The sequence below is a fragment of the Thermobia domestica genome, chromosome 10 (assembly GCF_964235325.1).
Source record: "Thermobia domestica chromosome 10, izTheDome1.hap1.1, whole genome shotgun sequence".
Classification (NCBI taxonomy): Eukaryota; Metazoa; Arthropoda; class Insecta; order Zygentoma; family Lepismatidae; genus Thermobia; species Thermobia domestica.
Genome location: NC_137463.1, coordinates 253272306 through 253416484, shown reverse-complemented (window position 1 = coordinate 253416484; position 144179 = coordinate 253272306). Strand labels below are relative to the sequence as shown.

At 35.8% G+C, this 144179-nt stretch overlaps 1 protein-coding gene across 1 annotated transcript; it reads left to right on the top strand.

The window, feature by feature from the left end:
- Positions 1–65645: 65645 nt before the first annotated feature.
- Positions 65646–66017, top strand: LOC145661907 (protein GVQW3-like). Its single transcript, XM_081727251.1, has one exon. The coding sequence runs from the start codon at positions 65646–65648 to the stop codon at positions 66015–66017; it is 372 nt and encodes a 123-aa protein (XP_081583377.1).
- Positions 66018–144179: the final 78162 nt, after the last annotated feature.

The following is a 144179-nucleotide window of genomic DNA, read 5'->3' as shown; positions in this document are numbered from 1 at the left end:
ATGAATACACTTGAGTGCACAATGCGTTTTTAATACCTTATTGCTCTACCTGAAAACACAATGGTTATTCTGTAGAATCTATTCGTCTTTATTTTGATTCACTTTTTGCGTATATACAGCAGCTGATAGGAGATACTTGTAGGATTAACCAAGAAATGCTTAAAAAATACACATCTAATAGCTTCTCGCTCTAGTTACAATAAGTTCTAATTAAGTCCACCTAATTTCGTGATTTTAATATTGATATTTGAAAGAAGCATAGAATAATCTAAACAATAGCAACATTTCTTTTCTTTCCATTTTTAAAGTTTGTGTAAGTATATTAGTGTGTAATGTATTCAGAATCTAGTCATTTATTATTATTATTATTATTATTATTATTATTATTATTATTATTATTATTATTATTATTATTATTATTATTATTATTATGTTATTGTTCCCTTGCTTTGGTTATTATTTTTACTTCACGGTATTGTAGTTTTGTTTTTACGAATTTAATTTTTCACTTGTTATCTACTGGAGCATGTTGGGAGTTTGCTGGCTCGCCATGTACAAATTCTCGGATGCTTCAGTTGACGTAATTGTCTGGTGAGTTAACTTCATTTTTTTATAGCTCATCGATTATTTATAGTTTTGTGACAGTATAATCGAGTCTTGCCAGTAATATACCTATTGCAGATAAGTTTAAAATATATACATATATTTGTGTGAATATTCCAAGTATTAGTTCATATATTTTTCATACATAATAATTATAATTATTTGTCATTTTTTTATCTTTTGGCTGACGCCATTTTTGTAACAAAAAGAAGAAGGACTATTGTGTCCTCGTGGTTAAGGTAATTTTGAATAAAACTAAAAATATTACATATCCACAACTAAGAGTTGACAAAACTAAATTGCGTTTAGTTTCTTGTTGAATATTTTTGATAATTAAAGATTATATATACAATTGTTAATTATTGACTTTTTTTTTTAATGTCTAAAAACCAGCAGTATAACCTCAATAGTATATAGAATTCATGTATGTATTTTGGCCAGAAACCAAATTAGATTCTCGGGAAGTTAAATAACTCATCCAGATGTGTAGCGGTTTTGTCTCTCTAGCCTTACGACTTGCTTTCCAATACAGGTTTGGATTTATTCAATTTTGTCTTGGGTGGGTTGTGGGGGTGGAGAGGGAAAATGGTTACATATAATAGATTACGTCAACTCACTCTCGTATGTTTTTGTTTCTGGCCTGTAATCGAAGAAGCTCGGGGGCATGTAGTCTTTGCTATTACTTGTATTTGTTTGATAGTGAAAGAAACCTGTCTGTTTCTCGTGTTATCAATTGGATTATAAACAACAGGTGTAGATTGCTGGTGTGTAGCCTTGAACTTACGAATACAGGTACGTGCTATTATTTAACAGGAAAAAAAACAAGCGATAGCTATATTCTGTTAAGGTCTTACAAACTTCATTTATTTGTCTGCAAACAAATATTTGTAATAATTTATAATGTCAGAATCTGAAGAAGATAAGGACTTGCACCTTACTCGTTCCGGAAAGGTATGGGGTTCAAAACCCGAGGCGAAGTCACAAGTTACTCAAACGGATTTTGTGTCAGGAGGTGATAGTGGGACTAGTAAACATATGAATCGCGGACAAACGCTACCTCATATGAATGAGAGTTCGGGTTCAATCCCTCATAGCAAATTAGAACAAAATGTACAATTGAAGCTTATTGATATGTATGTGAATCAACTTCCGATGTGCGATGGTACAGTGCCCGACCAATTGTATACCTTTTTAGTCCAATTGAGTGAATTGGACGAGTTGGACATTTTTCCTTTCGAATGTTTAATGTTGGCAGTGAGATCCAGGATGAGAAATCCTCTGAGTGATATTTTTACTGAAGCGTGTTCTTTGGCTAGCGCTTGGGACCCTGTATGTAGGCACGTTGTTCGGCAGTTAATTTCTGACTGTGCTCAACATCACCTTATGGTTACTAACTTTTATCGTCCCCAAGGTCCATGTGAACGTATTAAGGATTATGTAAAGAGGGTGTGTACTAGTGTAAAAATTTTAGATCTTACAGTGGGTGAAGAAAGTATATTGCGTGCAATTGCTTCGGGTGTTACTCCCAGTGTTAGGGAGAAATTATTCTATGCTGGAATGCCTAAATCCATGAGAGACTTTGAACAATTATTAGAACAGTATATGAAGCATGAACTTTATTCTCTGCAATTCAATAATTCGTTTCAACCCACATCGTCCTCTACGAGAACTGCTACTGATAGTGCTTCCCCCTCGTTTCATAAATCTAGATCGGGGCATTATTTTTCTCCAAAAGGTGGTAGAACTTTTCACAATAAAGATAGTGCTGCGCGTTTGCCTTCGTCTTCCTTTAATTCTATGAACACAAAAGGACATTCGTATAATACTGAAGGCCAGGGACGCTTCAGTACTATTTCACAAGAGACTAATAGAGGTGTTTATGTGTTAATTAAGCTGTTTAGTAAACAATATCATGCTTGTATAGACTCAGCATCTTCAATCAATTTAATAAATAATGAGGTGTTTCAGTTTTTGAAAACAAAAATGAACTTAAAAATTATTCCTAAAACATTTAAAGGAAAGGCAGTTAATAATACCGAACTTGTGTTAGACAAGTGTGTACGATTCAGTTTTAAAATACAAAACAAACTTATTAGTGTGCGCTCATTTGTCTATCCAGAACTTGAATTTCCTGTTTTATTGGGTTTGGAATTTTTGAATGATGCTCAGTGCTGATTGGACTTTAAGAGTAAATCTATAAAACTTCAACGCTATCAACTGTCTATTCCCCTACTTACGGGAATAACATCTCAACTCCCCCCATCCTCCCCTGGATCTTTTTCCAACATGGATACTGGTGCCTTTGATTCTACTTGCAGGAAGTCTGTCGATGAAGGGCACCCAATACACGCTCTTTTTGGGGATGCTGTCACCTCAGATACTTCCTGCGCTGTTCGAATGTTTAACAATGCAGAGGATCGTCGATCTAAGGCTACATCTGTTTATTCTGTTGCTGGGGCACAGTGGAAGGATTTACATTCTCGGCTATCTGAGGGGAACCTGATTCCTGGCGTTTCTGGTGAGGTAGATGTCCCGGTAAGATACGCCACTGAGACTCAAAATCAGCAGGTGAGGTCTTTATCTATTAATAAGTATGACAATCGAGAGTCCACACGTTCAGCGAGTGCTTATCATTTGCCAGCGAAAAATGAAAGTTTATCAACAAAAAGACAAAATAAAAATAACAGCTGTTTTCCTATACACCTGTTTGTGCCAGACATTGAACCAGTGGAATATGAAATGTACTGTTGTAGTTTAGATAACGCAGCCACTTTGGCTAGTAGTGTTAATATGAATAGTATTATAAATGGTGTTGATAAAAAGTTGCTTGTTTCAAATCCTACATTAAGCTCGTTTGTTCAATATATGTGTGATGAATTTAAGGAAGTTCTTACAGACAAAATAGGTAAGGTTACCAATTTTGAATATCACTTAAAATTAAAGGATAACACAGTTGTTTGTGAAAAACAATATCCATTGTCGAAAGCTCACAGAAATGAGATGAGAAAATTTATAGAAGAATATAAGCGTAATGGGGTCATTCAAGAAGCGAATTCTGATTACCGATCTCCTTGTTTCATTGTTAAAAATTCTAAAGGTGAAGGTAGAGTAGTTTTAAATTACGCAAAATTAAATGAGCATTTAATGGGTGACAATATGATCTGTCCTAATGTAGAAGAGTGTATGGCTTCACTAGCTAACGCTAAGATAATATCACATATTGATGCCAAACGGAGTTTTCATCAAATTGTCCTTGCAGAAAGTAGTAGGGCCTACACGGCCTTTGCTTTTGAGGGGAAAACCTATGTGTGGAATAGAATCCCTATGGGAATAAAGATAGGAAGTCAAGCAATTACTCGTGTTTTGTATGATGTGCTGGGTGATCTAAAAGGAAAGGGTGTTGATTTCTATATTGACGACATTGTCCTAACTTCTTCAGATGTAGAATCTCACAAGAATTTGTTGCTTGAGGTATTTTCTAGATTGCGTTCTAGAGGGATAACGGTCTCGCCTCAAAAGTGTAAGCTGTTTCAAACTTCTATTCAGTATTTGGGTTTCTTGTTTTCTGATGGTAATGTTTCATTACTCCCTGAGCGTATTGAGGCGATCCGTCGATTGCCACCCCCCCGTTGTAGAAGAGGGGTTCAGAAATTATTGGGAGCTCTGGGGTATTATGCGAAACATTGTCCTAATTATGCGGAAATAATGTCGCCTATTACTGAGTTAAAATCTCCGAAGCGAAAATTTGAGTGGGGGCCTAGGCAGGTCGATGCCTTTAAAAGAATAAAGGAAGCCTTTGAAGAAAATATAATACTAAAGGTTCCTGACTTTAATAAGAGATTTTATCTTCAGGCAGATGCATCTCTAAAATGCCTGGCTGCGACAATCTCACAAAAGACAACTGATGGTTCAATGCTCCCTATTGCTTTCTACTCTAAACGTTTAAAGGAGGCTGACGCTAATCGTACAATCTTTGAACTGGAACTGCTTAGTATCTTTAATGCGGTGATTAGATTTCAGCAGTTCTTGGTAAATGAATTTACTATCCTTACTGACAATATGAGTTTGGTACATATGTTACGCAATCCTAAGAAAGTATCTCGTTATGGTAACATAATTCAAAGACTTTTTGAGTTCAATTTTAAAATTGAACATATTACCTCGGGACAGAATTTAATACCGGATTTTCTTACCCGTATATATGACACCAATTTGTATGATGTGTTAGATGAACCACTGGATGAAGATGTTTATGCTAAGAATTTTATTTGTAGTTTGCGAGATTTGCCTCTAGCCTATGGTGATATTAGGAATTATCAAAAAACAGAATCTGACACGAAAGACTTATATCAACAAGTGGCTAATAATGGAAATAAGTTGGGTGATTATAGGATAGAAAATGGTATTCTTTACCAGCGAACTAAAGCTCGTAATGTTCAGTATAAAATATTGTTACCTTTGTGTTTGAGAAATATGATCATGAGTTACTATCACGAATTTCAGCTAACGGGCAATCATATTGGTTATTTTAAAACTTTATGTAAAATTCGTAGGCTTTTCACTTGGCCTAATATGATGACTGATATCAAGTCTTTTGTAACCACTTGCCATACTTGCCAAATTTCGAAACCTAGACTAGCCAAACCTCAAGGGGAATTAATATCTAAATATAATAAGATTCCTAATGGGCATCTATTTGCCGATTTGGCTGGTCCTCTTCCAACTAGTTCTGGCTATTCTTATGTGTTATTGGTACTTGATAACTGTACACGTTTTTTGCATTTAATTCCATTGCGGAAGGCCAATAGCACTACTATTACACGCGAATTATATAATATTTTTTGTAAATTTGGGTTCGCGTTTTCTCTCACTACGGACAGGGCTTCTTATTTCACAAGTTATACCTTCAGGTCTTTCCTGCATGGCTTAGGTATTAAGCATATACGCAGTTCACCCTATTTTCCTGGGGGAAACGCCGCGGAACGATACGTGCAGGTTTTGAAAACGGCTATTAGAAGTTATTTTCATGACAAACAAGACAAGTGGTCGAGTTATTTGAAAGAATTACAATTTGGCATTAATGCGGCAGTTCATTCAGAACTTAAATATAGCCCGTTTCGTTTGTATATGGGAAGAGAACCCATTGATCCCTTAATGGCTAGGTGGGATATTTCTGATAACGATATTGTGGCTCAAGATGCCAAGGATATTTGGTCTAAGGTATTTCACAATATGGAAAAAGTATGGAATGAACGAAGACGTATTTATAATAAACGAGTAACTCCAGTAACATTTTCAGAAGGGGATAAAGTGCTGTATCGCTCTCATATTCTGTCGTCTAAGAAAGATGCGATTAATAAATCCTTGTCGCCCTTATGGGTTGGGCCCGTGGTTATTGACTCGTTTTTGAGTAAAAATACAGCTTTGTTATTCAATGAATCTCAAAATAGGAAGTTTCCTTATCATGTATCGTTATTAAAACGCTACTTACCTCGGATGCATGTTAATGATCCTTAAGGTTTAAGAAGGTCTGGCATGACTACTAGATATATAATATTTACATATAAATATGTTTCTCTGGTTTTGTTGTGTTAATTGCACTTCATAAATTTGTTTTTGTGGCCACAAAAACGTCAAAATTATCTATATGTAATACTTATTTCCTTTGTATATATTTGATAGTTGTTTCATTTACTATATATTATATATATGTATTTATGGTTTATATATTTTAATGATCTATTTTCTGAATAAGGTTGGTATCATTCTGGGCCTGAAAAAGTTCAGCCTGATCACCTGAACTTTTTCAGACGGAGGAGGGTGATATGTAATGTATTTAGAATCTAGTCATTTATTATTATTATTATTATTATTATTATTATTATTATTATTATTATTATTATTATTATTATTATTATGTTATTGTTCCCTTGCTTTGGTTATTATTTTTACTTCACGGTATTGTAGTTTTGTTTTTACGAATTTAATTTTTCACTTGTTATCTACTGGAGCATGTTGGGAGTTTGCTGGCTCGCCATGTACAAATTCTCGGATGCTTCAGTTGACGTAATTGTCTGGTGAGTTAACTTCATTTTTTTATAGCTCATCGATTATTTATAGTTTTGTGACAGTATAATCGAGTCTTGCCAGTAATATACCTATTGCAGATAAGTTTAAAATATATACATATATTTGTGTGAATATTCCAAGTATTAGTTCATATATTTTTCATACATAATAATTATAATTATTTGTCATTTTTTTATCTTTTGGCTGACGCCATTTTTGTAACAAAAAGAAGAAGGACTATTGTGTCCTCGTGGTTAAGGTAATTTTGAATAAAACTAAAAATATTACATATCCACAACTAAGAGTTGACAAAACTAAATTGCGTTTAGTTTCTTGTTGAATATTTTTGATAATTAAAGATTATATATACAATTGTTAATTATTGACTTTTTTTTTAATGTCTAAAAACCAGCAGTATAACCTCAATAGTATATAGAATTCATGTATGTATTTTGGCCAGAAACCAAATTAGATTCTCGGGAAGTTAAATAACTCATCCAGATGTGTAGCGGTTTTGTCTCTCTAGCCTTACGACTTGCTTTCCAATACAGGTTTGGATTTATTCAATTTTGTCTTGGGTGGGTTGTGGGGGTGGAGAGGGAAAATGGTTACAAGTGCTAATACTTTAATGAACTGCATGTGTTTGTAACCAAAGCTGAAAACTATTACGAAACAAAATAGTTATCATTCGTCTTTCCCCAACCCTATTTACAGCTAGTTACTTATTGCAATTTAACTATAAAGTCGACGGTCTTATAAGAAATACACTTATACAAAATCTTGTTCCTATCGAAGGCAGTGTTACATAAGTTCCAGCTACCACTTGTCTACCTCATTCCTGAGTGTATTTTGATAGGAAAATTACATTGCAATAATTCACTTCTCGCTTGTCTCATAGGGAGGTAAAGCACAGCGAAACTTGTTACATAGAACATTCATTCTATCGTTGGGAGGATATGGCATATATTTTGTACTGCTATATTTAATACTTTTAAATTGACACACTCAATTAACTGCCTACGGGATTTGGCGATGGAAACTGCTCATGTAACTCGCAGCATACCCTGTTCTGTCAGGACAGCACGTCTATCGGTCACGAAAACATGAGATCAAGTCATGTAATCGAGAGTTAAGCTACTTTTAAAAAGGTGAGTAAGAGTATGTGATACGACCAAAATTCTTTTGACAACTACAATTTTTGTACGTTAATATTAAGCTTTTTTAGGAAGTGCGAAGACATATATTTGGATCGATCAAACAAAGCTTAAGTGTAAGTATTCAATGCTAATTTCATTGAACCATGTAAGAATCTAAAGTTATTCGCATCTGTATAGTTTCAGCCTAAAATCATAATGTGTACCTCCGTTCCTTAAAAACATTAATAGGTAATACTTTACGTAACTCAGATTTTTTGTCTACTTGTAAAAATAGTAATTTTTTTCTACGTAACTACTCAAAGTTTTATTGAGTCCCTAGAAAAACGCAGTGTATATTGAATAATTATTACTTAGCATATCTCCGAAACAACTATTTGCTCTGGTGTTGCTTACAACATCAGTTAACTATCAAACTTTATAACGAGTTCTAGACAATAATTGAAAAAAAAAATGTTGTCCTCTTTCTTGGTACGTCTTTCAAATTAGTAGATTTCAAGTGTGCTCGTTAAAAAATGGAACTATTATTAGAACTGAAAGAGGAGGGAGTGATACGTTTAAATTGGTCACCAAAGGGGTTAAATCTGGCTTCTGAGAGTTTATTAAATCATTGTAATTCAGAAAAAAAATTAAATTGCAGATAAGACTTATTGTATGTTATCAACAATAGTAAAGTGTAGTGAGAAAAGGGACAATGCGCTATTCTGTGTAAAGAGAAACTCATTGGAGTTCAAATTTATTAACTTAAATGTATGTTGGAAAAGACCTGATATTGGTAAGGGAACATTCATATGTCTATTGCATTTAGATTATATATTCATTCCGTTCATTTTCAAAGAGTTGTTTATATTCATACTTTGTTTACCAGACTTATAATTTGGAATTATCTTGAGAAAATATTATATACAATTTGAATAGAAGGTTTTTTGTTATATTACCATTATCCTAAATTAGATGTTCCAAGGAACAATCAAAGTGTGATTTAATTTCATAGATTGTATTATAACTGAATTCTATTACAGCTCAATTGAATTTCAGGATAAGCCCTGGAAATTTTATATATATATATATATATATATATATATATATATATATATATATATATGTGTGTGTGTGTGTGTGTGTGTGTGTGTGTGTATGATTCAATATTTTGTGCAGTAATTACGTAATTATTATTTGGTAAAAGTACTTGGACGGTATTTAATGGTATGAAATGTAGTGGTGTGCTTTGTAGTTATGTCCTTTGGATGTCTATGGTTTAGATATTATAAAATACGTTAACACGCATTACAACTTCCAACATAAAACTATTTATTTACTAACGTTATTGTAAAGAAATACCGAAGATACCTAACGATCGAGGTCGGGACTTAAGTCGCGGTTGCTACCTAGATTTCTAAGTATAGATGGGTGAACGGCGCACATAGCAAGGAGGTCACACCTTCACTGTAAGTTCTCAGTTTGAGGAAAAACACTACTGTGACGGTTGTGAAATTATTGCGTAAATATCACTCCAAAACGTTTATAAATAGGGATTGACCCGAGACGAGAATGTGAAATGTGGAAGTTTCGCCTCTTGCGTCGCAAAAATATTTGAGTCTCATCAATAAATCAAAAACTTTTTAATTTTCAGTGAGGAAATGCACTCTTTTAACACTCAGGAGAGAAATCATTTCTCAATAAAACGAAAAAAAAAAATATATATAAAACCGTGCTCAGGTTTCCTGGTGGAGGGGGTATTAACTTCAGCAAATGAAGTTTCCTCACTACAATTCCACTATTTGACATTTCTTCGCTATGGATACGTACCTGTGTTTACAGTTCTTTCTATACCTTATATCAGTAACGAATTTAGAGGAAACCCTTTTTTGTTCATATTGGAATGAGGGGGAGGGCGTGGAGTTTATAAGCATAGATATGATTAACAGTACCTTGTTTTCTCCTTTATAAATTCCACAAGGTGTTTGTGTTTGGCATTGCATACTGCTGTAATATTCCTCACAACGTCTATTAATATATCTTTAATATCCAAATTTAATAGTGCAACGAAACCTCTCGAGCATAGACAGAATCTTTTGCAGACGTAATTCTAAAGAAATGAAGACTTTATTCCATGCAGCGCATCAGGGGAACCAAGGAGAACACCAGCCACAGCGATGCTTCCGCTAAACGTTGATACAAAAGCAAACGCGGTTGTTTATCATCACGACCGCTAATTCACCGTCGAGGTCGACCTCTAGGACGCGATATAGCGTACATCATCGCCATAAGCTTAACTATTTGAATCCATATGTTTGTGCCAGTATCGAGGGTGCAATCGCGACTTATACCTCGACCTCGATCGCGAGGTATCTTCGGTATGTTTTTACCCTCACTCATACTGTCTGGACGAGGCCAGTGGCTAGGTACTGTAACACAATTCTCTTGGAGATGAGACAGTGTTCGGGTAAATCCTACACTGAGATGGCTATCTTAATTAATGTCCTGTTAACCCGTCTACTCCAATAGGTTCAAACCAGGGTCGTAATTTTTATTTCAAATCATTATTAGGGATCATTCTTCATTACATCGCCATTATATACACTGATGGATCCATAGAACATCGTGCTTCTCTCGAAATCACCTTTTTTGGCTACATCTGTTGTTTAGCATATTGAAGTTTCAAGATTACATTATAATTATCATACCATAAAATAAATATAAACAACCAACAAAAACACCTGGTCCGACAAAGACGCTCTGTATTTCAAAAAGCAGTTACTTAGAAACAAATATTTTTTTAAAAACCTTTTATTTGTATAAAGAAAATACTATGGTATTTTATATTTAGCAGTTATGTTCTATAAATGGCGTCCTCTAGTGTTGACCTTAATGGAGCCTGTGAGGACACTTTCACAAGCGCCACCTCTTCTGGAGTTGTTATGGTTCGAGGTCAGCCAGGCGATTTTTTCTCAGTGCACAACCTGTTGCTGTAAAATCGGATTCCTAAACTTGAATATTGTATTTTTATCCGGAATAGAATCATGTCTGAATCCGAAGTCCGAACCGAATGTGAAATCCCCGCTGAGTAATACCCACAGAATCGCCATTATGAATATATACTCATCCACAACAAACGCCCAACGCTCAACACCAATGCCATTCACGACTACTGAAAATTGCACGTAAACTGCTATTTACCAATACTCTCTGTTCCGCCGTATCTCTACTACAACCAACACAGTGCTCTCTCAAATTACAGGAGGTTTTTTGAAGGACAATGTACCACTAATTATCATATATTGCACAAGTTTATTATATATGAATGTGAAACTTTCCGATCCGAGCCCACGTTCACCATCTGGAATGCAATCCGCTAGTGTTTACATACGGAGGCAAATGTAAAATATTAAACTCAAAGTAATACTGCGTACGCAAGGATAACCAGAAATTTTATAGTTAATCTATAAATTTAGGATTACCATCCAGTATGAGCTCAAATTAAAATTTCGTTGTATATTTTTCATTCAGTAATATGTTTGTATGATTGGCGCTAGTTTCTGTGGAAAACTTACCGTACAAATAAAGTTTGTTTCTTACAGAACTATTTGCGTCTTTTATGTAAGTGTTCAGTAAAACACACAAAAAGTTTTCTAGCAACTATAACACACACTGCTGCTTACATTCAGAATTGCTGACCACTAACATTATTCAAATTTTGTGAATTCTTTCATTCTGTAAAATGACAAAATTTGAATTATAACAAAAGAAGAAACAGGAATTTAGTCTAGTCTATGTAGTTAGACGAAGTAGCTTGTTGATAATTACCAAAACATTGCCTGATTTGCTTAGGTGTTAACCACAATAACATGTTGTTTCTTACGACATTTACAGCACCATACTATACAACCCACGATGATAATCAAACCAAGAATTGTAGATCCTGCACTCGCCGCACTGGAAGAGAGTAGTCATCAACAATTACACAAGGGTCATTAAGAATAAAATCGTTTGTTTATTCATTTTTAAATTACTAACACTAGTTAAAACCACAGATAGCAAATCAGTCTTGCAGCAAAATAGGGCTAGGGTGCTGTCGGCTAAAGTTTTATTTGGTCACCATAATTTTTCTCATATTATAGATTAAATGTTGCAAACGGGATTCAATGATGGTGATAACAGTATGTGGAATAGCGCAGGACACACTTTGATTCAGTAATGGCTAAAGTGAAGAACGCCACAAAACAAGTAACAAAATCTTTGTATTTTGATTAAAGTTATAATGTTCTTTATTACTTAGTTGATATGGAGTTCCCATCACCAGATTTGAATTGTTTTATTCCTACCGTTTACTAGCGACAATATAGTTGCGCAACTATCTCGTCGCTGTCGCCTGCAGTCAGCAACTTCACGGAGACAAAACAGTATTGTTGCCATACCCTCGCTTACTGGCGACGGCAACAGAAAAGTTACCGAGCATTTGATATCACAATTTAAACAATCGGCAACCGGAACATAAATCGCTGGTTTCGGACAAAAAAAAAAAAAAGACCGCCCATTCCAATGGTTAAATAAATAAATTTAAATAAACTTTCGAATGTAGCATCAACAGGGGCGTTTTTTCCGACTTCACTGGAGGGGAGCAAAAGCACCACCGATATAAGACTTTCACGTTTTGTAGTCTTCACTAGTATATTAGTAGAAAATTGATTAAAGTATATGTATTCCTCATACTGTTGGGGAGGAATTGCACCTAATGCCCCCCCTAAATGACGTCCCTGAACGTCAATGAGTGACAAAAATAACAGCATTGCGTAAGCTAATACGAACGGGAACAATTATTCGAATCAAAAGATAACAAGAATAACGAAAATATAATACGACTGGAAATAACTAGCAGAACGAAACTAACAAAAGCAGCAATCCGGCAACACTCTACAGTAACTGTATTGTCAATGTTCTCTGTATAGCCATAACATAAAAACTGGCTTTCTTCGTTCTTCCCGCGTATTCTTCACGTTTTAAAATCTGCCATTTTTATACAGTACCGTTTTTTCTTTTTGATATATGAAATGGAAAGAAACTTGAAAATGATAATTTTATCTGTATTTTTCTAGTTATGGGAAATTAATGAAGGCGATTTGTCAGCGATATGTCATTATCGAAAAATGTACCTATCTGTATTGTTTTTTCTTGGCTGGAAAGCTCATTCTAGTTTCTCATAACAACGAAACACACTTCTTTCCATAATTTCTTCTTTATATATATTTCTTCTTTAACGATGAGTGTTTCTCTGTATCCTCAATTAATTTTTCATAGTCTTTATCTTTAAAGACATGCTAGTCACTAATCAGAGAATGTATTAGTTTCCATTCCGAACAATTCTTTTCACGCGCTACACACGGAAGGAACTGTTACGTGAAAAAAAAATTGAAAACATTTATTTTTTACCTTTCTATTTGGAGGTACTTCGGCAAAGTTGCAGATGTGTTGCCGTCGCTTCAGTGAGCGGACTCTCTTAAGACTCAATGCAATTTTAGATGTTGCGCAACTGTTCCGTCTCCGAGCTGTTGCCCTGTTATCGCCCTGCTTGGCGACACCTCTGCTACTGTTCTGTCGCTGTCGCTTCAGTAAGCGGACTCCCATAAGATTCAATGCATTTAGCCAGAGCAATAAGATAGTTGCCCGACAAAATGTTGCCAGTGAGCGGTAGGTCTTAGAAGTTATGTCTGAGCTGTCAAGCGTTCTTTCAACGTTCCAACGAGCAAGATCATTGAAATACGTGCTACGTTTCGATCCGGAAATCAGTTAAATTACAAAGCATACGGAACAATGTATTTAATATGTTTTTTATAATATCAAGCTTTACAATCACGCGTATATATTTGGGTAATGAAGACACATTTTTTATTTCTTTCCTTTTGGCTGAAGATGTACTATTAGGAACATAAGTAAAAAAAAATAATAATTAGACGAAAGCTCTTTGATTAACATCAGACAATTTTAGGAAAAAAATAAAGGGTGGTGATACTTGAGTTTAATATTTCAAATTATTAAGTATTTACTTAAACACTTTTATAATTTTTTCTATTTTGTCTTATAAGCAAATGGGTAAGTAGTATATCTAAATATTATATAGCACGGAAACTTCTATAACTAATACTTTGCAAGATAATACGATAATATTAAACAGTTCTGGCTACTATTATTATTAATAGTAATATTAATATTATTAATATTAATAAGGTTCTAGATCAAAAGAGCGCAAACAATAACAGAGATGGGCTAAAACCACTTGTGTAAATACACCGTGGACAAAAAACAGCACATGGACAAAAACCTTGCAAGAACAAAAACAGCTCCTGCAAATACCACGTGGACAATAACAGCGCATGAACAAAGACCGTGGAAGGACAAAAACAGCACACGCAAATACCGCGTGGACAAAAACAGTGCATGTACAAAAACCGCGCAGGGTATAAAACCGCGCATGTAAATACTGCGTGGACAAAAACAGCGCATGAACAAAAACCGCGCATATACAAAAACCGTGCAAGGACAAAAACAGCGTATGCGAATACCGTATGTGAGAAATTCAGCGCAAGAACAAAAACAGCACCATGCAAATACCTCGTGAGCTGAAGCAGCAGATGGACAGAAACCATAGATGAATATTTTGCACTAGGCTCTTCTTTCAACGGGGCTCGCGATCACTCGGACTTGCGATCACATTCCTCAATTGGGCTGGCGCTTCCAACGTTTCCCTCAACTGTTCTCACAATCGCTCGAGGTCACTTGAACTTGCACTCACCCCTCTCGATTGGGCTCGAAGTCACTGGACCTTGCACGAACAAGAACCTTGCAAGATATGAATTAGGTTGAGAACCATTACCACAGACTGTTATAAATTTTTATAGATATCTTTAGGAAAGATGATCCAGGAACAATTACAGAAGAAATCCCTTAAGGTTGACAATTAAAATGTTTTTTCTGTGTTTCAGTTTGCATAATCGACAGGCACACTTCCTAGTTAAATAGATATAAGGACAAAAACAGGGCATGAACAAAAACCGCGCAACGACAAAAAAACCGCATGGAGAAAAACAACGCAACGATAAAAACAGCGCATACAAATACAGCGCGGCAAACAGCGCATGAACACAATCCACGCAAGGACAGAAAGAGCGCACGCAAATGCTGCGTGAGCGAAAAGACCGCATTAACATTTTGCAATTTATTATAGAAGAATATTTTGCACCTAGCTCGGTTGCACTCGATCTCACTCCTCTCAACTGGGCTCGCGCTCAATTTGGCTCGCGATCACTTACCTCAAAGGGGGTCGCCCTCACTTTTCTCCAGTGGGCTCGTTCTTTACTCAAGCATGATTTCACACGAACTTGAACTCATTATTCTTAACTGGGCTCGCGCTCAATTGGGCTCATGTTCACTTCTCTCAACTGAGCTCGCACTCTCGCGGTCGCGCTCATTTCCATCAACATGGCTCGAGCTCGCGATCACTTCTCTTAGTTTGGCTCGCGAACACTTCATCAAACTGGGATCGAGCTCACACGAGCTTGCACTCAATTCTCTCGAGTGTGTTCACGTTCACTCGGACTCGCGCTCACTTCTCTCAACTGTGCTCGCCCTCACTCAAGCTCACGCCAAATACCCTCAACTGGGCTCGCAATCGGGATCACTTCTCTCATCTTAGCTCGAGATCACTTGGGGTTCCGATCACATCCAGAAACTGGACTCACACTCAATTCTCTCGAATGGGCTCCATCTCACTAATCCTAAGTGGGGTTGCGTTCACTCGGACTTGGGCTCGCTTCTGTCAACTGAGCTTGCGCTCACTAACGTTCGCGATCACTTCTCACAACTGGGCTCGCACTCATTTGGTCTAGCATTCATTTCTCTTGACTGGGCTCAAGATAAGTCGGATCCGCGCTTACTTACGTCATTGATGCTCGGGCTCACTCAGGCTGGTGCACAATTATTCAGCCGGAGCACGTCTGATCTCCAGTGCCGTGCTCACGAGTGTCTAACTCGCTAGTTTGGACATCTATGACAAAAGGAGCGTATGCATGGCCCGTAATGCACACCCTTTCTCAAAGCAAACATTAAGGCAATGGTTGTTAGAATAATCTAGTAAAAGTGCACTAGCTCTCGCGCTGAAACAGACTCTTGGGTGGAATGTGCTGACTTCCAGTATTTCAGCCATTACTATAGACTTTATTTACTGCTGATTCCTGCCAGTCAGGAGTATATTAACAAGTAACATTTCCCAGTTGTAACATTAGGATTTTGATAATATTTGTCAGATAAATGCTACAAATAAAACAAAGGAATAAGTACATTTTTAATTTACTGCGGAAAAACGACTTTATCGGGCAAAAGCCCCAACAAAATAATTTGGAAGCTGATGTTCCAAACGCAAAAAGAAGTGGACCGAAGTGGTGGAAATTGTGCACAGATACTGTAGACGTAGTATGAAGGAATAGATGTTTCGCATTTTCCTGAAAAATGGTTAGATGTTTAGAAAAAATGAAGAAAGTAATAATAACCCGATGTCACGTGTGCAAAGGACATGAAGAATTGCAACAAAACTTTGTGTAAGAACAATAAGCAAAAATAAACTAAGACGTTTATTTTATTTTCTGATGAAACACGGTTTTATGGGGAAAAAGCCACCATACAAAATTTTAAATTTGACGACCGAAAGGCAATATGAAGCGCACTAAAGTAAACGAAATTGTGCATGATATTGTGGACGTTAGATGAGGGAATGTATGTTTCGTATTTTTCTGGAAGAAACGGTTGGGTGGGGCACGGACCTTCTAAACCGTTGATTACGTAATATCAAAAGTTTCCAAAAGATATTTAGAATCGCAACGAAACTCTCTGTGTAGGGACAATTTGCAAAAGAAACAAAACGTGTTTTAATTTGTGCGGAAAAACTGTGTTAGGGCCAAGGCAACTCCAAAAAGTAATTATTACCGTAATAATACAGAAAGAAGTGGACCGAAGCAAATGAAATTGTGTGTAGATATTATATATGTAAAATAAGGATGGAGACACTTGTGAAACACGAAAGGCCTTATTTGACATATACAATTTTCACGCACAATTTCGTTGGGTTCGGTGCAATCCTTCCGCCACCCAACTTCTCGGTCCACCGAACAGTTTTTTCTTGTCAGAAAATACGAAACACATATTCCATCACCTTAGTAATAAAATATCTTTGAATAATTTCATTTACTTCAGTCCACTTCTTCTTGCCTTTTGGGCGTCAAATTTCAAAATTTTGGGTGCGGCTTTTGCCCCTAAAACTACTTTTTAAGCAGAAAATAGAAACCTTGTATTTGTTTGGTTTTTGCGTTTTGTCCCTATACAAGGTTTTGTCACAATTCTTCATGTCCTTCAGGTATTTCTGACATACTGTTTTTAACATTTTTGATATTTCGTGATCAAATGTTTGGAGCGGTCCATGCCCCACTCAACCGTTTCTTCCAGAAATATTTGTAACACATATTCCCTCAATTTATGTCTACAATATCTGTGCACAATCTCGTTCACTTTTTCGCTTTTCTGGCGTCAACTTCTAAACTATTTGGTGGGACTTTTCCCCCCTAAGACAGTTTTTTTCGCAGAAAATTAAAAAAAAACATATTCGTATATTTCATGTTAAGTATCTACCTGCCAAATTTTATCAAAATCGGAGTGTTACACTTGGAAAGTGTTATTTGATAGTCACGCGTTACTCAAAATGGGACAAATAGAGCATCCAAGATGTCAATGTGAAGAAATAGGCACATAAGAATATCACCAACAACATCCAGTTATGGTGTCCATTACTGTTACAACTTCTAGAGGGAAGAGATCAAATAAAAATTAAAGAAATAAACGAAATGATAGCCAATGAGGATTACTATATAGGAAATTAACTAAAATAACAAATGACTAATCAGAAGTAAGAAGAGAATAATATACTAGGAGAAATGATTAAAATTGTAAACAAAACGGAGAAATATTAATGATGTTTATAATAGTGTAGCTGAATGAATGGAAGAGTGGATGTGAATCTTTCTGGGCCGGAGGACTTCTCCAGGATCGTCGGCATTCCACATGTCCCAGAAAGAAACTGTATGCTTGCACTCGGTATATTCCCGGCTAAAACCAGATACGAACTCCGGATATATCGAGAGTGTGAGTGGGTGTTTGGGTGTGTGTCGGGAACGGTGTCGGAAAGTGTTTTACGAAAATAGTATATTTATAAATACCGTACATTTAATAAAAAATGTGTCGGAATGGAAGCACAATCCAGTGTCCGCATTGCCGTATTAAAATAACATGCGAATCTCACAAGGAACAACATTGAACGTGTTGTCGGGACATCCGAATCAAACCTACTCCATTCGATAAATATAACAAAAATATGCTCATTCACTAAAAGTTAGGTGCCATAGACGATGGAATAAGTCCCTGGAGCCCATTAATCCTGTTAGAATAAGAAAATTGTAGACTCACAATGAAATAGATATTGCATCAACACTGTTCATTGGAAAGTCATGATTTGTAGTTCATTCCCTTCAGCATGAAACACGGTCTTTAGAGATGTTATGTATTGTATGTATTGGAACCCATAACGTACCTGAAGACAGGAAATTGGGAAAAATTCCCTCCAAAAATACGTCCCATCAAATGTGGCTCCTTGGGGAGTGGGCCCATATAAAAGCATACAATCTAAATGTATCTTGAAAAATACTACAGGGGTTAAAAATGAATGTACCAAGTTTCGTTTTGATAGATGGAATAAATATGAAGTTAAAGGATGTATACTAATACTCTAAGTATGTTAAAAAAACTGAAACGATGACTTGTCCTATAAAGAGAACACAATATGAAAAGTATGAACGCAGTACTATTTATTGAGATATCAAGAATGGAACAACGTGTGCTTTGGGAAAGAATGTGCATTGCGGGCGATGCATGCGCTGTTTTTGTCAAAGGTATCCAAACTCACGAGTTCGGGCTCAGGTGCACACTCGTGAGTTCAATTATATGCGTGAGCGCGAGTCCGAGTGAGAGTGAAGCCAGTCAAGAGAGGTAAGTGTGGGCGCGAGCCCAGTTTGATTAAATGATTGCGAGCCCGAGTGAGCGCGAGTCCAGTTGAGAGAAGTAATCACTAGCGTAAATTTCATCCAAATTATGAAAAACTGTATAAGTAATTGATGTATTAACAATAAAAAGAAAAAGTGAGTAGTAAATATCTGAAAATAAAACCATGGATAACAAAAGGATTAGTCTACTCTATAGGGAAAATAAATAGATTAGGGCACGTATTCGTACAAAACCAAAACGATTTAGAATTTAAGGAATATTACAGAAGGTATAGAAATAAACTTACGCAATTAATAAAAGAAGATAAAAATGACTACTATAGAAAACAAATTATACTATATAAAAACAATGATAGTAAATTATGAAAGGTAATGACATATAGTATAGACAAAAATGACAAAAATATGTGGAAATTAATGAACTAAACACTATAATTCGTCTAGTAAGGTATGAACGTCATCCAATGTTAATAGTTGAAAGTTTTAATGAGCTTTTTCTAGTGTTAGCTAAAAACAAATAGTTAACACAGAGGTTGATAAAAAAAAATTAATTTGAATTCCCAAACTAAAGTAATAAACTCCATATTTTCTCTCCAATCACCAAACAGGAAATTGAGAGCTTCGTAAATGAATTATCATCAAAAACAACATCTCATATAGATGGAATATTAGCAAGTGTATTGAAACATGCGAAATCAAATATATAACCTTTGCAGTATATCTTTAACCTAAGTTTAGAAACAGGTGTATTTCCTGATGATTTTAAGACTGCTGCAATAAAACCTATATACAAAAATGGCTCAAAGGCTGATCCTAATAACTATATACTTATATCAATCCGCAGGACCGGTGCTAAAATGGTAGAAAAATGTATAAAGAAAAGATTAGTTAATTTTCTTGAACAAAATAAATTCTTTACTTCAAATCAATATGGATTTCAAAAAGTTAAAAATACATCAGATGCGATGTACAATTTAACAGATTGTTTGTAAAAATGTTGATAAAGCTGAAAAAGTAATTGCAGTTTTTCTAGACCGAGATAAAGCATTCGACACAATACCACACAAAGTTATCTTAAATAAACTAGAAATATGTGAAGTAAGGGTTATATCGCTATCTTGGTTTAGCAGTTACTTGAAAGACAGAAAGCAGGCCGTTCAAATAGGCAAATTTCAAAGCAATTACTCATATGTAAACAAGGAGTCCCACAAGCAACTTTATTAGGTCCAATATTATTTTTAATTTATATAAATGATTGTGTAATTTAAAAATGGACAGGCATATACAATCACTTGCTGATGACACCTCTCTTATATTTACTGGTAAAACATGAATGGATGTTTTCAAGAGGACTGAAGCAAAAGTAAAGAAAGTAAAACAATGGCTTGATAATCATCAGTTAGTATTACCTAGGTAAATGCTGAAATAACAGATATATAACTAGTTTTCTCCAACTTTAACAGGACGGCCGGAAAACATGTCACTAAAATTGCATTATTGTCAAAATGAAACTGTACTCCTCTTATTAGTGAAACTAAAGTAAAACACTTAGGTCTATTTATTGATAAACATCTAAAATTGTCTTCTCACATTACAAATATTGCCACAATATTAAGAAAATTATTATATAAATTTGTTCATTTATGAAACATTGTAGGCATAAAATATTACGTAATGTATATTATGTTCTTATAAATAGTATACTTGAATATTGTATATTAATTTGGGGTGCTGCTTACCGTACTCATTTAAAACCCTTGATTGTTCAGCAAAATAATAATGTAAGAGTATGTTTATGAAAGGAACTTGAAAGTAGACAAGATAGACTCTACGACCAATTTTCAGTGTCAACACTTTCAAAATTATAATTACAGAAGGTATTAGTATGTTAGAAACGATAGAAGCCAATGGCACGTAATAAAACATATGTATATAACCAGAAATATGACAAACAAATATTTAGAAATTAAAGCAACGTGTAAATCTATAACTCAATATCAAATCTACAGAGCTCCAAAGGTCTATAACAAATTCCAACTCCGAATCAAGGAGGAAAGTAATTTCAAAGTATATAAAAGGTTAATTTTACAGTGATTAAAGAATCAAAAAGTATTTTTTAAAAAAACATTGTTAGGTAAAAAAGAATTATAAACTTCATATGTTACGGTAAGGAAATAAATAAATAAAGCATGAGAATCGGGCTGACACACAAGCGTTTGCTTATGTAAGCCATTTTCTATCTTTTCTTTATTCTTTGCATAAGAAATACAAAAATTTCACAATATAGAAATATGTGCATTGAATTAATTTGCCCGACACCGGACGTTAGACATGACTTCTGAAAGTCCAAAGTCCTGTCATCTATAGATAATGGGTACGTTAAACTCTGTGAAGAAAGGGAATCTTGTAAGTCCGATTTCCTTTAGAGAAGTAATAGCACTTACAAGTAGGAAATGTGACTCGCTAATTTCAGTAGCAGTTATTTTTTTCTTAAACTTTTTATTTTATCCCATTAATACTTTGTATATTGTTATTTTTTATAATTTAGTATGTTTATCTATTGTATGTATATTCTTTAATATATTGAATACATCCAATACATACATTTTCTTTTTTCTATAAAAATAAAATAAAAGTGGTTCTCAACATAATTCCTATATTGACCAGTTCGTGTGAGTGCAAGCCCGAATGATTACGAGCACAGTTGAGAGAGGTTGCGAGTGATTGCTAGAACAGTCGAGGGGAATGGTCGGAAGCGCGAGTCGAATTGAGGTAAGTCATCGCGAGCCCGAGTGAGTATGAGCCCAGTTGAAAGGAATGAGCTCGAGCGCGAGCGAGCTTAGTGTATAATGTTTATCTATGGTTTTTGTCAATGAACTGTTTTCGCTCACTCGGTATTTGCATGGGCTGTTTTTGTCCTTGCGCGGTTTTTGTTCATGCGCTATTTTTGTGCTTGCGGGGTTTTTCTCCATGCGCTATTTTTGTCCTTATACCTATTTAACTGAGATGAGCGCTTGCCAATTATGCAACCCGAACCACAGTAAAGACATTTGGGTTGTGAAACTTAAGATACTTCTATATGAAAATTATTATATAAATTTCTTCAATTACGATACATTGTAAGCATAAAAATATTACGTACTGTATATTATGCTCTTGTAAATAGTATACTTATATATGGCATACTAATTTGTGGTGCTTCTAACCCTACTCATTTTAAACCTTTGATGGTTCAAGAAAATAATATTGTAAGAATATGTTTTAAAAAAGGACTTGACAGTAGACTAGATTAGGGTTGCCAAACGCCCCGTTTTTCCGGGACGGTCCCTGTTTTCAATGATAGAATCAACTGTCCCAAAAAGGCTTCTGGGACGCCTGCTTCTCCCGGGTTTGGTTCTTCAGATTGAAAAAATAACGTCCAAGAAATAGTTTGTCTCAGCTAAAATAAATAGGTTTTCGGGCGATTTATGTAGCCAATTAATTTTGCTAAACAAACAGCCAGGAGTTTGAAATGCACATACATTCTTTCGTCCTATAAGTTTTCTAGCTTCCAGGCGGGAAAATGGATTTTTAAAAATATTCAAGAGGGATCATATGTTGTGACAATATTTTCTTGAATATTGCGTTTAATTGAAAGAAAGTATGTATTTTTTTTTCTGGTGACGGGCTTTAACTACTAGTTATTTTATACTTCAATTGACAGCGAAAAACCGCTTCATTGCTGGAACTTTAGTAAACAATGGAAATACCTACTGATCTCAGTCGCTGCATGTTAACCGCATTTAAAATATTTCGTTATGTCTGCTCTCTTCTGAATCACAATTTTACAACAGTGACGACGGCAACTTTAATTTCTTAGGGTGCAAAGGGGAGACAGAGACATTTTTGTGGGACGGCTATTCTTGCATACCAAAAATGATAGTTTTATATTTGACTTAAATTACAGTGCAATGTGTATTATGTTGTTAGTTACATATTACATAATTATAAATTAAATTTATTTCAAATAAAATTTGCAATTTACAAATAAGGTAACATTTACATATAAAATATTTGATTCTCTGTGTGAAAATATTGACATGTGTACCAGGGTCGGATTAAGGAGAGCTTACAGCACTATAGCCCCGGGCCTACAGGTGTACAGGGCCTTCCACTCTGATCATAATTTCAACTGGCTATTCTGAAAGTATCATAAAGATATAATCATCATCAGAAAATAAAATATAACTAAAAATATGAAACATATTCCCTAAATTTCCTACTGTACACTCATGTCCAAGAATATGTCGCACGCCTATAAATATGTTGTAGGAATATAATTTGATAACGAATTCGCCTGGTATCTCTTACAAAGTTAGTATGTGTATAATCGGCAAAGAGATGTATGTGACATATTTCATGTCAAAAGATCACTAAATAACAATAAAACGAAAATAAAAATTTCTTGCACACTTAGAAACATTTTGTTTTACTCATTCTAATTCTCGTATTTATAATGACTTTCCTATGAAATTTACCACAAATATACATTTTCCGATTATACAATAGTATCAGTATTAAAAGTACCGTACAAAATCATTATCAAATTATATTCTTACAAGAAGACAGTTATAGATATGCGACAATCATTTTGGACATCAGCAGGGTGCGCCCATCTATTTGTTTAGGTGAAGCCGGGAGGGCCCATCTATTTTTTCTAGCTCCGGGCTTCCAGATAGGTAGGGATGCACACGAGACAAGATTTGTGACTGTCTCGTCTCGAAAATGTGCTGTAAAAGTGGTCTCATCTCGAAAAATGTATATTTCTTTATTGGAAGAGCCGTGTCTCGAATCGAATTTTGCCAGCAAAATCCTGCCTCGACTCGTCTCTTGCGCATCAATACAGATAGGTTAATCCAGCCCTGATTTTAACCTATTACAGTGGTTTGAATTCCAAGTTAAATAGTCCGTATGAATTTTATGTAGCCTTGGTGCTGAGAAATACACTAAACTCCTATCTAACAAACTTGAAACCGTTGACTAAAATAACTAATCATTATGTCACTTGCACAAGAAATACTCAGGTGGAGAAACTATTGAAGCCGTAACAGCGAATATTTAACAATAATATAAATAAATAAAATAGGAAAAAATAATAAATGTAAATAAAGAATAAATAATGGAGAGCGAATATATCTCCCGAATGATAGACTACATTTCATATGACTATGGAAAAGGATTATGACTTGGAATCTATCCTGTTTTTACGTTTCATTATCGACGGTTGTTGCTATGGCTCTCAAATGTAAGTTCCTTCGACGAAGGTAGAAGAAATATTCTTCACTGGACCACTACTCTTTTCCAATGTGGGCTCAAGATGTATTTACTAGTTATCGAGATGAATTATCATTGCCATAAAATGGTGATAACGAAATGATTCAAAATTTCGGAGTAATTTAGAATTTCGAATTTGTAGTTGTATATTCGAGATCTACTCATGGCTAAGAAAATACGCATGGGCGCCAACCATGTATCAGCTTTCCGTTTACTCTGATTCTCTACGCGTAAGTCACATATGCATATTTGTCACACAATGAAGAAGCGTAGTAGTCCATAAGAAAGAAAATGAGTAGCTAACGAACACGGCAACAACACTGAATCACTTAATAACTCAACATGATACTATAAATAAGTGTCACGCAACGGAATTCTCACTTCATTTTCATAGGAACACCATATGAAATAAGTTCTTCCAGGTTCTTGCCAAGGACAACATTCCCCCATCCCTTGGAGACTTCGATGCATTTATACTAATTTAATCTATACCCATTCATTGTAGCACCGTAAGACCTAAATATAAAGTTTACTGTATTTTAATATTATGATCTAACTTCGTATAACTTATAGTAAACATCAACAATAATAATACTACGTTCAAAGTAGGATTATTTTAACGGTCGTAGATTGTCATGATATCATTTAACATATGCTTACATAGGACGTCATATGTCCACGAAAAAAAATCTTAACATAGTTTTCCAATGTATTCTCAAAACTTCCTTGGATTCTTTTTTTTATCTGGTACAACTTAGTATATACATTTTCGGAAATGTTCGAATTAAATATTTAGCACATTTTCACAATCTGCAGTTAGTTAATTGGTACTTTGAATTGTTGGTACTTTGATCTATATTTAAGTTACAAGATTACATACACTGTACAGCGAGCGACAGTAGAAAATGGAGGTTGGATACATAAGATATGATAGCTTTTTCCAGTATCAGAATAGTTTCACTCGATGTCTGATAGTTGGACAACCAACATGACAGCAAGTACGTGCCCGAAAACATAACATGCCAGGATATTCCTCCACTCGGAGGAAAAAGTATTACTATCTGAGAGCATCATTTAGAGAAACAACCACGAGATAAATCTGCAGAAATTCCATTCACATTAAGTTCAAAGAGATAGGAATTAATGCAAAGAAAACGAAAACAATAATACGCTTAATGCAGAAACCGAAAAAGTACGGATAGCTAAACAAAATGAGAAAAGAAGGAAAGAGGGAAAGGAAAGAGCAAAAGATATGGGAATAAATTGAATTTTAACACTTAAGGATAAACAGTTTCCGTCTTTCCCGCTGCCCCCATCTTGGGTTTTCTTCCTTCATAGGATAAATCTCTTTCAGTATCAAACGCGAACATCATTTAGTGTTGAATTCCTTGAAAAAAAATTAACTCAGTTTAGGCCGAGACTCGAACCCCAGACCCTTAGAATAACAGTCTCACGCGGTACCCATTTACCTACACAGGCTCTATCTACTACGTTTATAAATCTGCTATTACCCGCGCTGTTATCAAACGTGTTAAATGAGCCATTGTCGGTGAGCCACCCAAGTTCCATTTGAAGTTTAAATTTTTATTTACCTCACTTAGCCATCTATGTGTAGCAGTCCCCTTGCTTTCATAAAAAAGCATTTGTTCTGTAGATTAAAATCAAGAATGAATTAATCTGTACTCTTGTGAGCTTACTGGTGCACCAACATATCTATCTATCTATCTATCTATATATCTATCTATCTATCTATCTATCTATCTATCTATCTATCTATCTATCTATCTATCTATCTATCTATCTATCTATCTATCTATCTATCTATCTATCTATATCTATCTATCTATCTATCTATCTATCTATCTATCTATCTATCTATCTATATCTATCTATCTATCTAGCTATATATATATATATATATATATATATATATATATATATATATATATATATACAGGGTGGGCCATTTTAATCAATCCACGGAAATATCTGAAAAATGATAAAACATAGGAGAAATGTTTGAAGTACACGTTATATATTGCTAAGGGGGAAAACCAATTCCGTCAAAAGTACCCCTCTCCGCCGCCCGTAAATGGGGGTAACGGAGGGTAACTCTGAAATGTCAAATGGGAACATGAGTCGGGTAATACCTCGTTCGAAAGGTCTTGGAAAACTAAGTAACGCTGTACTAAAAGATGTTTCATATGGAGCACCAGTTTCAAAATGGCCGCCATGATATAGTTCGGAAACTCCAGTGCCCGCAGTATGAAAACCATGGAAGGTAAATGAAAAATTGAAATGAAATCTTTGAGTTTTACGTCCCACGGTTATGCCGGTTAGGCTAAAGGAGACGCTGATTATGAGAAATGAATGAAATGGTGGAATGAAGAAAGTGGGAGGAAACGGGAGAACCCCGAGAAAATCCACGCACACGGTGTTTGTCCACTACTAAGTTCACTTCACACTAAGCTGAGATCGAACTAAGGACGCCATGCATTAGAGGTGAACGCTCTACCACTGAGCCACCGCGGCCCGACCAAGGATAGATGCAGTTACGAAGAAGAGACCTTATCAAATTATAAAACAGCTTTCCCAGGGGAGAGAAAAGTTTTAAAGTTTCCTTCTTGCGCTTCAACCTATGATTGAAGTAAGGAAGATTATTATTATTATTATTATTATTATTGTTATTATTATTATTATTATTATTATTATTATTATTATTATTATTATTATTTTATCGAGAATGTACTTCTGGGTTTCCTCCTAAAAAATACACACACTATTTCCAACTATAGTTATCCTACTTTTTACAAATTGGTCTAATTCAATATTGGTTTAAATAGTAGTAGTTTTCAAGCTACATATATGAGTTCTTTGACTAACTGAATAGTGCACGCCCCTTCTGGCTCACTCGCCACTATTTAACATTAAATTTCAGATGCCTCGATATATTTGCGTAAGTTTATTATTTTTAAAATAAACATTACGTAAAAGGTCTATTCCAATTGATATCAAGTTTTTCTGACATTTGTATATTACGCATACCTTTCTTCATTTGCATTACTCACCTTACCCCAGAGAACGAACAAAGTTTAGAGTTCTCGTTTGCACTTCTCTTACAATAATAAGCAAATATACGAGGAACAAATTTACCATTATTGACGATGCGGAGGGGAGGAGATTTTCTGGACTAGGAAGGAATGTGTGCTGGTACAGAGCAGAGATCTGCACGGGTCGGAATTTTCAGCCTGAGCCCGGCCCGTGAATTTACAATGTGAGGCCCGACCCGAGTCCGAAATATGTCTTAGCATTTAGGCCCGAGCCCGGACTGAGCTCCGTGATAATGAAATGAGCCCGAAATAAGCCCGAATCACAGAAACTTAATTATTAATGCAAGATTGTATTTTTATTTACAGCAATTCGAGGTTTGATTTTGCAGTTGTGTTTTAAAAGTCCTTCAGAAAGAACGGTGCAATTTGTGTTTTACACTATATTTACAAAGTTAGGCCCGAAAAAGTTCAAGAAATATGGTTGTATATGGGCAGGGAGGGGCATTTGCCCCCCTGAGTTTGAGATTTATATAGATTTTATCAATAGAATAGTAGTAAGTCGGTGAAAAACGCGAAATTTTACATATATCAAGGGGTCTTGCCCCCCAAGCCAAATCTGAAATGACGCTACTGCCCGAACCCCTCCCGGGCCCGAAGTGATACATGCTTTGTAGGCCCGAGCACGTGCAGTCCTCTAGTGAAGAGGCGTTTTAAGTGGTGGGCGATGCCCACGGCCTTGCATCTTTAGGGACCTTGCAAAGACCAACGAGCCTAAATCGATTTGGCTCTCACTTTTGTCGATGCAACAATAGAAACAAGTATGAATTCGGACTTACTTACAGAAAAACAATACATAAGGCTTCAAACTAACTTTTCATCTATTCGTATATATTAGATCGCTAGCCTACGCGACAGGCGGCGAGTTTATTTTAAGATTGCAATAATGAATGTGTATAAGTCTTTATCGTTGGGATGAATTGTTTTCGATAAATTTTATTATAATTAGCAATTTTTAAAAAAGGGGCAGAAAAAGGGGGCAGGAAGGACTCGTAAGCCTTACTCGCCTTGCTGTGCAGATGGTATGGTCAAAATCAATACTGGATAGTGAAAGTGTAAGTGTAAAGGCTAATATGGAACAGAGGAACAAAAGGGAACTTCTTCAGAAGGGAATTGGGAGGGGAGGGGAGGAGGGTACAATGCTTTGACACTTGAAATGCGTCTTGATCTGTATACTTCAAGAAACTTTTCTTATTAGATTACGCAATTTCTAGTTTCATACTCCGATTACTCAAAGTATTCAAATGTTCTCGGAGGGAGTGACCGCCCCTCCCTTTAATCCGTCCGTGGTGTCATTCAGTTTTGCTTTTTGCTACTAATTCAAAATGCTTTCCGAAACAAGTTGTCTTCTTGTGACTGCAGGGGGTGGAAGAAACAAACAAACCGTGAAAGGAAGAAAGAAGTGGTTTTGGTCTCTTCCAGTCCAGACCATTCTAACCAATGAGAAGTGAGAATCACATTAAAAGCAGCTAGAACAGATGGTCAGCCCTCTCCCCTCTGCAGCATACTTTTTATTCTCTGTTGCCAAACTTACTGAAGAATATATTGCAATTAATCTAACGCATGTAACGTAAATTGGAAACCGTGGTTGGACTTATATGGGTCTAGTGTATTTGTATTAAACATTTCATGTCATTGCCTGCAATACTTTGTTAGAAATTACCATATTAAAATTTACATGTTTTCAAATGGGAACTTAGAAACATAAGCGAAGAGGTAGAAGATCCCCTTAATAGGTGAATAGAAGCGACCCGAATCCATGACGTCAAGACCCCATTCCTTGAGCTTCGTGGCCTGGGCCAGACTTTTGACATTACTACTGCACTCAGGGGCAGTGGTTAGGGATGGGCACGAGCGAGTTCGAGCGAGTTTTTTTTTTGAAACTTGATTCGACTCGAAACAGACATCTTTTAGCTCGACTCGAGAACTCGACTCGACTCAGGGGACCCGGACCTTTCCAACGCTACCACTCGCGTCCAGCAACTCCATGTCTAACATGGTCGTCCTGACGTAGGAGAATCGACTCCATGCTTTTTTCATAATTATTCTCCAAATGGAGTTGTATACAAGGTAGTTTGGCATGTTTAGCAGCAGGTCTAAAATAAGCCTCTTGAGAGTGACTGTTATTTGTTAAAGAATACATAACGATCGCTTTTGGCTGTCTAAGCGGCTTGGTAAAAAAAAAAACAAAAAAAAACAGCGTAGCATAACAACAAAAAGGTGTTTCTCTTATATGTTAAAAATAAAAGCACATAAAGTAAAGTCAAATCTTGGTAAGGTGAGTGTCGGGGGACGCTGAATTCTACTTTGCCCCGGGCAACGAAATTTCTAGCTACGGCTCTGACCTCCAACACATCGGCCTTTCAGAGCCTCATCCCTTACCTACAACAACGTGGTTTGATTAACCTGTTATACAAAACGTTTGGAAAGAACCTGTGAGTCTGACTTATTGATAGCTATGCAATATATTGACAGAGTGCTAGTCTTCAGTTTAGCGACGAAGTTGCCCTTGGGCGAATATCATGTTGCTCTCTACCTTTGTCTGTGCCTTGTAAATCGTAACATTGTGTTTAAAAGCAAACAGAAACAAGGTCAGCTGTTTAGTTGTTTGTAGACGTTTGTGTCTTTTACACAAATACTTTTTGCCAGATTGCTGTTTAAAACCTTTTTGCATTATACACTATAAAACAACATATCCAGATTCAGAGAAATACACAGAAAGTTTAAAGAAGGGTGAAAAATATCTTTATTATTCAGATGCTTTATTATTATTATTATTATTATTATTATTATTATTATTATTATTATTTTCTTGAGTACAGAGATACAAAGAACAAGAGCTCCGTCACCAATAACATGGAAGCGAAAATGACTTCGAATTGGATAGAATAGATCAATGTATTTAATTTCGGGGAGAGACTATAGGGCAGACACGGATCCAGGGAGCGATCGGGACAATGGCTCCCCTCCCACGGAAGAGGAAGCTTTCTTATTTTATATGTAAATAAAACCCATCCCAAAATTTGGAGCTCTTAAAACTGGCTAAGTAGTAGTATTACAATCCACCCCCACCTCCAGAAGTCCGTTCTGGATCCGCCCCTGCTACAGAGGTACTTTAGGGTTCACTGCTTTTCCTTGCAATCCACGCTCATTGCTGGATAAGTATTATATTTTATTATATTATTTGTCAAATTGAGCGAAATAGTTTTACCACAGCGGCAAATTCAACAATTAGGTTTAGGAAAAACAACTCATTGGTTCAAACACACACAGAAAGACAGAGTCCATTTGTTCGGGATGTTTTTTGAGGTTCGCGGCGTCTCCCAAGAAGAAATCTTGCTAAAACATATGTTGTTTTTAACAAGGAAAGTAAATGGGTATCAGGTATATCAGTACTTCAAATGAAAAGCAAAAAGAAAAGAGAGACAAAGATGAGTGTAATTTCCTATACTGTCTTTTTGGCATTGAAGAATACCGTTACTGTTTTACTGATCTACTGTACGCACTTCTGCGTTTTACTAACCAAGCCACAATCATGCTATATATACCATATATCGGCTAGGTCCAATCTGATGCCAATTTGCCTTTTCTTCAAGGAACATTTTTTTTATTACACGCTCAGAAACAAGGATAATCACCCAAAACCTGAGAAGATCTGAAGAATGGCCCAGTAACAATAAACTGACAAAGAGAAGGAAAGACAAAAGTGGAAAACTATTGTAATCCCAAGTCGAGGCATTTTTTCTTGCAATAACCGACCCTTCAAGTCGGGGGAAGTTTCTTGAAATAATAGTAATATATTTTTAACTTGCTCCTTATTTTAGCTTACGTAGTAATTTAAGACACAAAGATGTATCGCAATTTGCAATACATTTTTCAATTTGCAGTGCAAACATGTAAATGCAATGTTGCATTTCCATGTTTGCACTGCATTGCATTCCCATTTGCACTGCAAACTGCGATGCGATACTCCATTTAAAAAATACAAGGAGATTCCTGACCAGTTGTTCTTTCAGAAAAAAATGTTCAGGGTGGGAGAAGGGGCACTGCTGGTACTATTCTATTTATTATTGTATTATAGACGTAATATTTTGGTCTCCTCCGGGGGGCACTCTCAGACCTCCGGGAGGGGGGCAGTGACCCAAAAACATATCTGGAAGGAAATACTGTTCCTGACACCAAGATAAGACAAAAGGTAATAACAAACCTGGGCGCACAAATGCTTAATTTTGGAGTTATAGGCTGCCAAAAATATGAAGAAATGAACTTTAAAGGTCCATAGCTCCAAAACTAGGCGACCTACCGTAGTAGGGTCAAGACCTTATTTAGGAACTAGTACGTGAGCTATCCAAATATCCATGTTTCAGAATTCTGCCATACTTCTGCAACAATTTTTATACAGGTATTTGGTGAGTACTTCAAATTATATGCACATAGCCAAAGTTCCTCTCTAAAAATTGTCGCATGTGTACTTTAGATTCTGAAACATTGTATATTTGGATAGCGCACATATTAGTTTCTAAGTGAAGTCTTAACCCGACTACGATAGGTAGGGATGCGCACGAGAGATTTGAGGCTTTCTCGTCTCGAAAATGTGCTGTCTCGACTCGAAAAATGTATTCTTTTTTATTGCAAGAGCTCTGTCTCGACTCGAAATTTGTCAGGAAAATTCTGTCTCGACTCGTCTCGTGCGCATCCCTAACGATAGATCCCATAGTTTTACAGCTATGAACCCTTAAAGCCCCGGATCTAGGATATGATCAAGGGAGCGACTAAATCACAGTTTGCCGCTTTATTCAGTGTAAAGCAGGATTGAAGCTTATTTTATCCAGTGTATACCTGAGTGTCAAGAGGGCTGTAGCTCCCCTTGGATCCGCACCTGTATAATAATAATAGTAATAATAATAATAATATATATATATATATATATATATATATATATATATATATAACTGTTTCTGAGTAATTAGTTTCTTCAAAACTATTTTTAAAAATATGTGAAGAGTTTTGAGACATTCGAGTCGAATCAAGATTTTTACGAGCAGTCTCGATTCGACTCGAATTTTACAAATTGTGCCTCGACTCGTGCGCATCCCTACTTCTCGGTTCGGTTCGATATTGAATAAGCTGTGAGCCAAGCCGCACAAGTCGTTGACAACCGTAGACCCAGGCAGAACAGTTTTAAACATATTTGCCTGGCAGGCTATAACTTTTAACAAATTTTGGCCCAAGCACGAACACTTGCTCCTCTGGAACTCAAACCCAGAACCTCGTGAACGATGTCCTTGTTTCCTAGATTTCACGACTACCGAAATCGGCAGTCAACTAGTTTTTAGTATTCAGACGCAAACTGCCTATCTTTCAAGCTTAATTACAGAATTTAATAATAATAATAATAATAATAATAATAATAATAATAATAATAATAATAATAATAATAATAAGTTGTAGTGGAAGTAGCAACATTGATAATAATTATATTGTTTATGTAGAATAAGTGAAAAACGAACTTGAAACTACACACAAGATTTGGCTCGACTTGGCTCAACTCGACTCGAAACTCGATCCAAATTCGAGTCGAGTTGGAAGAAATTTTTCGAGTTGAGTTTTCGAGTCGAGCTAAAAGATGTCTGTTTCGAGTCGAATCAAGTTTAAAAAAAACTCTCTCGAACTCGCTCGTGCCCATCCCTAACCAAGTGTGATTATAAACCAGCCGTTACCCGCGCTATCAAACGTCTTAAATCAGCCATTGTCGGGAGTTAACCCCACTTACACTTGAAGTTTGAATTTTATTTACGGCCTTTAGCTATCTACGGCAACAGGCCCCATGTTTTCATTAAAAGCATTTGTTCTGTAGATTAAAATCAAGAATAACTTAATCTATACTCTTACTCAATATATATATATATACAGAGAGAGAGAGAGAGAGAGAGAGAATTGTAGGTATATAAAAATCGGATTAATGGGGGTTAAAAGAGTGATTTCGTAACTGCGAAATGGGTGATCGCATCACTACTGACATCTGGTAGCGGTGTTACGTAATACACCCATTAGAAATAACGCTTCGAAACTACAAATTGCATGTTGTGCCGTGGACAAGTCGGTAAGGGGTCTGCTTATTGAGTAGGCAACTCGAGTTCGAGTCTTGAGTACACCAATACTTTTTCCATCAAAATACATTTCTATATTTTTTATATATGTTATTAGTAATTGCTTTCCTGCATTTTTTATAAAATTATCTTAAATTAGTGAAGGTTCAGTAAAATCAAAAAGGTTAAAATACATATATATGATTGTTTTATCCGTATGTACAGTCCAGAGATGAAGCGGGTCGGGGGGCCGCGGGCCAACAGAACGTGACCCACTGCAACCCCCCACTGTGACTTAACAATGTATTACGACCCACAGACTCATTCTGCTCAGTGCATTGTAGACAGCTTCTGAACACTGGTGAATTTGTCTTCTTTTAAGGCATCCTTTTTCTTTTTATTTGTTTCTATTGACAAAAGAACTTCAGGCAATTTTAGATATTGATATTTGCAACTGTAATAATAGCAATAGGACTTATTTGAGACGCAGCCTGTGATTTCTTAGAGGAGCTAACTACTGGGAAAAATGTTTCAATCATGTGTAATATATGAATTATTATATAAAAAATTGAATGTAACTATGTGTGCATGATCATCATATCCAAATTGCAAAGTCAAATGAAATGATTTTTGGTATATACTTAGGCCTCAATCTCAACTAGGAAGTTATCATAAATTCGGTATCGATTTCATTATATTACATATTCTAAGAGGGTCCGAATTTTTGCGAAAAATTTAGTATCTCACAAGCCGTTCAAGTTGGAGAGCTGATATTCAGTATATTAATTCTTTATCTAATATAAATAAAATAAAGAGTTTGTTTGTGTGTTTGTCTGTCTGTCTGTCCGTGTGCGGCCTGGGAACCAGACGAGTGGACCGAGAGTTAGCAAATTTTGGTCAGGGGTACCTAGCCCAGGCCCCAGATCAAGACGAAGTCGCTTTTTTAAATTTCGAACCAGGGGGTCTCAGGGGGCTTTTACCGGAACCGGCTTGGGAACCAGACAAATAGACCGAGAGTTACCAAATTTTAGTCACAAATACCTTGGTTCACGCTCCAGATCAGAGTTAAACGTTTTTCTCAAAATTCGAACCAGGGGGTCTCAGGGGGGCGTTTATCGGGACTGGTGTCTGGTGATTCACGTGTAGAGAATTCATTTATGTCTTTTAATACTAATTTAGATAAAGTAAGTGTAGACATTGCTTCAGACAGCTTTAGTAATTTATATAAACAGATCCCTATTTGTGATGGACAAGATGATTATGTATTATTTCAATTTCTATTGTCAGTTTATAAAATAGCTAGTTTAAAAACCTTCCCTGAAGAAAGCATTCTCACGGCACCTATAGGAAAAGTCATAGCCCATTCAGCCCTGACCCACACAATTGTGCACGTAGAATGAATGACCAATCTTTCCATCTTTCGTAATTATTAAAACATAAAACAATACTGCTTTTGTGGAAAACTGAATTTGTGATTTGTAACGTAGCCTGAGTGGAAGATAAAATATTTCCCCAAAAACTAACGCTATGGGACAAGTACTGGTAAAGTACATAAACAATTGGTTTTAAATAACTAAAGAAATATATATCTTGTTAGTTAAATCTTGAGATATTGGAAGAAATTGCTATGTAACTCTATATATATATATATATATATATATATATATATATATATATATATATATATATGTGTGTGTGTGTGTGTGTGTGTGTAATAAATAAGCTGAAACAGAAGCATTAACACTATCAACTGAGTAAATCGCTCAATAGGCTATTTGAATTATGCAATGAAATAATACATAAAGTTCGTCGGATATAATATGTAAATTTCATTAAGGAAACAGGACATAAAATTTGACTTAAATAATTTTATAAACAATTTGATCACTACAAAATAGATCCTACAACAAATATAAAAAAATAATAAATGCGTATTCATTGATTGTCAGCACAAATATATTCAATATTCTATTAAAGTTATTTTATTTGATAAACTTCAATAATCTTCAATCAACTTAATAGGATAACTTTGAGATAAAAGAGTATTCAATTATGAAAGTTAACATTTACCAATATTTTTCGCATATCAATACAACATCTTTCATAGCGAATATTACACTTTATACAATAAATATATGGTTTTGTTCCAAAACAAGCTAATAAGGAACCTTCGAAACAACTTTAAACACAATTCATTTACACTCAATATTCACAAGAATTTGACTAATACATACACTATAGCCGTATTCACAAAATTCATGAAAAGCAGAATAGCATTTGCCACTAATAAACTTCAACATATTTTTGGATCAATCACAGAATATAGAATAAATCTTGAGATATTGGAAGAAATTGCTATATAACTCTACTATCCATATAGCAATAACTTGAGCGTTGTTATCACAAAATTTCACACAAAACTTAACTTCCCGTAATAACATACAGATGCTTGCCTTTCACGTTTCTCTTCCAGTTTCGGAATGAAATTGTTACAGAAAACATTTCGTCGATATTTTATAAATAATACTCATGAATTTGTATACATTTCCATGTTTTCGCTTCTGACTATGTATAACTTGTAGAAAACTAAAATGAAGACCCAGGGTCAGATACTGAACCTTGAGAATTTGACTGTCCACTTCTCTATCGTAGTCGTAATTGTGAACATACGGACGGCTACGGACAAATCACAGCCTAGCGCACGAGTTCCAATTCTATCCACTATCACATGAGTAGTGCTATTTATACTTTAAATTGACTGCCGATTTCCTCACCTTTTTAACTTCAATGAAATCGTTACACACATCCAGCAGTATATTTACAAACAAATGTAACGTATATTTTTTCCTAATTATGAATGTAAAAGTACAATAGTCATCTGTCAAAACAAAAATTAATAATTTAATTATCTATACCCAAGTAATAATAATATTCTAACTACAAAATAAAAATCCCCAAAACTAAAAATTCCCAAAATAAACTACCTAAATACAAACAAGAAGTCCCAAGTCTAAACGTCAAAACGTAATCTATAGTCTTAAAAGTCCAAGTACTAAATACATTCATAAACAAACATATAAATAACTAGAATCCTGAAATAACTATAGAAATCAAATTTTCCATAGATGTGTATAAATAAATGTACAAAAATTCACAAAAGTAAATCCCCACGTTAAGCGGGTTTTCATATCCAGGCTCCTAACTATGAAAACATTTACGATCACTCCAACCCCAATCATTTCACAGATTCAACCTGTTGTATATAAGTTATTAGGACGTAAAATTGAATGTAGTTTATACGAAAAAGATTTTTATGCATTGCAACACCTGTAACGCCCAAATATTCACCACAAACTTATAGTCGTATCGAAATAAACAAAAAAAATGTGGAGCAGGAAACTACTTTACACAAAAGTCTAAAGAAACTCAGTGAAAACGTACGAACTGGTGGAGCGGTTTGGGTGAATAGTCTATCAATCATAAGTGTATGTGTTCAAACCCTGTAGGTATTATTCAATTTGTTTTTTTTTTCTTAAAAGTGTGTTCATATTTTCATCAGAGGACTGAGAACATTTCTTTGAATAAATCTTTGGCAACTACTTTTCTCTCAAATTCGATTAGAAAGGAACATTATATGAATTGCAGATCTAAAATCCAAAGCTGAAAACAAAATATTAAGTATGTTCAATATTTCATTATTATCCTTTGATTTGTAATAAAAAAATAATTATAAGCATTGATAATTTCAGAAGATTCTCCCCGGGTAATGGTCAAGATATGAATGAGAGAAAACTGATAAAACATTATTAGTCCACTTTGAGCATGATCGAAAATATGGCCACGAAGGGGGAAAGGAGGTGGGCTGATAAGGGCCATTTTTCGCCCATCAGGCCCGAGATGTGAAATGCATGGTTTTCAATAGTATAATTCATAAAAATAAGAAAACAAATATATTTTAACGGAAAGCGCTATAAGTGAGAGGTAAAAAAAAATAAACAAAGAGGTAAGTCGTGTGTTAATGATGGAACGTAAACACTAATGTCATGAGTTGTAATCCGAGAAAGCAATAGTAAATATAACACTAACGGCAAGAATAAGAAGAATGAAGTCTACTACGACTATGAGATCAATATATTACATCGGAAATAATCAAGCATAGATAATAATCAGACAGCTGGAGACACTTGTAGCTAGTTTGCAGATTAGGCATCGTGCTTGCTGTCGTCATCCGAATCGCCACTGGACCATCTTGCAGGCGCCATCTTGTAGTGTGTGAGTATATTCTAGACTTGGTTTCTTAACTGCGGTGGAATTGTGGCGCCATTAAGCCAGAAACCATAGTACGGAAGCAACATGCGCACAACATCTAACGACCCGAGGCCTACTTTACATTGACAGTACCATTGTATGTGTGCGATGTTGCTTTGCTCTGTTTTGATCCAAATATTATAGGTTTTAAATTTTATGTGTCGTGATCGTAACTGAACTCGGAGAACAGAAGCATCGTCATGATGTATGTACAGAGAGTACATACCTTCGTCACTTAAGTGCTCGTGAGTGTAAGATTGGCTATATATATATGGGGGTGGGGGTGTTTGTGGGTATGGGTATGTATTAACTTGGATCGGATACATCAGGTAGTTATTGTTGGTCGTTGTTTTTCATCTTTCCCTTAGTATTGCAATATAGCGTATCAATGAATTCCCATAGGTACTTCATTGACGTGTGGTATGTATGATTCTTCGATATATATATATATATATATATATATATATATATATATATATATATATATATATATATATATATATATATATATATATGAGAAATTCATGCCATTCTGCGACTGGTTTTCCTGCTCGCACCTTTACTCATACCACTTTCAGAAATGACACGCTTTCTCAATACTCCATAACGTGCTGTCTCTATTTTTGCTGCCCTACACACACATCCGCGCAAACAATACATTTTCTTTATATATTTTATTGACATGGTGAGCATGTATTTTCAGTCACAATCGGTAAATAACATCAGAGCTGGAGTCTCCAGTTGAACTCGTACATTACAGCGTATGAACGGTAGTCATCGCTATATACTCTCACGCAATACATTTTGTTCTCTAATAGGTAGAAGGACACACTGAACCAAAATCAATTAGTACTCATATCAAAGGTTACACAGCGTTATATTATGACGAGTCAGATTTATTTTGGTTCATCGACTCCTTCTTCCTAAAAGCCTCCATCAAAGACAGCAAACATTACCAAAATGTCGCAAAACGCTGAAACGAACTCTTTTTGGGCACTCATTTCTATGACTTACTATTTTCTTTATCGCGTATCTATTTTCTTTACATATGCAACATATCTTCTAGTATACAAATACATTGCAAACTTGTCAGAATCGGACACTTCATTTGTCAGTTGTCTGATGGGCGAAAAATGGCCCTTATCCGCCCACCTCCTTTATGTCGACAAGATCTCAAATTCTCGAACAGGTAATGCCCTGAAATCATCACTGTTTGAAAGGTTTCCTTAACAAATACCTAGGTAGAATCAGGGGCGGATCCAGGAGGGATCGGGGCGTTCGCCCCCCCAGGAGAGGAAACTTTATATATAAGGTTTCTATTTATATATAAGGTTATATATAAAGGATAACTTTATAACTTTATATAAATACACAGGAAGCTACATAACTTTATAGTTACTTCTTGTTAGTTAGTACGAATAATTACGACTACGATTTTGTTAACATAGTCTCAGTGGAGGAATAAAATATTCCAAAAAAAACTAACGCTATGGGACATGTACTGGCAAAGTACATACATAATTGGTATTAAAGAACTAAAGAAGTATATATATATATATACCAGCTGAATATACCCGTTCTTCGCATGGGGCCAGTACTTGGAAGTCAACGCTTGTGGAAGTATTACTATTCATTTCGGCGACCGCGAAAACTTTGGATGTGACACTAATATCGATCATTTTGGATTACTTTAAAATGTCTCGGTATCCCCCCCTCCCCGCTGACTCCCGGCCGCATACAATTGTAGCTGAATTTGCAAGTCATCGCTAATGAAAGTCTCACCATTGATCTCACCGACTGCGACAATTATGGAATTGACGCTAATATCGGTCATTCTGGATTATTTTTACATGCCTGAGTATTCCCCCTCTGACTTCCGGCCCGCATACATATATAGCTGAATTTGCAAATAATCGCTAATGGAAGTGTCACCATTGATCTCAGCGGCCGCGAAAACTATGGATTTGACTCTAATATCGGTCATTTTGGATTATTTTTACATGTCTCGGCATTTCGTGTCCCCTCCCTCCCCGCTGACTCCAGGCCCGCATACAATGGTAGTTGAATTTGCAAATCATCGCTAATGAAAGTGTCAGCATTTATCTCACCGACAGCGAAAATTATGAACCTGACGCTAAAATCGGTCATTTTGGATTATTTTTACATTTCTCAGTATTCCCCGCTGACTCCCGGCTTGCATACAATTGTAGCTGAATTTGCAAATCTTCGCTAATGGAAGTGTCACCATTGATCTCAATGACCGCGAAAACTATGGATAGGACACTAATATCGATCATTTTAGATTACTTTTAAATTTTTCTGTATCCCCTCTCCCCGCTGGCTCCCGGCTCGAATAAGGTGAATTTGGAAGTTAATGTGATCAGAGTTTCACCATTGATTTCAGCGACAGCGAGAACTATTAATTCGACACTAATATCCGAAATTTTCTACTACTTTTACATGTCCCGATAAACGCCCCCCTGAGACCCCCTGGTTCGAATTTTGAGAAAAACGTTTAACTCTGATCTGGAGCGTGAACCAAGGTATTTGTGACTAAAATTTGGTAACTCTCGGTCTATTTGTCTGGTTCCCAAGCCGGTTCCGGTAAAAGCCCCCTGAGACCCCCTGGTTCGAAATTTAAAAAAGCGACTTCGTCTTGATCTGGGGCCTGGGCTAGGTACCCCTGACCAAAATTTGCTAACTCTCGGTCCACTCGTCTGGTTCCCAGGCCGCACACGGACAGACAGACAGACAAACACACAAACAAACTCTTTATTTTATTTATATTAGATAAAGAATTAATATACTGAATATCAGCTCTCCAACTTGAACGGCTTGTGAGATACTAAATTTTTCGCAAAAATTCGGACCCTCTTAGAATATGTAATATAATGAAATCGATACCGAATTTATGATAACTTCCTAGTTGAGATTGAGGCCTAAGTATATACCAAAAATCATTTCATTTGACTTTGCAATTTGGATATGATGATCATGCACACATAGTTACATTCAATTTTTTATATAATAATTCATATAATACACATGATTGAAACATTTTTCCCAGTAGTTAGCTCCTCTAAGAAATCACAGGCTGCGTCTCAAATAAGTCCTATTGCTATTATTACAGTTGCAAATATCAATATCTAAAATTGCCTGAAGTTCTTTTGTCAATAGAAACAAATGAAAAGGAAAAGGATGCCTTGAAAGTAGACAAATTCACCAGTGTTCAGAAGCTGTCTACAATGCACTGAGCAGAATGAGTCTGTGGGTCGTAATACATTGTTAAGTCACAGTGGGGGGTTGCAGTGGGTCACGTTCTGTTGACCCGCGGCCCCCCTACCCGCTCCATCTCTGGACTGTACATACGGATAAAACAATCATATATATGTATTTTAACCTTCTTGATTTTACTGAACCTTCACTAATTTAAGATAATTTACAAAAAATGCAGGAAAGCAATTATTAATAACATATATAAAAATATAGAAATGTATTTTGAAGGAAAAAGTATTGGTGTACTCAAGACTCGAACTCGAGTTGCCTAATCAATAAGCAGACCCCTTACCGACTTATCCACGGCACAACATGCAATTTGTCGTTTCGAAGCGTTATTTCTAATTTGTGTGTTACGTAACATCGCTACCAGATGTCAGTAGTGATGCGATCACCCATTTCGCAGTTACGAAATCACTCTTTTAACCCCCATTAATCCGATTTTTATATACCTACAATTCTCTTTCTCTCTCTCTCTCTCTGGATATATATATATATATATATATATATATATATATTGACAACAGTAAGTAAGAGTATAGATTAAGTTATTTTTGATTTTAATCTACAGAATAAATGCTTTTAATGAAAACATGGGGCCTGTTGCCGTAGATAGCTAAAGGCCGTAAATAAAATTCAAACTTCAAGTGTAAGTGGGTTAACTCCCGACAATGGCTGGTTTAAGACGTTTGATAGCGACGCTAATGGCTGGTTTATAAACACATTTGCTATTGCGTGTGTAGGTAAGTGATTACGGCGTCTGACTGTTATGCTAAGGGTCCGGGATTCGAGTCTCGGTCTGGATGGAGTTACTTTTTTCAAAGATTTAAACACTATAAATGATGTTCGCATTTGATGCTGAATGAGATTTATCCTATGAAGGGAAAAAAACCAGGACGGATACAGGGGGCAGGAGGAAAGACGGACACTGTTTATCCTTAAATGTTAAAATTTGATTTATTCCCATGTCTTTTGCTCTTTCCTTTCCCTCTTTCCTTCTTTTCTCATTTTGTTTAGCTTTCCATACTTTTTCGGTCTCTGCATGATGCGTATTATTCTTTTCGTTTCCTTTGCATTAATTCCTATCTCTTTGATCTTAAAGTGAATGGATTTTCTGCAGATTTATCTCGTGGTTGTTTCTCTAAGTGATGCTCTCAGATAGTAATACTTTTTCCTCCAAATGGAGGAATATCCTGGCATGTTATGTTTTCGGGCACGTGTTTGCTGTCATGTTGGTTGTCCAACTATCAGAGATCGAGTGAAACTATTCTGATACTGGAAAAAGCTATCATTTCTTATGTATCCAACCTCCAGTTTCTACTGTCGCTGACTGTACATGCAACTAACACATATCCATGCAAGTTATAAACATTTAACCTAAGACAAATAGTAATTGGTGTATATGAGGAGTTTCATCTACAACTACATATAAGCAATTATCTAATTCTTTATCATTCTTTTTTTAATTGTAACTAGCTCGTGGACTTTCTAGGGTCCCTCCGTGAGCTACAGATATATACTGGAATACACCTGTTTGCAATATGCTTATTTTTGTATACCTTTATGTATAACAAACTAATGTATTATTTAACTTATGGCAGGTGCATTATTTCCCAGTTTATCCAGATAGTATAAGTTTCTGAAGGGAACACATATCCGGCTGCACTTACATTCAAATCGAAGAAACATTATGATGATGTACATGACCATGAAATACATTTATGTGCATGAGAACCTACGAAATTACTAATAAAACACAAGAAACCAGAAACACCCTATATACACCAATCACCAACATGCTCACATTCACTCACTCAGATATACATGCAAAGTCGTTTGCAGAAATTTAAACTAACATACTAAGTTTTGGCATGCCAACGTACTAGAAGAATACCGGAAACTGTGCTGAAACTAAATCCATCTGTACCATAATATTTAATATTTTGCTTGTTACCCAATGCTTACTTGAAATCTTTAAATTGCAATTTTGAATTAGCAGCCGAAACTTGTGAAGGGAGACAGGGAGACATAAAATTCTCAAATTACTGGAATTTAGAGGCTCCATCGTTGTTAATAACGCTGGACTTAATTGCGCATGTTATTAGGGAGTAAATATACGTAATGCCTAAACCAATGGCTAAGCTGACCATGGCAGTGTAATGTAAGTTTAGCTTCGAGCCATATTTCGTTTCTGATTTCACTATAAAAATTATACAACACTGGAACTAGTCAGTACTCTCACGTTTTAGTTACACTTAATAGTCTAGTTATTACCTTCTATTTCCTGTAAATGCAAGGAAAGCTTAAATTTGCATAAATTTCTAATTGGATTATAAATCAAGGACACGCCTCCTTCTATCCAAACTTTATCAAAGTACATCGAATACATCCGCGTTTTTGTGAGCAACACATGATGACTATTTTCATGTCAAAATAGTCAAATGGTCCACTCAAGATTTTTCAATATTTTCAATTTACAAGAAGGAATTAAATTACGTAGTAATTAATTTAGACAATTTAGACAATTTTTGTAGATATTAGCCCAAAACATTTTCATTCTGTTTCATATGCATACAAACAAATTTTTACTTATGGGCCGCGGTGGCTCAGTGGTTGAGCGTTCACTTCTGGTGCATGGGGTTTCGGGTTCAAACCCTGCTCCCGCCAAGTGAACTTTGTGGTGGACAAACACCGTGTGCGTGGGTTTTCTCGGGGTTCTCCAGTTTCCTCCCGCATTCTTCAATCCACCATTTCATTCATCTCTCATCATCACCGTCTCCTTTAGCCTAACCGGCATAAGCGTGGGACGTAAATTTAAAAAAATTTCATTTCATTTTTCAAATTTTTACTTACGCTGTAATAACTTTATGGCCCTTCAACCTAGGCATTACATTTTAGAGCAACCAACAGATGTCGACACACATACGATTTAAACAAAATAGTCGCGATATTTGCTGCATATATTCGAATATCAATAAATTATTAAATGATCACACCAGATTCAATGAATATTCTATAACAATTGATCAGGTATTGAACCGAAAATGATATTTAATTTGCACTTTGTTCTATTCCTGTTAATCATCTCACAAAAATAGTACTTAATATTGTTTAATGTCTCTAAAATTTAACAAAATACAAATGTGTTGTCTTCATTCTTTTCGTGTCAATTTTCTGCTGTTTAGATTGCAGCCCCGTGAATATTAATCATCGTATGCTTATTTATGAGTCTATTGTGAATTACTGTCATTAATATGCCTCCTGTCCTTTTTAGATTCTAAATATACTCTTTCATAATAATGCTAATGTGCAGCTTCATGTAGAGTATGGTAATTTAGTTATTAGTGGCCTAAATATATATTAAAGGCATTATACAATTTCTTACCCGCAACAGAAAATATTAATTACCATGGTTACCTGAATGGCATAATCTATTTTTTGTAAACGTACCATGTAAACACAGACTGGTACAAGTATAGAATAAACACTCCACTTAAATGCATTTGAAACCGTAATTTGAAATTACAGTTTCAAACTTAATTAAAGATACCTTAGTGAGCCTATATTTAACTGATTACACCACCACCTATCAGAGTTGGAAAAACTATTTCGGATAAAATTTACGTATTTTCCCCTTAGAACCCGAATCCGCAATTAAAATGTTGGAGTTCCCATATGGAGTCCCTTCTAGTTTTCTGTTTTGCCCCTAAGTGGGGAACCAGAGGTTAATTTTAGCATACGTAAATTTCTCCCTGCAAATTATTAACTTTTTATTTCGTACAGTTTTTTTTTTCGTCCAATGATTGTTTCTCAAGATATTTTGTAATATGAAGTAACAAAATACACCCTAATGTGGCGTCGTAAATCGTATCTCATTATATTTTCCCCCAACAACTCAGTTTCTGTAGTGTCCATACGGTACCAACTATCATGAACTATTCCTATGAAAGTGTCCAATATTTAGTGTTCCTTTCAACGCAAACAAAATCGATCTTCCGTTTCTATCAGACATTTTCAATTTTGCCGCCCCCAACAGAGGTATTCACGAGAAATAAGTGTTCACGAGAAATCAAATTTCACCGTTTGTTTCGTCTTGTTCACTTTCTTACTTCGCTTTAGTTTCAAACAATTTTTAACTATCCTCGCATTGAAGTATTAATGAGCTCGTGTAGCTTTCAAACGGAAACAGACATGACAAAGTGTTTCCTCTCAAAGTTGTTCAAAATTTAGTGATTGTTTAAAAGAGGTAAAATAAATCCGTTTCCATTTAAAATTTTGAACTTGTTCACTAGTGCTCTCAAACGGGTCGGGTTGACCAGACCCGACCAGTGACCGACCCGACCCGCCTCGGGACGGATCAGCTAGGGTGAGGTTGGGTCGGATCAACTCGGGTCGGGTTGTCGGGTCGGTTGAATCGGGTCAGCTCGGGTCGGGATATTGGCTCAAGTCACAGGGTCGGGTTATCGGGTCCGGTCCGCTCGGGTCGCGTTGTCAGGTAGGGTCAGTCGGGTCAGTTCACTTTGGTCAACTGAGTTTAGGTTGAGCTTAAACTCGGCTGGAGTCGAAAGCTTCTGTTTCTCACTAGCTGCCTAATTACAAATAGCAATGTTATGTTGATTTTATAGTAACCACAAATCTATTTTGAACACTTGCAGCTAGTGTTTTATGTTAAATGTTTATTTTTTACTTGTGTGTACTTTAATTTTTAAATGTGGAAGATTGATTTTACCAAATGGACAGTAATATTAATATCTATGCCAATATGGAGTCTGGATTTAGAACAAAACTAGAAGTTGTTTAAGCAAGACCAAAAGAAAGCTTGGATATGGACGACCCTGCCCAAGCAGGGCCGCGTTGGCTTAGTGGTAGAGAATTCATGGTGTCCATTGTGGTGCTAAGTGGGCTTTGTGGTGGAGAAACGCCCTGTAGTGGGTTTCTCGAGGTTCTCCTGTTTCCTCCCACTTTCTTCATTCCACCATTGCATTCATTTCTCATCGTCACCATATCCCTTAGCCTCGGTGCAGAATCGAGGGACCTTAAACTGAATATTTCATGTTATTTCACCAAGCCCAAGAACATCGATACAAGAATAAGATAAAGATTGGATATGCAATACGAAGTGCACAGTAATCTTGATATGGCCTTGTTTTGGTGATCACAAAGTAGCGATGAGCATATGTTCTTGCTTTCCGTATAGTACGAAAGACCATAATCAAATTCACACTAGGTCTTCATTTGTACCGATGAGGCGAGCATTCTTGGCTCTTGTATAGCATGAAAGACCACCAAGACAACGCAGTGCAAGACCAAGACTTGACTGTGCAAGACAAAGAATAAGACGCAGTATTGATGACCAAGACCCAGGGTGCGAATTATTTGAATTTCATTAGTTGGGCTGAAAGTGATGAAATAAAATTAGTACTTTATAATGAATTATCATACTGTATTTTTAAATTTTGAATTACAAAATTCATATTATGTATCTTCTTACTTGCAGCTATATATACTGTAAATTACGTTTTAATTACCGAGAAAGAAAAATCAAAGTGGTGCGGGTCCCGGAATCGTAAGAACCTATTTTGAAATGAAAGTTCATGAGTTGGAAAAAATCACAGATGTTCTCCTGTTCCCTCAAACCTTATCATTGTAGTTAAACGATTTCCTTTTGTCTCCGCGAAGAGACTCTTGCTACTGCCTTCCGAGAAGACCCCATGACGTCCGAGCAAGTGAGAACACTGACCTTGAATAAAGATTTCGTCACATAGAACTAAAGCAATAAATAAATAAATAAATAAATAAATTTCTCCCACGTCGGACATTGGTATCTGTTATGAAAAGAAATAACCAAATCTCAAAAGTGCCAAATATTCATTAAGATGCATATAGAAATCCCCCGCTTGATCTAGCTAGTGGCTAACGTGTAAGACTTCGGTACACGTGGTCCGAGTATAATTCCCAATGGGAGTGCATTTTGGCGTTCGACTAATGCCGTGACCATAGTGCTCTCAAACGGGTCGGGATGACCGTACCCGACCAAACCCGGGTCAGCTCGAGTCAGGTTAAGTGTTGGGTCGGGTCGGCTCAACTCGGGTCGGAACAGTCGGATCAGCTCGGGTCGGATTGTCGGGTCAGGCTACTCAGTTCGAGTTGTCGGGTCGGGTCAGCTCGGGCAGGGTTGTCGGGTCGGGTCAATCGGTTCCGCTTGGGTTGGGTTTTCTGGTCAGGTCTATGGGATCGGATCACGGGTCGGGTCATCGGGTCGGGTCAGTCTATTTGGGTCACGGGTCGGTTTTCAACCCGACCCGACCCGACCTGTTGAGAGCACTATTGTTCACCCATAGAGAAATTTCTGAGACGCTTCTTATGTCAGAAACATCACCATACGAATTTAGCAATGCACTTTGTTATTTATTTCAAACTAGCAGCGTTCACCCCGCTTCGCTGCGGTCACCCCGGAACGCAATAAACTTTGTTACTTAGATAATTTTTACTTTTTCGCTTTCAAGTGATATGATAAAAACCATAGAAGATTGCAGTAAATGTTAACATTATATCGCCTGTCATTTATGTTAACCCGCCCCGCTTCGCTGCGGTCACCCCGGAACGCAATAAACTTTGTTACTTAGATAATTTTTACTTTTTCGCTTTCAAGTGATATGATAAAAACCATAGTAGATTGCAGTAAATGTTAACATTAGTAGTAGTGGCCCCCGTTCGCCCGAATGACTCATCCTCACTCTCTTTTATGACCGGGGTCAAAGGTCAAAGACCTTGGCCAGGGGTCAATGACCTAGGGGTACCTAGGACCACCCCCTCTAAATTTTGGCAGGGGTACCTTGGCCCACCCCCTAAATTTTGGCAGGGGTACATAGGACCACCCCCCTTAAATTTCGGAAATTGCCAAATCTAAAAATTTGGTATGGTAGCCTAGGACCATAGTATGTACCTCTATCAGTATTGGGTGTCTATGTCGTTCCCTTTCATGGGTAAAAAATTGCCAAAAATTCAAATTTCGGGGGTTTTTGACCTAATTTATCCCCTTTGATGAGGTATTATTACCCTATATAGTTATATGGGCGTATACAGGAGTCCATTACCTTTCATAAGACATGGGTATATTAATGCACCCTTTGAAAAATTTGGGAGGGGTACCTTGGCCCACCCCTTAAATTTTGGAAATTGCCCAATTTAAACATTGGGTATTATAGTACAGGACCCTAATATGTATTATGATAAATTTGGGTGGTCCACCTCGTTCCCTTTTAGGGGTACAAAATTGCCAAAACTATAAACGTAAGCAATACGTTGTACCACGTGTTTGGTTTTCGACCTAATTTATCTCCTTGGATGAGGTCCTATTACCTTATATGATTATATGGTCATGTATAGGGGTCCATTACCTATCATAAGACATAGGTACATTTGTGCACCCCTTTAAATTTTTGGGAGGGGTACCTTGGCCCACCCCTTTAATTTTGGAAATTGCCCAATTTAAACATTTGGTATTATAGTATAGGACACTAATATAGATCACTATAAATTTGGGTGGTCCACCTCGTTCCCTTTTAGGGGTACAAAATTGCCAAAATTTTAGTACAACCACGTGTTTGGTATTTGGTACATTTTATCCCGCTTTGATGAGGTTCTATTACCTTATATGGTTATATGGTCATGTATAGGGGTTCATTATCTATCATAAGACATAGGTACATTGGTGCACCCCGGGAGGGGTACCTTGGCCCACCCCTTAAATTTTGGAAATTGCCCAATTTAAACATTTGGTATTATAGTACAGGTCCTCAATATGTATCATGATAAATTTGGATGGTCTACATCGTTCCCTTTTAGGGGTACAAAAATTGCCAAAATATAAACGTAAGTAATACGTTGTACCACGTGTTTGTTTTTTTGGTCCATTTTATCCCCTTTGATGAGATCCTATGATTACAAGGGGTCCATATCCTATCATAAGACATGAGTATATTGTTGCACCCTTCTTAAATTTTGGCAATGGGGTCCACTGAAATTGTCCAATTTAAGCATAGTACAGGACCTCAATATGTTTTGGTGGTCCTATTTTCAAATTTTTAAGTACAACCACGTGTTCGGTTACTGACTCAATTTATCCTATTTGATAAAGTTATAAGGTATGGACGGTATCTCCTTTCAATTTGGTAGTACCCTTCAGGTGTAGTACGGTCACGTGATCAATCATTTGGTTTTGATGCGCGACGAGGTCCCTGGTCAATGTTCTCTAGGAATTAGGCGGAAACTTTGAGCAAGATTCTTGGCATTTAAAACTTTTTTTTCAACTTTTCAAACTAAAAAAAAAATCAAAACAAAAAATTGAAAACGAAAACTTTTAAACAAAAATCTTGAAACTAAAAAATTTTTCAAAACAAAAATTTGAAACGAAAAATTTTGAAACGAAAAATTTTCAACAAAAAAAATTTGAAACGAAAAATTTTCAACAAAAAAAATTTGAAACGAAAAATTTTCAAACAAAAATTTTTGAAACAATAAATTTACAAACAAAAAAAAATTTCAAACGAAAAAATTTGAAAAAAATTTGAAACAAAAAATTTTCACACAAAAATTTTTGAAACAATTTTCAAAACAAATTTCAAACGAAAAATTTTCAATTAGAATTTAAATCAAACAGTGATCATCTTTCACGGTTAACCGTTAAACTTTATCCGGTTTTTAACTATTCGATTAACAAATAAACGGTTTTCAACTATTCGATAAACAGATGAACTGTTTCTTTCCTTTTCACACCAGTGAGTGCAAGAATTTACAATCTAAAACAAAAAGAAAATTTGTACTCTCTTTAAATACGCATCATTTTTGAAACAAGGTGTTAGTGTTCATCATGGATACACAATGGAAACATCCATTTACCTGTATTCTCGCAGGGCCTAGTGGGTTTGGAAAAACGTATTTTGTGAAGCGATTACTGTCACATCTCCCAACCATGATCAATGCAAAATTTCGTAAGATATATTGGTATTATGCAGAATGGCAAGACGTGTATGCAACAATGCCAGTTCCAGTAGAATTTCACGAAGGACTTCCACGAATGAAAGATTTTCAGCCTCAAGATGGACCACATTTGATTATTATTGATGACCATATGCGAGAAGTGAATAGTGATATTGTTGATATGTTCACAAAAGGATCACATCATCGAAATATTAGTGTGATTTTTATAACACAAAATGTATTTCATCAAAGTAAAGCAAATAGAAATATGAGTTTAAATTGTTCGTATTTGGTGTTGTTTAAAAATCCACGTGACATGTCACAAATCAAGCATATGAGTTATCAAATCATGCCTGAGCATCCACTGTTTCTACAAGAAAGTTATGCAGACGCAACAAGAAATCCACATGGTTATTTACTGATGGATCTTAAACAAGATACACCCGATGAAATGCGATTTCGTACAAATATTTTTCCCGGCGATTTGCATCATTATGTTTACGTACCAACAAAACATGTTTAAATTATTGTGCATGTGAAAAGAATGACTTAGTGTGTCACGATGTCTCCTACAGTGAAACACGCTGATCTGCTACGTGCTCTGCACAAAGCTAAACCAAGATTGCGTAAAGCTATTATTGCCAATGCAGACGCTTCATTAATTCATAGTATTTGTGAATGTTGTTATAATGTCTTAAAAGACAATGTTCCACTGACAAGTGCGCAGAAGTCAAGATTAAAGCGTTACAAGAACACGATTCGCTATCTCGTAGACAATACAAAATCATTGGATAAAAAGAAGAAACATTTAGCCGTACAACAAGGAGGATTCTTACCTGCATTACTTGCACCTATTGTAGGAAGTGTGTTATCCAGTATTTTGTTTAAACAATAAACATCATGGAACATAGCAAGAAGATGGTTTTAGTGCCACCAGAAATGCTTCAACGAATGCATGCATCATCATCGCGTGCGAGTGAAAATCGAGAATCTAATCTCGATCGTGAAATGCAATCCATATTGAATACATCGTATCCAAGTGATGAAGAAAAATGGAATCAGTACAATAGAATATTACAGAAATATCTTTATGTGATACGTAAACAAGAAGAACCAATACCACTTACAATTACATCAATGAAACCTGATAGTGACGTCCCGAATGTTGGCGATAGCATGAAACAAGAAATTTTAGCCGCAATACCACAAATGTATCGTAAGAAAGCCGAACTACTATTCCGTCGTTTAAAACAAGATGACGCAATTACGTGGGATCATAAAGGAACAGTGTACATCAACGATAATAAACTACATGGATCCAATATTGTAGATTTAATGTGTGATGTGACTCGACCGAGGAAACATTCTAATCCTCAAGGCTGGGAATTGTTTTGCAACTACCTTGCATCGTCAAACACACCTCAAGAATTGATTGGTAATCCACGAAGATTAAACTATATTGTCAAGCATAATAGTACAACAGCATCTGAAGGATCTGCACCACCAAAACCGGCACCTGAATTATTTTCTTCCGGAGAAGAAGAAGAAGAAGAAGATGATGATGATGTTTTAGAAGTCCGACCAAAAAGAAAACGTATCATTCCACAATGGTCAACGTACAAACCATGAACAAAAAGTTGAAATCCATTTATTACAATCCTGCACATCCTGCATCGTTTTCTACTGCAAAGAAATTATGGCAAGCCACAGGAAAATCTATACCTCTAGCCAAAATAAAACTTTGGTTAAACAAACAACCTACCTACACGTTACATCGTCCTGTACGTCGTCGTTTCCGTAGAGATTTTTATCTTGTTAACAATATTGATGATCAATGGGAATGTGATTTAAATGATTTACAATCACTTCAAAACTATAATGACAATTACCGCTATATTCTTACAGTGATTGATGTGTTTAGTCGGTACGGGTGGGCTGTACCACTAAAATCAAAAAGTGCCGAGGATATAGTGAATGCATTTGAAATGATTTTCCAGGACAGGAAACCAATTGTACTACGTAGTGATCAAGGAACTGAATTTACCAACAAGACAGTACAAAAGTTTCTCAGGAAACACAACGTGCAACATGTTACAACAACGGATCCAGATATTAAAGCCAGCATCGCAGAAAGATTTAATCAGACATTGAAACATCGTATGTGGAAATACTTTACCAAATATCAAACATACAATTACATCAAAGTATTGCCTTTACTTGTAAAAGCATACAATGAAAGTCGGCATTCCAGTATTAAAATGGCACCTGCAAACGTTTCTCAGGACAATTTACTGGAGGTGTGGCATAACTTATACGACAAAAAGCTACAACGTTCAAAACAAGATACGGATTTATCTGTTGGTGATACTGTTCGTATAAGTAAAACAAAACGTATCTTTGACAAGGGTTACCTCGAGAACTGGACTTGGGAAATATTCAGAGTAAAAGCCATTGTACCAAGAAACCCACCAGTGTATCGACTAGAGGATTTAAATCATCAACTTATCGATGGTGTTTTCTACAGAGAAGAATTACAACCAGTACCGCTCCCTTCGACGTTCCTCATCGATAAAATATTACGTACAAGAACAAAAGGTCGCAGAAAGGAGTATCTCGTCCAGTGGAAAGGATATCCTTCCTCATTCAATTCGTGGATCCCTGCAACTTCATTGAAGAAGAAGAAGAATGGAACCTGATCAAGATTTTTACGTTACACTTCCCAGTAATAGTTCCATGGATTATTTTCCAGAAAATACATTGACTTCATATATTACGAAATTACAACGACGTGTAGAGTTTCGCCAGAAATGGGATTTGGCAATTGTAGAGATTCATTATCCACATTCTTTGCTGAACATTAACAGTAAAAACAATAAAATATATTACAAATCATCAAGTAGTAATGATCAAGAACCGTGGAAGGTTGTAACGATCCCTGTTCGCTATTATAACAATATACGGGATCTTATTCATGCAATTAATATACATCATAAAGAAACCAATTTATTTATATCTCATGACGCAACTAATAATATATGCCTCATAAGACATCCCAAAAAGGAAATCCATACTTCTGTACAATTGTCACCAAGTGTTAGTTTAATGCTTGGATTTGAACCGAAAAGTGATTTAAAAGATATGGAAAAGGGACAATATACACCGAATGTACGATTAGGCTTACCATCACAAATGTACGTCTATTGTGACATTATTGAATCTGTCATTGTTGGAGATACAATGGTACCCTTGCTACGAATTGTCAACATGGATCCTGTGAATCATACTTTTGGAAGTCATGCAGTACAAATCTTTAATCCTGCACATTATGTTCCGGTGGAAAAAATGAATTTTGAGCAAATACAAATCGATATAAGGGATAGCACAGGTCATCGTATGCCATTCACCTTTGGAACGGTGTGTACAAAACTACATTTCCGTCGTCGTCGTCATGACTGATCCGTATTTGCAATACTACCAAAAACAAGCGTTGTCCGGTATCGGCAACGTCTATGTGGGAAGTCCCTATCAAGCAGGACATGGCATTGGAAGTTTCCTTGGTGGCTTATTTCGTTCAGTGTTACCACTTGTGAAGCAAGGAGCTAAAACTGTGGGAAAAGAATTATTAAAATCAGGTGCCAATATGATTAATGATGTTGTGATCTCGAATCAACCGCTGGAAGAATCGTTTCATCAACGGATGCAAGAGGCAAAATCAAATTTACAAGAAAAAGCTAAAAATAAGTTGAAAACTATGCTGGGAAGTGGATATCATAAACGAAAATGGGATGACTGCTCTCAGTTTGAGGTTGACCTTCCAACGATCAACAACACCATCAATCCTACAAAGAGACGTAAATTATCACATAAGAAGAAGAAGAAATCATTGGCATCGTCACCAGATATTTTTGATTAATTCAACGATGGCTTTCTTACATCATCAATCCTGTGAATGTGTAAAAAGTGAATTGGACATTTTTTCAACGTTGCCCACGCAAACCAGTGTTCTGGACAATCGTATTATAGGCTACAAACCAATTAGTTCAATAGCTGAAAATTCACCAATAGAATTTGTAGTGAGTGGTAGCAGTGATGAATACATTGATTTGCCACAAACCTTATTGTACATCCAAGCACAAATTGTGAAACCAGATGGTTCATCCTTCACCGAAACGGATAAAGCAATTGCACCTGTCAATGATTTTCTAAATGCTATGTTTAGTGAAGTACAAATCTACTTGAACAATAAACTGATTTCATTTCCGTCACATAATCATCCATATCGTTCGTACATGGAAAAACTGCTCAATTATAGTGATGGAGCTAAAAATACACATTTACAAACAGCAATGTGGTTTCAAGATGCGGCTGGTCATATGAACGCAACCACAAGTGAGAACAAAGGATTTCAACAACGCTATGAACTGACAAAACAAAGTATGAAATTCGATATGATTGGACATCTTCATTGTGACATTTTTAATCAAGATAAATTTTTAATTCATGGAGTGGAATTACGTGTGAAACTTATTCCTGCAAAACCAAACTATTGTCTCATGGCCGGTGAAAGTGGTGTCAATGCAAAAATCAATATTCTAGATGCATCGTTGCAGGTGAAAAAAGTCAGCATCAGCCCTAGTGTTAAATTGGCACACAATAAAATTTTACAATCTACACCGGCAAAGTATCCTCTGACAAGGGTTCAAATGAAATCATTTACCATCCCGAAGGATATACAATCCAAAACTATTGATAACCTGTTTATGGGAACATTGCCAAATCGTATTATTGTAGGATTTGCATCGAATGAAGCATCCAGTGGAACTATTACCACCAATCCATTTGAATTTCAACATCTAAACATTAATTTCTTTACATTGTACGTGGATGGAAAAGCTGTACCTTCCAAACCATTGCAACCCAACTTTGAAGAAAATCTCTACATTTCATCGTACCACACATTGTTCTCAGGCTCTGGCATACATTTTACCAATACTGGAAATACAATTTCAAGAGCCGACTACAAGAATGGATATACACTGTTTGTATTTGACCTAACTCCCGATTCTTCTGCTGGAGATTGTCACTATTGGAATTTACAACGACATGGCGCCATCCGATTGGAAGTTCATTTCCAAGAGAAATTAACAGCACCTGCAAACTGTATTGTGTATGGAGAGTTTTCCTCACTCCTAGAGATCGACCACCAGCGCAACATTATCCTGGACTTTTAAATTACAAGGTACGTATACGTTATGTATCATTTCCATTCACGATGTTGAATACATTACAATTAGCTAGTGCTTTAAACGGTAGTCCATTGTTCAGAAATCATTTTACCGGGGTATTTGCAAGCGATGAGTTGCCCTCACGGATTTCTCTTCCTCTGGCAATGATTGTAAATACAGATCCATCCACAAAACTAGGAAGTCATTGGATTGCAATTTATATTGATCATCGCGGTGTTGGAGAATATTTTGACAGCTATGGCCTTCCTCCTTATGTACCACAACATGTTGCATTCTTAAAACTTCATTGTATGTACTATAAATATAATAATAGCCAAATGCAAAGTCTTGGTTCATCCGTATGTGGCTATTATGCTTATTTTTATTTGTGCTGTAAAGCCCAAGGAAAATCTCTGCGTGAAATTCAATACTTGTTCACAACAGTACCCACGGTTAATGATCGTAGACTACTGCAATATACCTTCCAGGTAATTTTATCATATTTATCATTGCAAATGTATTGTTTAATCATCATCTATTTCTATACTAATCATCTTTTTCCTTGTTCTTTTTTACAGAATTCACAATACGAAGCTTTGCAAACGGGTGCTATGCTGCAAAACATGGAAACAAATCATTACAATCAAGAAGAGGAGGCGGTCTAATGAAGAAACCCAGCTCAATATACAAACATTGTCAATAAGAAAGAAAAAGAAGAAACCAGAAAAATGAATAAAATACAATTTATACTTATTTATGTGTTTTTATTGTCCATTCCATATACAACGTTATCAGATTCTCCTAAAGAACTGTGCGATATAAGACGAGAACCCTGGACAAAGTTTCCACCTAATTCCTAGAGAACATTGACCAGGGACCTCGTCGCGCATCAAAACCAAATGATTGATCACGTGACCGTACTACACCTGAAGGGTACTACCAAATTGAAAGGAGATACCGTCCATACCTTATAACTTTATCAAATAGGATAAATTGAGTCAGTAACCGAACACGTGGTTGTACTTAAAAATTTGAAAATAGGACCACCAAAACATATTGAGGTCCTGTACTATGCTTAAATTGGACAATTTCAGTGGACCCCATTGTCAAAATTTAAGAAGGGTGCAACAATATACTCATGTCTTATGATAGGATATGGACCCCTTGTAATCATAGGATCTCATCAAAGGGGATAAAATGGACCAAAAAAACAAACACGTGGTACAACGTATTACTTACGTTTATATTTTGGCAATTTTTGTACCCCTAAAAGGGAACGATGTAGACCATCCAAATTTATCATGATACATATTGAGGACCTGTACTATAATACCAAATGTTTAAATTGGGCAATTTCCAAAATTTAAGGGGTGGGCCAAGGTACCCCTCCCGGGGTGCACCAATGTACCTATGTCTTATGATAGATAATGAACCCCTATACATGACCATATAACCATATAAGGTAATAGAACCTCATCAAAGCGGGATAAAATGTACCAAATACCAAACACGTGGTTGTACTAAAATTTTGGCAATTTTGTACCCCTAAAAGGGAACGAGGTGGACCACCCAAATTTATAGTGATCTATATTAGTGTCCTATACTATAATACCAAATGTTTAAATTGGGCAATTTCCAAAATTAAAGGGGTGGGCCAAGGTACCCCTCCCAAAAATTTAAAGGGGTGCACAAATGTACCTATGTCTTATGATAGGTAATTGACCCCTATACATGACCATATAATCATATAAGGTAATAGGACCTCATCCAAGGAGATAAATTAGGTCGAAAACCAAACACGTGGTACAACGTATTGCTTACGTTTATAGTTTTGGCAATTTTGTACCCCTAAAAGGGAACGAGGTGGACCACCCAAATTTATCATAATACATATTAGGGTCCTGTACTATAATACCCAATGTTTAAATTGGGCAATTTCCAAAATTTAAGGGGTGGGCCAAGGTACCCCTCCCAAATTTTTCAAAGGGTGCATTAATATACCCATGTCTTATGAAAGGTAATGGACTCCTGTATACGCCCATATAACTATATAGGGTAATAATACCTCATCAAAGGGGATAAATTAGGTCAAAAACCCCCGAAATTTGAATTTTTGGCAATTTTTTTACCCATGAAAGGGAACGACATAGACACCCAATACTGATAGAGGTACATACTATGGTCCTAGGCTACCATACCAAATTTTTAGATTTGGCAATTTCCGAAATTTAAGGGGGGTGGTCCTATGTACCCCTGCCAAAATTTAGGGGGTGGGCCAAGGTACCCCTGCCAAAATTTAGAGGGGGTGGTCCTAGGTACCCCTAGGTCATTGACCCCTGGCCAAGGTCTTTGACCTTTGACCCCGGTCATAAAAGAGAGTGAGGATGAGTCATTCGGGCGAACGAGGGCCACTACTACTACATTATATCGCCTGTCATTTATGTTAACCCGCCGAGTGACACGGTCATGCGGGTTGCATATAAATACGTTTATTTTTACCTATGATGAACTAACAAAGGATTTGTACGTTATGGACACTTGAATGGTCAATTATCTCAAGACACTGGTAATTAAAAATTAAAGTGATATGATAAAAACCATCTAGGGTCCAAATCCTAATAACCCCCCAAAAATAAAAGAAATTGGTTCAGCCGTATTAGCGTGATGAGGGAACAAAGGATTTGTACGTTCTCTTTTATATATATAGATATTTCTGTACACTAGGACCTGAGTTAAGCCACTGTTACGGATTTCGTGAATCACCCTGTATAGTCTGCGATTGATGTCCCGGTTTCATGTTAAAAAATCTGGCAACCATAGGCTAGATAGACTTTATGACCAATTTTCTGTGTTACCACTCTCAAAATCATATTCGCAGAACATATTAGCATATGTTAAAAAGAAGAGAAACAAATGGGACGGAATAAAACATGTACATAAACAGAAATATGACAAACAAAAAATTAGAAATTAAAGCAACGAGTAAATCTATAACACAATATTAAACATATTACAGAGCTCTGATGATCTATAATGAACTCCCACTCCGAATCAAAGAGGAAAGTAATTTTAAAGTATATAAGGGTTAATTTTACAGTAGTTAAAATAATAAAAAAGTATTTTTTAAAAAAAACTATTATTAACTAAAAGTAAGGATTTTAAAAAACTATATGTTGCGGTAAGAAAATAAATAAGTAAATAAAATACTAGAATCAGGCTCACACACAAGCTTTCGATTATGTGAGCCATTTTCATTTTCTTTATTCTTTATACAAGAAATTCGAAAATTTTCGGAATATAGAAATAAGTGCACCGATTTAATCTGCCCGACACCGGAAGATAGACATGACTTCTGGAAATCCGAAGTCATGTCATCTCTGAATGCCGGGTACGGTAAACTCTATTAGTAAAGAAAATCTACGAAGTCTGATTTCCTTTGGAGAATTAATACCACTTACAAGTAGGAAATTTGACTTGTTAATTTCTGTAGCAGTTCACTTTTCCTTATTCTTTTACTTTATTCCATTAATAAATTGTATATTGTTATTTTTAATTTAATATGTTTATGTATGTTTAAGTATATGCTTTAATATATTGGATACACACAATATATTAAATTTTCTTCCTTCTTTACATAAATAAACTAAAAATTATTTCTTTTTTGATGTAATTGTTCCTGACTCCTCCTGCTAAGGACGTCCATAGAAAATGTAAATTCTCTGTGGCAGTGGTTCTCAACCTAATTCCCATCTTGACCCGCTCGTGTGAGTGCAAGTCCGAGTAAGTATGTGCCCAGTCAGGAGAGGTGAGTGCAAGCCGCATTGACCGCTAGCACGGATGATTGTGAAAACAGTCAAGGAAAGTGGTCGGAAGGGCGTACCCAATTGAAGTAAGAGATCTCGAGTCCAAGTCAGCGCGAGCCCAGTTGAAAATAGTGAGCTCGAGCGCGAGCGAGCCTAGTACAAAATGTTCATCTGTGCTTTTTTCCATAAGTTTTTTTCGCTCACGCGGTATTTGCATGTGCTATTTTTGTCCTTGCGTGGTGTTTGTCCATGCACGGTTTTTGTCCTTATACCGATGTAACTATGAAGTGTGCCTGTCCATTATGCCACCTGAAACACAATAAATACTTTTGGGTTGTCAAACTTATGGGAATTATGCTATAATTGTTCCTGTCTCATCTTTCCTAAGGATGTATATAAAAATTGTAAAGTCTGTGGCAGTGGCTCTCAACCTAATTTCTATTTTGACCCGATCGTGTTAATGCAAGCCCAAGTTATTACGAGCATAGCAGAAAGAGGTGAGCGCGAGCTCAAGTGACCGCGAGCACGAGTGATTGCGAGAACAGTCGAGGGAAATGGTTGGAAGCGCGAGCCTAATTGAGGTAAGTGATCGCAAGCCTGAGTCTACGCGAGCCCAGTTGATAGGAGTGAGTTCTAGTGCGAGCGAGGTTAGTGCAAAATGTTCATCTACGGTTTTTGTCCATGGCTGGTGTCTGTTTTCGCTCACGCGGTATTTGCATGCGCTGCTTTTGCCTTTGCGTGGATTTCTTCAGGCGCTGATTTTGTCCACGCGGTAATTGCATACGCGATTTTGTTCATGCACGGTTTCTGTCCATGCCATATTTGCATGAGCTGTTTCTTCCTTGCGCGGCTTTTGTCCTCGCGTGGTCTTGACCGGATAATAATAATAATAATAATAATAATAATAATAATAATAATAATAATAATAATAATAATAATAATAATAATAATAATAATAATAACAGAATTACCGCTGGTCCAGTGCTTTTGGTACACTAGGGCCCGAAGTGGATTATTAGTAGGAGACATCTCGAAAACTTAACCCTCTCACGCATGAATTATGAAAAAGTTATAAAATATTTTTTGTTTGATATTTTGATCAAGCAGATTCCTTAAAATAGATATCTGAAAAAAATGTAGTTTGATAAGTGAGACATGACATGTCCTCATATGGGGATGCTATGCAGTTAAGGGAAAAATATTGTTTCAAAAGATGAATTTACTAGTGACATATAACAGATACAAAAGTGAGAAATATCGTTGAAAAACTACATAAAAAGGAAGAATCTGTTGCAAATCAGTTAAGATGAATCCTTGGAAAGCCAAAAACAATGGAAGAGAACATTTACAGCATCAATACAATAAAATAATCCGTATTATTTTCATGAAGCCTCAAAAAATTAACACATATTCTTATTGCTTTGTTTGAAGCAACAAAATAATGAAAATTATACAAAAAAAATTACATTAACTCCCTAAACAATGAGAACGATCATTTATTGGGCTGTATAAAACACTTCAAAACCCTCTGGACACAATGGCACATCACACTTGTCACAAATGTATTGTGTCTCAATTTTACATCTCAGCTCACGACAACGATTTGCATATTTTGAGTCACTTTTCTTTGGGTAATGGCCTCCTCCATCAAATCTTTTCTCCATGGGTACTTTCAGTATTGCTTTCTCCTTTAGTGGAAGTGGCGAAGTCTCACTGCTGGGTCTTCTTCTATGTGTTGCAGGTTTGATGGAATTTCCTTTGTAAATAAGTCCCATAGCCAGACTACTTTTGAATTCAAGCAAATCCCTTTGCTCATCTTTTGGATTGTTCCATAGTAGGGATGGCCACAAAGTTCCGGCTCCGGCGGAACCGAACCGGTTCTCGGAGATCCGGTTTTACAACCGGTTCTGGAACCGTTTCCGGACCTGGATCCGAAAACCTGGTTCCAAAACCGGATCTTAGGAACTGGTTCCAGATCTGGATCCGAAAACCCGGTTCCACAACCGGATCTTAGGAACCGGTTCCAGACTTGGATCCAAAAACCCGGTTCCAGAACTGGATCTTAGAAACCAGTTCTAGATCTGGATCTGAAAACCCGGTACCAGTACCGGATCTTAGGAATCGGTTCCAGATCTGGATCCCAAAGCCCCCAAAGACCCGTAACAGAAGCAGAAATTTCACCTTCAAAACACTGCAAAGAGGACCATGCGCTTCTGCACTCCCCGCCCAGACTCGCTTGTACACCCAGAAAAAAAATTGGTCTCGTGTTTTGTTTAAAAAATTTTGATCCACCAGTGGGTGTTTTGCCAAATGAGTTGGCCAGTTTGCCTGTTTAACCATTGAGTTTGCCAGTTACCCAGTTTATTTAGCCAAATGAGACAAGTGGCCGCCGCCTGGGCGCCTGCTTGTCGCTTCCATCATTTGATCTAGCACACTGTTCATAGCCTTCTAGCAGCTCGGATTTAGGGTAGGGATCGTCACAAAGTTTCGGTTCCAGACCGGATCCGATTCTGGAGTATCTTGAGGCTTCATCTGGAGGATCTTGAGAACCGGTTGCAGACCTGGTTCTGAAGAACCGGTTCTAGACCTGGATCCGAAGAACCGGTTCCAGACTTGGATCCGAAGAATGGGTTCCAGACCTGGATCTGAAGAACCGGTTCCAAACCTGGATCCGAAAAACCGGTTCCAGACCGAGATCCGAAAAACCGGTTCCAACAGGAACCGGTTCTTGTAATCCCTATTCCATAGTATCCAGGTGTTTACCACAGTAACATTCAAGAAATGATAAAATACACGTATATACCACATCTTATTTCTAACGTCATTTCTGTAACGAGCTACAAGCGAGTCCATCAAATCAACCCCTCCGATATGAAATTGTACTTTGAGACTGCAAATGGACGTTGAATTTTGATAACTTTCTTCCCTATTCTGGAGTATCTTGAGGCTTCATCTTGAGGTTCTAGTCCAGCATAACTTGATACGGTATGAACTAAAGAATTGTATAACCACCGCACAACTGTTACATCATCATATGATGTTACAATGGATCAACTCATACGACCACTTTTCCTTAAATCTGACAAGGAAGTGAGTTTTCTTTCTGCTCACTGTATTCTGTTTGTCCTTGCCGTTCCAAGGAACCAAATACCCATATCTCTCAGCTTCAAAACAAGTGGTATTCCAGTGAAAAGGTTGTCACAAAACATCTTATGATTGTTTCGTTCGCCGAATGAGTTCAAACCGATTCACTGTCATTGCATCAGCAATGAGGTTTTGCCTGCGTTCATTTCCTTGTGACTAATATTGTCTGATACGAACGTACTTGAAGTATGTTATTGCAAGACACATACCAAAGAAAGTCAACAATTCTCCCTTACTAAAGTCAAAATGTTCCTTTCCATTTTGGACGTCGTATAAATTGGACTGATAAGTACACTTTGCTTACCCTTCAACATGTCTATGAGGGGAGATGATGCAAACTGGAGTACCGGACCCTTCCATTATTTATGTCGCCATTACTCAGACGATAATAGTTGGTTAATTATAGTTCAGCGTCATTTTATAAGAGACTTTCCTTTTGACAATTGAATTCTGATCCCTCGCTATCATAGGATAATAATAGTGAAGATACTTTTTACCATATTTCCATCAAAGCATAGTACATTTACAATTCATATAGCTTTGTTTTGTAAGCGTAATTGAAAATAAGGACTTGATAAATCATTATTGAAAGAAATGTTCTGAGATTCAGTTCAGGTTACTGGCGAATATAAACGAAACAATGCAACATTAGGTTTTCTCCACTATTTGTATATACGGACATATGTTTAAAAAATATTCGTCCACAGAAACCTCGACTATTTACAAAGTTACGTAAAATCGGCTTTCTGTGCAAAGTGGGTCTCTATTCCACACTCTTCATTTCGGTTTAGTAAGAGACTGAGTTTGTGGCGAATAATGGAATGCTCTCTTCCAATGCTAAAATGTAGTTTTACACGTAACACTTTCTTTTATGGCTTTATTACGAAACAAGAATAAACAAAAAAGCAAGGGTGATGGAAACGGTTGTTAACAGTAATAAAAATTCACATTCATTATCGAAAAAATTCCATGAAGAAAAATAATTCAGTATAATACTAATCGTCTCCTAGCAACTTAGTGGCTGGTCGTGAACTTCATGAAAGAAGCTTTACTGATTAATAGATTTTTCTGCAATTTCAAGGGACTGAATAATGTGACTTAGTGGGTATAGTATCTGGATTTCAATCCTCACGGAGTTCATTTGATGACACTTCAATTTTAATTTTAATCGATATACAGCGTGACCAAAAAGACCCTCTCTTGTGAAGAAGACAGGAAAGTATTGAATGACGATAATATGGAATAGAGCCACGAATGGCGACAGGGAAAGGTAAGGTCTCCTCCAATTGTTCGGGATTAATTATCTCAAAATTGGTTTCTCATTTTTCTTTTGCGGAATATATAATGACATATACACAACGAATAGCAGTTTATTTAACAAATTTCACATATTGGAAAGTATGCTTGAAACGATAGACATTAAGCTTACATTTTACAAATCTTTCCAGCTCATCAACCGCACAGCTACAACCTGTTTTGCTGCTCAATAGCCTAGCCGACTGCCGTGGTGACTTGGAATGTTACATTAGTTTGGTTTGATACTGTTCAGACCTTGGCCATAACAGCAAATGTATTGAATCCGATGTCAGGGTCGCAATTACTTCTGTTACTCTACAATAGTCATTCCCATTTCGAAACTACATTTTTCGTTTATGAATGTAATTTGCTATCGTATTTCATTCAACCTCGTTACGCAAATCACACAATCAGCCAAGCTGTACTCTACTCTATTTTAGAAATATAGTTGCTTTGTTTTATTTGTAGCTCATGGAAAACATAATTCTGCGATAAAAGTTGTTGTGTCTATTCAAATTTAATCGATAGTAAAAATGGGATATTTTATCCGATTTATGCGGGATAGTCTATTACTAATTTATTGTGTGTTTTCTACCAAATGCTAATAATCTAACTTCCTTTTAAGCAATTATTTGCATTTATCTAAACAGGAAATGTCCATGCTCACGGCATGGGCTTCTTTGAACTCATATTATCTGAGATCGAACCCATTACTTCGAGGTGAGCGTTTTGCCATGAAAAAAAAAGTGTAATGAATTTGATAAAAAAATAGAGTAGTGAATTGTGTTTATGTCGTGGAGATAGACGAACTATAGCGCTGTTGGGGCAGTCTACAGAACTATATCTATTCGAAATTTATTCCATGGATAATAAGCTTCAATTGTGAAGTTGAAATCAAACAGTTTGAAACAAAAATCTGTAATAACGAGTTTAGTGAAAAGTGAGTATATACTTTGGGATATAATAGTTATCTTAAAACAATTGTTAGCGAAGATAGAAAAGGCTAAGTTAATATTGTGATATGATAGCAGTTAAGAATTGTATTTGTGAATGTTTTTGTTTTATTAAATTTTATGTATTATTCTTGAAATTAGTGGTTAAATAGGTTTTCAATAAATTGTATACGTATTATATCCTGGTTTTCATGATTGAACTTCCTTCTAATGGAGTTTGCCTTGTAAAGATCAATTACTTGAATGATCTAAATATCAATCATATTAGAAGGTTGCTTTTATGTCTATGGAATTTAAATTAGATAATTTGTTAAATTACTATTGTTTTGTAAATATTTATATTGTTGTTTTTCGTTATAAATTTGAGAGAAAAATGTAAAGAAAATTACATTATTTAGAATATTGCTTAATCTTTTCACATTTTAATCGCTGAATAATATTAGAATAATCCAAAGTTTGTGATTTTCGATTTAGATATTTATGCATATATGTAACTATTTTGAAAGGTTCAATTGTTCTATGCAACAATACCATAATTTCTGCCAGAAATTTAAATGTGGAGGGGACCATTCATTCCTTCTCGACCAGTGACGTTGCGATATTGGGTCGCCATTACTTAACACACGTTCCAGTAGAGACCGTAGCATTTCGAAAGAGATATCAAGAAAGAAGCATTTGTTGAGAACATGGATTTCCAACTAGATATTATGTTTTAGTTTACTTACAGATTTTTAATAAACGAGATTTATGAGCCCAGTAGCAGTTAGGAAAATTTGGTTTTGGAAACTTCAATCTTGAAGCGCGAATATCATAGATAAGGGAAACATGCCTTTACATATGAATTAATCATCTGTCGCTGAATCAGAAATTATAAGATTAAAAGAAACATCTGTGTCATTCTATTCACCCACCTCGATGCTTTAAATAAAATTTCCTCTTCTTCCTTCCATCTCTCCCGTGCTTCTATATATATACGAGGGCGGGGTGAAAATATCTCGGACTGACACAGAGATGGCACTCCAATCAGCAAAATTTTATTGATCTTGTTTGGGGATCGCATTTCAGCTGTTCCTATAGCAAGTGTCAACGTGTTCTCTCAAGTAGGTTTTGTGCAGGTATTGTTGCAGTGAGACGTCTTGTGGAGTGTTAGTTGTGAAAATGGATAAACTTGAATATCGTGCGGTAATCAAAGTTTTCGTTTTGGATTGATTAATCCCTACCGACATGCATCCAAAGTTGACAAAGCTTTACGGGGACTCTGCACCTTCCATGTCAACCGTTAAAAAGTGGGCAGCTGAATTTGAAAGTATTCGCATATCCCTCGAACATGACCCACTTGAAGGAAGGCCGAAAACCGCAACCACATCGGAAACAATCGAAAAAGTGCAGGATATCGTGTTGGATGACAGGCGAGTGAAGGTGAGTGAGATAGTTGAGAGTGCGGGGATATTGGTGGAACATTCGCGAGACATCTTGTACAAATACCTAGAGATGCGAAAGCTCTCCGGAAGACGGGTGTCGCATTTACTAACTGCCGACCAAAAGCAAATGCGAATACAATTTTCGCAGCAATCTTTTGGACCGATTCAAAATTGATCCGACAGATTTTGTTCGGCGATTTGTGACAATGGATGAGACATGGGTTCACCATTACACGCCAAAAATGAAACAGCAGTCCAAGCAGTGGGTGGTAGCCGATGGAGCAGCGCCGAAGAAAACGAAGACGATAGTATCAGCTGGAGAGGTCATGGCCAGTGTGTTTTGGGATGCGAAAGGGATCCTGTTAATTGATTACCTTGCAAAAGGGAGAACAATTACAGGCGAATATTATTCCTACCTTTTTGGCCAGCTGGATGCCAAAATTCGGGAGAAGAGGAATAGCTTGAAGAGGAAGAAAATAATCTTTCACCAGGACAAACACCAGTGCACTAGGATGCGTTAGCGATGGTAAAGCTTCGGGATTTGGGGCACGATTTTCTCTGCCATATCCTCCTGGTTTGGCACCATCGGACTTTTATCTGTTCTAAGCTTGGAGAAATTTCTTTCTTGGAAGCGCTTTACATCGAATGAAGAAGATGAGAGGGTCGTGGGGGACTATTTTTACAACCTTTCAGACTCTCACTTTCGGAAAGGAATACTGATGTTGGTGAAACGCTGGACCAAGTGTATTGAAGTTAAGGGAGATCATGTCGAAAAATGAAACCATATTTGAACTGACATTTGCAGCCTTTCATTCTCAGGACGAGAACTTTCAACCCGTCCTCATCCCTTTAACCTACATGTGAACCGCTTACTGCAGAAAGAGTATATGTAGATATTTCGTAATGGTTGCATAAAATGCTAAAATTGTAGAAAAGTATCCTTACGATATTTCCACCGTAACATGAAAATTTAAGTCGTCGCAATGCCAACTGAGTGGAGAATTGTTGTTTCAGTGCTAAAATATATATTGACCTATTATAGACCATTATCGTCACAAAGAAAAGAAATGTCTAAATGTTGGATATATTTACATTCTGTAGTAAGCGCTTCATGTATGGCATCTTTTACGGATTTGCAGAAAAAAATGAACAAACCAATATGATTCTCGTTGCTGTTGTAAAAAAACGCGATTGAAAATACAGTGAAAATAATACATTTAAAAAAAATGCTAAATAGTAAGAAATGCACGTTCTTTCTCGGCCTTCATGACTGAAAGACGATATGTCATCCAGGTGAATTGTGAAGCTGTAGGTCCACAGCTCAAACACCCACGGTACGATAAAATGACTCGTATTCCGTATTAACTGCAAAGTGTTATTCAGACCACTACAGAGCTTCTTAGGAGACTAATAACAAATGCATTTTTCAGGTTATTAGGATACGACTTGGCTTCTCTTTGCTTCGTTTCCAGCCTACTAATGTTGATCCAACATAATACTTCTCTTGTGCTTCAGATGCAAACCAACTCACTTTCAACACTTCACGAATTGTACGGACACTTCCTGTAAACCATGATTTTCTTATTATGCTGACTTATATATGCATTATTTGATCCATTTACTCTTCTTTTTGCATGTTCTGATATTTGCTATACAAAGCTTATGATTATAGCTTATTCGCTATATGAATCACTTGCATGAATTACCTTCTTTGCTGGGTTAAATTAAGAAAAAAATAATATGTTCCGTTAGTCAGTCACATTTTTCCTATTACTAAAAAGCTTAAAGTACCATTATATTCTACGATTCTTCTAATTCTCAAGAGTTATTAAGTTTTATTTATTTCTGTAAATATATATATATATATATATATATATATATATATATTCCCCTCCTCCCCAACCCTAAGTTCTACCGTCAAAGTGAATAGCTAGAAACATTCCCAGGCCAGAACCGCATCTACGTTAGAATTTTTCATCGAGATCGATAAGGTGATACAAGAGATTAAGTGTCACAAACATAGTCACTTTCAATGTTATAATATAGATTATCAATACTTGCTAAATCGCGCATTAAATCAAATAATTTAATTTATTGTTTCATTTGCCTAAATGCTTCTTGCTTTCTCTACAAGTTTGTTTAATATTTACCAAGAATATTTTTTCTCAAAGTTAGTCAAAATGAACAAACACATGGTTTTAGACATAAGTTAAAACTGATTTAGAAATCACCTATATTATATATCATAAAAGTAACTATGCAACTAGAAAACGTATCTTTTATATCCATGTTTTGCTTATATCTATTTTCTTTTGAAAAATATATTTGATCTTCAAGTCTCATTTGCATCAGAAATGTGTCATAATCAACAGTAATATCAAGAATGAAACGTTTAATGACAAAATATTATGCAAAATGTAATATTATATTCCAGCATTCCGATGGTGAAACTCTAGGAAAACCGTATTAAGTATGGGTATCTGCGGTTTCTAAATTCCTCACTCTCTGGTTTCAAAGTGAGAAGATAATTACTAATGCATCCTTGCTCAAAATTCGAAAATTGCATACTTGACAATTTAATTATTGAAACGTGCAACATACAATAACCTTCATATTTCTGTTACCAGTGCAAAACGATGTTAATAATATGAACTAATATAGATAATGCATAGTTTTATCAGTTATTAAAGATCTAAAAAACTGCAGTTCTAAATTTACACAAAGTGAAAGAATTCTTAAGCTATAAAACGTAATATGGACATCTAATCTCTTGATAAATATAAACGTACACTTCATAATCGTTATTACGAAGACACTATTTTATCTATAAAAAAATATAATGTTGTTGAATATAAATACATCCCTCGAAATTTATTTATGAATATGCAATATTTTGTTACTTGCATTATCGAAAGAAATATAATAAATGCAGAAGAAAACTAGTAATAACTTACTCTGCTACATAATCGTCCATTATCACACTCTTTACTGCTCTAGCCAACGCTTTGAAAAGGTAATAGATATGAACATATTATAAAAATTCCGGTAGCGTGAATACACCCTCTTCTTTGACCTTCATTATTTTCCGGTTTATATGAAGCTAAACTACAACTGGAAAAGCAAAAAGAGACTAAAAAGCAGGAAATGCATTTTTTAATTCTCTCTTTCTCACACATACAAATCCGAAGAGAAAGAATATTTTAAATATATTAAAGTGGTCTCTAACCCTTGGAACGCACTGTGGTTCTACCTATCTAAAACAGGTAAAATTTGATCATGATTATTTCATTAACTACTGTACGTAGAACATTGTAAATTTTGGTTCAATGTTTCAATGACTGATCTCAAGAAAATGACCTGCTAATTTTATAGACATATCCAGGTGCATTTCGCCAGCCCCCCACCTTGGAGTTTCGAAAAAAAAAACCTATGCCAATCGTTTGTGCTACGTTTGTGCCGGAATGTACCGCAAAAATATTCGTTTGTACCACTTCCGGTACGAACTTATAAGGGTTTTAAAGTGGGGGGGGGGGCTGGAGAAACAGAAGCCTCCAAACTTGGAATTTCGAAACAAAAACTATGCCAATCGTTTGTGCTACGTTTGTGCCGGAATGTACCGGAAAAATTTTCGTTTGTACCACTTCCGGTACGAAGTTATAAGAGTTTTAAAGTAGTGAGCTGGGGAAACGTCAGCCCCCCACCTAAAAATTTCAAAACAAAACCTACGCCAATCGTTTGTGCTACGTTTGTGCCGGAATGTACCGCAAAAATTTTCGTTTGTACCACTTCTGGTACGAAGTTATAAGGGTTTTAAAGTGGGGGGGGGGGCTGGAGAAACGGAATCCACCAACCTTGGAATTTCGAAACAAACTGTATGCCAATCGTTTGTGCCGGAATGTACCGCAAAAAGTTTCGTTTGTACCACTTCCGGTACGAAGTTATAAGGGTTTTAAAGTGGGGGCTGCGGAAACTGCAGCCCCCCACGTAAGAATTTCGAAACGAAACCTATGCCAATCGTTTGTGCTACGTTTGTGCCGGAATGTACCGCAAAAAGTTTCGTTTGTACCACTTCCGGTACGAAGTTATAAGGGTTTTAAAGTGAGGGGGCTGGAGAAACGGCAGCCTCCAACCTTGGAATTTCGAAACAAAATCTATGCCAATCGTTTGTGCTACGTTTGTGCCGGAATGTTCCGGAAAAATTTTCGTTTGTACTACTTTCGGTACGAAGTTATAAGGGTTTTAAAGTGGGGAGCTGGGGAAACGGCAGCCCGCCACTTAGGAATTTCAAAACAAAACCTATTGCAATCGTTTGTGCTACGTTTGTGTCGGAATGTATCGCAAATTTTTTGTTTGTACCACTTCCAGTACAAAAGTATGACAGTTTTAACTAGGGGGCTGCCGTTTCCAGAACCCCCCACCTTGGAATTTCGAGATAAGACTATGTCAATCGTTTGTGGAACGTTTTTACCGGAATGTACCGCAAAAAATTTATGTGCCTGAAGTTGGCTACCCACCTCTCCCAAATTACACCAAACGTTGCGCATCGTTAATGCATCGTTAGTGCACGTTAGTGCATTTAGAACTAACGTTAGTGCTATCAGCGTTTACGAGATAATGAAGATCTTGGTGGGGGACCAACTTCATATGAAGTTAGCCCCCCACCCATCTTTATGCAGACAGATTTTCACTAAACTTAGCGCATTGTTAGTGCATCGTTAGTGCACTTAAACACACTAAGCACTACCGTAAGTGCTACCATATTTTGGGATTATTCAAGATTTTCGGCGGGGGGCCAACTTTAGAAATATCAAATTCTATACAAATAGAGGTAGAAACATGGGGTTGACGGTAATCGTTAGTGCATCGTTAGTGCACTTAAACACACTAAGCACTACCGTAAGTGCTACCATATTTTGGGATTATTCAAGATTTTCGGTGGGGGGACCAACTTCAGAAATATCAAATTCTATACAAATAGAGGTTGAAACATGGGGTTGACGGTAATCGTTAGTGCATCGTTAGTGCACTTAAAAGCACTAAGCACTAACGTTAGTGTTACCACATTTTGAGATTTATTTAAAATTTTGGTGGGGGCCAACTTCAGAAATATCAAATTCCATACAAAGTGTCAGTGTTTTCAGGAATCAGTAATGAATGCACTAATTACTTTGTTAGTGTTTGAAGATGACGCAAATTCACGCTGACCACCAAAGATATTTTACTTGTAGCACCTACACTAATTAAGCACTAATGTTAGGGGTTGGTGCACGAAGAAGCACTAACGATGCACTAAGGATTGTACTGGAAATGATCATTAGTGCTTTTTAATTTGGCAGAAATTGGACACAGTGAAAGACTCCCCTTAAATTTCTTATGTGAGTTTCCTGAGATGTAACTGGCCATAACTACACTAATAGTGAAGCATTAATGAAAACGGCTGTAATTTTTTCGTTATTGGTTGAAGTGGGGCGCCAAGTTTATGAAAGCTTCCAAAGGTTTTTTTACTTGTAGGACCTACATTAATGAAGAACTAACGTTAAGTGTTAATGCACTAAGAAGCACTAACGATTTCAGTAGATGAGGTCATTAGTGCTTTTGATTTTGGCGGAAATTTGACGCAATGAAAAATTCCACATAAATCTCTTATGGGATTTTTGTGGCATATAATTGGCCATATCTACATCAATAGTTAAGCATTAACGGAACTATGAGTGTTTTGCAGAAGCGCTAACGATACATTAACGAATGGACTTAATTTTCGTTACTGCTTGAAGTGGGAACCAAGTTCACGCTGGCCCGCAAAGGTTTCTTACTTTTGCACCTACACTAATGAAGCACGAAACTTAGGTGTTGGTGCACTAGGAAGCACTAATGTTACAAGGAAAGAAAACTTTCGAAATTATCGCAAACTTAGCCCCCACTACACGCACTAACGAAAAAATAGTTTTATACGTTAGTGCATTGTTAGTACTTCTAGAAGATACAAGTAGTTTCGTTAGTGTTTCACCATTAATGTAGAAATGGCCAATTATAAGTCTCAAAACTCCCATAAGAAACACATGGGGAATTATTCATTTTATCAAATTCCCATCGCATTCAAAAGCACTAATTACCTCTGTTAGTGCAATTGTTAGTGCATCGTAATTGCTTCTTAGAGCACAAGCATCTAACGTTAGTGCTTCATTAGTGTAGGTGTTACAAGTAAAAAAACCTATGGGAAAGTCAGCGTGAATTTCGCACCGACACTTTAAGCACTAACGGAAAAAAGTCCAATTCGTTAGTGCTTCTATAAACCACTAACAATTTCGTTAGTGCTTCACTATTAGTGTAGTTATGTCCAATTACATATCATGAGACTCACAAGAAATTTAGGCAAATTTTTCATTGAATCAAGTTTCCGCCAAATTCAAAATCACTAATGATCTCTTCTAGAGTGATCGTTAGTGCATTGTTAGTGCTTCTTAGCGCATCTACACCTAAGGTTAGTGCTTCATTAGTAAATGTGCTGTAATTAAAATACCTTTTGAGTCCAGAGTGAACTTAGCGCCCCCACTTCAAGCACTAACTAAAAACTTAGTGCCATTCGTTAGTGCATTGGTAGTGCTTCTGGAAAACACTAACAATTTAGTTAGAACTTCAATATTAGTTTAGTTATGGCCAATTACATGTAACGAAACACATAATAAATTTATGGGAAATTTTTCATTGCATCAAATTTCCGTCAAATTCAAGAGTACTAATGATCTATTCTAGTGCAATCGTTAGTGCATCGTTAGTGCTTCTAGAATACAATAACAGTTTCGTTTGTCCTTAAATATTAGTGTAGTTATGGACAATTACATGTCACTAAACTCCTATAAGACATTTATTGGGAATTTTTAATTGCATCAAATTTCCGCCATATTCAAAAGCACTAATGATATCTTCCAGTGCAATTGTTAGTGGTTGTTAGTGCACCAACCCCTAACGTTAGTACTTCATTAGTGTAGGTGCTACAGGTACAATATCTTTGGAGGGCACGGTGAACTTGCGTCAACTTCAAGCACTAACAAAAAATTAATGCTATTCATTAGTGTATCGTTAGTGCTTCTAGAAAGCACTAAGCGTTTGTATGGAATTTGATATTTCTGAAGTTGGCCCCAATAAAAATCTTGAATAAATCCCAAAATATGGTAATGCTAACCTTAATGCTTAGTGCATTTAAGTGCACTAACGATGCAATAACGATTGTCTTTAACTGCATGTTTCTACCTCTATTTGTATAGAATTTGATATTTCTGAAGTTGGCCCCCATCTAAAATCTTGAATAAATCCCAAAATATTGTAGCACTAACGTCAGTGTTTAGTATTTTAAGTGCACTAACGATGCACTAACGATTGCCGTTAACACTATGTTACTGCGTACGCGCCTTTGAAGTGGGAGACCCGGGTTCGATTCCCGGCGGGAGCTCATGTGGTTCGGATTCCACGTTAATCAGTAGGTCCACGTCTCATATAGCCTCGCTGCTGAAAGGGACGCTAAACTAAAATCAACTCAACTCAACTCAAATCTATGTTCCTATCTCTATTTGTATAGAATTTGAAATTACTGAAGTTGCCCATCCCACCGAAAATCTTGAATTAATTCCAAAATATGGTAGCACCAACGATAATACTTAGTACGTTTAAGTGCACTAACAATGCACTAACGTTTGCCATTAACCCCATGTTTCATCCCTATTTGTATAGAATTTGATATTTCTGAAGTTGACCACACCACCAAATTTTATGAATAAATCTCAAAATATAGTAGCACTAACGTTAGTGCTTAGTGCGTTTAAGTGCACTAATGATGCACTAATGATTGCCGTTAACACTATGTTTCTACCTTTATTTGTATGGAATTTGATATTTCTGAAGTTGCCCCCCCCCACCAAAAATCTTGAATAAATCCCAAAATATGATAGCACTAACGTTAGTGCTTAGTGCTTTTAAGTGCACTAACGATTGCCGTTAACTCAATGTTTCTATCTCTATTTGTATAGAATTTGATGTTTCTGAAGTTTGCCCCCACTTTAAAACTATTATAACTTCGTACCGGAAGTGGTACAAACGAAAATTTTTGCGGTACATTCCGGCGCAAACGTAGCACAATCGATTGGCATAGATTTGTTTCGAAATTTTTAGGTGGTAGGGCTGCCGTTTCCCCAGCCCCCCACTTCAAAACCCTTATAACTTCGTACCGGAAGTGGTACAAACGAAAATTTTTGCGAAACATTCCGGCACAAACGTAGCACAAACGATTGGCATAGGTTTAGTTTTGAAATTCCTAGGTGGGGGCTGCCGTTTTTCCAGCCCTCCACTTCAAAACCCTTATATCTTCGTATCGGAAGTGGTACAAACAAAAATTTTTGGGGTACATTCCGGCACAAACGTAGCACAAACGATTGGCATAGGTTTTGTTTTGAAATTCCTAGGTGGGGGGCTGCCGTCTCCCCAACCCCCCACATCAAAACCCTTATAACTTCGTACCAGAAGTGGTACAAACGAAAATTCTTGCGGTATATTCCGGCACAAACGTAGCACAAAAGATTGGCATAGGTTTTGTTTCGAAATTTGACTTTAGGGGGTTTCCGTTTCTCCAGCCCCCACTTTAAAACCCTTATAACTTCGTACCGGAAGTGGTACAAACGAAACTTTTGCGGTACATTCAGGCACAAACCTAGCACAAACGATTGACATAAGTTTTGTTTTGAAATTCCTAGGTGGGGGCTGCCGTTTTTCCAGCCCCCCACTTCAAAACCCTTATATCTTCGTATTGGAAGTGGTACAAACAAAAATTTTTGGGGTACATTCCGGCACAAACGTAGCACAAACGATTGGCATAGGTTTTGTTTTGAAATTCCTAGGTGGGGGGCTGCCGTCTCCCCAGCCCCCCACATCAAAACCCTTATAACTTCGTACCAGAAGTGGTACAAACGAAACTTTTGCGGTACATTCAGGCACAAACCTAGCACAAACGATTGACATAAGTTTTGTTTTGAAATTCCTAGGTGGGGGCTGCCGTTTTTCCAGCCCCCCACTTTAAAACTATTATAACTTCGTACCGGAAGTGGTACAAACGAAAATGTTTGCGGTACATTCCGGTACAAACGTAACACAAACGATTGGCATAGTTTTTTTTCGATACTCCAAGGTGGGGGGGGATGGCGAAATGCACCTGACATATCCCATTTAATATTGCAATCCATCTTGATAAATTTAATTTGAAAACAATACAATAACACTGGTTGCTGCTCTACCGAAAACAATAGTTAATTGTTTTTCTCTCTCCTCTTCTTCACTATGTTCTGCCTCTCTACGCGAAATGTTTATCATAAGTTTTTATTTTCATTGTTAATTTATTGAAGTAGCATATTATTCAGGTATTTTCTCTCTCGGACCTGAAAATAGACTGAGGCACAAATAATGTAAGTTTTCTTACATCACAAGTACAACAGTCAAACGTTTCGAACATATTACTAAATTTCACAACTGCTTTTTTCAAAGTAAAAAATATTCACATTTCGGTGTTGAGCAATTGTGTTCACACTAAAGACAAGTGAAAAATTTGTTCAATATAGGCACATTAGGATACAGAATTATTGAGTCTGCAATCATTTGTTTAATCAGTAATTTTGTCTTGCACTTTCTGATTTAAAAAAAAAAGTCTGATCGCTGTCTTATCTCTTCGGTCTCCATTAATCGTGTTGTTGATGAAGTAAGTAACACAATTGAAAATTTCTTTTGGACATCTGAGATTTTTCTTCAATCTGAAGCAACATACGAGGGTAAGTCAGGAAAGACTTGGACTGATTTTTTTTCAGTTCTGTTAACGCTGGAGCTTCATAGTTTGCCATACGAGTAGGGTGGGTCTTGCTGTGCATATATATAAAATGTTGTTAAGGAATCATTGCATGTTTGGTAACCACGACTTTTTATTGCAGGTGATGTTCTGCGCCGCCTCTAGAAGTCGCCTGTAGAAGAAATGGAGTCATTACGAGATGAACAATTTGTAGCTATACGGTTCTGCTATCGCCTGGGGAAAAGTGCAACAGAAACTCTAGGAATGTTGAGAGCAGCCTACAAAGATGACGCTCTGCCACGAAGTACCGTGTTCTGGTGGTTCAAAGAGTTTAAAGAGGGCCGAATGACAATCACGAAAGCTGGTGGACCAAGTGTATCAGCGTCAGCTGTTACTTAGGTGAACATTAACACGGCAACATTCATTGTTAGAGAAGATCGCCGGATCAGTATCGACGATCTGGCAGCCGCACTACGCATATCTCATGGCAGTGCCTTCAAAAGTTTGCATGACCACCTTCACATGAGCCGAGTATGGATTCCGCGAATCCTGACACCAGAGCAGAAGGCCGTTCGAGTGGAGACTTGCAGGGAGCTGTTGCAAAGGTTTGAGGATGGTGGAGACGCCTATATGGAGTCAATTGTCACCGGCGATGAGTCATGGCTTCATCATTTCGATCCTGAGGGCAAGCAAGCCAGTACGCAGTGGAAGACACCAGGTTCGCCCACACCAAAAAAGGCAAAGATTGTGAAGTCGGCAGACAAGGTGATGGTGATCTCGTTCTTTGATCATCTTGGTATGGTGTATCAGCATGCTGTTCTCTCCGGCACTACTGTAACTGCACCATATTACGTGTCAGTCATTTAGACCTTACGGCAGCACATTGCGAAGAAACGACCAAACCTTCGCAATGGCGGCTGGAGACTCCACCATGACAACGCGAGACCACACGTGGCACATGCTGTCCTCGAGTACCTACATCAGCACAATATCAACTGTGTGTCACACCCACAGTATAGCCCAGATCTCGCACCGTGCGACCTTTTTCTATTCCCTGCCCTAAAATCCAGACTGCGTGGATGCCGCTTCTCCGATAATTCCGAGGTTCTGAAGGCATCGGAGGCGGTTTTGAAGGACCTCTCAAAGAATGGCCTGCGACACGTGTTTGAGGACTGGAAGACTCGAATGAAAAAGTGCATTCAACTGGGCGGGGACTACTTTGAAAAGGATCATGTGCCTGTTGCTGAGTAATAATAAATTGCCTAGAAAAAAAATCAGTCCAAGTCTTTCTTGACTAGCCCTCGTAATTTCACACATACGTTTGATTAAATATTGCTTTTTAATGGCTTGTTGGTGCACTCTCTTCAAGTGACAATCGGAATGAAGTAATCTCTCATAGTGGCAGTCAATGAATTCGAAATGTCAAGCGAGTTATACGTCCCGCGGCGTTATATGCCAAAAACACATTTTTTAAAAATCTCACCTTGAGTAGGTTACACCGTTCATTGCGCCAAATCAAGATTTTAAAATTTATGTTTTACAAGATTCAGTATATAATTTATTTATTTAACAATCACCAGATACAGCTCCGAGGCCATTTTACACTGGTTATCCAACAACAACAATAACAATGGAAAGGATTTGGGAAAGTATCGGCCAGGGCCTGTTTTAGTAGGTACCATCCCGGCATTTGCCTGGTAGGACTGAGGGAAACCCTGGAAAACCTCAGTCAGGATGGTCGAAATGGAATGATGATGGAATATATATTAAATTTTCCTCCTACCTAGAAGCTGAGGGTAGTTTATTATGGGAATACAATCGCAGACGATGATTTTCTCAGAAATGGATCTACCTGTGTGTATTTCGTAATTACTAGGATCACCCAAGTGTAATATTGTAATGTTAGAAAGTGCGTCTACTACTGCACACGATAGCTCTTGAAAGAAAGTGAATGTTTGAATTCTGATTGTTGCAGTAGATAGTTAGAGGCGTTATTTCTGTCGAATTGGTGTAGGTGATTCACCAGGTATAAATGGTAAAAATCAATCATTTCCAATTTTAATGTTGATCAATGTAGACAAAAATTGTAATATATAGTAGCACTTTTCCTGAGACAAGAAAGAGTACATTCTAAACTCTAATCTCTACAAAAACCAAAAAAAAGATAAAATCTAACTTCCGGTTTGAATATTAATTGAAAAATATCATGATTCCCTTTACTGTCGTTACTGAGTTTATTTTATTAATAAATTCTACAATATAGCATACCTCATTTCGGTCACGAAAATTCAGCGGAATTTGTGTGACTTTTACAGTGCTTTTTTTGGAAATCGTTCTTTAAATTTTATGAATAAATGCTAAAGCAATTGAACATGAAATGAAATGAAATCTTTGAGTTTTACGTCCCACGATTATGCCAGTTAGGCTAAAGGAGACGATGATGATGAGTAATGAATGAAATGGTGGAGTGAAGAAAGTGGGAGAAAATTGGCTAATCCCGAGAAAACCCATGCACACGGTGTTTGTCCACCACAAAGTTCACTTGGCGGGGATCGAACCCGGAGCCCCAAGCACCAGAGGTGAACGCTCTACCATTGAGCCACCGCGGTCCCCACTAAAGAAATTGAATATTAAGAATATATATAGTATTTCATTATTGACTCTATAATATGACACAAAACTCTTTGTTAGTGACTCAGAAACGATATTGAACTGCTGAGATATATAGGGTTGTCACGAGAGGAGAAACATGAAAATTTTCATCTTGTTTCCGAGACAAGAATCCAGATTGATCTATAAATTCTCCGAGTCTCGTCAGAAACAGTTTCTCACCCAAATACAAATTCGATTTCAAACATCTTTCTAGTGTCACGTGACGATAGTAAAATCCTAGAAGTCAATAAAGTTATTGCACTAGAACGAACAAAATGAATAGCATAACCCTGGTTAATACATATATGACAATTGTAAACATAGAGTAGTTGCAATGTTATCATATCAAACTTTTCGAGGGCCTCCCGTAACGCTCAAGGATGTTGACAACTTGTAGATGAAATTTTGAAAAAAGACTTGAATAAAGTTACAAAACAAGACTAGACAATCATCGAGAGGAGACAGGAAAAACATTTCAAAAATACATTCAAGACAAAACATAGCCTTCGAGAATTTCAGCAACACCAGAGGTAAGCTTTCAACTCAATAAGTAAAATATGAAACCCTGAACTCTGATTGATACATGCAGATGCTAAATTGGAAATTTGAAACTTGGACAGTAAATATAACTTGTGACGTAGGGTACAACTAAGAATGTATTTTAGTTCGACATTCGGTTTGGAAGGGGGAAAATGGGATGGAAAGTTTTTCCGTAAAATGGCCATATCTCAGAATCCCTAAGGTTATACATTTGCAATTTGGTATTTATATTTGTCATTTTACACATGTTTAATCGTTGCTTGATATTTCAGCAAAAGGGGGAAAGAGATGAGGAAAAGAAGAAAGAGTGGAGATTGCAATTATTATAATAATATGTAGGTGTTTCGGAACCTCTGAAAGTTAAAAACATGGAAATTCGTATTGGATTCCCTCACTGCAAACAACTAGATATGCATATCAGCGTTTTTTTTTTCATAATTACTCTTGAAGGGAAGAAATGGGTATAAAAGGAATATGGCCGAGAATTACAATTATTATAATAATATGTTTAATCCCTTAGAGACTGAAATTTTGTCTCTAAGGGATTAAGTGTTTTCTGATATTCTAGTAAAAAGGATAAGGAAAAAGATATAACTGGAAATATGGGCAAGTATTGCATCTATTACAAAGATGTTATCTCAGAATATCTAAAGTTAGGTAGATACAATTTGCTATTTCGACTTCTCAATAAGCATGATTTTTGTATGTGGCCTACAAGGGAGGAAAAAACCGGAAATAAAAATGGTTGGAGATTTGTAATTTTTAAAATACTTTATTCTTATCTCTGCATCATGAAAGGATAGAGACATGAAGCTTGTTGAACTTGAAATATGGAGGTTTGTGCTTGGGGTTTTCTGAAGTGCGAGCCGTAGGTCGAGAAAACTAGGTCTGAGGGCGAAGCCCACTGGTACGTGAACTGGTACTTTACCCGATAATTACTTCAGTACTTCAGCCTACTTACTCTCAACCCCCCTGTGTGTGCCTATATCAGCAATTGCGTAGCTCAGGGACACAGGAAGATTGTCCTCCGAACATTTTCTATAATGTCCGGGAAAGTACAATTACTATTTCTATAAAGTAAACACATAACGAGTAAAGTTTAAATCATTGTATTTTCAATGATTAATTGTAGTGTTCAAGTGTACTTTGTTGTGTGAAGAATGGACAAACGTTACCAGATCACAACCTACGAGTCTGACTATTTTCTCTACTTCATGACGAAAAACGAATAGCAAACACATACCTTCAGGATAGATGTTGATGTCGTTAGGAAGCTAAGGTGCAGCAGAGTAAACTCCAACTACTGGCGATAATAATGCTGCTCAGATATTCCAAAGTCGAACGATTGTAGAACTGGTATTACAGACTAGTTCACCATAACTAATGAACAATCTCAAAGTAACTCTCGTTGAATTATAAAATGTCAAATGACTGAACTGAGGGTCTTTTCTCCGTTGAGTGATCGTCTGAGACCTCTCTCCGTCGAATGATCCTGATCTCATCTTCGTAGAGTATTTTTGTCAAATCTGTTACTCTCCAAAATGGCACCTTGTTTCACGTTGCTCCACGTGTCTGCTATCTCGTTGCCGAAATTCACATTTCTGCAATGATCATCAAGTAGACAAAATCTCCAGACGTCTATCTCTGTAATCTGACAATTTTGTCACATCCTAAAATTTGTGTCGATGTTAACAATTGACAAATAATAACATAAACATTACACCTTACTCTCACAACATTCCTGACACAGCATTTCATCTTTGTTATTCTGTGTAATCAAAACTGTGCACATTCACACGTTTGAATTTACAATTGACATAACCAAAACAATACTGGGATAACATAATTTTGTAATTTATTTTCTTAACCTAATTCTTGACTTTTAATTTTGTCTTTTAACTTTCATACATTCATTTATCTTTATTCAAGCCAATTATTAACATTTTTTAGAAAAAAAAATCTATTTAACTTCACTCCCTCAACATTACCGTGGATCGAAAAAATCAAAAGTTGTCCCATTAAATAGCACTAGGTGTCACAAGTTGTGTATTGACTAGTAAAACATTCGTGTTTTTTAAATAATTTTCGTACTTCATCTTCATTCCCCACAAGGGCCAGACAAGTTTCCATTTTTATGAAAATTAGAATTTTTTTGTAAATATTTATTTTCTAAAGCTGCGTCATGAAATCGAACTAGGTGACAAAAGTTCAATAATGGCTAGATTGACTACAAATTCATGATTTTAAAAATAATTTGCATCTTCATTTCCGACAAGGACCTGAAATGTTGAGGTTTTTACGGTAAATTTTGAAATTGCACTTAAAACAGAATCATCGAAAAATCAATAGCACGTCCTTGGAATTTTACGCATTTATAAGGATTTCAAAAAAGTTTCTACCTAAATATGCACAAACATACAATGATACATACATCAAATTAAAGCAAAATTTTATGTAGAATCCATATCTACTCACAGACGTTACGTATCGCTACAACAATTGATGATCGTCAACAAAATGCGTGGGAACCGAAATACAAATTCGTCATGCTAAATGTTCATTTTATGGATGACTGGATGTTGCTTTCAGTGAGATCCGTGCTTAAGACAGTAATCCACTTTCCATGCGTGTTTTCTGCTTCCTTACTCGTTGTGTAGGTGCCCCGGAATTACGTAATTATGTTGTTTAAACGACGCCTGGCAACACTGCGTTTCGATAGAGACACTACAAAACTTAGTAAATTCCATGCCACAACGATGTAAAGACATTATTACTAACAAGTAGACCTCACCACTTCGCCGTTGTGTTAGCAAAAGGAAACAACTACTGTCCTAATGTAGGGTTGAATATAAGACACTGACAAAAATTTTAGCTGCTAATGAACACTGTAATATGGGAAAAACGAAATAGAAATATGAATGTGGGAAAGCCATTTACAATATAATTTGATAGTTGCAAGACTGATATTTTTTCGAAAGAGATGGAGGAGCAATAGTTATGACTTCAACCCTGTAAATCGCATTAGGAGGGATGTTTTTTTTATGTCATTCCAGATCATGACGGCCATATTGAAATCCGCCATATTGGATCGACGTTAACTTTCTCAAATGGAAAGAGGGCCATGTGCGGTATCAAACAACAATGAGTTTTTCCACCCAATCTCATACACTAATTAGTTTGTCAATATCTACAACGGTTTAAAACTTACAGTCTTTGAATGTTGAAAAATTCGTTGTTTGTAGCAGATAACAGATAAGTACAGTGGCAATGAGCATAGCTTCAGAGACAGCATTGAGGCTCTTGCAATAAGTGTAAATGCTATGACACATTCCTACACAATCATGCTTTTAATTAATTTAAAGGGATAGTTAGTTGGTAAGCTGTTCATTATTATCCAGGAAAAGAACATATCTGGCGTGCGTGTGTAAAGTCGGTTAAGTCAAAAAAAATCAGAAATTGAGATTTTTGCAAGGTCTTGTGTAAAAAAAAAATCTTCATCTTTGTGTCTAGTCGGCTAAGTCATAACTTCATATTTAAGAGAGATATGGAAGTATGCATAATCAGACAAATGGGCAAAGTTAATGTTTTGCGTGTGTAAAGACGGTTAAGTCAGAAAAACGTGACTTGTCTGACTTTGAACTATTCGTACTTTATGTGCGTAGTAGGTTAAGTCAAGATTGGATGACTTGTCCGATTTTACACCTGATTTTGTGGTATACTGAGTGTCCAAATACGGTAAAGTTGCATCGATATGTTGTATGAAACTTGATATTATTCCTTCTGTCCTTAAAAAAATATTTTAGTAGTGTGTTTATATAAGAGTATTCTACTATGCTTGCAGGTGGTGCAAGGGATATACTCGTGTTACAAGCCGAAATCAATAATAGTAATAACACAACAATAGCTTCGTGTAGTTTCTTTAGATTGAAAATAAAAGCAAAGCTCAAAATAAAATGTCGGTTCCTTTATATGTTTCGTTTCCTTTTTTAAAGCTAGCTTTTGAAAGGCAAAGCTCAAAAGGAAATTCTAGCTTCAAGAATTTCTAATAAAGCCGCCGCCAATACAATAGAAATCTTTCATTCGAAAGGTTATTTAATCACTAATATGACTACGGTCGGAAACTTTACTTATTTCCTTCTCTACGTGAAATTAATAGCACACTCTACAGCAGCAGTTGTTAGAAATGCTTTCCAGGAGTAAGATGATTGTTGCGTTAGCTAAAAAACGCAAAATGGAAGACTCTCTTGATGACATTCAGCAATCAGATAACTTAAGACAAATAATTGACTGTTCTGATGATAGCGATAAAGATCCTCTTTTTAACTCAAACGACTATTCAGAAACACTTTCGGATTTAGATGAAAACGTGGATGATAGGAAGGTAATAACGAGAGAAAAGAAAAGTTGTGGAATAAAAAGACGAAAGAAGGTTAAACGTCAGTTTGCTAAAAACATCGAAATAGAAGACAATAGTACAGTTATGGTGAGAGGTAAAGAAGTACGCTATAAGGAATCCTTTGAGATTTTTGGAGAACCACACGAACATCTACCCAGTACTTCTAATCAAGATGTAATACGTGATCAAGATCTCTTCAGCCAACGTCAAGATATTAGTATTGAGAAAGAAACAAACGAATCAGTTCATGAAGGGATAGAAAAGAGAGGAAGCAAAGGTGATACAAGAGAAGTACGGCAATAAAGAAAAGAAGCCCGAAACACAGGAAAACAATACACAACAAAATCAGGAAAAGTAGTGAAGGAAAAAGTTTTGCAACCGCTAGAAACATGCAGAATGAAGTGTAGTGAAAGAATAAAAGACGAATACAGAGTAGAACTACACAAAGACTATTGGAATATGGGAAGCTTCGACAAACGGGTTCTGTACATTTCCAGTTTGATCGATATTCAAGATAAGGCCAATACAAGAATACGGACAAATGATCCTAATAAACACCGATTTAGACAGATAACTGTAAAATACAATTTAAGTATAAATGGAAAACTTGAGGGAATTTGTAAATCATGTTTTATAAAAACATTCGGTGAAACAAAGGCTTTCATTGAAACAGTTATTCAAAAGAAACGGTCACAATTATCTGGAATTCGAGACCAGGACATGAGAGGGAAACATCCAGCAGTTTCTAAATTGCCAGATCAGACAACAGAAGCAGTTAGAAGACATATTCTCTCTATACCAACTTACGAGAGTCACTATACTCGGAAAAAATCTGACAGAACGTATTTACCAAGTCACTTTACTTTGTAAGATCTATACAGGGAATACACAAAACAATGTCCAGAGAATCCCGTGAGTCGTAGAATTTACGAGTCTATTTTTCATGAATTTAACATAGCTATTAAGAAAAATAAAACTAATACATGCCATGTATGTGACAAATTTCAAATGAGAATGAAACTGTCCGAAGGTAAAGATAGATTAATGATGAAAGAAGAATGGGAAAAGCACACTGAAAAGGCAGATTTGGCATACGAAGAAAAAAGAAGAGATAAGGAAATATCAAGGAACAATCCAGATACTCTTACCCTCACTTTCGATCTTCAACAGCGCCTTCCGACACCAGTTGTTACTAACTCTATTGCATTCTATAAGAGGCATCTTTGGACTTACAACCTAACAGTTCATAACTGTAAAACGCAACAAGCGCATTGTTTCATGTGGCATGAAGGGCAGGCTGAAAGAGCAGCCAACGAAATTGCTTCCTGTATCTACAAGTATTTAACGGGACTAGAACCTAATGTACGTCATGTAATAATGTACTCTGATTTTTGCCAAGGACAAAACAAAAATAGCCATATGGCTGTGATGTGCATGGTCGCTATCCAAAACAATCCAAATATATTATCCATCGACCATAAATTTTTAATCCCTGGTCACACTCATATGGAAAGTGATGGAGACCACAGCTTAATTGAAAAAAAGAAGAAGAAGTATGGACTTCCAATACATCATCCACATGATTGGGCCCAATTAGTTCGTGTTACAGGCAGGAAAACACCATTCCTTGTTACAGAAATGTCAACTGCAGACTTCCTTGACTTCTCATCACTACTGAAACAGGATTTAATTTTACGAAAAACTGACATGGAAGGAGAACGGATCTTTTGGAGAGACATTCAGGGGCTTCGTTACTATCAGCAGAATCCTGGCAGCTTTTTTTTAAAAACACATCTGGACAAGGACGGAATTTTCAGAAAGGTCAGCTTCAGGAGGAGAGGGAGACAGACAAGAAAGCTTGTACCAAAGGTTTGCTACAATGGACCAAATCCTATATCGGTGGAAAAGAAGAGGGATCTACTTGATCTTTTGCCATTCATCTCCGAGACGTTTTGGGAATTCTATAGGAACCTGAAAACAAGCACAGATGTCCGCAACACTTTGCCTGATGCGGTTGAAGGTGAAGACATGGAAGACTAAATTCCTTAAGCCAAGTGTCAGTGTGGTGATATTGTGTTGTGCTGTGAAATGTGGTTGAGCTTTTATACAAATAGTGTGTGTTCATTTTACTCTTTTTATTTATATTAGTTTTCATTACGCATTGTGTGTTGCAGAAGTGATTGTGTATTTTGTAGTTGTGAATTATGCCCCCAAGTTTCTGTGCTATATGTAGCAGAAAGTGCTTATTTTGCAAATGCTAGAGCTATACAGTGAGACAAAAAGTGTAAACAAATTTAGTATATTTTTCATATTAGAAGACTAGGAGCCTACAAGTGTCATTTTAGTAATATTGTGATAAGTCTTAAACATGATGTGCAGCTTTTTCGTAAAGCATAGTGTTTGTTGATATTATCCATGTGTTCAGTGACGATAAAGCTTCAGTGCATTATTTTTTTTCAAGTTTGTGTTATATTACCAAATAAGTTCCGAATTTTGCAAGGAATAGAAGAATGCAGAATGGTAATTTAATCATTTAAGAACATATTTTACAGATGTCAAGATAGAAGCAAGTTTGAAGCAACATATAGATCGACATTTCATATTTTAAAAGATGAACCCATAATAAAACTGATTGCAAAGAATTCAGTCAGTCAAGTATTGTAAAGTGTTTTTATTTGTTTTTTGTTTTAGTATTCTTTTGAGTGTTGTTTGAAGTAAATTTGTATGAAACACATACAGATATGTCCTTAATGTCATTGAAATATACTTAAGTAAAGCGATAAAAACAAATAAAATCATAATTATATCCCGTAAAGCTTGCCTCAAGTCTTGTGTAAAGTACGACAAGTCATATTATTTTTCGTGTAAAGTCGGACAAGTCCAAGCTTGAACTGAAGTATATTTTTCAATTATTGTCTAAAATCGAAAATAACTTTCAAATTGCTGAGATGTACGTGTAAAATCGTTATTCTTGTATTAAAATAACAATAAAAATAAATAAAATTACTATGGCCTCATTTAGGGATTTACAGCAATTTTTCACTTTCAAATTTATTTTTCTCAATTAGTGTTTTTCTGACTTATCCGACTTTACACACGCATGCCAGATATGGTAAAATGGGATTACATGAATTGCGAGAATGGTATGTGGGTTACTATTGACCCATACAGGGAGCAGGAATTCACTTATGCTGGATAGCTGAGAATCATTTAATAATGAAGAGGTGCGAAGTACAACAGCTACAACTGGGAAATCAGTGGAAGTCCGACAAATTACAAAAGGTACCACCGGCATATTTCAACTTTTGAATGTATTTCTTTAGCCAATACAAAACATTGGCGTACCATATGTGATTATGCAATAAAGGATGAACATTTCCATTTAAAACTGCATGACAGAGATACTATTGTCACTCTGCATTCCTTTGTGTACAATTAATTTCAGTCTCCTTGCTTCATAGGAATGATTCAATAAGCATATTGTAAATCAGTATCTATTGATGAGTCGATTGAATGGTTCGAGGTGCCGAGGAAGTACGCTTTCAATATTCTTGGCATTAACTTTTGAGATATTTGTGACGATTCATTTTTTATTAGGTGCTCATTGTGCTCTGAAAAATTCTGTTTTGACCATTTTATGAATGCTGAGGACTTGCATTTCTTGCATTGCCGTAATTTTGTCCAGTAAGAAAGCTACCTCTGGAGCTATGTTCATTGTCACTATAGTTATCTGTTATTTGCTACAAACAACGAATTTCATTCAAAGAACTGTAATTTGTAAACCGTTCTAGATATTGACAAACTTATTACTTTATGAGAGTGGGTGGAAAACATCATTGTTGCTTGATACTTCACATGGCCCTCTTTCCATTTGAGAAAGTTAACGTCGATCCAATATGGCGGATTTCAAGATGGCGGTCATGATCTGGAATGCTATAAAAACATCCCTCCTAAATTGGTTTACATAGTTGAAGTTATAACTATTGTTCCTCCATCTATTTCAAAAAAATATCGGTCTTGTAACTATCAAATTATATTGTACTTTGCTTTCCCAAATTCATGTTTCTATTTTGTTTTCCCATACTTCTAGTGCTCATTAGCAGCTAAAATGTTTGTCTGTGTCTTATATTCAACCCTACATTAGGGCAGTAGTTGTTTCCTTTTGCTAACGCAACGGCGAAGTGGCGAGGTCTACTTGTAAGTGTAGACATCCGATAAGTAGTAGCTTGAGCCAAAATGAATTGGGTATGTTTCAGTTAACTAACTTTCACTTCACTTAACAATTGACCTAATATTTTGTTAAACATCATCCAGTTTTGTAAAGATATGTAACCTCTGTGAACAGATTCGGATTGCGTATAAAATTACCTTTGATTTTGTGTATATATCAACCGGAACAATAATGTTCTGCGCGTGGTATTATTTCTACTAAACTGGAACCGAAATTGGAACTGTAATTTTAGTGGGCATACGCTATTAAGTGCTCCGTAAACCATGTGTTTGTGTGTGTGAGAGTGTGAGTGTTACAATGTTGCTTCACTATTTTCGTCGTAAAAGAGTGAACGAGTATAACGTGTGGACATTTAAGTTATTTCGGGAATGAAAAAATGCCACCGGTTCTGCATTTCTGCATGTGGTCATAACCTTCCCAGACTGTAGGGGTGTTCCAAGAACAAGTTAACCGGCTTCGGTTCGGTTTGTAGTTTAAACCGAATTAATCGGTTTGGACTTCAAATGGTTCGGTTCGGTTCGGATTGGGAACGGTTCGGTTCGGTTTGAGAACGGTTCGGTTCAGTTTGGAAAAGATTCGGTTCGGTTCGGTTTCGAAACGGTTCGGTTTGTAGAATAGTTCGGTTCGGTTTAAGAACTGTTGGGTCCTTTTCGAGGACTGTTTTGCTCGGTTTCAGTTCAATATTTGAAATCGGTAGAAATGCAGTTTGCATTATTAGGAACCGTGCACTCAGACATTATAACAATGGTGAATCTTACGATTTTCGGTATAACTTTATTCAGATTAAAATTATTTCGAAATTACTGAAACAATTGAGGGGTCGTACTTGTGTGGGTACTTTTACTGATGCTTTGGATTTTGGAATAAAACTCTTAATATCAGTTGGAAGACAACTTTACGGCATGGGCGGATTTAGGAGATACAGTGGTAGAGGAAGCAGTTACTTGAAGGGTGGATGCTATTCCAGGAGAAGCTACGTTTAGAATGAAACATTAAACTCATCTTGAAATAAGTAGGGAGGGGGCATGATTTACACCCTGTATGTGGAATATATCGTGGTGTAAGAGTATCAGGTAACCAAGAAAATTTGTGCTATTTTTGAGAACAGTTACTTTTGTCGCGTTAGTGTATTGAAATTGATTCTGATGACGTTACACTGTATGGCGCTAAATTCGTTGTACAAAAGCGGAGGGGTGATTCCTGAGAGTAAAACAAACAAAAAAGTTCCAGTACACATAGGACGAAAAGCGTGTCGTTTACGTGTTATATACTGCGGAAGGCGCGGGAAAAATAACTTTAGAATTAAATATTGCACATACTACTGATTGTAGCGTAATGCGGCATGATATCGACAAAGGATCCTAACCTACTTTATCCAAATTTGCAATTTTCAGATTTGTGCGCAGGGGATTCCACAAAGGACGTTAGGGATTCTCTGACATTTTATAACGTAAATTTAGTAGACAACAACACGTAAAGAACAATTCACTGCTTGGAAACAATACTACGTGGCAGGCCAGTACTCATACACGAAGATAAAATATGGCGGATGAAGTAACAATTACTGTGTGTGGTTGCATATATCCTCAAAAAGTACTAGTAAAGTCATTGTACAAGAACTCACCGGAAACTTTACGTCGCTAGAATGTAAACTACGTACGGCACAAGCTAATAAGTAACAGAAAACAAAGGAATTCCAATTGCTTATCTGCTCGTGTTAATGATATCGCACGCTTTTGAGAACGCATCTACCATTACAACTAAAGTAATTGAACAAGAATTACAGACAAATAAAGAACGCGTAATAATAATAATAATAATAATAATAATAATAATAATAATAATAATAATAATAATAATAATAATAATAATAATAATAGACATAACTGTTTTAACACATTCATTTCGATCAGTACATCACACAAATGCAACTACAGTACGTTTTTTTAATCAATGTTCTAAACTGACGGATGTGAAACAAAATATTCCTTCAATTCACGATATTTGTACGTACTGTAACAGGGGCCGATATTTGTGGTTCCAAATCATATAACGGGACTGCATACAGAAGGTAGTTGTAGGGAGCAACGTACAAAGCGGAGTCTGTTTACATGGAAAGAGGATGGTTGTCAGAACGGACACTGCAAAAGGTTTTCAAAGTTTCGACCCGCCACTTCAATGCAAAGGTCACAGCGGCGTCGAAGGGAAAGACACTGTGAACGCGTTGAAACACTCCTGGCATGTCCTGAATGTTCCACGCTGCAGCAACAATTCCACCAACCAAATCCTCCTCTGATTGCACAGGCGTCGAGTAGATTACTTGTTTCATATGGCCCCAGAAGAAGAAATCTATGTGGTTAAGGTCGGATGAGCGAGGTGTCCAAGACACCGGTTCTTCTCTGCCGTTCATTTGTTTGGAAATGATGCGTTGCGTTAATTTCGCACCTCCACCGCAAATGTGCTTGAGCACCGTTGTGCATAAACCACATGTTTCGATGAACAGCCAGTGGCCCAGTCTCTAGTAGTTTAGGCAGGATCTCTTTTAAAAATATTCAATACTCCCACCCGGTTAGGCATTGTGGTAATAGATACATTCTGATGAGAATTATCAATGATCCATGCCCAAACATTTACAGAACACCGGGGCCGGCTCAGTGGTAGAGCGTTCACCTCAGGTGCTTGGGGTCCCGGGTTCGATCCCAGCCCGCGCCAAGTGAAATTTGTGGTGGTCAAACACCGTGTAGGTGGGTTTTCTCGGGGTTCTCCCGTTTCCTCCCACTTTCTTCATTCCACCATTTCATTCACTACTCATTATCACCGTCTCCTTTAGCCTAACCGGCATAACCGGACGTAAAACTCAAAGGTGTTATTTCTCAAAGATTTTACAGAACACCGTTCCTGATGGACACAAGTTGACATTCCATATGGGTTTGCTTCAGACCACATATGTTCAGTGAGAGTGTTCATCACTCCATCATGGGAAAACATAGCTTTATCTTTGATGAGAATACGAGATATGAAGCGGGATATATTAGCATGGTTCGCTTACACACTGCACACACACCCGCCTACGTGGATGGCATGTAATGCATGAACACATTGGACATGAAGAGAATACGTATGATTTTCGTGAATCATGTTCCAAACTTGACGATTATGGATATTAATTTCAAGAGCTATTACCCGTATGCTGGTGGATGGTTTTCTCTGATCTCCTAGTGAAAGCAAGAATTTCCTCCTCAAACGTCACAGTCTATACGGTTCTGTTTCTTCCAGCACTGGGCCTGTGTGCTTCCAGCAATCCTGTTCCTTGTAATCTTCGATCTACACCGGAATTCGTTGCGTGGTGTGGTATTCTAAGACTAGGAAACTGTTGTTTGTACAGCCATTGTGCCCCAAGGCCATTACCGTCCGCTTTCCCGAATGCCAGATCAATGTGTGCCAATTCCACATGTGTGTACTCCTCCATTACATCTGAATCACATTCGTTGGCCGTATGGTGATGACATAAAGCGAAATTAAAGTGAAAAATGGTAGAATGTTCCTCTCCATTGTGTTCACGTTCCAGAATTGAACTAAGTGCAACTCTTCTGTCAGGGAATGATATTTATGCGTACGATTAGCAAATGTATAAAACCTACATCGTGACGGAGAAGATACCACAACCAGAGCCGTAGCTACGTGGGGGAGCTGGTAGCAACAGGGCACCGAACAAGCAATGAGGAAAAAGAAGTGCTGAAAATGAGAAAACGATGTGGTGCCCCGTAATAGTATTGGCGCCCTATTAAATCAATATTGTTGTCGGTTTGCAAAGAAATAGATTCTTTAAGAATTTTTCTGGCTCGCTACGCTTGCAATCCAAACGTTTTAATAAAACTCACAAAAAGGTTTTGCTTATTACTTACAGAAAGCTAAACTAATGATTTTTTAACGATGTGATATACAAGCTGCCGAATATTGACTTACATTGTAAGTAGGAGCGTTTTCAAAACAGAAACAATTAAAGACTGAAATATGTGTTCGGCGTTTTGATGATGATGAGTCTGGTTAGTTAATCACGTTTTTCTTATAATATTAATCACGACGGTGAGAATGAAAGTATGAAAAATGAGAGATATGAAGACACACATGCAAGCTGCTATTTGAGCGGGAATATTAAAAGTGAAGGTAAACAAGGGGAATAATAACATTTTCGAATTTGAAGGAGTTGTGGAATGGGGGCTTAATAGGTCAGAACTTAACACAACGAAATTCATCTTTTTCAAAGACTGATCATTACCATTGACTTGTTTTATTCCGTTGACATATGAAATGCTTCTAATTTGAAGGAATTTATTGGGATCATTTCTGCATTAAATACTTGTATTGCCAAGATATTTGTGCATACATGGTATCCAGTTGTATTATATTTTTATCTATCTACATACATACAAAAGATATATAAAAATGTATATACATTTATATGAGTACTTTTAGGCTCATTGCTATTTTATTATTTTATTATACACAAATCTGCTAACTGGTCGTATGTTACGAGTGACTTAAAGATTAAAGTCAGCTCCATTTGGAGACAGCTGAATTTGCTTTGACGGAGTTGGCTTAAGTTTTGGTTATTCAATACTAAACGAAACCACGTTTCAAAAATTCTGGACAGTTTAGTTTGTCAAAGTTCTACCGATCGTTGTGAACGGTACAATTCGGTTCGGTTTGAAAAATCTTTTCTCATAACGCTATTTAGTGTTTAAATATCAATCGACCGAGGTAACACTCTACGCTTGTTTCCATTTAAAATATTGAAGTTGCGACCTGTGTCCCGATCAAATGCGGCGGTGAGCGACACTGACACAACATCAATCGATGTGCCCCATGCAATTTTATTGTTTCACTTTTTGTTTTGTTCATTCATCTTCAACTGTTTCCATATTAAACTCGCCGTGGCCTTTCCCAAGCCCGTGCTGAGAAAGGGGGAGGGACCCCCGTGATTTGGCCGCTCTCGAATTGTTCTTCGGGAGCGGTACCTATGCGGGGGAGATAGGGTGACAGTGGTACCCAGCTCGCTGCTGGTACTTTCGGGGAGCATCCTCCGAAATGGGCGACTAACTCGTGCCATTGGATCTGGGAGAGTACGTGTGACCCCATGACGTCCTCAGTGGGGTAGGTAGCTTCGGCTGCCGTACCTACCGGCGGGGGTGAGCCCTTGGGCATCCCCCGAAATGGGCAACTAAGCCGTGCCCTTGGGTCCGGGATATAAGGCTGCGTGGTACCCCAACACGCTAAAAAGAGTGGGTAGTTGGTGTGCTCTGGGTGGGAGGATCCAACGCCTACCGGGAGGATGATGTAGGTATTGCCCTCAAAGAGAGTGTAATGCGTTCTCTTGGGTCCGGGATGGGGTACCTAGCATCCTAACGCATACTCGTACTTCAGGAGCGCTGAGGAAGTGGGTCTATCCTTCGTCCCAGTAGTGTGAGCTGGGTGCAGGAGCCACGACCCTACCAGGGGAGCTCCCAAATGGCCATTGTCTTTAAAGGTAGACAGTCTACATCAGCCATTGGGTCTGGTAATGTACGGTTCACCTCTCCCGTAAGAAGAGGAGTAGAATAGAGGGGGTTCATAAGCGTGGGAAAATTTTGGCCGTGGGAACGTTCCCACGGGGCTTAAACCGGTGTAAACCAGTATGTTGCTATGCTATAATAAGGAAGTATACTCTTGGACGCCTACCAGATGTAAAAAAACAAGATAAAACACGCCCTTTTCGTGTTCTTGTCGTTTATTGGCTAATAATTTGAATCCACAAACCCCCCACACCTCTTGCGAAGAGCGTAAGCGGAACGTATGTGCTTGTGTAGATCATTCTGTTAGCAGCTGTCGCAAAGGAAGAAACGTCAAAAAATTTAAAGATGTCATCGTCAATGAGTTTATTAGATAAACTTAATAAGCCATCAATGGTACCCTTTACAAAAATGCGAGATTTGGAGATTGGAGTACCATTTCGTATTGTAAACTGTGAGATAATTACAACGGTATATGGTAGGAAGGCATGTGTGACATTTGAAGGAGGCGAAAAAGTGATTTTACCTGGCCGATGTACTGAAAAATTGGAAGCAGGTAATGGTGCATTATTAACGTATTTACAAAGTGGAAATGTCTGTTTAATATATAAAGGAATGAAGATTAATGTATCTGGACGTAACATGCACGATCTAGAATTTACTGAACTGGTTTACTCGTCGTAAGTGTATGGTAGCATGTACAAACAAGATGAAGCATGAATTTTCCTCTTCGCCCCCTTCCTCTTCATGCATACACAGTCATCTGTATGCATAGTGTCGTTATTCTGTGCTGACCAGCGACTGGAGTAACATGTATTTGAGTGCTTGTGCGTCAACTATGGATACCAAGAAAGAGTACTTGTTAAATGTTGAATATGGACTTAATTCAATGAAAACCAAATTAATTTGTATTGGACTGGATAGTGATACATTTGAACCAGTGATTCTTGTTGGCAAAGGACTTGTGTTTGGAGTGGAGTTAAATTTGGCAGAGTGAGAGAAACTTGTACATTTGACCCCATTTGTTACGGACTATTTAAATTCTCAAGTGGAAATTACATTTATGAAATCTCTTGGTCGAAAAAACGAACTGATGGTGAAAAAACTAATGGGTGAAAAATTAGTGATGTTAGAGAAGAAAAGAACACTTCACGCTCCTCGAAACACTGTGTACTTAACTTCAAGTGATTGGCTTTATTTCTTGGAAATATTACCGTGTATTGAACATGCTGTGAAAAACAGTAAAGTTTGTACTGTTGTGCTACGTGAATATTTTGACTTGTGTACAGATACTATTCGTAATCATGTACAATAGCAGTGTCTTACATGCAGAGGACTTGCCGGAATCCATACCTGTGTAGATGAACAGAGTATTATTAATGGTATGAACATCAGTTTTCCAAGTGTCTCTCTTGATAAGAACAGTGATGTGAACATTGATGGTGAACGATTAAAATTGGAAATGAAAGTATTTTGCAAACAAAAACTCTTAGATTCAATTATGGCTGATTTATTTGATAGTGTATCGACACAGCCATGGTGGTGGAAAACCGAAACTCAACCTTCGGAGGGTAAAAATGAAGTGAACGACTCGTCATAAAGCAGAAGAAGAAAATTGACTTGTTTTTTTCATGTATCCTAAACAACGTAATATCAAATGTAATAAAAATATATATAGTGAAAAGTGAAATGTTTTATTTGTGTGTGTTTTGTGTTCGATTCATACACCTCAATATGATAACATATTTTTTCCCTCGTATATTATAAGTGATACGTATAATAATAATAATAATAATAATAATAATAATAATAATAATAATAATAATAATAATAATAATAATAATAATGAATTCAAATTCTTGAAATGAATGTTAAAATAAAAATTAGTATTTGAAATTATTATTATTATTATTATTATTATTATTATACAACTTTGTCTTAAGTATGATAGGACTTTTCTTAATTTTTTAAAAAAAGGAACTAAAATAATTAATATTAAAATTTTAAAAACAAAAGTCCTATCTTAATAATAATAATATTGAATTCACATACTTGATTTAATTTACGAAAGAATAACTGATTAAGTATTTGAATTCATTACTATTATGTAGTTATGTGATTACATCATTGAATTAAAAATCAGTTTTAGAATCTTTTTTTAAAAAAATCACTATGAAATTCTTTAATTCAATGATTTAAAAATATGTTTTATGATATGTGTATTTAATTACATAACTGATCATAAAACATTTATTTATTAGGAAACGGAGAAAATAAGAAATAAAACATTTGTTTTCAAAGAGAAAAAATAACACAAAGTGTTTATTGCTGATGAAACTATTTACACAATTAAAACGACGGTAAGTATAGTACATTTTAAAAGAACGTTAGATTTTGTTTTCATTGTTCATGTGATGATAACTTCACAACTGCCATATATTGTTCACTGATGATGACTATACACAGTTCAATTAATGATACTACTGCTGTTGATGATGGTGATGAAACGTAGATAGAAGTCAATCTGTACAATGAAGATGATGTCCATACACACGATGACGATCTTTTACTCTGAAATGAAAAAAAAATGAAAAACAAACTTAAAGTTTATTTTATCTATAATCATGAACAAATAAAACAACAAATAATAATACATACAAACACATTATAATAAAGAAGAAGAAGAAGAAGAAATGACTACCTTCAATAATATGAAAAGAAAGTAATCAAAACAAACGAAGAAGAAGAATGAAGGCATGATTACCTGTAAAAGTAAATACAGCAAGCGACGATCATTTTTTTCTGGAGTTGATGAGAAAGTGTAATGAAATTCATTTAAGGACTTTGATTTAGCTTTGAAGCATAGGAAAAGATATGAATAATGTCCACATAGGGACGATTTCACACTTTGAATTTGTTTATTATTAAATGTATAAGAAGTGGAATTTCTACGTAGAAATTGAATATGTTGCATTACATATGGAGGAAATCCAAATGTATCGAAGTAGTGGGCACGTCCGTCAGTATGAATATATACGGAAATCCAGTGTGTGCCAAGTTTGTTCGAGTTGTCTTTATTTATGATGATAGCTGCAGGTAGTGAAACATGTGCTGGTAATTCATTGGCTGCATATACGCCAACGAAATGATTGTGAAATAAAGAATTTGTTTGTAAAGCATTCAATGAATCTAGTGTAGAGGACATCATGTATAAAAATGCAGACATGTACATATATGATATGATATTTAAATAACGCACCTTTAAAAATCCATGATGATGTTCCTCTGATGATCCACTTCTAAGAGAGATTGGAATTCTCCATACACAATGCAGGAGATAGGTGTTGGTAGAGGCTTCTTAAAATGAACTTCCAGACGAACACAGCCGTGACGTATAAGGTTGCAATGCTGCACAGCGCTGGCTTCTCCATCTTGAGTAATGTCGATAACAAAGATAGTGTATCCTTGAGGAAAGTCAAGGCGAGGAATATTGTTGCCATGATTGGAAAAGTGAATGCCTGATTCACAAAATAAGGTATGATATGAGGAAACATAGAGGTTGTTTTCGAAATTTGGTTGTAATGGTTTTGAAGGTACAGGTTTTCCATCAATGTATAGAGAGAAGAAATTGATGTCAAAATGTTTGAAATGAAATGGATTTAAAGTTATTGTTCCTGTATAGGCATCATTTTGTGTAAACGCCACAATCACTCGAGTTGGTAACACTCCCATAAATAAATTATCAATTGTTTTTGATTGAAGATCCTTTGGAATGACGAATGACTTCATTTGCACTCTTGTGAGAGGATATTTGGCTGTTGTTGATTGTAGAAGCTTGTTATGTGCTAGTTTTATTGTAGGACTAACATTAATCTTTTTAATATGTAAAGCAGCATCTAAAATATTCACTTTAGCCTCAACAGACGCATCACTAGCGATGAGACAAAAGTTTGGCTTTGCAGGAATTAACTTGAGACGTAATTCTACTCCTTGGATTAAAAATTTATCTTGATTAAAAATATCACAATGAAGATGTCCAAGCATGTCGAATTTTGCACTTTTTTTGTTAATTCATAACCTTGTTGAAATCCTCTATTACCACTAGATGTTGCATCCATATGTCCAGCAGTATCTTGAAACCAGAATACACATTGAAGATGAGTATTTTTAGCAGAATCATCATAATTTAACAGTTTTTCAATGTATGACCGATATGGATGATTATGAGATGGAAATGAAATCAGTTTGTTATTTAAATACACTTCCACTTCACTGAACATAGAATTTAAAAATTAATTAATAGGAGCCACAGCTTTATCACTTTCACCAAATGCTGATCCATCAGGCTTAACGATTTGAGCTTCGATGTAAAGAAGAGTATGTGGTAGATCTATGTATTCATCACTTGTTCCTGGGATGACAAACTCTATAGGAGCATTATCAGCTAGTGAACTGATTGGTTTGTATGTAACAACATGATTACCCAATATACTGGTTTGCGTTGGTTTTGTAGAAAAAAATATCTAGTTTACTTTTTACACACTCGCAGGATTGATGATGTAAGAAAGCCATGATGGTGATGATTTAATCAAAGATATCGTGTGATAACTTCCTCTTCTTATAAGACTGATTTTTCTTTGTTTTCTGTGTACGTTTCCTCTTGCCCTTCTTCTTCTTGCGCTTGATGATGTGTAATGATGAAGGGTTAAAGATGGAATGATGTGTAATTCTTCTTTTCCTTCGTTGATATCCAGATCCTAGCATAGATTTCAGTTTATTTTTTGCTTTATCTTGCAAGACGGATCTTGCTTCACCCATTCGTTGATGAAAGGATTCGTTAATAGGTTGATTATCGATGATGACATCAGTAATAACGTTTGCTCCAGATTTTAATAATTCCTTTCCTACTGTTTTAGCTCCTTGTTTTACTAGTGGCAGAAATAATCCTCCAAGGAAACTTCCAATACCATGTAAAACTTGATAAGGGGAACCAACATAAACGTTTCCAGTTCCAGAAAGAGCTTGCTTTTGATAATATTGTAAATATGGATTATTCATATTTGTCGATGTTGACGCACTGTTCGAAAATGTAGTTTAACGCATACAGTTCCGAAAGTGAATGCCAGTGGAGAGCCTGTACTATCTCTTATATCTATTTTGATGTGTTCAAAATGCATCTTCTCTATAGGCACATAATGTGGAGGATTAAAATTTTCTATAACACTACTTCCAAATGTATGATTCACAGGATTCATATTTATGATACGTAATAATGGTGCTACTGTATCTCCAACAAATACAGATTGAATTATATCGCAATACACATACATTGTAGATGGAAGTCCTAAACGTAAATTTGGAATGCTTTGGCCTTGTTGCATAGCCTTTAAATCAACGCTTGGATCAAACCCCAACATCGCACTAACACTTGGTGATAATGCAACGTCTACATCTATGTCTTTATGAAGACGTCATATAAAACAGGTATTACTCTCACGACTATAAGAAATATGTAAATTTGTGAATCTGTTGTACGTATTTATTATCTTTATCAATTCTGATATGTCAGTGTAATAAAGTACAGGAATAGTTATAAATTTCCATTTATCACTTTTTGCAGGTTTGTAAAAATTTTATTATTTTCGTCATTAATATTTAATATTGAATAGGGATAATGAATTTCAACAATAGCCACTTCCCACTTTTCATGGAATTCCATTCTTTGATGAAGTTTCGTAGTGTATGATGTTAAGGTGTTGTCAGGAAAATATTCCATAGAACTATTACTGGGAAGCGTAACGTAAAAATCTCCATCAGGTTCCATTGTACTTCTCGATCTTCTTTACGGATAATGCAGGTATCCAGGAATCGAAAGAAGAAGGATATCCTTTCCAATGAACAAGATATTCTTTTCTGCTGCCTTTTCTTCTTGTACGTATGATTTTATCTATGTAAAATGTCTTTTGTAACTTCACAGGTTGTAATTCCTCTCTGTAAAACAATCCATCCAGTGGTTCCTTGTTTAAATCTTCAATTTCATAAACAGGTGGATCTCTTAGTATTATCTTCTTCACTTTAAATATTTCCCAAGTCCAATTTTGCATATATCCTTTATCAAATGTACGTTTAGTTTTACTAATTCGTACTGTATCACCAATCTTAAGATGTTTTGATAAATTTGGATTCTTCTTCTTCTTCTTTATTTTATTATCATATTGATTATGCCATACTTGTAATAGGTTATTTTGAGAAACATTTGCAGGTGACATCTTTATGCTTGAATGATAACCTTCATTGTATGATTTCACAAGAAGAGGTAATACATTTAAATAATTATACGTTTGATATTTTGTAAAATACTTCCACATTTTTTCTTTTAGAGTTCTGTTAAAACCTTTTACAATACTAGCTTTTATATCAGGATTTTTAGTTGTAATATGTTTTATTTTGTTGTCCACTAAGTACTTCTGTATTGTTTTATTAGTAAACTCATTTCCTTTATCTGTTCGGAATGTAATTGGTTTTCTGTCTTTGAACACAAGTTTCAATGCTTTTAAGACATCATTTGTACTTTTAGATTTTAATGGCACAGCCCATGCATATCGACTGAACACATCTATCACTGTAAGAATATAACGATATCCATCATTAAATTTATGAAGAGATTGAAGATCATTAATATCACTTTCCCACTCATCATCAATGTTATTCACTACATAGAAATCTCTTTTAAAACGACGACGTACATGTTTGTGTAACGTATATGTTGTTTTTTGCAGTAACCATCTTCTTATACAATGTATAGGAATTTTCTTCTTTGTAGCTATCCACAATTTTTTAACAGTTGAAAACGAGGCAGGATGTGAAGGGTTGTAGTAAATCTTGCTTAATTGTTTGTTTACGGTTTCCACTTTGACCATACTGGACGTTTACAGGCACGTTTCCTTTTCCTTATAGGAGATACTACTTTTTCCTTTTCTTCTTCTTCTTCTGGTTCTTCGTCGTCTTCTGGAAACGATTTCAGAGGTATTTTTTCCCTTGACGATGATGGTGTTGGTGATGCTTTAGTTCGTCGTAAAATATATGACAAACGTTTTAGATTTCCAATAAGTTCTTGAGGTGTGTTATTAGAAGATAAATTATTACAAAATTTCTCCCATCCCGGTGGATTTGTGTGTTTCCGGGGTCGCGACACATCAGAAATTAAATCTACAATGTGAGATCCTTCTAGTTTATCACCTCTGATGTAAACAGTTCCTTTATTATCCCACGTGATATTATCATCATGTTTCATTCTATGTAGTAGTAATTCAGCTCTTTTACGAAACATTTTGGGTATAGATAATAATATTTCTTCTTCTACTTCAGGCTTCTCTGATTTAGTTGACGTAAATGAAAGTGTCACAGGTTCTTCTTGTTTTCGTATTAAATGTAAATATTTTTGAAGAATATTGTTATACTGATTCCACTTTTCTTCATCACTAAGCGATGATAACTGTAAAATCTCTTGCATTTCTTGATCCAAATTAGATTCACGTTTCTCCAGGGCTGATGATGATGATGATGCTGGTGTTTGTATACGATTCAGAACTTCAGGTGGAACTAAAATCATCTTCTTTGCGTGTTCCATTGTACTAACGGAATAGTAAACTTGATAATGCACCTGTTAAAATAGGAGCTAATAATGCCGGTAGGAATCCACCTTGCTGCTGCACTAATAAATGCTTCTTCTTCTTTTGGATGGAGTTTCCTTTCTTCACAAGATATCGATGCGTCCTCTTGTATCGCTTTAATCTTGCTTTCTGTGTCTTTGTAAGAGGTACATTCCCTTTTAATACATTATAACAACATTGGCAAATACTTCGAATCACTGAAGTGTATGCATTGGCCAGTATAGCTTTACGTAATTTAGGATTTGCTTTGCTCAGCGTACGAAGAAGATCTCCGTGTTTTACTCTTGGAGACATATTGTCAGAACGAAGAAACACAGTTTAAAACAAACATTATAAACACATCTTCTTCTATTTCGATGGAACATAAACGTAATGATAAATATCATCAGGAAAGATATTTGTTTGAAAACGAAGTTCATCTGGTGTATCCTGTTTTAAATCAATAAAGAAATATCCATATGGTAACTTTGTTGCGTCGTTGAAACTTTCTTGAATAAATTTTGGATTCTCAGGAGCTAGTTGATAACTCAAATGTTTAATTTGTGATTTATCTCTTGAATTTTTAAATAATACGAGATAAGAACAATTCAAGCTCATATCTCTGCTTCCTTTTCTCTGATGAAATATGTTTTGTGTAATAAATAGTACACTAAGATTTCTATGATGAGAACCCTTGGTAAAGAAATCAACTATATTGCGGTTCACTTCACACATTTGATCATCAATAATAATAAGATGTGGTCCAGTTTCAGGTAAAAAGTCTTTTGTTCGAGGTAATCCTTCAATAAATTGTACTTTTGTCGAAATATCTCTGTATGCATTTTGCCATTCTGCATAGTACCAATAAATATGACGAAACGATGTATTAACCATACGTGATAAATTGGACAGGAATCGTATTACAAAGGAAGTTTTTCCACATCCACTTGGTCCGGCAACAATACATGAAAAGGGGTGTTTCCACGTCGTGTCCATGTTAGAGAGTATTATCATTCTTTCTTCATACGTATATTTATAAAGGGCCTTATTACATTTCTCTTCTTCTTTTGTTGGATGTAGTGTAGCCATATGGAAGAGTATCATATGAATTTGGTATTCTACGTCGTTTAATATAATTTATCTTATAAATTTTTGTTTCGGACATGCTGACTATAGTATGGTCTTTCCTGCGGCAAATTTTTTTCTCATTGGTAATTTTGACTTCAGTGGGACGAGATTCTTCTTCTTCTTCCGCATCCTCTTCACTATCTACTATCATTTTCTTCATTACATCAAAATTTAGGTGTTTTGAAGATTCATAGTTTAATGAAAAGCCCCGTATCTTGCATACTTGAAACTCCTTCTTCGTACTGGGATCAAAAATACGTAATCCATAGTTCTTGGGTCCAGCCGAGACGTATTCTGAAATATAGGCCTCTTTACCATACTCGAGTACTTCATTTGTTAAATCGCCTAAAAAGTCACCAGTTGGAATTGTAGTTTCACCAGGTTTTTGCGTATAAATGACTGAATCTGTATCAAAATACAATACTCTTTCTTGCAGTTGATCTAAATACTTGTACAATTCTAATCTTGCTTGTGCTGTTGTGTTCGCGGCTATGACGACATTTACTGTTGGTAGTGAAACAGGAACTTCATCTGTGTATTGCCAATATACATATACCATATCATCATTTACTGGAAATATTTGATGAACGTCTATATCATGAGATGTTAATTTCTCATATAATTCCTTTGGATCGTTAATAATGCTTACATGACCCATGTTCTCACGTTGTCCAAATTTTCTCCAAAATGAATTTAACATTAATTTAGCTAAACTTCTAAGTGCTGGATTATGTTGAATTTTATTTTCATCGAGACGTATTCCTTCCTTTTCATAAAATCGCTGAATGTACTTCTGCTTTAGCTCATCTTTTTCACACCATGCTGGCCATCCACTAGCTTCCGTTTTTGCTTTCAGGAAGGTGTTTATGTACTCTGCAAATAAGCCGCCACTTTTTGTTTCTTCATCATATTGAACAACATCATATGCCCAAATTTCATTAATATCTATTATTTTGTATCCTTTTTCTAATGCTTTTCTTACTTCATCTGCTACCCATGTACCATGTAAAACTCGGTCTTCATCGTTGTGATTACAAGATGACTGGTTTAATTCATCACAACATGTACAACAAAGTGGAAACATCAATATATCGTTTGACTTGTAAGGAAGAACTGCGTGTACGAGATTTTTTGGAGGTAGAATACTTAGTTTAACTAAGCCTTCAACTTCTTCAATGGTGGGAATATTTGAATCTCCAGGCAGATAGATAGTAAGATGACGAATTGGAAACTTCTTAGTCTTAGAGATAAATGGATAAAGCGAAATAACATCTTTGTTTTGTATGGTTTCTCCTTCAGATTCTTGTGCTTTATGATACAAACGTATGGCATTCACACGTCCTCCATAAAAAAGCGTCACGAGGATTTAATGGTGATTTCTTTGTATACGGATGATTACTAACATACTTCTTCATCTCTTCATTTCTTGCCAATTGTTTTTTAAATTCACAACCTCATATTTCATGCACTTCACAGCCAAAATCTTTTAATGTTGGGATTTTCTTTTTTGTTGCTTCATATCGAAATTCCATGGTATCTGTAGCATTGTTATAGATGGGTTTATCTCTGTCGTTAGGGTAGCAGTAGATACAGCCATGTGTGAAATCGCCTTCATACTCCCACACGTGTATTCTTCCTGTATTGGGATCTGTCCATACACCATCTACTTTCATTGATGCAATTCGTTTTTCCTTACTACGTGCAGCATTGGTAATTTGTATGTTTCTTGTTTTTTCTTCCCAAGCTATCCATTGTACTGCTTCAATTGATTTTACATCTCTCCATCGATACCCCTTCTTTGGTATGATACCAATAGTATTTTCCTTTAAGAAATTTCTACGATACACCAAATTACATGCACTGGCGATTGTAATGCATTCAAATAAGGGATTTACATTTGTTTCAGATTCAAATGTATTCATAAAGGAAATACATGCTTGACGTAATACTTCAACAACCTGTACACAATATTTGATGAGTTCTTCTTTAATTTTAAAGGTATCGTTTTGATGTTCAGTATACCATTGGAGAAACTTGCGTCTTTCGTCTACTTTCATGGTATCTGCTCCATAATATCTAATGTCTGGAAGTGTACCTTCATATGTTTGATTCTCACGTCGATTGAAAAAGTGTGGGAAATATCCTTTGCACGATTGAAGACCAAATGCACCACTTAATTTACTTAAGGGCATGGGAAGAAAGCTTAGTGAATCAATGAATGTTAAGTTCCCTATTTTAAGAGATAGAATTTTTGCCCCATTCATGATTACTTCTGGAGTCCAATTCATCTTCTCAACCATGGTCTTAATGATGAAATGTGCATCATAGCCCTTAGAATTATGGGCTACACATGTTATTGATTTAATGTTTGGACGTCGCTGTTGAAGATGTTTTAGAAAGTCTTCTATTACATTTTCTTCGTCAAATATATTTTCTCGTTTTCCACAAACGATACAATTATTTTTGATGTTTTTATCTTCATAACATCTGTAACATGTATGTTGACTAACCAAAACATTAGGTATATGTTCATATATGTTTGCGTCCTCCTCTTCTATTTTCGTATCTTGTGTACATTCAATATCATAAAACACAATCATAGCTTTCTTCTCCATGATAATTTTTTCATTGGCTTTAGATGATTTTCTTCTTTCATTCACTTTCATGTAACATTCATGATTGGGTGGTACTATATCATAGCAAATGTTGCAATAAGTTTCTCCACATACGTGAGAACGTTTTTCTTTTACTACATAAATTTTCAAACACTGGACACAACATTTCACAATGGAACATAAAGGCTTTCCATTTTGATACGGCGCTGACTTGTGATAGTCATAGCATGACTGACCATAACATTCTCGATTACAATCATTGCAAGTAATATGGGTTTCTTTAAAGTCACATGGTGGCTTCTGATGACAACGATAACATACAGCTGTACAATGTTTCAATTGTCCATCCTTGTTTTCATATTTCTTATGACAGCTTTCGCAATAATAACTACAGCTAAAACATGCTGTCAAGGTTTCAATGACGTTGTAATGGTTATCTACAAAGAGTAAATTTAACGTTGTTCTTTCATTATCACTTGGTGGTGCTTCAAACATAACATCACTTCCTGAAAAGCCCCTATACACTGTGATTTTATAATCCTTTAAATATTCCTGAAATTTACGTATTTCAGGAATTCCACCACCACGGCTGAGATCTACATCGGCAGCTTCACACAGATCTTCTTTTTCAATTATATATTTATATTGATTTACATATCTTCTGTATTCAGTTTGATTTCTTCCCTTGTATTTTTTCAGTCCTATGGCAACTACGATTGCATGTGCTAAACACCTTGTACCTTTATTCTTAATTGTAACAATACCACGTTTTGCCTTTACGTATTCTTCAGTATTCATAATATGTTGTTTCAATCCACCTTGCCTTCTCGGCATGCGTACGTGATGAAAATTCACGATGCAATCTTCATTTATAAGAAAAGCCGCATTACTTTGCAGTACTTTCTCATAACTTGTCCATAGAACTTCTGCTGAGAGATTTCTTGCTTCTCTGAACGATAACCAAAAAGGGCGATGTCCTTCTCTCTCATTTGTGATTGTTATTCCTACGTAATCATGCTGGTCCACATTACGTAGCAAATAATCTATTAAAGCACGTAGACTTGTTTCAATTGCAGTAAAAGGTTTTTTACCTGCACGCACGGGGGATAGGCGGAATCTTAACATTGTACCCTCCATATTGTATCTTCTGTATTGTCTTCTACGTTCTTCTATTATATGAAATCTATTGTTTACATCATTACGGCTGTTATTTCAAAATCCTACTTGCACATTTGAGTTTCGTTCTGCTGCAAATACGGATAGCAACTCGTCCATTCTTTTTTCTATTTCGTCTAATTCAATTTCTATTTCTGTATGTTCTGTATTAACCTCAGCTAATATTTTCATAATTGATGGATATATTACTTCTTGCTGATCATCTTCTTCTTTTTCAATATTGGGAAATAAATTGGTAATCCATTTTTCTAGCTCAGTTTCGTAGAACTCATCTTCTTCTGTCTTCTTCTCTTCCTCATTGTAAGTCACTCCTATTATTTGGGAGAACGTTAAATTTAGCAATCCTTCTTCTTCTTCTTCTTCTTCTTTTGTTCTTTTTTCGACGTCGTCTTCTTCTTTTGTTCCTTCTTCTAACCATTTTTTTAATTTGGACAATACGGACGGATGCTTCCTCTTCTTCTTCTTCTGTTATCATTCTGTTACCGGCACTTTCCAATATTTCTAATAGTTGTTCTTCTTTTTCTTCTGCCATTTGAATTTCAATAGCTACATCTCTTTCTTCTTCTTTCTCTTTGGTATTGATGTTCATCTCTTCTTCTTCTTCTTCTTCTTCTTCTATGAGTTCTTCCTCCTTTTGTGTACCTTTCTTCATTTCATCATCTTCTTCCTTCCTCCCCTGATGATCTACTTCTTCTTCTATTCCGATTACGGCAACTATTTCTTTTAGAAGAACTTGCGTCTCTTTATTTATTGCGATTTCCTCTTCTTCTTCTTCTTCTATGTCATTAATAAATGCAGTAATCTCTTTTAATAACTCTTGCGTACACTTGTTTTCCATTTTACCCCCCAGATGTATATACGTAATGCTAAAAAAAATCCAATATCTATATATAAATAGAGAATAGAGAATATAAGTATTATTTAAAATGGAATATAAATAAAAGTGTTAAGAGAATATACGAATAAATAAATAAAAAGGGTTATATATAAGTATTTAACGAAGAAATAATAATAATATCGGTAAGGATAAGGAAAGTCTGATACACTAATCTTTATTTATATTCAACCTAAAATAAAAAAGAAATGAACTGGTTAATTAAAACCATATTCCAAATAAATATAAACAGTATATATACACATAAATTTCAATTCGTTATACGGAAAAAGCAGAAGTTTCAAGGGAAAAATAGCATACCTTTTAAGTAGTTAAAATGAATTGTAGCTTTTTTTCGTATTCTCTAGGAGTGAAACAAATGTATGTTCACAGTTTGCTTCAAGTGTATTATCTAATGTATAAACGATCTGTAATTGAATTTTATACTTATTTCCCTGGAGACCCCCAACTTTAACCCCTTAGATGATGTGTTATTGAGTTCAGTATTCTGATAATATAGTTGAGAGTTTCGCTGCTACCAAAGCAAGGAAGGTATCATTCTGAATATTAGTGGAACATAGGCTAATATGGTAGTGGAACTACTGTCGAAAGTAGTTTCATGTTTCAAGTAAAGGCAATAGAAATACAAAAGTTCCAAAAGAAAATGAAATCTTTGTTTTACTTCTCACGGTTAAGCCGCTTAGGCTAAAGGGGAAGGTGAAGAACCCCGAGAAAACCCACGAACACGGTGTTTATCCACCATAAAGTCCACACGGTGCGAGCTGGGATCGAACCAGGGACCCCTAAGCATAGGAGGTGAACGCTCTACCACTGAGCCACCGCGCCCCAAAAGCACCAAAAGAGTAATAAAAAACTGTTAAGATTTGTCAATTGACTGGTGATAGGTGGTAATAAAAAGTAGGATGGTATAACCCGTAGTAAAATTCTGTGCTCACATATTTAATCTATAACACCCCCAATTATTCAATATAGTCAGGATTTTTGTTATAATATATTCTAATACTAAGTATGTTAGTAAATGGTAATGGAAATAGTCATAAATAACAGAATATAAACATGACTTAATTATTAAATACAAAATAATATAATCATAAAACAAGCGCGAAATCTGGAAATAATAGTAAAAAAGACAAGCAGGAGAGAAACATTCTAATGCTTAACTATTCATTGATATTTCGGCAAAAGCAGTGGGACTAAATAGATCGTACGTTATTACTGAGAGAAACCGAATGATAAAGTGAATGGGGCTAATTGTAGGAAGAAAAATCTAATCAAATAAAACCCATCTAACGTAAATTCAGACAGGTAAGAAACTATGAATAAACTTAACCATATGAGACATTGCGCAGGAGAAACACCAAAGGCGAGAACCGAACAAAAATATTCTAGGAAACATAGAGCTTACATTTAAAATTCGCGGGGGGATTTGGGGGTGACGGTGGTTCACTGCTAAAGCGTTCACCTCTGGTGTATGGGGCCACAATTTAAATATCCTGTTCCCATCAAGTGAAATTTGTGGTGGGCAAACACCGTATACATGAAAGATCGTAGGTTCAAAATCCTGTTCCAATCAGAATGAACTTTGTGGTGGACAAACACCGTGTACGTGAATTTAATCCAACTCTTTCCTTTCCAACATTTCATTCATTTTTCATCACCACCGCCCCGTCAGGGAACTCATGTGGTTCGGATTCCACGTTATTCAGTAAGTCCACGTCTCATATAGCTTCGCTGCTGAAAGGGACGCTAAACTAAAATCAACTCAACTCAACATCACCGTCTTCATTAGCATAGCAGACATGGGACGTAAAACTTAAAGGTTTCCCATTAGCCTAATCGTCATATGAGTAGGACGTAAAACTCAGATTTCATTTCTTTGTTTCTCTCGTTAAATCTTAGCTCGGGGGATTTGGGGATGACGGTGGTTCACTGCTAAAGCGTTCACCTCTGGTGTATGGGGGCACAGGTTCAATATCCTGTTCCCATCAAGTGAACTTTGTGGTGGACAAACACCGTATACATGAAAGATCGTAGGTTCAAAATCCTGTTCCAATCAGAATGAACTTTGTGGTGGACAAACACCGTGTACGTGAATTTAATCCAACTCTTTCCTTTCCAACATTTCATTCATTTTTCATCACCAACGCCCCGGCGGGGAGCTCATGTGGTTCGGATTCCACGTTAATCAGTAGGTCCACGTCTCATATAGCCTCGCTGCTGAAAGGGACGCTAAACTAAAATCAACTCAACTCAACAGCACCGGCTTCATTAGCATAGCCGACATTTGACGTAAAACTTAAAGGTTTCCCATTAGCCTAATCGTCATAAGAGTAGGACGTAAAACTCAGATTTCATTTCTTTGTTTCTCTCGTTAAATCTTAGCTCGGGGGATTTGGGGGTGACGGTGGTTCACTGGTAAAGCGTTCACCTCTGGTGTATGGAGGCACAGGTTCAATATCCTGTTCCCATCAAGTGAACTTTGTGGTGGACAAACACCGTATACATGAAAGATCGTAGGTTCAAAATCCTGTTCCAATCAGAATGAATTTTGTGTTGGACAAACACCGTGTACGTGAATTTAATCCATCATTTCATTCATTTCTCATCACCACCGTCCCGGCGGGGAGCTCATGTGGTTCGGATTCCACGTTAATCAGTAAGTCCACGTCTCATATAGCCTCGCTGCTGAAAGGGACGCTAAACTAAAATTAACTCAACTCATCACCACCGTCTACATTAGCATAGACGACATAGAAAGACAGACAGACCTTGTTGGCTTTATTGTTGGACGTAAAACTCTTCATTGTTCAAAAGATTTTATTTACAGACAGAAAGACAGACAGGTATACATCATATTATCAAAGTTAAAACACCAAGCCTACAGACACTTCTTGCATCAACTGATATATAATTGCAATGCGAGCCAGAAAACATTCAAGAATTCCATCTTATCATTTTCTTAGAAATCAACATACAGCGAACAGAAGCATCATACAAGCTCACTTATAGGTATGTGTTTTTAACTAGGTCAGTCTGTTATATCTCGTTGCAATACGAATCATCAAAACATTTGACAATGGCATCTTATCTGTTGCTCTTGAAACTAAACCATTTTAAGATGGAGTTCAATGTGCTAATAAACAGAGAAAGAAAGAGACTAGCAAAACAGACATTCACATATGTGTCTGTTTTTTTTTTAATGTTAGAACATGAATGGAACTATGAATAAATACACTTGTTCTTTCAACTGCCTTTATAACTAAATGAAGAAAGAACATATATATATTTTTCTTACCTATTTTAATAAGAACGACCGGTATCACAAAACACACACTACACAATCAATTGGCAGGTTTCAATCGTGATAGCTGAAAGGACTCTGATGAAGATTCGGTAGCCGTTCAAGAGTCTTTGCGGGAGGAGGGCGGGGCTTGGGAATTCAAATTAGCTAACCAATACAAGACGACTAGAAAAGGCATGTTTTTTCATGAACCTATAGCTGATGGTAACCCTAAAAGTCATGTTTTATCTTGTTTCTAGCAACAGGATGTTCTCACAAATCATCATTTTGGTATAGCCGTAAAAGGCTATGAACATATCAACTAAACAGGAAGTGATATCGATTTACTTGTCACAGCAGGCATCATCATGTGAATATTCATATAACACATTTCACATCCTACGTTTTAAACAATATGATATGCTATGAGAAGTTTCGGTTATTAGAATATGCTCAATCATTGGAATCCATTCGCAGGAGGTCTGGGGGAGGAGTGTATAGGTATGTGTTTCGTTATGGGACTCATATATGGTTTCTTGTCTCACGTCTTTAAAAAAATTGTGAAATACAATATTTACCTTAGCAACTAAGTCAATTTCGTGAGAAGCTTTGATCATTTGAATATCACGTCTTCTACAGACACTTTGTGGGAATAGGGACAAGGGGCTAAGCAACACGATTTTGCATGGGTATGTGTTTCGTTCTGAGACTCATATACTGTGTCTAATCCCACGCTTTTAAAAAAAATCATGACATATAATATTTACCTTAGCAACTAAGACCAATTTCATACAATCTGCTGAGAAGCTTCGATCATTTGAATATCATGCTTTCAGTTCATAATCTACAGTCATCTCCTGGGAATAGGACCAATGGGTTAAATCGCTTATGCTCTGGCTTTCCAGGAGGAGTAGGGGGTGACGGGGTTCAAATAAACCAAAAATTTCCCATGGGCTTCTGTGGTAGCTGTAAAAGGCTATGAACATAGCAACTAAAGGCTTGTCGAAACTTGACTCCGACATATTCGGCTTTCCAAGAGGAGCAGGGGTGTCGGGGGTTCAAATAACTAAACAATATAAGATGAGAAAACGAAAAAAGGCATGTTTTATCTTGTTTTTTACATCTGGTAGGCGTCCAAGAGTATACTTCCTTATTCTAGCATAGCAACATACTGGTTTAGGCCAGTTTAGGGCCAAAATTAGGCCAAAATTTTCCCACGCTTATGAACCCCCTCTATTCTACTAGAGGTAGTTCCGTATTGTTTGAACGACCCTACCGAAGGAAGGGTGTGGGTGTCCCTTCTAATGGTGGCTTACATGTACCATTGGGAGTCGGACAGGTAGCCTCGCTACAACGTGTACGTGGTACCTAAACACGTTAGAGGTAGGTAGCCCCGTATTGTTTGGACGGGCCTATCAGGGGAGACACGGCTTCCAAATGACAATGCCTTACTTGAGCAAACGGTCTACATCAGTCATTGGCTCTGGTAATGTACGGTGCACCTCTACCGTAATTATAGGAAGTCCCGTATTTTTCAGGCGACCCTACCGGGAAGGAGTGTTGGACTCCTGCCTGCAGTGGGACCAAACGCAGGTGAGGGAGGGGCCAATCCCAGGAATCTCGGAAACGGTTCTGATCCTGCCAAAGGGAGGAAACTCTGTGGTATTTGGGCCGGCACCAAACTCAAATGGTGACTCAACACGTACCATTGGGTCCGGGATGAGATACGGGAGTATCTCGACGTGTGCGTGGTACCTCTACACGACAAGGCGGTTGCCAGTTGAACGATAGAGGTAGGCAGGGCCGGGATTGATCAAACCCCGTCGGGCATTGCCTGGGGCCCCTTAATTGGGTTGGACTCTGCCGGGCTGTGGCCATACCGTGGGATTTGGTAGCTTGTGGGAGCCAATTCCAGGAATCTGGGTAACGGTGAACACGGGCGGGAGGTGGGCTTGCCTTATAAAGCTCGGGCGCCATGCCTGCAGAGCATGGTAGGACTGACTCGCTAGCAGTATGCCTCAACCAGTAGGTTACTAGTAGGCACACAGGACTCCGGTCTGGCCGCGCAGTGGGCGTATCCCACTCCGTCAGAGAATGGGGGTTACATCGCTTCGGCGAGTCAGAATTAGGGGACAAATTCTGACGGTGCACTGCGTGCACGAGGATCAATAGCGTATATTGAGGAACTACGGGCGGGGTGCGACACATTGAAGCGGTACCCGTCCATTAAATAGACCGAACTGTCGCGGGCATGCTCCCCATGCATGCAATTAAGTGTGGCATAGTAGACCACTAGCTCCTAATGTTTTCGTATTAATAGTAGTAAACAATTCTGTCAGTTACAGGCACCATATATTGGCTATCATTTTGAAAACGGTGACCGATAAAAAAAAATATTTTCCAACATAGCTCTCAATTTTTTATGATCTTTCGAAAGAGATATCACGCCCCATATTTTTATTTAAACTTTTGAAGTTGGGCCTCGGTCTCCCAGCAAGAACGGTCCTGGGGGCACCGCGACAATACCACACCACGCGTCCCATCCCATTTTCTATTTGAGTTATTGTTTGATTTATTTATCTTCAACCATTTTAGAGATATTTCCGTTGAAAGACTAAAATGGACCACTCTATACCCAGGCATATCGTTATACAGGAGGTTCAATTTGTTTACAATTAGAATGTAATATATGAAAAATTTGTTTTGCGAGAGTTGCTCGAAATTGCTGGAAATATTTGAAAAGTACTGAAAAACATACGGTACTATTAATTAACTTTCGCTACCATAGTGTGAAAACGACGTTTTCAAAACTTTATTATTTATGAAGTTAACGATTCTGACTATGAAAATACTGATTCTTAAACTAGTATCTTCCTGAGTTGCCACGCTAATATACTTCATGTTCTTTTGTACGTTAGAAATTAGAAAATATATTAAATAATTTACTTAATTTGTAAACGTACGTAAAATACACAGATGTGTTACTTTTCTAAAAAAATATTTGAAATATATGAAGTACAGGAATTAGAGTAATGTGAATTTTCCATTATCCATATGTGACAAAACACGGCATGATGCACATCTATGGAATTATTCATATTATAAATACATATTTCATTAACTATTGAGAGTAAAAATTTAAAGAATATGAGGCGCACTGTATTTCTGACATTACAGTTTAGGTTTCTTTTTTATTTATAGAATTGTATTACTTAAACAACAAGTAAGATTGAACATTATAATGGTCAAATATATTGAAGAGAAGCATCATTTTTTATGTAGGCTGTCTTGCTTGCTCCTAGAATATTATATCATGGGTTGTCAGAATTTAATGGGGAACATTGTACATACCGTAAAATCAATGTATAAAATAATAAGATGGGTAATTATACGTATTGCTCAAAATTTATTTCAAATATATGATCTTTTATACATGCTCTTGTGATTTAACATTAAACATTATATATATATATATATATATATATATATATATAAATGCTTGCATTGTTTGAAAACTTACGTGCCTGCCCTATTTGCTGTATTTCCACCTCTTGTGCCAACTTATTAAATAACATCAACCATTTCTTTATACGCGGATTTTAGTATATTGAATTATTATTGATTATCGGGTTTATGTATACATTTCAATGTTGGAACCTCATTAAATGAAAGGCATTTTTTTGTTATTCAGGGTTTTTTCTGTTTTGCTTTGAGCCAAGAAAATGTGAATACTCATTGAATATGAAAAGGTTATGTAGAAAATAAATGTCGACGAAATATTAAGATTGATATTAGAATAAAATTTATTATATTGAGTAATATGAATATATATATGAGCGAGTACGTATGTAAAGGGCTCGGTATTTACACTGGTTGTTTTAGGTTGCCATAGATTTTGACACCCGATATTTGACCAACTATTTGTGTTTGTAAAATATTGCCGCGTAATTTGTGATAAATAACACCTTATTGACTTCTTAGTAATGTTCGTAACTATTAAAGTTTAATATTATGTTAAATGTTGCATGTAAATAGAACAAGTAGCAGGTCGTAAGAAAAAAAACCTTAATTCGTATCTAAAGTTATTCTGTAAAACAATAGTGAAATCAGTAAACTACGAAACAGTGCGCCCCAAATCCTTCCCCTACGATCGGAAACCTAACTATTTGTCGTTCGTCAGTTCAGCGATTAAAATCTTTTGACTCCACGATTTAGACCAAAAATCAAATTTAGTGATCTTAATTTGAACTAAAAGTGATTAATAATTTCGTAATGTGAATACAGGACCTAGACAGGTCCAAAGACCTAACTCCATTGAGATATCATATAGTATTATGGAAATATGTTCCCAATGTCTGGGACTGGATTCGACATTTTTTTTAATCTTAATAAAGTTTGAATTTTTATACCAAGTGCGTCAAGTGACAAAATGAAAATTATATATAATATGAAGAAACTAATTTGTTTGTCTGTAGTTAAGACAATCGAATAAATACTCTCATGGACGCCAATCATAGTGTATAAAGAGAGTTAGTAAAGGAGTTACTATCGACGTGAGAACAAGGACTCATAAAATTGTCGAAACGTCCGCTCTTGGGATGGAGACTCAATTAAAGTGCTACCAAAGTTTCTTTTTAATAAGTAACCAATTTATTCTTCTTTCGCATTTCTATGTACTCGTTTTGTACTGAATGTTAAATATGTTCAATGTTAACCTTTTTTTCTTTCTCTCTCCCCTTCTTTCGTTTTGTCGATTCTTTTTTAACGTAATCCAGCTTTTAAATGTATCTACAAATAGAAATGTGTTTTTCCATGTTGCTGAAAGTAACAAATTTCTGTGCATGCTAATGAAATATGTTTTTTTTTTAAATTCATGTATCACACTTTTTCTGTTATGTTAAACTAAGTTTTCTTTTCTTGAAATGTAATAAATGTCTATAGAAATGTAGTTAGGTTAGTTTAATTCAACTAAATTCAATCTGAAGTATACATTGTCCTGTATGAATGTGAGTGTGAGTGAAATGTAGGTTTACTATTAAGGGCACCAATTCTTTTGACATATATGTGTGACTTACTATAACTAATTGTAGTTGGCAATTAAAATCGTTGAAATTCAATACTAACTTAATTTAAGTTGGCTCTATAAAGGAAGCAAAAAGGACGGAAATAGCCTGACGAACGATCATCATGAGAGAAGTTCGAGAATCAAAAATCTTCGACAAAGATGTGTTACTCAGATTTTTTTTCCTGTGGTCAATTCTAGCATGCCGTTAACTTCATCATTTATCTTTCAAGTATTGGATACTAGTCTAGAACTTTCGGAATTATTGAATAAACTGTTAAATTAAACTTTCTCATCTATCTCAGAGCTAGATTGGGATAATTCGTTAGTGGGGGTTAAATGGATGTAGGTCTGGGAGGTATGGGTTAACATGTGTCTACCTTTGATCACCTTAATACCAAATATTCACCCAATAGCTATTGGAAATGATCCCAATTCGATAATTATTCACTTTCCTTTGCCATATTTCTCAAAAATATCCAGTAACAGTTTCCCTCTTTTCTCATCTTCTTACGTTCCCTCTTTTCCCTCTCCCTTTCATCCCATCTTTCTCTTCTCTTCTTTACTTCTTCTTCTATTTTAATAAAACTGAAAAGGGAGTCGTGACTGGGAATTCTATATGTAATAAACACAGTCATGTATTTATTTATTTTATTTTATTTTTCTTCGGAAGTCAGATATAAGAGTTTTCTTTCATTTCGGTTGAACCTTGTAGGTTCGAAAGTAAGAAATGAAATATATATATATATATATATATATATATATATATATATATATATATATATATATATATATGTATATATAATTAGACGTAAGCTGATAGTTTCACCAATATCCTTCCCCCAGGGGTGTAGGGTTCCCAATCACGACTTACCTCATGCATCTCATTTGTTGCGGAACTTTCTTTGTTTTTTTCTTTTTTGTTTTTTCCCCCTTTTCAATATATATATATATATATATATATATATATATATATATATATATATATATAATGAAAATTACTATGTTTGTGACATCATACCTCCTGTGCCATACGATCGACCTCGATTAAATTTTGAACATAAATGAGATTCAGGCCTGGGATGTCTCTTGTAATTTCACTTTGACGGCATAATGAAGTTGAGGGGAAAATGTATAAAAATAAATAAAACTTAATAACTCTTGAACAAAGAAACCATTCTTGATCGAATTTGCCAGACATATCAGGTTACCGCCTGGGATAGTTTCTATCATTTCACTTTGACGGGGAAAGCGGAGGGAAAGGGAGAACCATATAGAAATACATAAAAATAAATTGGCTGCGTTTGTGACTTAATAACTCTTGAACCACCCGACCAGTCTCAATTTTCAATATAAATGACGTTTGAGCCTGGGATGATTTTATATCAATTTGACGGCGACCTTAGGGAATTCTAACCACATGGAATAATATTTGTGAACGTATGAAATAATATGAGAGTTTTTCCGCCACTCGGTTATGTTCTGTAGGTTTAAGGAGACGTAGATGATCAGGATGAATGAAACGATGAAATGTAGAAAATAAGGAAAAACGGGAATACCCCAAGAAAGTCCCCCACAGGCGATGTTTCGTATATTATTATTGTTATTATTATTATTATTATTATTATTATTATTATTATTATTATTATTATTATTATTATTATTATTATTATTATTTGTAAAATGGAATTGTATATTAAAAAACTCATTGGGTGAAGTTTAAGGAAAGGTTTCATTTCGCAAATTTTTGGTCACGCGAGATTTTGGGCGGCGAGGATTTGGCCACGCAAGATTTTGGGCGGCGAGGTTTGGCTACGCGAGGCTGGGACGGGTAGGATTTGTCCACGCGAAATTTTGTTCCATTGAGATTTTAGCCCTCGAGGTGTCGGGCGGCGAGGATTTGGCCACGCGAGGTTTCGGTCTGGCGAGATTTTTTTCCCGCGAGGTTTTGGACGGCGCTGTTTCAGCCACAAGATTTTGTCCGTAACCAAAATTGAACAATCGTATTTCGGTCTTTTGCCCTACCCCTTCTTGGAAAAACTCCTGCTGATGTTACTCGTCATAATAATGCTTACGTACTGAATCATATTATGATTTACACAGAATCAGTATTTCTGTATTTTATATAGCAACTGGAATCTTGTTTACATTTATTACGGTCTTTGCTTCAAGACACCAAAGCATTTTGGTAATTAATATAATTGGTGTCCATTCTGAAATAACAACAATGAGGAAAATTTAATCAATCAAGCAGACATTTAAGATTTTGAAAGGTTTCCTGCGAAAAGTTCATGGTATATTTCTGAGATGTGAAAAACACCCTTTATACGCTCTACTAACAAAGCAGTCATTCGGCAGAGCTCTAGCCTTCCAATTTAAAGGTTGCGAACTCAAGTTTAGATCTAGTTCATAAGATTCTTTTCTGATCTAATTCTTGAAATGGAAATATTTCTTCGTTCACTTTATTTCCTAATCCTGGATGGGGAGGATTGGATGTTGAAATAAATATGCTAGAATACAAGAAAAGATAGATATACAATTCGTGATTCGTTTTGCAATTTTGAACTATATTTTCATCTCTTCAGGACATTTATAAAAATTCAGATTTCTAGATCTTTCATTCGCTCTCTTACGTGCATTTAAACTCGCTTATTCAAGCTCCTTAATGAGTCACATAGATCTTGCGAATGTATATCTTTCTTTCTCTCTACATCATAACTGTAGGTGAATATTCTCACAAACAGGCTACGTAGACGATTTTAAAAGGACGATCTACTCTATCAGTGATACATGTTGTAGTGTTTAACTTATCATATAAGAGAATAAACTGAACCACTTAGAATACAAATCTCATCACAGATAACAGTGCCCCGATGTTTCAAAGCTGTGGCTTTACCTTTTATACTTATATTAATTTCCTAGTAAAAAAATCTTCAACATTAATTACAAACTATTATGCAACCTTCCTTTCCTTGGAATATTTTGCGCTCACATACCTGTCACGGCAATGGAAGGGCGCTTTTGGTGATGAGGATAAAATTGATATAACGATGATCAATTTACTATATAAAGGTCATACTACTGCAATATAAGTGGAACGATTTTACTAGAATATCTGAAAAGTGAACTTTGTGGTGAACAAACACTCTGTGCGTGGATTTCCTAGAGGTTCTCCTTTTCCCTCCCACTTTCTTCATTCCACCATTTCATTCATTTCTCATAAGCATCGTCTCCTTTAGCCTAACCGGCATAACCATGGGATGTAAAACTCAAACAATTCTATTTCATTTCATTCTAGAATATCTTTATTATACTCACATACACACACAGACACACACATATATATATACAGAGTGGCCGATTTTAATTATTCCACGGAAATATCTCAAAACGGTTGAATATAAATGAACTGAAGGCCGATCCTCATGGGGACTCAGGACCTACCTTAAAAATTTTTAATGGAAACATTGGGCGAGTGACACCTCGTTCGATAGATATTTAAAAACTAAAATGTGTTGTTGCAATAAATTTTTCATATCGGCACCGTATTTAAAGTAGCTACCAAGATATATTAGCTGTATCAGATAAACATACAGTACCACTAATATGTAAACTGTCGAACATAAATGAACCAAATACATTCTGAAACAGGAAACCCCATGGGGCAAATCGAATGACGTTGTCGAGTTGCCCTCAAGGACATCATTCATGGGGTTTCATGACCCAACTTTGACATTTTAAACGAACAGTTATACTTATTTCGATAGATCGTCATACACTAAACAGTGTTGTGACAAAAGATTGTTCATATTGCTCAATGTTTTCAAAATGGCCGCCAGGACGTGGTGCATGAACCAGATAAAACGTTGAGTACCACTAAAATGAAAACGTTTGGAGTTAAATAAACATAATAAAACTCGTATAAGAAATTACAGAAGGTATTTATGATTCCACGGCTTGAGAATTTTGCAGCAGAGGAGATGATTAGAGTAAAAGTCCAATAAAGTGAAAGGACTAATTCCTAGAAAGTCATCATTTCAACCTCTTCCGTAAGTGTGTGAAGCGGGACGGGAAGGAACTGTGAAATTGCAAAAAGAGAACCTTTGTTTTTGAAAATTGTATCTACAGTTATCTGAAATGTATTTATTTTAAGACACAGATGTCTGTAATGTGAAAATGTACGTCACATCCTTGTTAAATGGTGTCTTCCATTTTGATTGCAGGCAATGATTTGTGCAAAAATGAATCATCTGCAATGTGGAACAAATTTGTCGAACAATTAAATTTTAGAAGAATGTGTGCAAACGTCGTGGACTTGCTTAATATTTGTCTGCACAATACTAATTCTGTACTTTTCCTTCTATGCCGTCTTGCATGTGATAGAATGTAAGCTTCACTGACATGTTGTCCACAGTTATATCCCAAATAACTTTCAGCGGTAATTTCAATTGTAACACTCACGAACGAAACGGTTTATACTGATGCAGATGCCTCCTAAACATCTTGCACGCATTGCGTTAAATTATCAGGGCCGAAGGGGCAGGCAAAATACTTGAAAGTTCCAAAAACGCATTATTAAAACATTCGCTTCTCATTTCAGTTGCTTATTTTTTCAATAAATCACACTTTGCAATAGAAATGGGTGATAAACTTGAAAGCGAATTTCACTTTATTTTTATTCTTTACAGTACCAGCCACTTGTACACAATAGTGTTTCAGACAGACCATACCTATTGCAAGTAAAAGGGGGGATCTCATTTAAGATTTTACCATTCATTCCGGCTTCACCCACTTAAGGTGGGAGTACGGAAAGAGTTGGGGGCACCGCGCCAACATCAATCGATTTGCCTTATTATCATTTTCTATTTGAGTTTTTGAGATAGTTCACTTATGTTCAACCGTTTCCATACTAGTGGTAATGGACGTTTATCTCATACAGGTAACATATCTTGTCGGCCATTTTCAATACGGTGAAAGCTAAGAAGAAACCTTTTGCCACAACGTGTTTTAATTTTTGAAGGTCTATCAAACGAGGTGTCACTCGCTCAATATTCCCATTAAAAATTTTAAATTTGGGCCCGGGCCACCATAAAGAGCAGCTTTGAGGGTACTTCGACATCACCATTCAGTTTGTCCCATGGAATTTCCTATTTGAATTTTTGTTCAGTTTTTTTATATTCAACCGTTTCAGAGATATTTTAGTGAAAATTTAAAATGGGCCACCCTGTGTGTGTGTGTGTGTGTGTGTATGTGAATAAACCATAATAGGTTCAGATATTCTTGTATATATATATATATATATATATATATATATATATATATATATATATATATATATATACCTTGTTCAGTCAGAAAGTTAGTTATACTTCTTCGTAAATATTTTCGGCGGTGAAAGGCTATTTTGATGAAATTGTGTGGCAACACTGCAGCAACGTAGCTCCATTGTGTGACGTAGCAGTTTTCACGGGGCAAGTTGAAGTGTTGTGATAGTCAGTCGTATACATGTCTCAACAGCTGCAAGTGGCGTCGAAATTGAAAGTGCGCGGAGGGGTTTGTTTATTTTTGGCGATAAGGTGTAACTACAATGAAATGTATCGGCTGTTTCATGAAGTATATGGTGAAAATGCAACGTCAGGGTAAGCTATAGCGACTTGGTGCAACATGTTTGAGAACGGATTTACACGTATTGAAGATACTGTGTGCAAGGCAAAACGAACAACTGCGACTAATCGGGAAATCCCTGCTCACATGAATGAATGCATTCTTACAAACAGACGCATTGCAATACACGAAATCGTAAGCAACCTGGGTATTTCCCCTGATAGTGTCTATGGCATTACTGATGATCAGCTGAAATCACTTAAAGTATGTGGACGTTGGATGCCTAGTCTGTTGACGGCAGGACATAAAGGAAAGCGATTTGCAGGTGTGACAGCCTTTCTGCAACGTTAACAAACGTAAGGAAATTAGATTTTGGACACAATTGTGACCCGGGATGAGACTTGGATTCATTATTTTTGACCTGAAACAAAACGCAGCTCCGTCGATTGCAAATGTTCAACTTCCACGATCAAAAAAAACTGTTCCGTCAGTGTGAAAGGTGATCATCACAAAGTAGATTTGGTGAATACGCAAAGGTTTAAGTGTGCCATAATCAATGCGTTTTCTTATTGTGCAACACTAAAACGATTGAAACCACTGAAAAAACAATGGAAAGATAAACTGTCGGAAGGCATTGTGGTGCTGCATGATTATGCAGTATTGCATACTCCACAACAAACGTGCCAACCGTGTACAAAGTTTAGGTGGGACGTTTGTAATCATACTCTTTATAGACCACACCTTTCACCATGTGACTTCCAAAGTGATTGGTTCCATGAAAATATAATTTTCAAAACGACGGTAGCTCTCGGATGACGAGGTGAAAGGTGCAACCCAAGATTAGTTAGTGGGCATTGGTCCTGATTTCTATGTACAAGGCATGGAACAACTTGTAGGAGGCCTCGAAAAGTGATTTAATAACGCAGGTAATTACGTTGAATGTAAATTGTGAGTGGAACTTTACGATACAAATAAAGGTATACTATTTATATCCTGTTTTATTTTCCTAAGCAGTAAAGCGAACTTTTGGTCTGATTCTATTGTATATATTATCATTGCTAGTCTTAGTAATAATGTAGCCAAGAATAGAGAATATTTTCTTAGCGTGTTAAAAGAGTTCCAAAATATTTTTTGGTATACATCACCTTTATTTGTTACATAATAATTAACTATGAAGCCAGAAATGAGTGCTTCTACCACTTGCAGTTGGAAAGTTAACATAGGAAATGGAATCTATTGTTTGAACACTGAACCAGTTCAGAAAAGGGCTTAATTTTATTTAATACAAATTATTTGCAGTGATGATTAGTATTATTGCCTGAGAATCATTTCTGTTCAAAATGGGTGGCATATGTCTTTGGAAATAAATAAAGGAAAATATGGTCATTCCCGTCAGATAACATTATATGTATTGTAGGACGAAGAGTTCATAAGTTTGCAATCAATATATTTCAATAAAAAATGGAAAATAAGTAAACTATCATTATCACAAGAACATCTGAAATATTCATTACTAAATTATAAGTGGTTTTTTCCTAAACATGTCAACATTTACAGAGATAGTGAGACTTTTATATTCTATTAGAAATGCAATATAATATTTGTTAATATACATTTAGCACAGTCCTAACGTGTTGACAAGTGAACAAAGAACTAGACGACGTAAGCAACAATAAAGCGAAACGTAGCTATATACGGTTAATATTATAATAATTGGTAGAGTTACATTTTTCAAGAAGCAGGTAATCAGGTCACTATTCGATTGTAGTTCGTTAAGGTACAGTGTATAGTTTATCTCACTTTTGCATAATATTTATTTTAAGTCCTATATCTGTTTAAAGTCTTTATTTTAGTTTGTTTCTGCCACTTAGTCAAACCACAATCTGTTGTTTCAGAGAGTTACCTTATTAATCTAGTCTTCAAAATTGAGGTCACTAGAATGTAGTATTTTTCATTGTACAGGGGTTGCTTCGAGTAGATTTAAATCCAATTAAAACCACTCCCTGAACAAAATAATATGTTCACTATATACAAACATAACGTGTAGCAGTTTCCGCAACTACCCACCTTTCTTCAACTGTCACTATCTAATGAAGCCAAGTGAATAATTGATGAAACTGTTACATGTTAATCTTTTCACAGTCAACATATTGTTTTGCTCAACGAACGGTTTAAATCTAAGTCCACTAATGCGTGTATAAAAATATAATTGCTGATCCTTATGTATCTAGGATCCTAATTTAAAATATATCATTTATGTTTCTGTATCAAGTAACATTTCTGTATAAAAAAGAGTCACACCTGTAAGAAATAACAACGTATATATTCTTTCTTTATGAACATACTTTATGAAATATTTATGTGTTAGCTCATAAATAAAATTCGAGCAAATATGTCTACAGGTCTTCATGTTCTCTTTTGGTGTAAAAACTCCGCCTTTTGGTTTTCTTTTGTGATCTGATTGCGGATGGTCTTACAACAGCATCTAACAGTAATATGGTAGCGTCTTAACGTTCAATCATGCCTAGTACCTTCATTGCAATTCCTAATCACTTACTGCATCTAGAGTAGCCCGGAAGTACTCTAAATATGCATTGAGGAAGTGTAGCTTTAAATTCATTAAGCATTCTTAACCTTTGAATTTTAATAACATATTTTCTGCAAACTATTTCATGAAAAAATCAAGATAAAATGTCGGGAGCAGGATTCTGTTAGGATCAACTTAAGTGTCAAGAATTATATTTTTACGTTCAATCTTAGCGATGTTCGAGATAGCCAACATTTCGATGTCCGGTGATGTACCCTATCCCATTGACATGGATATTTGTTATGATCTATCTGTTTTCTTAGAATCAAGGAAATAACTTTTAAATAACCGCACATTGTCCACGTATTTTACTTGTAAATAAGTCTTCTGAGGATTACAGATAGACTTGCGTAACTTTCTTTTAGAAACATAGAAAGAGGTATCTCAACCTAGGCTTATCTTCTCCCGTTGTTTAGTAACACTGCTTTAATGCTTTTCCTGGAGCAATCTGTGAACAGTCTTCACTCCTTAATTCCATATGTCCTATTCAACTTCACCACCAAAACAGAGATATTGCTACCATATACTACGATTTCTTCTTCAAAAAAGTTAGGTAATAAATCTAGTTGTAAACCAAGGAAAAAGATGCGTGGTTCAATTTTTCCCCTTCACTCGAGAACTAAGTGACTCTGCACATTCACTTGTAAGACTCAAATATCGAACTAAATCATAATTTTTTGCCTTCAAAACTAGCTCACGCTCAATTTTCTGCAATAGTCTCAAACTCGTCTGTGTGCTGACCATCATCTTCCTTAGAACTTAAGTTGAAACATTCATTATTGCACGTTCTGTAATCGGTATTTCTAAGCAGTGGAAAACAAGGCGTTTTTTGAAGGTATATTCGGATAAACAATGTCGTTTTTCGAACCCATGTGTATAGCACGAACAAAAATAACAGTAGTTGATATATTTCGGGGATCTCTTCATATCATTGACACACCAAACCTCAAAGCTCAATTAAAAGAATTAAGAACGAGTGTAACGTAGGTTAGTAAGCGTTAGTCAAATTGAGTGAAGTTATGTCCAGTGCAAGCACATTTGAGATTAGTGAGAGGAGGGCTTTCAGGATATTCAAAAAAATTGATACACTAAAAAAAATCAAGAACATTTACAGGTCTTGTAATTGACAATTGCTGAGAATTAAGTTTCGTCTGTGATAATAAAAAGTTATATTATTTACTTTGTGTGAGATATAATTTATCTAAGACAGCCGTTTTTTGAACGGTTAATGCGCTTGATCCGTACTAAGAAGATCTATATGTTCAATGTATATTCGATCAGTTCCACCGCACTTTATATCAGTTTGTGTAGATTAATTATGCGATATATATTCAAAATCAAATTTCACATATGAACATTCTTGCAAAAATACGTCTCTACTTATATTGATACTCCATCCATAAGGTAATACAAACATTTTCACTGGTTTTATGATGCTGGTGACGAACAATACTTGGTTGGTTATTTGGTTAGTGTTTAGCATCTGTTCCACAGCGGTGTAGCCAGTTGCCTACAACTGGCTCACACATTTGAGATTTAAGCCTAACATGGGATCTAAAATGCATAAGCTTCCGAGAAAAAGAGAAGCCGTATTTTCTGCCTCAAAGACGGATCTGCTAATTGAAGTTATATTTTTCAATTTGTTTACAATATTTATGATTGTATGAAAGAATTTTGAATGTATTTTAGTATTTGAATATAATATGAATGTATTTTGCGACTGTTGCTTGAAATTACTGGAAATATTTCAATATGATTAAGACCCTTATTATTAACTCACTTTCGCTGAGGTAGTGTGAAAATCGACGCTTTCAAAACTTTATTATTTATGGAGTTCACAATTTCGGCTTAACGAAGATATTGATTGTTAAACTAGTACCTTCGTGAGTTGCAATATATATATATATATATATATATATATATATATAAGAGTGAGTCAAAAGTCCTTGTACACCTGCATAAGTTTTAAAATCGACGGGAAAAGTTAAAAGTGATGATGGGAATAGAGGTTTAATGAGGGTCCGCAACTTTCGGAGTGTATATCATTCATAGCCGCCATTTTGAAATCCGCCATTTTGGACTCAAGTCATTTTTCTAAATTGGAAGGGGGTGTATGACACATGAAATAACACTAGCTTGAGCTCAGAAATTTAGTTGTGTAATTTCTTTTTTCTATCTTGTACAGTTTAGAAGTTATTAACGTTCAAAGGTGGGAAATTACCTTGATACTGAATGCTAGAACACATGTTTTGCGTGTTGTCCATCTCGTGCAATGAACAACTGTATTCGCCGCAACTGGCTACACACGGATGGCATGGTCTCTTGAAATTTGGTCACATGCTTGTTAGATGCGTTCCTCTAGGTGTCTCAAATCACGGATTGTCTCAGCATACACTATCTGCTTAAGATGTCTCCATAGATAAAAATTAATGGGCGTTAAGTCAGGTATCTAGGCGGTCACTCCTCGGGACCACGGCGACCAATCCACTTCCCTGGCAGTTGTTCATCCAACCATTTACAGACACCAGGTCCGTAGTATGCAGAGGCTCCATCGTGCTGAAAATAAGATGGGAAAGTGCCGTAATCGTTGAGTGTGGCAAGGAACACAAGGTCCTGAAGCAGCATCAGATATTGTAAAGCAGTTAATGTGTTGTAAATGAAAAATGTCCGAATCATGCTTGTGTCCCATATGCCACACCACACCATCACTTTTACTGGACTATGTTCTCGACTCGGGTCAACCCAGTTCGGATTTGCATCACACCAGTATCGACAATTATGTCGATTAACCTCCCAGTTCAAAGTGAAATACGCCTCGTCGCTGAAGAGTATTCCCTTGGCAAACGCAGCATCCAGTTCATGTTGTTTAGAAGCCCACATGCAGAACTCCAACTGGCGATCAGGGCCATCCTCGTTCAGTTTATATTGCATGGGAAGCTTGTAAGGATGCCACTGATTGGCGTGCAATATCCGGACAAAAGAGGATTGGCTTATTGCACATTCTAGGGACACATGTCGAGAGGGTACTTCGTTTAGGACTTTTCACAAACGACGCGAAAACCGCCATTGCAGTTTCTTCATTGGTGGCAGTTTTTGGTCGCCCACTACGTGCCCTATTTTGAACAGAGACCGTCTCCCGGAATTTGGTGATCACGTGAGCCACCGTGCCGTGCGATACCGGTTCTCTGACTGGTTGTCGTCTGTTGTAGTCAGCTGCTATTGTTCCGTAACTTCGTTCCCCTGATATACGGATGATTTTGATCTTCTGTTCACGTGTCAAAACCATTTTAGATCACCTGGAACAAAGAAAGAACTGGGTCAGTATAAAGGTAATTCCCACATTTGTACATTAATAACTTCTAAACTGTATAAGATAGAAAAACAACAAATTACACCACTAAATTCCTGAGCTCAATCTAGTGTTACGTGATGTGCCATACACCCCCTTTCCATTTAAAAAAATGAATAAAAATGGCGGATTTCAAGATGTCGGCCATCAATGACATACACTCCAAAAGTTGCGGTTCTTCATCAAACTTGTCTTCCCATCATCACTTTTTACTTTTCAAACTTATGCAGGTGTCCAATGACTTTTGACTCACCCTGTATATATACACTTTAATATATTCCATGTTATTTTCAACGTTACCTTTTGTAAAATATACGAAATAAAGCATTTCTATTGTAAGCGTACGTCCAACACACACACACACACACACACACACACACACACACACACATATATATATATATATATATATATATATATATATATATATATTATATATATATATATATGAAATCGGAGTAAAGTAGATTTCTGATATTCATTTATGACAAGTCAAGTGCGTAATAAACGTCAACTGAAATTATTCGCATTAAAATAATTATTTCGTAAATTATTAAGAGTGAAAAAGTAAAGAATATTCGGCCACCTAATTTCAAATATCACCGTTTAGGTTTCTTCTTCATAATTCTCTGACTTATACAACATGTAAGGTTGGACATCGGAACGGTCAAACATATTGAGGAGAAACATCATTTGGGCAACATTGTAAATATCTGAAAATCAATATATAAAATAATTAAATGACTAATAATAAGAGTTGCATAATATTTATTTCAAGTTTTTGACCTTTCGTACACGTACATGTGATTTATTATTAAACATACTATATTAATTCATATTTATACCAAGCATGTAAAATAAAAATACACAAAAGCAACTACAGTTAAAACGTAGAGCTTACAAGAAACTTGATTCAAATCATATATTGCTAATTTAGTTATTTATTACATTTTAACACATTTTACTTTTCATATTTTAACTCTTGTACTTTTGCATAACTTCTATTGAACACTTAACAAGGAAAGTAATATGTCCCTTAGGAGTTGCATATCAGATTTTGGAAGAAAGAAAAACATTCATTATATCAACAAATCAAACACACTTCCTTTAATTTAGTTTCCCCTTAATTGTAGACAAATGCCGCAAGCTAATAACATTTAGATTATATTTCTTCCATTGTAGAATTTCTTTACGTGACGAAAGTATGTAGGAATCAAATTAGAAAAAAGCCATACCAATTATTATTAAATATATTTCCATTAGCAGGGGAAAGAATGTCAGTAATATTCGATTATCATAGTGGCATATATATAAATTTAACATAGTCAACATTGTGGTAACTTCATAAATAAGAATTTTATGATTATCCCACTATGTCATATTAACAACAATTAATTTTAAGCATTTTTCTTCCTAGTAAAATCGTCTCCAATTAGAATTGTACTTACTCATTTTCTTCTCTACGCATAAGCATAAAGAAAAAACAAACCTATTCCATGAAATAAGCAATGTTATTTAAATAAAAGCAATATCACTAAGAAATGTCATCAATGATTTTAGTAAGTTCTTTCATTCCATAAAAACTACTTAAAAGTAGGTGCTCTAGTCACTTGTTTCATTTTGGTGTGCAAGTCACCGGATTCTCTACCAATTAGCACGTATTATCTTTTAAACATTGGGTTTACAGATTTGAAAAATGACAGGTTCGAGAGATTTTAATTATGTTATATCAGCAAAACATAAGCAGAAATGAACGAAGTTTAGAAGAGAGCGCTTAATGAACATTATTTAACCAAATTGAAAACCAAATTATTAATTTATGCATTACTGATATGCCCGAGAGTATGTAAACTACCATCAACATTTGGTTCGAGTGTCATCACGCAAAAATTCAAATAACAAACAAATGATTTGCGAAGTGATGCTTCAGAATAGGAGATAGATTGTCTATAATAGAGTAACAGAGTTGCAAAGTCATACTTGACATGGCAACAAATGCTATCGGATGGAATAAGGATGAGCAAATTTAGAAGATATAGAGAAATGTTATCCTTGCGGTGAGCGACTTTATGCCAGAAATATACCAATTAGCCTACTCGTTCATGTAACAACTTGCGACTGTAGTTTATATGAATGGGTTTTAATTCCATCGAAGGAATCAAAGTATAATATTAACAGCTGTTCAGCACGCTACAACCCGCAAATTTACCTTGCCAAATGCAATGGATACTAGTCACATTATGTAGCACTAATGAATGGATTGCTCTGAGTTTTATGCTAATTGTTCATAGTAGCATAGTTTCTAAATAAATGGAACATGTGCCAAGGCATTTTTCACAATTGAATAGTCTATTTACTATTTTGTTATTTCATGTGTATTATTTATTCATGTATACTTTGAAATTAAAAATTCTTTAAAATCTTCAGAGTAAGGGGGGGATGTATTTATTCATGCAAGTTGTAGGCAATATACAATTACTATAACCCCACAAAGTTACACAGTTATTACATATCACTGGAAACCCAAGAATGTCTAAGATATTGTAATCTTATTTAATCCACCAAAATGTAAGTGAACTCACTTTCCTGTATGTTTCAGATGAGACTTGTATAACTTAAGGTTATTGTATTATGCATTGTATACTGAATATGTACTACAAGTTCAATTTTAAAATGTATATTCTCATGAACATTTATAATATTGGTCACAGTGAATCTACTAAAAGTTAGTCCTCCTTCTAAATAAACTTCTCAGAAAACAAACCATAGATGTCTTCAGTTTATTCAAAACAAATAGACGAATAAATAAAAATATACGCTGAGTTTGTTTTTAAAAATATTTGAAATAACTTATTTGTTTTCTTGTTTACGACCAATTTAATATATATTCGCGAATAGAGAAACTTCAAATCTACGTAGGAGAGATTATAAAAAGTGACCGCCAATTTAAAGATTAAATATGCCTTAACTAAACTCGTACAGAAAAAATGCAAAGTTAATTTACATTTAAACTCCAAATTAATTATATAACAGAGGTACTAATTTGGCCAATGCGTAAGCTACTACAGAGACACGGATCACTGTTCCTACATGTTATCCCCAAGATCTAAAATTAAATAAATACAAGCATCTTTGCCAGATTATAAATGATTAATAAACACCTAACCATGGATTGGTGTCCAAGTAAGCACAACTAAATTCAGTATAACATCTTTGGTTAATGAATCTTAATTGATATTTTTAGTTGAACTGCTATTCAAGGGGCACTGTGCATGTCCCTTATACATGGAATGTTTAAAAATGACGGGAATACTTCATTCTTTTAAGAACATTGCTAGTTAATTTCAACTATAATAGCATTTTTGTAAGGAATATATTGTCATGTCAAGTTAACGTTATCCATTACAAGGCCCAAGCAAAAACTTCAATGAATTGTTCATTACAGAAATGATATTTCTAACAACAATAATTTATGACTTTTCAAAGATACTTTATATTGAATTGTCAGTAATTTTCCTAACATTCTCTGAATGTGAATGCAGGCATTAATACAACTCTCCCTTTGCTAAGAGATGCGGCAGAGGGGAATGGATTGTTTCTATCTTACTAGAAATAATTAAATTGCTACGTATTGCTTTTTCGGAGATAAACTACCATACCTCTGCTCTCTAGCCGAGTGAGTTGGATTCATCAGGCTCATTCAGTCATGAGATAAGAGTCACTGTATAAGCACGGGTTTCAATGCTTCATTCGATAATGACAGCAGAAGGATGAACATCATGTTTCTCGTGAAAATTAGAAAATCTGCTACTGGAACATTTGAAATGTTTAGCGAAATCCATGGTGAAGAGTGGATGCAAAGAACACATCTGAGTGTGGCTCAAAAGATAGATTTGCGATTATGATGACAGACGAGATCACGCTATTCTTCAGTGAAATAAGCATCGAAAGTTTGCAATTTTGTGATTTCCAATGTAAAATCGATTGCTGAGGGTGTGAACGTGGACAGAGAGTCAATTGAATACACTTTAACGGCAGAATTGCAAATGAGAAACATGTGAAAAAGATTGTTACTGAAATATGACGTGATCAAAAACATTGCTGAAAGTATTTCTGTATGTATAAACGTGTTGTGAATTCTTGACAACAACCCAAATTATTGTATTTTTTTTTTTACGAAAATACACATTAATTACGAAAATCTAATGACAAATAAAGATAACACATTTTACCTCTGTTACTGAGGTTAAAAAGGAAAAATTACTATAGATTCTTACAGCAGATGACATGCAGGGATGTAACGAACAACAGCCGCAACGAATAAGATGTGTGTTGAAGCAGAAGTAGCCTACGTGGAAGTTGTCATCACCAAGGGAAACCAATAATGTAGGTATTATGCGTTATTACTTCAATCCGCTTTTTGTGGCACACCTTATGTGTAACAAAATTCCAGTTTCGTTTGAACAGCAGTTCGAACGGTACTTAAATCAGTGTGAGTAGGACATAATATTGATAACATATCTATCCAAAAGGGTAACTTGTTATTCGGGTTTTATTAGTAAACCCAGAAGCGATAGAAAGTTCACATGAAGATGAAGAGATATTCAAAAGTTTAGATTGATTTTCAGTCATTCTAAAATCATATTAAATGATCACTAGTAAAAGTGTCATGTTCTAATTAGAGTAATAATTATTTCAAATTCGTCTTTCATATTACGATACGGAATCTCTAATATTAAATAAGATAGCTACATTATTTATGATATCTTTCCCGTGCATCCCAGCAAACGAACAGATTAAACTATGGTAATCTCACTATGACCTAAGAATAGTATTTCGCAAATGTGTTAGTATATATTACTTGCATTTTAAATTTGATTCTATAATTTCAAATAATAACTTTTGAACATTGAACTACAACAATCTCACAATATGCCATTGAACAAACATCAGGTCAATCTGTATTTTTGTTACCTTCGTATTTAGGATAGTAACTTTTATATTTCAATTTTAAAACAACTAGCTTTCAGTAATGTTTTTCAGTTCAGTGTGGTGATTTGATAAAAATGAATTTTCTACTTACTTTGTGTTTCATTTGTTGCCTCTAAGTTAAATGTAATATTATGTTCAAGTAGTATATTCTGCAGTAGGAACTAATTGGACTTATAGCCAAATCAACTGTTAGGATTCAGTATTGTACGTCATCAAGCGTCATGTATTGTACCTTTTTCTCGTTTTGCACAGAAATAATTGAAAAATCAATGAACAACTTTCAAACGAGTGTATGAAAAAGGTTCAAGGAATCATCAAGCAAAAAAAAAAATAAATAAAATAAAATAAAAAATAAATAAATAAATAAATAAAATAAATTCTTTCCTTCTTACTGCTAAACCAACAATTTGTAAAAGTGTTTGTTAACAGATCCTTTATCGATATACATGCACTGATTGAAAATTTTAATAGTATCTTTTATTAGAATGCTTACATGTTTTCTTCAACAATGTTTTCTTAAATTATAAATAATATTTAATATTACCACATTTATTAAAATAACAAATTTATAGATAGAAGTGCTAAATAGTAGAATTAACAAATTTAAAAACAATATAGTTTAAAAGATTTTTTCCAAATTTTAAAACAAATATTGTAATTACCTACTTTAGAAATATATAGCGCTATAATTAAATTAAATTTAGTAACAACATTTGCAAATTAAATACTTTGACAACGTCTTTCTCTTTCATTATACTAACAACTATAGAGTTTAGCTAGTAATATATAAAACTGTTTTTTAATCTTCCTAAGCATTTAGCGAACTTTTGAACTCTTAGTACTATATACACATCTAATAATAATTTATCAACGGCAAATATAGTGAATGTAAAAATAGGTGGCATTCATTTGAAACATTATAAAGTATTTCTCATCATTATTACTACACACACCCACATACACAAAACATAAGTTTAAATTTAGCTGTCAAGTAAATCATTTTTTTTACGAAAAACTCTGTTTGTAATTCTCGAAAGCTTTAATAATTACATCCACATGCTGGGGTTTTGCGCCCATATTTAATAGCATTGCACGACATGATTTTTCATCCCATAAATATTGTCCATAAATGCTCGGCCTGTAAAAAAATATTTTTATTTCAGATATCACTCAAGATTAATTTTAAATTTTCTACTATTTCTCCATATCCTCATTAGTAATAATGTTGCTATTGACTTTAATACTCCATCTAAGTGCATGGTTATTAGTTGTATTTCCTCCAACTTAGTCCCAAAAGTATATTCCACTTCAGTCCTCATATTTATTACAACGCATAATGCTGTTAATACTTATTATTTCTTACTTTACTATTATATTCTCACCAAACGAGAAAAGAAAGAGTCTGTAACATATGTTTTAGTATTATATCTATACAGGACTAGGAGATAACTACATACTCATCTCAATGGATACCATGGGCAGTAGATTTAAGAACGTAGAAAATCAATTTCGCTGATTAAAATTACAAGAAATTTTCGCTCTATCTGAATTTTAAATGTATATAACTGAAAATCATTATATAAGAAGGTCAAAAGTAGCTGGGAGTTAAGTGTAAGCCATATGACTGGTGATAAATTTCAGATAAGGGCTATGCTGAAAGGCTTTTGCCACTATGATTATTCATTAACTTACTGTGCTTATCATATCATTATAATCAACAGTTTTGATTACCAGTTTTACCTAGGATGGAGAGAAATGAAATTAAAATGTATGTCAAAATAGGATATATATCACTGTTAGGGGGCTTAAAATATGAACTTCTCATTAAGAGTATTTGTAAGTAACAAGATTTCCGTTAATACTCCTTTTCTAAGGAAGAGAAGAGAAGATGAAATGTTTATATTGTTTTCTCCAATATATAAAAAATAATATCAACGTTATATCTAGCACTATCGCGTCGTAAAACCAATTAACGGTTTCATATACATTTCAGGAAGTAGTTAACACTTGATCCGGATTGGATTTTCATATTTTCATTTTGATTCTAATACACGCACCTAAAACACGTGAAAATCCGCGCACACGGTGTTTGTCCACAGCAAAGTTCAGTTGGCGCGAGCTGGGATCAAACTAGGGACTCTATGCACCAGAACGAACGTTCTACCACAGAGCCACCGCAGCTCAACTTCTGTTCAGAGAACATACATTCTCATAACTAAGATTTCATGGTCAGAATATTTTATAATTTATAGCAACTTTTTTATTCAATTACCAAGAATTTCCTAGATGAAACATTATTTCAGGTTATTTGCAAACATATCAATGAAGGGAATATTTAAACCAAAATAACTGATTTGTTCTACTGATAAAAAGTAAATTTTTCACCCCATTTCGTATTTATTAATATCATAGTTTTCTGAAATTTTCATACACGGTCTGCAGTTTACCTCTTTGAAAATATTAATTTTCTTTTCGTTTTTTTTCTTTTTTTGTTGTCTGTATGAATTTCAGTAACATCTCTAAGCAACATTACATATGATTAGTCTTCTTGGTATATAGAAATTCGTTAAAGCAAACATATCTCATACAAAATTATGAATAATTGAGGAACTCCATACACATAATTGAGTTTCTATGTTGTACAGATAGATGACAAAAAGAGGTTTAGCGAGCAGATATGCGATATAGAAATACACAATTCTCTTATTTGGCTATTGATTTTCATCAACTTGAGGTTATGTCAAAACAAGGAAATTGTGGCATTTAACATTTGTTTTTAGAGTGGGAAGGAATATTATTTTTTTTGGCTTATAGGCTACTAAGACTAGGAGTAAAAAGAAAACAAATGAAATTGAACTGTTTGAATCGTTTCCAGTTTTGTATCGGAGATGTTGTTGGGTTAGAAGCAACGGAACCCTTCTCTATACGATTCGGGAGAGGCTTGCATATTCTTAAATTGAGAATATCCTTAAATTATTTCAAATTGAAGCGTTGCTGGTATTAAATTGGAATATACCTTGCAACTTCGTACGAGTAAGAAGCACAACTAAATGTATTAAGAAAAGAAGAAAGCTTTCGGGTAAGTGAGAGAAACGTTAAAATCCAGCCACTATTGTTTACCTCAGATAGCAGAAATATTATTATAAGCAAAAACCTTGTTATGTTTATAAAAATAAAAAAGAAAAAGATGAAAGGTGGGTAATGAGTTAAGTGATTCTGGGGAAATTCTTTCTACGTATTTCATTCAACAGGAAAAATCAAAAGGAACAACACCCAATAAGAGCGTTTTTTAAGTTTGAGAAACTCGGTTATAAGAGCTAGGAACAACGGGTCCCAAATGATATGTATATCTAGCGTCGGTCTGTCTGCGATTCAACTAAAAGAGATGGGGTTGCTTAGACCTGAAAACAAAATTTCTCTTGTAGTGTGCCTCACGGGAACTAGGCGATATGCGGCGATCTACATTGTAAAAGTCTCGGAATATCTCTAGCTAATCACAATCAGACTTGTAATTATTCATCAATTCTTAAGTTAATTTTAAGTAATGGATATTTCAGACTTAGACCCAATTAACATTCTTTTATAAAAGTGTGATGAAAAGGAAGATTAATGTCCGTGTTATATGAATGAATGTAAGAGATTCTGCTTAGTTATTTTAGTAAACAGTTTGAACTCTAATACCAGTAGTCAAAGTCTGTTTCCAAACCTGTATACAGATACTTACCCAGATTTAAGTTTATGCTCTTCAAATGAACATTTTTGTTTATACCTTTCTAACAGTTCAGTTTTTACAGAGGATATAATGCAAAACATTTTTTCAGCCAGAGGAAAAACTGTAATCTGTAACACGATTGTGCAGATTTCCCGAAAAAAAGTGTAAAGCGACACTGACAATAATTCGGTTTTAAGATCGATAGGTCAATTACTCTATTGAACTACACTGCGTTCGAATTTGAAGAATATGTTTAGAGACCAGTGAGTGAAAGGACCCTCTAAGGACGATGTATTCTTTGCATAATAAAATGAGGATCGTCATCGTTGGCAAGGTCTCCACCTCACTCACAATATAAAATGATGATAACATCCTCTCTAATGATTGGGTCTCACGCTATCAACTAGCGATAAGCTCATAGAATGTGGAAATAGGTATTCATTGAAAAAATACACGGGTCATGATACCTGAATTTATATAGGTTTCACTGGCGATTTAAAACAAGAGAATGCAAAATGTCTATCACGTCACGTTTCCTTGGAAAAAGTAATTTAACTTTGGTTTGCATGAACATTTACTGTAAAACGTATTCTCAGGAGTCTTCTCTCCGTGCCTAGCCATCATTTTACCATGGCGAAACCTACAAAATACTCTGACACCTCCCAGCCGCCGTCCCTCTCTCCCCGTCGCAATCTATTGTTTCCACGATCGGCGTGCGATGCTTGATATCAGATCCTGACCTTGGTTCGCTGACCTATCAGGTATCCTAGTGAACTAGCGAAGATAATACGTAAGATCTTGGGTATTTAGACATGAAACTCGAAGACGAGGGCATCGTGGAATCTTCATGAGGTTTCTCTGCAATCTGTCAATGATCTACGTTAATGGCTTAAAGGAGACAAGACTGCTTTACGATATGGAATTTCGTTGACACAGTAAGAGCCACGAAACTACTAAAATGATTATTACTTTTGTTTCTGCCTTGTCCGCAAGTGTAACCGCAAAAATCAAAAGTTAATCTCTTATCCTGAGAACATTCCCTATGTCATACGACCTGTTTCTAATGTACCTGGTGTGCTAGTGTCTTTGCCTCCAACTGAATTGTCAGTCATCCCTTCAGAGGCTTCAGACTCGGATCATAAAGAAGTTCAAGGCTCCGATACCGAATATCACCCCTTTGGAGTTAATTCAACTCATCCTTCCTCTCATGTTGATCTTAGTGATCTGACTAGAGATCTGGGCCTCTGGAAAAGGTAGGTGAATTGATGGCTCCAGGTTGAATGGAAAAAACTTATTGGACAAAAAAACTTGTTTTCTTTGTACTGGCATCGAGAAAAGGAATTTGGTAGCTTATTTGGGGAAAAGGAGAACTTTTTCTGTTGTTCTGATGTTCCTGAATTGATGAACAAATGTAATATCACCTACCGTAAAGAGGAATGGATTTTCTTTATTGATGCCTGGAAAAGGAAAAATAAAGTTGTGCTTCTTTTACTCCCTAGATGGCAAAATAGCTGGACACTCGCTGCATGTGACAGAAAAACTATGAAAACATGGCTCACGTCCTGAACGAAATAAAATGGGATCTTTATTCATTTAACCCTATTATAATGCATCGATTTCTGATTAATAAATTTGCCTCACTAAGACTCGCTTATTTTTACATAGATTTCAATGCATAAAATCCACTGTTGTAGATAGTACATGTAACATGGCTCGAAAAAATTCCTTTTCAAATAAGATTTTTGAAACAATATGGATATCGATTGCACAAAAGTCCTGACGTGATAGACAAAAATGGAGGTCATTTTGAAATCAGCACAAAAACTCACATAAAATACAACTAAGTAAAACGTTTTGTAGCATTTTTCACAAACCTGATACTTGCACAAACCTATGATATTTAATAGAAAAATACAGTTTCGGACGGTTAATTCTAGAAAGAAGAAAATAGAAATCTATTTAACAATGCTTATTTGTACTTGCCAAAATTATTTTTTAAAAACAGTCAAGTTGGGTACAATTTCAAAGCAATCAAACTAGAATTGTCACTTTACAAACTCGGAGGAAATTCAACGTTATTAAGCGTCCCGAATTCGAAACCCGAACATCGATCCTCCTTTTGAGTGTTTAATGATACAGTAGAAATATGCAGCAAAAGCGAACAGGGCGTCTAAGACAAGTAAAGTATGATATCAAATTTGTTTCGAAGAGAAGAAAAAGAAAGTAACAGAGAAGAACAGACTACCTGTCGATCGGTTTGAGTGAGAAGAGGAGGTGGCTATCTTTTAAGGAATAACTTAAGAAGTTCCCAATTCAAACCTCAACCAGAATGAAAAAAATGAGAACACTCAAAACCAAGGCTAACAAAAAACAGAAATGGGTGTGCGAGGAAATGCCGTAAAGAAAGATCAAAGAAGAGAACACAGAAGTAGCGAAAAGAAAAAAACGAATGTAACGAAGAGACAACTTAAGATATTGAAAACCAATACAACAATTCTTAAGTCCTGTGCTAAGAACATTTGCACAGCAGATGGTATTGGGTATGTTACCATGCTGCAACGATAATATAATATAAGAGAAAAATTCGTATAAACTAATAGAAGTTTCTCTGCTACATTCGACGAGAAAAGAGCCAAGGAAAGACAAATTAATACACGTCAAAGAGCAAGCAGAAAGAGACAAAAATGGAAATTTGAACCAGAAGTCACCTGATGTAGAAGGTATGGGTGATCCATGCTTTCAAAACCTATCTTTACTGAACATCATAATATTCTTCTAGAAATATGTCACTCAGATTATAATGGAATTAATTCAAGTAAAAATTGAAGGGTGGATTCCAAAAGAGCCTAAGCCATTTTTTGTCAATTTTCAGATATTGGCTCTATTATGTTCAATTTCAGCATATCCGTATATTGAACAGAGTTTCATGCAAAAACTCCATAAACCAAATTAGTTGTAGGTAAAAAAACAGCGTTGTTTCTCAAATTGTAGTTAGTCATCACCATTCTATGAAGTTATTTTCTGAATCATGCCTACAAACGCTTATAAAACTCTTGCTATATACGATAATTTTACCGTTATCTTACAAAAAGTAGGCAATTACAATTTTTTATGTAGATTACTTTTCTTTTACAGACATAGAATGATGAAAACCCCCAAAAACTTCCTGAAAAACTTATTTTTTACTTAAACTGATTTGGAATTGTGGTCTTCGATTGTCCTTAAGAATTTATTTTCATTCAATTCATGCAGTATCAGCATTAAGGAACCAAACCACATCTTGCAGCAGAAACTACATTTCGTCGCAATATAGCAATGACATATACCTTTCAGAACGAGAAAAAGCAAATAAGAAGATATATCTTCATCCATTTGGGATGGAAGACAAAGATCCGGAAAGAGTATGTGATCTCAACCCATTATACTCATTTCCAAAACAAAAAATATGCAGTTGTAACTAATGGGAACTAGTTGGTTTCTGTTTCCTAGAATGGCATCAAAAGATTTAGCGAGAAACGAATGTTTATTGAGATAAAACGGTGTTAACTGTGGAACCAACTGAAATAACAACTAATTTCATCAGAGGAATATGACTTATTGAGGTGGATTGAATCACATGCCAAGTTTTCAGGCTACTGATCAATTGACAAATCTCGTTATAAGAATCAATGAATCAAAACAATAGCCACGTTTTTGTTTTGATGAGAATTAGTTGCTTTCTACTGCGCCCAAGAAACGCATATAAATATACTGTATGTTTCATTGATCCTCACGTTATATCTGATTTCGTTCATAAGTTTAGCACCCTATTAGCATCGAGGCAATATGAGATGTAGACTGATAGCTTACAGGAGAATCCGAACCCCATTGTCTCTCACTGGAAATCGAACCCTGGTCTTCCGGACAATAACTAGATATCTACTATGTATATCTTTTAAAAAAAATATTTATAACTGTGTGCTATTAGAATCATTGGTCGGGAAATTTGTAGATATCCAATATTTAAAGGATCACCAAAGACAAAGTAATGAATTTGGATACAAACATAACACAAAAGTGAATTGCCAATGAAAATTAACCTTTAAATTTTGTTCACAAACAATTTTACTTTTAGTGTCAGAATTAATGTGTGGCTGAGGTATCTGAGATGTTTCAATTTCATTACTTTTTTTTTGTTATAAACTTCTAATGTCAGCACTAATGCAACAAGTGCGGCACACATTTTAATTTAACAATGTAAATTTAATTAATCAAAAGTAAACAAATAGCAGCAACAGTTATTGATATTTCCTTATCCTATTTTTTTTTAAAAAATACTCTATTGAAGTTCGCAGTTTTTTCCTCCGAATAAGGAATGATGACAATGTGATTCACTAATAATATTTATAATATCGTTAATTGCCCATTAACATTTTTGGATTTATATTTTGACCTGACGCTAAATTATAAGTTAACTGAATGCTTCTGAATAAATTCATGGACAAAAAATAGTTGTACAAGTAATAGTTTTGTGAGTATTATTGTTGAGGAACGTAAACTAATATATGGAAGTGATGCATTTGTCGTGATCAGAGCAAAGGTTATACTACAAATCGATATTACTAATGAAGTAGCTGTGTGATTTAAGAAGTTGACAATTCTTAACTAGGTTTAATTAAATGTAAGATTCGCCATATATGAACTATAAGGGAGTACTTTATCCAAGACATATTTAACCCTCGGATGCATGTCGCTTTTTTCTACACTTTTACATATGTGGGGTCAATTTGACCCCACGCAATATTTGGTTGATAATAATATAACATAGTATGCATGTTAGGTTAATTAGATTACGTTAGGTTTGGTTAAGTTAGGTAATGCGGAGGTATGTTAAGTTTGTTTAGATTAGGTTACATTAGGCAAGGTATATAGTTCAGGTTATCGCGTTTTATTCATTAATATAAGGAATAAACCAATTACAAATATTGTTCAGATATTTTAACTGTTTTCCTCTTCCTCGCTTTCCGAATAGTTAAAAATAGTTCACTCTTCTTCATATTAATATGAGTAACAGTTCACTTACACTTATCCGAGCTGCAATTCAGCACCATAATCTTACTTGAAACAAAAGATTTCTTGAGCAAGGAAAACAACACTAAATATGAAGAAAGTACCCATGTTTTGGCTTTGTCACATCAATACACATCACTGACATTCAGAACACACTACTAACACACTACTGTGAAATTTGCACACATACTTCTCACATCTGCTGCAACGCTGTGATGTCTTCCTGTCCTCTTCCCTTGTACAGATCTGACATCTTACTCTCTTGTTCGAAGATGTAGGAGCCAATGCCTTTGTTTCCCTCTCTACACCGCAGAGTTTCATCGCATCAATCACTGGTTTCTTTAGGTTCAAACTGTGGCACCTCAGCCTGATGTGAGGAAGAATCAGTTCGTTCGCCAACTCAGTTAGAAAGACACGGCGCTTGTGACTGATCCCTGAATGATAATCCGGATGTTGTGATAAGTAGCATGTGTATGCATTGAGAGCGCCTACGTTGATTACATTATAAAAGAGGGCCATTGGCCAGCGACGCGTCTGTCTCCTACAGGTGTATGTTTGAACCAATTTGTCCATGGCGTCAACTCCACTCTTTGTTTGGTTGTAGAATTTTATGATTTCTGGCTTCTTCTTGGAATCTTCCTCATCCACGCCTGTGTCATGATGCATGGTGCTGAGTAGAATGACGTTCTTATTCTTTTTCGGTACGTAGCTTACTAGGGTAACATCTTTATTGAAGACGAATTGTGATGTGCTAGGCTGTCTTGACTTAACATTGACCAGCGCAGGTGGAATTTCACGTCTGTTTTTCTTTATTGTACAAACAATAGTTACATTTTGTACCAACAGTTCCTTAGCTAAATCATAACTTGTGAAAAACTGATCAGTTGTGATATTACTGCCGGAGTTCCGCAGCGTGTAGCACAATGTCTTCACGACGTTGCTGGCGAGGTTAGTTTGAACTGGTTCCCCTGGCTGTCGTCCCAAGTACACTAAACCGTCTTTTGCGTAAAAGTTCTCAGCATCACACAACCAGAAGATCTTAATGCCGTATTTACCTGGTTTACTTGGCATATACTGCACAAACTTGCATCTCCCACGGAAAGGCACTAACTGTTCATCAATCGTGAGGAAAACTCCGGGAACCATAACTTTTCGACAATTTTCTATGAAAAGTGTCCAGATATATCGAAATGCAGCCATGTGATCAGTTTCCAGACGCAAAGCGCGGGTTCGCTTGTCATCGAACCGGAGCAGTCTTCTGATATCTTCGAAACGATTCACGCCAAAAGTTGCTTTGTATTTCGGATTAGCGAATTTGTTGAGAAAAAGTTCGCGAATGAGAACATCCCAACTTCTCTCAGTACCTGCGATAAGAAGGATGCCAATAAAAGCCTGAAGCTCTTCTAATGTTAGGTCAGTCCACTTTTTCACTGATTTCACTGCCACTCTTCTTCCTTCTAAATTCGTGCACTGCACAATTTCCTCCAAAATGTTACGGGAAATGAACAAATCAAAGGCATCTTTGGGTGACGTCAAGACAAAGCCCCGCGGGAGACCTTGTACATTCCTTACGATGTTGTGCCTAGCAGTCTGGTGAACACCGGGTGGTTTGCTTTTCCACTCAATTCCATTCTTCGAAATCATACCGAAAGACGCTTGCTCATCCCTTGCATCTTCTTCTTCTTCTTCATCATCATCACCACCATTATCCATTTCAAAATCACTGTCTTCCCTCGGAATGTTTTCCTCCTCTGAAACTCCATCATCTTCGTCAAAACTGTCCAAGTTGCTGGCAACACCATTATCATCCTCCTCCGTAAGCAGTTCGTTTATTTCATTTAGAGACAATCCTCTTTTTGTCATTACTGTCTATGGCACTTTCAGTCTAATAAACAGGATTTTATAAAATCACGTAAAAGCAATAAGTATGCACTTGTTCAAACCTAAAATGCGGCGTTCTTTCACACACGGTGTGCAATTGTTTCTGCAACACAAACAAACATGAGAGCGGAGCACTGTAGAAATGTCGTCCGACTATACACGCGGTCTGTCAACAACAACTGATTGCAGTGTTGTCAGGTTACAGTGGAAAAAAATATTTTCAAATAAGATAAAACAACCTTTTATTCGCGACAAATTTTTACTATACTTGCAGCAATATGCGAATTTATGGAAATTTTACAAGAGCATAAGTTTATTCCCAGAGAAAATAAGATCTCGAAATCAAAACTTATAAAAAATATCCAGTTTTACAAAAAGATTCATCATCATCCCTCGATAATTCGAATGATGATGATTGTTGTTCTGCCCCAAGGCAGGTCTTTGACCCGAAGGTCCCTGGGCAAGATGAGCCCATGGTGGTTTTTCATTGCCTTCCATGGGATGATGATGACGTCCTAAGGACGGGACCTACAGTTTAACGTGGGATCCGAATCACATGTGTCCCCACCGGGAATCGAACCCGGGACCCCTTGATTAAAAGGCGGTGAGAGTAACCACTTATCCACCGGGGAATACTGATTTTAAAAGATTTTCTCTACTTTGGGTATAGCTGAACATTATATCCAGGCCAAACTTTTTATTTTGAACGTTTCTAAACTATTTTGAAACTGGGGTCAAATTGACCCCACATATGTAATAGATGGGTAATGATAAAAAATGGTAAAAAAAATAAATAATAATAACTTGCAAAACAAATGTGTTTACATTCTTTTGTAGTTGAAGCATCCTGCTTAGATGTCACAGAACATCAGGATTTTTCAGTGAGATTTCCTTGTAATACTAGGAAATAAAAGCATGTTGGGGTCAAAATGACCCCACACATGCATCCGAGGGTTAAAAAATCAGATCGAAAACAAATAATGAGAGACAATACTGCTTTGGAAGGATTTTGGATGTTATATATCCTTAGTGAAAGCTAAGTGAATTAGTTACATGGATTTAAATTATATTTATCATAGTAAGATTTGAAAGAAAAAAACAATTAGCACCATTTACTTACTTCATTACATCTCTTAACATCATATCTGTTATATAGCTTAAACCTGTTTAATGAACAGAGGGTATGTAGTTTCTTCATACATCCAATCTGTGATCTAGTTAGTAGCATCATATGCTTGTAAAATCCTGGCTAAATCAGTATATAAAATGCACATACTCAAGTACATTGCTAATTATGTGTATCAATGACTCCTTTATGTCGATAAGAATTCTGAATGGAAGAGGAAAAAAAATGGAGATTTAATGATCGCGATTTTTTGTGTTAGAATAATCATTACTTACCTTTTCTTTTAGCACTTAATATTGTAGCGTGAGGATTTAGTGTCTTAATTAAATCACTACATGTTGTCGGTAATCGGAGCTTGAAGTGTGAATGCCACCAAATTACGTTCAAAAACTTGCAATAGCAGAAATGTTTTGAATAGTGTATCTTTATGCTTTAAGAATATCTTGATTATTCACGGTAAAGTGCGAACGCCTCTCCTATGATACGATTGTCGGTATTATCATCTAATGGTAGGAAATAAAAAATACCTGGAGATTACTTAAACAACCATGTAATTTAATAATTTATCGCAAGGAAGTTTTCCAGTATTAGGAAAATTACTTTCTCTGATAAACAAAGGTATGTAAGATCATTTGATTTAATAGTTATGGTTAAAGCCAACAATAGTTTTAAACATATGTATTTCATTGAATTTTGTAACTGACATTTTACAATTCCTTGATTGATTACTCGCAAGTGTTTCCAAATATTTTAAATAATCTGTGTAAAGCATTCACATTACTTCAGCAGTTATTTCCAATAATAAAAATCTCAGAAACAATACAATTGTATGTGTGGGATATTCCGCCTTAATTGTCCAGAGCAGAATGAAATGTGTGTTTCAGAAGAAGCCAGACATATGTATTATAATTAATGTGAATTCCACAAAAACTACATACATACAACAATCAATATGCGGATCGTTCCCCTTGCAGATGATGTGCTTTTATTTCTTATCATATTTCAAGCCAAGATTACGTAAACTAATTATTATAAAGG

What these genes read in the sequence shown, in the direction of transcription:
- LOC145661907 (XM_081727251.1), top strand. Translation starts at nt 65,646, where the DNA reads ATGCATCCAAAGTTGACAAAGCTTTACGGGGACTCTGCACCTTCCATG.